Here is a 144,179-nt window from a genome sequence, read left to right on the forward strand (position 1 = left end):
AATCCTGGGAGAAAGATACTGTCTGTCTACTCTGTCTATGTCTCCCATAATCTTGTAAAGCTCTATCAGATCTCCTCTCAGCCTCTGCTGCTGCAGAGAGGTCCAATTTTTTGTTATACTACACGCCCTCTAATTGAGGTAGTATCCTGTTAAACCTCTTCAACAGCCTCTCCAAAGCCTCGATATTCTCTGTATAATGGAGTGACCAAAACTGTATGCAATACTCTCGATGTGATGCAACTCAAATTTTATAAAGCTGCAATGTAACTTCCTGACTTTTGAACCCAGTGCCTCAACCCTATCAACCTGTGCAGCCACTTTCAGGGAACTGTGAACTTGGACCCCAAGATCCTTCTGCTCATCAACACTGTTAAGGGTCTTACCTTCACTGTCTCTTTACATTTGACCTATCGAGGTTAAACACTTCACATTTGCCAGGTTAAATTCCATTTTCTATTTCTCAGCCCAATCTGCAACTGATCTATATTCCATTGCACTCTTTGCCAATCTTCTATAATATCACCAATTTTTGTATCAACTGCAAACCTACTAAGCCACCCATCTATATTTCCATCCAGGTCTTTTATATGGATCAGAAGTCCCAGCACAGATCTCTGTAGAACACCACTAATCATGGACCTCTCGCTAAAATAAGTCCCTTCAACCATCACCTTCTATGGGCAAGCCAGTTCAGAACCCAAATGGCCATTTTGTCATTGATTCTATGCATATTAATATTCTTGATGAGCCTCCCATGAGGGGCCTTGTCAAACATCTTACTATAATCCATGTAGACAATATCTACAGCTCTACCTTCATCAATTACCCTCATCATCTCATCAAAAAACTCCTTCAAGTTAATGAGATACAAATTGCCCATATAAAGTCATGCTGGCTCTCCCTAATTAGATCATGGCTTTTCAAATATTCATAAACCCTACCCTAAGAGTCATTTTCAGTAACTTTCCTACTACTAATGTGAAACTCATTGGTCTATAGTTTCCAGGACTTCTTGAACAATGGAACAACACTAGCTACTCGCCAGTCCTCCAGGTCTATGCCAGCTTCTAGAGGGGACATGAAGATATTGGTCAAGGCCCCAGCAATCTCTTCCCTTGCTCCTCTCAATAACCTGGGGTATATCCCATCATGTCCTGGGGACTTAACCACCTTCATGCTCTTTAAGTGACCCAACACCACCTCCTTCTTTACCTCAAAATGTCCAAACATATCAATATGCTCAGCTCTGATCTCCCTACCCTCCACATAATTTTCCTGGGTAAATACAGATGTAAAGTTCTCATTAAGAACATTACCCATATCCTTTGTATCCAAGCAAAAGATCCTCCCTTGGTCCTTGAGTGGTCCTACTTTCGATTTAGTTATGCTCTTGCCTCTGATATATACATGCCCATCCTCGCTTTCCTAATTTCCTTCTTAAGTTCTTTCCTGGCTTCTTTATAATCCTCTAGTGTTCTGTTTCATTCTAGCTTCTTAAGCTTTACATAATTTTCCTTTTTCTTCTTGACTAAATTCATCTCCTCCCTTGACATTCAAAGGTCCCTTTGCTTCTGTCCTTGTCCTTCCTTCTGACTGGAACATACCTGTCCTGTACTGTGCAGTTGATCTTTAAACGCCCTCCACATACTGGATGTGGACTTCCCAAAAACCACTGTTCCCAATTAACTCTCCCTAGTTCCTGCCCAATTCTCTAATAATTTTCCCTGCTCCAGTTTATTAATCTCCTGCAAAATGCATGCTTATCCTTAGCTATATCTGTCTTAAAACTTAAGGAGTTGTGGTCTCTCCCCTAACTGCTGATCTACAGTAAGTTCTGTCACCTGGCCTGGCTTATCACCCAGCACCAGATCCAGTACAGCCCCTCCTCTTGTTGGACTATCTACATATTGATTTAAGAAACCCTCCTTGATGCACCTAACAAATGATGCCCCCTCTAAACCACTTGCACTGAGAAGTCCAGTTTATATTAGGGAAGTTGAAGTCTCCCATGATGACAACCCTGTTGTTTTCACAGTTTTTCTCAACCTGCCTGCATACTTGTTCCTCAATGTCCCAGTGGCAATTTGGAGGCCTGTAGTACAATTGCATCCTTCCTATTTTTGAGTTTTGCCCTTATGGATGGGCTGTGCAGTTGTGATATTATCCTTGATTAGTAGTGCCATTCACCTCCTCCATCTTTTCTAAAACATTGCAACCTGTTCCTGTCACTCTCTCAATCCAGTCCCTGTAATGCTACAACATCATAGTACCATGACTACATTGTTCTATTTATGTCAATTTAAAGGAACAGGCTAGGGAGCTTCAGAACTAAGTGTAATCTGTTGAGAAGACTTCACAGAATATGCTGAGACTAATTAGGAGATTTTTTCCCAGCACTCATCTGCTGAGATGAGTGTGTCGAGTGGGTGCCTGTGTGGTAAACGCACGGCTGGAGGTGATAGCGTAGGCTTAGTTGGGCAAGGGATGAAGTAATACTCATCAGTACAGATACTTCTCCAACAGAGAACTGCATCCTCCCACTGAACAGACTATTCACAGGCATTTTACAGAAAAATCTTTGGCCATTCTCTCTTGCTAGCACTGCTTTCTGCGTGGAGGTCAACCTTATCGTGACTCTATTTCCTTGCTACGGCATCTTTCAAAAAGGTCAGATGTGATGGGCTACTGATTGGCACTAAGAACTGTCCACCTGCCCTCATGGACAGACATAAAAACTCAGCCTCGTTATGCTGATCATCTGTCTTTGCTACTGATTTGTAAAGTATCCAGGTGTGCATGTATTTCTTCCTTCAACTGGGAGCAATGACAAGTGCAGAGATAAATTGGTATGTAACTGGTTTACACAGACCCCAAACTACACTGCATGTGTATCATAATGCATTTCACACTTCTACGTGACCTACAAATACTCTTTGCCTGGATTTCACACTCCAGCCTCCGAACACACAACGTTCTGACTGTGAGGCTACCGACTGAGATATAACCAACGATCTACCAAATGAATGGAAAAATAACTACTTGACGAAGCATGTCCGACAGAGAGTACAGAACTGACAGTTCTTTCTTTAAACTAGCTAACATGGCAAAACATTTCCGAGTAGAGGCAACTCGATGAAATGACATAGCTTCAAAAGCGGCAGCAATGAACAATCGATGATAAGCAAGTTAAAGTAGAACAAGAAATCACTCCCATTTAAACCAATATCTGAATATATGTACATTTTTACTCTGTTGTGGATCTGCAGCGTTTTTAGGTTAAGCCAGCTTAATTTTGAAAAGACAAACTTTTCCTGAATTATCTCTAATTCTTCGTTTACGATTTACAGCACGGGGTGAGGGCCGACTATACAAGGACCCCTCCCATCAACGAGGAGGGTATGCAGCATCCACGCCAGGACTACCAATTTCAAAAAACAGTTACTTTCCCCAAGCAGTAAGGCTGGTCAACACCTGTACCCACTAACCCACCCCACCACCACTATTTCATTATTTCCTTTCAGTCACCTTATGTACAGTCACACATGTGCCTAGTGTCACTTTATGGACATACAATCGGTGAATATGAGGTATCTTATGTATTTATATTTATTGTGTTTTTCTATTATTGTGTTCTTTATCTTATTGTGTGTGTCGGATCCGGGGTAGCAATTATTTTGTTCTCCTTTATATTTGTGTCATGGAAAACAATCTTGACCTGCTCTGGATTGGCGGGAGGGTCCGCAGCGTCAGCGCCGACACGCTCGCTGTTGTCACTCCTGCCCAGATCTGCACCACAGGCTGGAACAGATCGAATGTTACAGGGCCGGTATGGAAAGGAGAAACAATATTGAGTGCAAGAGCATTAACCTGTATAAACATATGCAACGCATCTTGCCGCATGTTCAGTCCTTGTGTGTGTGGCCATCATGTTGTACAGATTCCAAATATTTCTCCAGCCCAGATACAAGGCCAGGTGAATGCCCGTGTGATGTGGTGGGGGAGGTGAACGAGTACGATCTCCGTGGTCTGGTTAATCTTCCTTCAATTCTATCCTCCCATGACTGTAAGGAGGATACTTTTTCTATGAGTGATGGTCCCAGCACTCTGCAAAACATTGGCGGATTTGCTCCCCGTGTGCAATTTACCACATTTACCACCGCCCTTGTGCCTGTGATCATCTTGTAAGGCCTTTGTATCTTCAGCGTGGTGAATTTTTTTTTTACCCTCTGACACTCCGAGATCACAGTGGCTTCTGGCTGCGTTGACCTTCAAAATGTAACGGTGAAGAATCGTCCGTATAGAGGTGATTTGCTGAGTTTCTATTCTACTTCACTTGTCTTTCCCCTTGCTGTCCTGCGAAGGTACGGGTTTTTGCTAGGATTTTGCACCGTGTGGCAATGAACCCAAATGGCCACTGTTTGTGTTTCGTGAACGTCAGCAGGCTGCTCCTAACAGGAGGAGCTTCACTTTAAAGTGTTGACTTTACAGGGACGAAAGATGTTAAAGACTTAAATATAAATCAAATCGATACATTTGTTAACTTTCAATAGAATGACTGAAGTGTGTGAAATCATCGGCGCCTCATTTGAATCTTCTGACCAGACTTTTCAGCTTGTTAATGTTTCTTTCATTGCCTGATTTAGTGGTCTTTGACTCTTTTCCCCGTCAATTGCTACATATTTTGTTTTAATCAATCGCTAGTGGCCATCAGCAGCTTAAATAAATTTCGGCAATGTGGTAACTGATCTGTAATGATTAAGCCACTCTTTTAATGACATGACGCGATGCGAAGGGAGCAATCACAGAATTCCTATGCCATTTGGAGATTATTGTTATGTCTTTTAATTTTTGAACTTTTTACCATCTGTGTAAAGTGGAAATAATATTGTCTCTCTGTAGCTTAAAACTTCATTCCTGCGGTAAAAAACAGCACATTTCAGCTCGTTTGATTGTGCGTCAACTTTCCACGACGTAGAATTAGATAATTTGTGGAAATGTTTTCTTTTCCTGTGAAAGTTTCCAAAGTGTCTCAAAGCTTCCTTCCCTTGCAGTACCTGAGCAAGCGCTCTGCCCCGCTCCGGCCAGTGTTTCTCGGCCGCACACGGCGTTGGAAGACCCAACTCTTCCACCTAGTGGTTGGGTGGCGAATTGGAAAACTTTTAACTCGATGAAGAGGCGTATCAGACGGAAGCTCTTTAACCCAAGAGCCTGAATTCAGAATATGTCACCCTGAACCGAATTTCATCTGTCCATGAAAAAGGGCGCATAAATGTCCAAACGAGCTCAACTTGAAAACAAACTCTAATTGTCCTCTAATTTTACGAGTGACAGTGACGAGGTGATAATTTTATCTTCGCTTTAGAGAAGACGCCGACATCACCACCCTTTGCTGTTATAACTGAAAGCAGGCAATATTGTGCCTAATCCAGTCTTCAGTAGAGGCTCTAGGAACCAGGGTTTATCCCTCCTCTGACTATACCCATTGGGTTGGTCAAACTATGCAAATACGCTCGGGCCACAGCAGAAATTCTCCAACGGCTCAACTCATTGTCGCCACTGATGACTTCTCACTCCCGCTAAAAGTGTCCTTCCTGCTTTACGCTTTACGAAACAGCTTCTATTGTGCTGTGTACCCCAGGGACTCAATTGCACGGTTAATTCTTGCTAAAGGCGAATAAGAAGCTAAAAATCTAAATCTAGCTCTTCTATTCATCACGGCCAGTCCTCTTAAACAAACCTTTCCGCTTTCCATAATTTATCGAACTATGGAAAGTGGGAAAAATGTATGTATGTATGTAGCTTGTTTATTTATTTATTTATTTATTGGTGTAGGCCCTTCCAGTCCTTTAGGCCACGCTGCCCAGCCATTTAATCCTAGCCTAATAATGGGACAATTTACAACGATCAATTAACCTTCCAACCGGTATGTCTTCGGACAATGGGAGGAAACCCACCCGGTCACGGGGAATGCCTAGAAACTCATTACAGCCAGCAGCCTGATATATATTCATAGGACTGGAGACACGCCTATGCTATTAGGTTCTGCATCGTTTCCGTCATCTTTCCCACCAGTTCTTGGTCCCAGGTCATTGAAAAGGTAGATATCCCAGAGGCGACCATTTAGCTTCCTTTATTGGATCATTGTCAGGTTGTCCCAAGCTTTTGATGTGACCATTTCTAACCAGAAAACAATATACTCTAACCTGGCAGTTGCTCTTATTCTGGGAAGATGCAGATACACTCCACATAAATAAAACTCCAAAAGGAACCCTTTATCCACCGAGTTAATACTGGAAGATTTACTAAGCATGTCATTTACCTCAATATTTGCAGCTCAGACATGGCATAGGAATATTTTTGTTGCCCGGAATTCTCTCCATACTACCTGTGTATACGAAGTCTGCATCCTCATGATCCTTCTCAGGATCAAAGCTTTGCCACAGACTAAACAAGGCCCAGCCCCAGATTCCTAAAGTGGTCAAATGCTAACAGTGCTCTGATGTGGCTGGGGAATGAGTCTGCCTGATAGAACTGCTTTGTAGATATTCCTAGACTTGTAGCACTACCTAGTGGGCAAAAGGACTAAATACTTCTTTCTTTGGTGGTGTGCAGAAAATAAGAGGCACTTTTTCCACATTGGCTTGTGGTGAGCTTGGCCATAAAACAAGCAGTGATCACTGGATTTACTCTGCCTTAACTGAATGCTTCTCCTTCTTCCCAAATAAACCTAACCATATAATATTCTACCACCATGCTGCCTGTATAATTTTATTACAGTCACATGCTTGGTGTCGCTTTACTGCCTAATCCATGCTAAGTTGGTTTTATCGTAGTTTGGAGAGCCTGTCATTTTCGGCATTTGTTGGGACAGTAAATTTTGTGGGTTTTCATTCTTACATTTTATTTGACTTTTTTAACACTTCATAAAATTTAACTAGTTCGCTTCATGTTTACAAGGCCACAGAAGTTCTGGCAGCCTGTCAGCGTCTCTTTTATTATGATACTCAGTGAAATATTACTAGACCTCAGATAATCTTGCCAAAAAAAAAGTTCATGGGAGGCCAAGGAACACTCCAGCATCATTTCCCTGTTGATAAGTTAGAGGATGAATGGGAACAGTCCAGTGGAACTTTCCCCCAGAGTATAGAAGGGAAGTGTGGGGAATGTGTGCTATTCAAACAGCAAGATTTTCCATGTTATTCCAGACATGCTTTTGTTTGTTTGCTGTAATCAAATATTGTGGGCAGTAACCAACTGTAAAGCCAATGCTGGGCTAGAAAAAAAAAGGAAAAGTTAGCTTGCACAAACAAGTAATGCAAATGCTATAGCAGATTAATGTCTGTGGGGAAATATTATCAGCTCATTTAACTTTATTGCTCAATCTTCTCGGCATGCAGTTCTGATATTTTTACTGCTGTACCTTTTTGTGTGTTCTTTTTTTGAAGTATTACACATCCATGATTCCGCATGGACAATGTGAGATATGCACTGTACATTCTTCACACTGACACACAAGGTCCTCGAAAGTTAACAGGGTGGATGTCGAGAAGTTGTTTCACTTGGTGGAACAATCTAGAAGTTGGGGGTCATTCTTTAAAATATGTGATCATCAGTTTAAGGCAAATTTCTCCCTCACATAGGAACTCCATTCCGTAAAGGGTGGTGGAAGCAGAGCTTTTGAACATTTTTAAGGCGGAGGTGGACAAACACTTGATATACAAGTGGGGTGAAAGGTTATCTGGTGGGAATGTGAAGTTTGAGCTTTCAGTCTGGCCCTGATCTCATTGAATGGCAAAGCATGCTCAGGGAGCTGAGCAGCCCTCTCCTGCTTCTAATCCAAACCAGACATGCAAAATGAACCAACCCCTTCACTAGCTTGCTTCTGAAGGTTACCATGAAGTTGGTGACTGATCATGTTTTAAAAAATCAAACCATGCAGTTTTGCATAAAGTTTCCAATCCAAAATGAACACCTGACCTCGAAGTATGTGGTGGACTACAGATACAAACAGAAAATGAGGATCATCTGGGTCCATTCCTCTTACTACAGAAGTTAGTATGCATTCCATCCATTCTGTATTTTGTACATCAATGAATGAACATGACTTATAAATGTCATGGCAACAATGGCAGAAACAATGGGTGATAAGGAATGTAGATTTATTTCTCTAAGGAAATATTGACCTAGAGTGTGAATCTGTAAAGTCTGCTGCTTTAACTGTTGCATGACATTATACATTCCTCCAATGACAACACCACAGCATACTATTATTGTGACTAAAACTAATAAATAAGTTGTGATGCTCTCTCATTGATACCATCCCCAGAACACTTTCAAAATTGAACTTAAAGAGTTTGGATGACATCTTGTCACTGCTGGATGTTTTCCATGTGTGATTTGTTATGTTTTTCTTTGTCTGCATATAATTTACACAGACTGGATGTGGGACCTTTTGCTCCAGTTGTCTAGGTCTGTGGTACTTGCTGAGTTAACTCTGGATGGGTGACAAGGCAGACATCTGGTTGTCAGCTACAATTACAACCCTGCACATGAAATTGTTTATAAATACTTTGGTTTCCCTTTGAACGCGTAACTGTGACAAATAGCAGTTTCGGGTCATTAATATAAGGGGTGAGTCAATTTAGGGATTAAACAGAATTAAAGGAGATTTATGAGAAGCATTGTATCCCTTTTACTGAGAGGGAGTCTTTTTCCAGCACTATCTCAGGGATGCTGTTCCCTTTTGTGGCTGATGCAGTCAGGTTTCAAACTGCAGCAAGGCCCTTTTCCATAGCTCCTGGTCTGATCACCCAACAAAACCCAGAGTGCTGTTGTCAAGGGTTTCTCACTGCATTTGAAATGCATAGAGTGCTAAAAGAGAGTGACGAATGAAAATCCAATTCAGTTCTGATAATGTGAGTGGAAAATCTTTGGAATAAGATTTGTGATCAAAGAGTTTGCTGATCTATTTTACCTGGAACTTTGTTTATTATTTAGAGTGAAATGCACAACTGAACCGTTACTGAAAACAGTAAGAGAAATATAAATCTTGAACATGTTCTAAAATATAAGACATTTGGACCAGCGAATTTTCTTTCTTAAAGGAAATTTCTTCCCATTTCTGCCACAATCTTTGTATTTCTGGACTGCCTCTTTATAGATAGATACAGATAGAAATCTCTAATATTAACTCCTTACATATGCTTTCAGATTCTGACTCGAAAGCATTCTTACAATGTTCTTAGCAGAGAAATTTGAAAGCAGCCCCAGAACTGGCTATTATGAACCAGAGCAGCATAAATCGACTAATGTGTGTTCCAGCACTTCTCACAGCCCGCGGCAGTGACAGCACGAGAGCAGAGCTTGCATTATGACCCCTTTGGAACCGAACACTGTGTTTCTCGATCAAACCATAAAGTGTACCTAGTTGTCAGTCTACAAAGCATAGGTGGTTAATAACGTCCTTGCTGGGATTTATTGTAAGATGTGTAATGATCATTTTATACACGTTACTTTTGAAGTTCTTTGGTTAAATTTATACTGATGCAAGCTTGCGGAGCCTTTAAATCTCATTTATTGGACAATTAGCACCGCTACTGTACAAAATAATGACTAGTGCAGAGATTTTAATGTAAACTGCAGCATGTATGCAGTGATTAAAGGAGTTGGATCCTCGCTCAGCCTCCAACTGGCCATGTTGTTTTTCTGCCAGATCTGTCAGCACTGAGCTATAGAAAAGAAATGTGTGTCTAGTGGCTCTTGAGGACTCTGACGTTTCAGCCATGGATCATCTTAGTGGTGACTGTACGAAGCAATTAAACTGCTTTTATTGTGGGCTCTTCTGTAAAATGGTTACCTTGCTCTGGCAGGACAAACAGTTCACTCTTCTCTTGGTTTGCTTATCCTCGCTCCCACATTTTGTTTCTCTAATTCTAAATTGAACAAGGCCAAATGCTCCTTGCATCCTCCTTTTGTGGAATGTAGTTAAGGCAACATAAGATAGATGAATAACTCTTATGAGAATATATATTACGGTCAGAACTAAGCAAGTGCTCTGGTTAGAAGGAAACCCTATTAAAGATACACTAGTCATGAATTCACTACACTTTAATAGCTGTCACAGTCTTTGGACACACTACAGTAAACTCAGACATATTATCAGCAGCAACAGAAACAGTAAGCATTTTGATTGAAAAATGTTTTAATTTGAAAGTAGAATTCCAACTTAACTGATTACATGATTTGGTCACCCCTTCCACGTTCCAGAGGCCGGTTATGCTCAAGCAATGCACACAAAATGCTGGAGGAACTCGGCAGGTCAGGTAACACCAGGCAAAACCTATGGATGGAAATAAAACGTTTTCATTTTGGGCCGAACCCCATCGACAGGATTTCGAGCCCACCATAATGGCAGCAGAAATTTGTTTTTGGTTATTAGGGCAAAATGAGTCCTCGGCTGCCGGTTATGATCCTTTACTGAAACTTAATTCTACTCATCAAGAGGGTAAGTCAGTCAGTGGTCAGTAATCTAGGTCTGCTTTAGTACCAGTGACCATAAGAACATAAGAACATAAGAGATAGGAGCAGGAGTAGGCCAATCGGCCCCTCAAGCCTGCTCTGCCATTCAACAAGATCATGGCTGATCCAATCTTAACTCTAGTTATCACCGAATCCCACAAGGCAACAGTGCCAACCAACAGGGCACCATGCCGCCCATTTTATTTTATTGTTCATCCCGCCCAAACCCATGTGATCACCCGGGGGGGGGGGGGGGAAACGATTTGCCAATTGAGGAGAAAAAATCTGGAAAATTCCTCTCCGACCCATCCAGGCTATCGAAAACTGGTCCAGGAGATCACATGGCTGATCTAAACCTAGCCTCATGTCCACTTACCTGCTCGCTCACCGTATCCCCTAATGCCATTTTTATCCAGGAAAATGTCAATCTCCGTTTTGAATTTATCGAGTGTAGTAGCTTCCACAGTTCTCTGGGGCAGTAAATTCTACAGCCCCACTAACCTCTGAGTGAAGAAATTTCTCCTCATCTCAGTCCTGGAACGGCATCCCCTTATTTTAAGATTATGCCCCCTAGTCCTAGTTTCACCCATCATTGGGAACATTCTCCCCACATCCACCCGATCAAGTCCCTTCACAATCTTATATGTTTCAATAAGATCGCCTCTCATTCTTCGGAACTCCAATGAGTAGAGTCCCAATCTACTCAACCTCTCATCATACATCAACCCACCCATCCCTGGAATTAACCTAGTGAACCTTCTCTGCACTGCCTCGAGAGCCAGTATGTCCTTTCTTAAATATGGACATCAGAAATGCACGCAGTACTCCAGGTGCGGTCTCACCAATACCCGGTACAACTGCAGTAAGACCTCCCTGTTCTTATACTCCATCCTCCTAGCAATAAAAGCCAGCATTCCATTGGCCTTCTTGACCACCTGCTGCACTTGCATACTAACTTTTTGTGTTTCCTGCACCAGGACCCCCAGATCCCTTTGCACAGAAGCACTTTCCAGTTTCTCTCCATTTAGATAATAACTTGCTCTATTATTTTTCCTGCCAAAGTGCAAGACCTCACACTTGTCAGTATTATATTTCATCTGCCAAATGTCTGCCCAATCACTCAGCCTATCTATGTCCCCCTGCAGGGTTTCAATGCCCTCCGCACTCATTACACTCCCTCCCATCTTTGTGTCATCAGCAAACCGATACGTTGCACTTAGTCCCTTTCTCCAAATCATTAATATAGATCATAAAGAGTTGGGGTTCCAACACCGACCCCTGCGGAACACCACTAGTCACCAACTGCCAGTCTGAGAATAAACCATTTATCCCAACTCTGTTTTCTGTTAGAAAGCCAATCCTCCACCCATGCCAGAATATTACCCCCAATCCCATGATTTTTTACTTTAAGTAATAATCTTTGGTGTGGCACCTTGTCAAATGCCTTTTGGAAGTCCAAATACACCACATCCACTGGTTCCCCTTTATCTACCCTATATGTTATGTCCTCAAAGAACTCCAACAAATTTGTCAAACATGACTTCCCTTTTATAAAGCCATGCTGACTTCGTCCTATTATGCTATGTTTATCCAAATGCCCTGTTACTGTTTCCTTAATTATCGATTCCAACATTTTGCCAACCACAGATGTTAGGCTAACTGGCCTATAATTCCCAGCCTTCTGTCTATTGCCCTTTTTAAATAAAGGAGTTACATTAGCATTTTTCCAATCTGCCGGGACCATTGCCGAGTCCAGCGAGTTTTGAAAAATTATCGCTAATGCATCCACAATCCCGACCGCCACTTCCCTTAAGACCCTAGGATGCAAGCCATCCGGTCCAGGGGATTTATCCACCTTCAGTCCCAGTAATTTATCAAGTACCATTTCCTTGGTGATTTGAATCGTAGTTAGATTCTCTCCCCCTAGAGCCCCCTGTTTATCCTGTGTTGGGATATTTTGAGTGTCCTCTACTGTAAAAACTGATACAAAATATTTGTTCAGCTTTTCCACCATCTCCATGTCCCCTACCATTAATTTCCCGGTCTCATCTTCTAGGGGACCAACATTTACTTCAGCCACCCTTTTTCTTTTTATGTAACTATAAAAACTCTTACTATCTGCTTTTATGTTTTTTGCCAATTTACTTTCATAATCTACCTTCCCCTTCTTAATCAATCTTTTTGTTATTTGCTGCTGATCTTTAAAAGCTTCTCGATCTTCAATCTTCCCACGAGATTTAGCTACCTTATATAACTTTCTTTTTAGTCGTATACATTGCTTTATTTCTTTACTTAGCCACAGATAACTATTTTTTCTTTTACACCCTTTTTTCTTCAGTGGAATATATTTTTCTTGATAGTTGTAAAATAACTCCTTAAATATACACCACAGACCAGTGTCTGTTAATTCCCAGTTTAAGTTTGCCTTAGCTCTGTGACTGTTTCCTTAACTACCCTCATGTTACCGTAGATCTAAAGATTAAAGGTTAGCTCTATTTGTCACATGTACATCAAAACATCGAAATCAATACATCTTTTGCTTCAAATCCATTCAACAAAGATTGTGCTGAGGGCAGCCTGCAAAAATCACCATGCCTCTGGCACCAACATAGCATGTCCATAACTTCCCCTAACTGTATGTCTTTGGAATATGCGAGGAAGCCAGAAACCTTGGCAGTCACGGGGAGAATTACAAACTCTTTATCGACAGCAGTGGGAATTGAACCCCCACTGGTGATCGCTGGTGCTGTAAACCAACTGCACTAACCACTATGCTAACTAGCATTCTAAGAGTTTGCACAGTTCAATATTTCCACTGTTCAACTGTGTCCTCGACTGACAATGTTTTTTCTTTAATGCCTTTAACATTGGCCACCGAGTGCAGGGCTGGGATTTATCATTTGATATCACTGTGGCCTGAGATTGTGAAATTGACAACTGCCTAATCGTTTCAGGACTTGAATATTTCCATCTTTTCAGCTGCTTATCCCCAGTACCCTTAAAGTCAGCATGGTAGAGCGTCAGATAGTGTGAGTGAGCAATCACTAACACGAGGAATCAGAAGTGGTAAATTGACGGAGAGGCGCAGATTTCAATTTACCACATCCACAGTGAAAGATGTAGTGAAAGGCACCATTTATGTTAACATCCACCAAATCTGAGGCTGTGCAGGGGGCAGCTCACAAGTGTCACTGCACAATCTGGAACCCTCACATATGTTTCAAGAACTGGTTCAGAGAGAAGTTGACCAGAGTTTAGGACTAAAATGTATAATTATAATAATCCCCAAGTTCAACACCAGTCATACAAAGTAGGTCTCCTTTCAACAGATCAGTTAATTTCAGGAGCAAAGCTGAAAATGCAGCCTATTCCCATACATTCACTCAGTTACAGCACAAACTTGTATTCTATGCTGTGTTCTTTCTTTTTGTTATTGGGTAGGTCCATTAAGATTTTATAGCTTTGGGAAATAGTTTTATTGGATTCCATAGCACACAGTGCATGTCCTGTTTAAGGCTGATATCATTTTCAAGGAGTCTCTCTCAGAGCATGTAACACAGCTGATAGTAAGCAGCAGCCATTTCAGCAAATGTTCGATTAATTGCAATCAATACACAGTTATGGTTAACTTAGCCCAATCAAGAACCTGTGCATCCTCAGAGTTTATTTGGCTCCTTTGTCTTAACTGCTTGGCTTTGTGTCAATGGTTGTGTTCTGAAGAATTCTGCGGATTTAGTAAATATTCCTGATTTACTCTTGTGAAGCTTTCTGATATATTTGACCTTTACATGACATAATCCCACTGCCCCACATCAGGTACACTGCAGAAAACAGATGCAATTGACATTTGAAGGAATAGTTTTTCTAATTAAAATGAATTGTCTGCTGATAAAATTGAATTATTTTTGAGCTCCAAATTTTACTCAGTCTTGTGAATTCCTGTATTTGCTGATATTAAGGCTATAACTTTCTAAATGCTGAATATATTTATATTAATAAAATATGAGTAGATGTACTAAAATGAAATAATACAAGCAAGTGTTAATATGTCAACGTGTGATGATGCACCAGAAGAGAATAGAAGTAATATTAAAATTATACTTTTAGTTGCTATTTCACAGAAAAATCATATGCGTGTTAATTACTTTATGAATAAATTTGCTTTTATTTAATAAGCCAGAGCATCTCTCTACTCCTTGCCAACCCCTCTTTAGTCAGTAGAATCTTTACTATGGCTGGCCCTGCAGTACTGTTGTCTCCAAAGCAATTGGCAAGTTTACTTGGATAGGTGCATACCACTACAGCTAATGGACAATGCAGAATGTTCTGCTGCACTCTCCAAATAATCAATTGATGCTGAATCTCAGGCTTGCGTTTGCAGGAAAGTTAGAATTCATGGCTTGATGTGCGAAGAAAGCTTACCCATTTCTGTTCAGCGGTGCCTGTGATCCACCGACTGCCCCCTCCTCCAGCTCCACAAATGTTCCCCTGCACAGAACTGCGCTGACGCTTGCCTTTGGTTGATTGAGTGTGTGGTGGTTATATGTTTCTTTCTGCTTTTTAAGGGCAGCAGCAAAAAAAAAGGTAAAATCATGTTTTACAAAGCTTTTAAGAAGACCCCCGCTCCAAGCACAGTTTGCATGGCACAGGATTTGTGGTTTATATGCACTTGTAAAAGGGAATGGATGAGCCGGTATCAGAATAAATGAAAGTGAGCGATAAGACCCAAGGGTGATAGTGCACCTACACTATTCCGTCAAATAGCATAATCTAGAGAAACTTATCTGGTCGGACACCAATATGCATCATTTGCAAGGTTAAGCTTTAGTGTTAATTCCAATCCCCATTTCTGTTCCAACATGTCGGTCCATGGCCTCCTCTCCTGCCACAATGAGGCCACTCTCAGGATGGAGGAGCAACACCTCATATTCCATCTAGAAGCCTCCAACCTGATGGCATGATCATTGATTACTCCAACTTCCAGTGTTTATCTCCCTCTCAATTCCACTTTCTACTCTTCCTCACTCTGGCCTATTACATCTTTTCCTCACCTCCTTTCCTGACCTCCTCCTCCCCTTTCTCACATAGTCTACTCTCCTCTCCTATCAAATTCCTTCTTTCCCAGACCTTTGCCTTTTCCGCTCATCATCGACCAGCCTCTTACGGGGAGAAAATCCAAAAATCTGAGATGCAAAGTGACTTGGGAATCCTTGTGCAGAACACCTTAAAGGTTAACTTGCGGGTTGAGTTGGTGGTTTTGGAAGGCAAATGCAATGTTAGCATTCATTTCAAGAGATCTAGGATATAAGAGCAAGGATATGTTGCTGAGGCTTTACAAGGCACTGGTGAGGCCTCACCTTGAGCATTGTGAACAGTTTTAGGCCCCACATCTTAGAAAAGATGTGTTGGCATTGGAGAGGGTCCAGAGGAGGTTCACAAGGATGATTCCAGGAATGAAAGGGTGATCATATGAGGACAGTTTGATGGCTCTGGATCTGTATTCGTTGGAATTCATAAGGGTGATGGGGGGATCTCATTGAAACCTTTGAAATGTTGAAAGGTCTAGACAGAGTAGATGTGGAAAGGATGTTTCCCATGGTGGGAGTAGAGAACAAGAGGGCACAACCTCAGGATAGAGGGGCACCCTTTCAAAACAGCGATGTGGAGAAATTTCTTTAGCCAAAGGGTGGTAAATTTGTGAAATTTGTTGCCACATGCACCTATGGAGGCCAGGTTGTTGCATGTATTTAAGGCAGAGATCGATAGGTTCTAGATTGGACATGGCATCAATGGTAAAGGGGAGAAGTCCGGGAACTGGGCTTGAGGAGGAGAAAAAGGAAGGATCAGCCATGATTAAATGGCAGAGCAGACTCGATGGGCCAGTTGGCCTAATTTTGCTCCTATGTCTTATGGTCTTACTTAATTCCCCTCTCCCACCCACCTGGCTTCACCTTTCACCTTCTAGTTTGTCCTCCTTCCCGTCCCCTACTTTCTTATTCTGCTGTCTTCCCCCTTCCTTTCCAGTACTGATGACGGGTCTCGGCCCGAAACATTCACTTTTTATTCCTGTCATAGATGCTGCCTGATCTGCTGAGTTCCTCTAGTGATCTGCGTGTATTGCTCAGGCTTTAGTGATGCTCTTAAGACCATCAGACTACAATGGCCAAGATGTTTACCTTGGTAAATTGTTTGGAAGACTTGTCTGGCAAGATATATGTGCCTAATACAATATTAATCATTACAGAATAATACAGGCCCTTCAGCCCACAATGTTGTGCCTACCTTTTAACTATTCTAAGAACAGTCTACACTTCCCTTCTATATAATCCTCCATTTTTCTACCATCCATATGCCTATCATCCACTTGCAATGTGTGGCATTGCAAGTGCAGCTACCTACAAGCAGTAAAGTGAACCCTAAGGGATTAGTCAATCAGATGCTGATTTGCCAAGTGCTGTGAACGTTATCTCCTCTGATGGCACACCAAAGTGGAGTTGAACAATTGCTGGAGTTCTTTGCGAGGTGATATATCAAAAGCAGACGAACTGTGAACAGTTTTACCTTGGAATCCTTTTTGAGTTCCAAACATTTCCTTTTCATCTGTTGCCACAATCTACAAGCAATAATACACTTTGGCATTGTCACATGGATGCTACGCATACTCCAGTTTATTGGAAGCTGCTTCCAAATCAGCAAAAGCCTGGTCCCCGTGGAGAGATGTCCATGAACAGGGCCTTTCCGCTCCTCAACTTATTTGCTGTTATGTTATTTCTATCAGCTATTGCCCATGCAATGAGCTGTGCAAGGATAAGTTGTTTATATTGACTATGTTAATTGACAAAATGAGCTGACGTGGCCCATTCATTGGTACTTTGTGATTTAGGTAAGGAAGATATGCTTACGTGAGAGCTCCCTGATTCAAAGGACATGAACCCCAAGCAATGATTAGTCATTACTTTACAGGATAAGCAAACAGAGTTCTGGACTATTGATCGTGAGACGTGCACCCGGCAGCTCAAGAAGTAACATAGGCCTGGAACTTTAGAAGAAATAATTGCAATCATGAAGAAACTGTTTTGGAAAAACTCATCTGGCATCACTAGTGCCTGCTAAGGAGGGAAATCTGACATGCTGGACTGGTGTTGATATGACTCCAGGCTCACCAGTGCGTGTGGTTCTTAACTGCTCCCTCAGTTCAAGGGCATTAGGAATGAATAATAAACATTGGAATTTCTAGAGGCAGCCACATTCTGTAAATGATTAAATAAAATAAATGGCTCTATGCTAATCATTACTCCTGCTTGGCAGGTGAACTGAGACCTACCTTTGAGAAAAGGGAAAAGATTACTGATGCTGGAAACCTGGAATATAAAGCTGAGAGTGATGGAAATATTTTCTGGTCAGACGGCATCTGTGGGAAGAGAAATAGAGTTAATGTTTCAGGTCAAAAGTCTTCATCATAATTGGGAAAGAGGGAAAACAATTTAGTATAAAGCTGCAGAGAAAGTAATTGGTTTATTATTGTCACATATACTGAGGTGCAATGAAAAACTTGTCTTGCATTTCATCCACACGGGTCAATTCTTTAGAACTGTGGTACAAGGTGCAAGAATAACAGAATAGAGAATAAGGTGTTACATTTACAGAGAAAATGCAGTGCACACAGCCAGTAAGGTGCAAGGACAACTGATATGTCTTCCTTCAATGAAAGGGGCTTTCCTTCCTCCATCATCAATGCAGCCCTCACCCGCATCTCTTCCATTTTGCTCACATCTGCCCTCACCCCATGTCCTGCCACCACACTAGGGATAAGGCTCCTCTTGTCCTCACCTACCACCCCACAACCCTCTGCATCCAGCATATAATTCTCCGTAACTTCCACCAACTCCACCGGGATCCCACCACCAAGCACGTCTTGCCCTCCACCCCCTCTTTTTGCTTTTCACAGGGATCACTCCCTATGCGACTCCCTTGTCCACTTGTCCCTCCCCCACTGATCTCCCTCCTTGCAAACAGACTCAGTGCATCCCCTAGCCTCACTGCAATTTGTTGAGCAGGTTCGCTCCATCTGCCACATAAATCAGGATCTCCTGCCGGCCACCCATGTCAACTCTACTTCCATTCCCATCGCAACATATGAGTCCACTGCTAGGATGAGGCCACACTCAGGTTGGAGGAGCAATGCCTCATATTCCACTTGGGTAGCCTTCCACCTGATGGCATGCTCATCGATTTCTTGAACCTCCTTCACCATTCCCATTCCTGTTTCCTTTACACACCTTCTCTTCTTACCTGTCATCAACTCCCTCTTCCCTTTCTTCCATATTCTTCTGTCCTATCCGACCAGGTTCCCCCTTCTCTAGCCATTTATCTCTTTCACCAATCAACTTCCCAGCTCTTTATGTCATCCTCTCCCCCTCTCCCAGTTTCACCTATCACCTGCCATTTTGTACTTCATCCTCCCCTCCCCCACCTTCTTATTCTGACCTCCCTCTTTCTTTCGAGTCCTGATGAAGGGTCTTGGCAAGGAATGTCGACTGTATTATTTTCCATAGACGCTAGCTGGCCTGCTGAGTTCCTCCAGCATTTTGTATTAGTTGTCAGGGTCACAATGACATAGACTGTGAGGTCAAGAGTCCATCTTATCATACTAAGGAACTGTTCAATAGTCTTATAACAGCAGGGCAGGAATGGAAAGGGCAAAGGGTATATCTGAAATAGAGTGAGACCAGGGTTGTCATGGGAATTGGCTGAAATGAAGTCATTAAGTCAATAGGTTAATTAAATAGGAGAGAGAGAAAGAGAGAGAGGGAGAGTGAGGGAGAGAGAGAGTGAGAGGGAGGGAGGGAGAGATGGAGGAAGAGGGAGAGAGGGAAAGAGGGAGAGGGGAGGGAGAGAGGGAAGGTAGCGAGAGAGAGAAAGTTATAGAGATAGAGAGAGATAGAGAGAGGGAGGGAGAGAGGGGAGGGAAGGAAAGAGAGAGGAAGAGTGGGGGAGAGAGAGAAAGAGCTCAGAGGATGATAAAAGGTGTGAAATACAGAGATCAGGTTTCACTAGAGGAAAGCTGAACTAGTAATACAGATAGATGACCTACGATAGAAATGGCCAATTCCAACATAGATGTAGAAAGTGAGCGACCAAAAGTTCCAGAATCCGATACTGAATTTAGAATGCTAAATCTGTCTGGATAGAAGTGGAGATGCTCAACCTTAAGATTATGCTGTGTTTTGTCATAACAGTGTAGCTGGTCAGTGGCACACAGATCAGAATGGAAGTGGAATGATGTGGCAACAACAGGAGCCCTGAGCAGGGGAGAATGGAACGGAGTCTTGACCGGAGGCAGAGTGGGAAAAGGAAGGCTACTTGGGTAGTTGTGGGTAAGTTATTTAAATTTATTTGAGGTTGAACTGTGGATAATACCTACAAAGAGCCTGAGGTTTCCTTCGTTTTGGAGGTTAATGCAGCCTTGGCATCTATACCTTAAGATCTGCAGCGCAGAAATGTATTAAAAATGAGCATCAGTCAAACTGATTTGTCAACTGAATCCGACATTGAATATTTCTAATGGAGTGACTTTCTCCCCATCCAGAGACACCACAGAAGCAGGAAACTGGAGATGTAAGTGCTCGGTAGGCCAGGCAGCATAAGCAGCATCCATTAACCCGGATGTGCAAGCTTATATTCAACACATGTCCACACTGCGCTTGTCATCCAGTGCTCTGCGCTTCTGATGGTATTTATGCTCAAAGCATAAACTCAATATCTGTGTGTTCCAAAAAACTTCTCACCTGTGCTATTGAAAGTAGTTCTTAGTCTTACTGCACTAAAAAAGAAACTGTTACGTACTTTATGTTCTTTAATCACAATCAATGTCCCTTCAGAATCTGGCAAGAGGCACTTTTCTTCCTCATCAGTCTGCCTGCTGTGGTTGCTTTACTGGGACAGGAAGGATTTTATTGAGATGGAGTCTCTTGGCGGTCAGAGTTGGCGCATTTCCATTGTTAATACTGTATCATGCTTTGATTTTTCTGATTTCACATTTCACATTTCTGATTTTTAGGTTATGTATATAAACCAGACTGTCTTTGATATCTTATCTTCAAACTTACTATGTAGCTACAATCAATGCATGTTTATAACGAGTACGTTGTTGATATGATATAAAACTCACAAAATTTTAATATAAAAATGATCCCTTTGACTAAAATCCATGCAGCTATTGTGTGCAGTGGAGGAAATTTCTGTAAAATGACCTTTTTCACATCAAAATATACCATATTACGTAAGTATGACTTCCTTGTATGCTTGGCTCTGTACCTAATTTACAACAACATCCTTTCAGTGTTGGATTGTAGTTTTTTTCTAGACCTGTTTTTTTAAGTCAGTGCCACGTTTAGCCATGCAAAGTAATCCTCAGAGTACTGAATTTCCATGTCTTCACAGACAATAACTAAGAAAGCAGAGACCTTATATAAGAACTTCAAATTAATTTTGTTCTTAGGAAAACATACTCAGTGCATTAGCAATTCAATTAAGCTTATTTTTAATCAACTTTGGAATTGATTTTTATAAAAATGGGAAATAAAAAGGTAATTTGAAGTTAAATCTTTGCTTGATAGAGCAAATATTGTATCAGCTTTTACTTCGTCAGTTAAACATTTTAATTTCTATTAATCTTACCCTACCCTATAAATATAATAGCTTTGAATGCTACCTAATTATGCACTTCTATCAAAATGAACATGTAAACCAGTTGATACCTTTACTCTCTATCATTAATTGCTTCAAATGACCCATAACATTTTAGTGCAATGGTATGTTTATCAATAAAGTTTATCTATGTTGTATTCAGTAACCGCATTAGTGGCACAGATTAAAGCGCACTTTGAAGCAATATCATAAATTCCGCATGTCAAAATCCTTGTAAATGACAACTCATCAGCAAGTAATTGATCGTAATAGCCAAAAACATCTCAGTCATAACACTTCAACTTTCATACTGTAGAGCAAGGTATGTTGCACTCTCAGCTTTTAACAAAGGTGTTAAAATGCAGTGGTACTACTTTTACAACACTGACTAGCAGGTTAGTGATTGTGTGGGATTCCAAGAGTCATAATGCTCACACCTAATTTCAATGCTTACATCCAATTTCAGCAATGTTCTTGCTTGGTGTTTTAATCGCCATTCACAATGATACTGGGACTGGGGATTGGACATCCATGGGGAGCCAGATTGCTTGGCCAATGGAGATGGTGAGATTGAGAGAAAACTAAATATTCACTTAGAATCTAGTGCTCATCAATGCTGGCTGGGTTCAACTGGGAGCCGAAACAATCAGCGACATCATCAATCAAAGCACGATTGCCTTGGCAATTGGAATTCACATTGACTGTTCAGGGAAGGCCATGCACACACCCATGTGAGGATGCAACACCTCAAGACTCACATAGTTTGAGTAGTGTATTGTACTTTGACTGGGATTTCTCCTGGTGCGTTGAATGTTGCATTTGGAGTGGGCAGGCGGAGCAGTGGTGAGCCTGTCCCCCAAAAGTCAGACTCCGCTCAGCTGTGTGGATACAGTGTATCTTGCATACTGTTGACAAGCAGAAGGGACTTTACGTGCTTAGAGAACGGTTGAAAACCTACCTTGAGCATACGTGTGATGTCACAAGTGCCTCTGCTGATAGTCTGCCCATGGGAAGCAAGTTTGCTTGCACCGAGTGTCTACTGCAATAAATCTACAATGACTTTCTTCCTGTTCAGCATTCAAACTTCAAAGCGTTCAAAGTAAATTTATAATCTAAGTACCTATATGTCACCATGCACAACCCTAAGATTCATTTCTTTGCAAGTAAATATGTAACACAATCAAATCAATGAAAGATCACACCCAGAAGGATGGACATACAGCCAGTATGCAAAAGACAGCAAACTGTACAGATATGAGAAGAAAGAAAGAAGAAAAAACTATTAATGATGATAATAAATAAATAAACAATAAATATTGAAAACATCAGACAAAGAATCTTTGAAAATGAGTCCATGGTTTGTGGGAACCGTTCAGTGATGAGTGATGTTGAGTGAAGTTATGCCCTCTGGTTCAAGAGACTCAGAGCTGAGGGGTAATAACTGTTGCTGAAACACCAAGGAACATTGGGCTATGGAACTAGTCTGGCCAACTGTGCACTAGGATAAGAAGGAGGAGTCTTTTTGATTTTGCTGGCTACGTGAACCTGTGATCAGTGCATCCGACAGGCCAGAAGGAAGTGTAACTTCACTCACTGAACCTGAGATTGCAATTCCGAAAACCCCTCCTGCACAGTGCTTCTGAGGACAGGATATGTTGCTCCATTCCTCAACCCTTTCCGTTGCAGTTCCCTGCCTGAACTGGAGCGACTTGTTTTCATGGCAGCTTTTTGTTGGCTGCTTAGTGAACTGTACGCTCTTGCCCGACCCGTTTGCAATGCTGAAATGATGTGCTATGTTCGTACGACATTTCGCAAACTCTGGTAAATTAAAATCTTGTACAACTTTTTTGGGTCACTTTTGTTGTGTCGCGAAGGAGAATGCAAGGAACCTTCCAAGTAACTTTCATGTTGCAAGCCTCAGGGTATTGCAGCATTTTCCACAGGCTGGCCAGCAGAAGATCAAATGGTCACGTTAGCGAACCAATTGGTCTGAAGTCAATAGATCAGCTGTGTGTGACTCTGACAATTTCCTTATGATGGAAGGGGATTTTCAACGGATCAAGCAGTCATTGTGTGGTCCTGGGAGTTCTCATACTAGGACTAATGCCTGGGATATTGAACTGTGTATGTTTCCCTTCTGTAAAGGCTACAGACTCTATAACAGGAGGTGCCATAGCCCGAGGCACTAATAGCAAAGATATTTCTGCATTTCCAGTGGGCTAAAGATAAATCATTTTATCGAGTCCTGAAGCACTCCTGACTGTGCTACATTCCAAATCAAATCCTACGTGACAAAGTTGCACAACACATTTGAATGTAACAATAAACACAGAGTAATATAGATACAGAAGAAAAGGAAGCTGTGTTCATAGCTACTGCCCAACTTGCTGAGTTCCTCCAGCATTTTGTGTGTGTTACTCTGGATTTCCAGCATCTGCAGGATCTCTTGTGTTTAGGAAAGGAAGCAATTGTAACTTTATGAATATGTTAGCACTACATTTGCTGGTAAATTATGAGCATAGACTGTGCTAAAAACACATAGAGTAGCGTTGATCTGGTATTTTGTTAAAAGTTGGCATTAATAAGCGTTTAGTAATGAGATTCCTCATTATGTTGTTATGGACCGATTGTGGATGCTGCCCTCTAGTGTCAAACCCGCAGCACTGCAAGAAGACGCATACTACATCTGTTGTACTGATCAGCCAACACCGTGCTGATGAAGGAGAATTCTCTTTGTCTGCTTCTTTAAAACTGTTATTAGACTATTTATTTTAGTTGAGTCAATGTCTCTGTCAAACTCATAGTGAAACCCTGTGTCACAAAGTTCACTAACATTAGAAACAATAATTTCTAATGTAAGGTTTTCCCATGTTAACACTGGTAATTCTACATTGCCAAGTCACATAGAAGAGTTATTAGAACAATTTGGAGTGCAGAGTATGAGTGTGTAAAACTAACACTGGGCAGTGCTGCTGTAGTGTTTTTACACTCACAATATAAAGGGAGAAAAAGACTAGATTAACAAAGCATAAACTGTACAAGATATCAAATAATAAACAAGCAATTAAGAGAGTTAGTCCTGTAATCTATAGTGAAAAGAACTATATTGTTTATTTCTACATCTTTAGAGAGACACTTCAACACTGTACCTGTACTTGGTGTGTGACGCACAGAGAAAGTAGATGTGGGAACCTCACCGGAGAAAAGAATTCCGATGTGTAGTTCACTGTGGGTATGGGGTTGGGGAGGGGACAGCAGTTTACAGGGAGATTAATCCATGATATTGCCTGGACCACCTATCTACCTCATGCTCTGAAAACCCCCTTGGGTCAGTGGATTATAAATAGATTCATTGGGAGCACAGCTGATCATCAATACCATCCAAGGCTGAAAGGAAATCTGGAAATGGAGAGAAAAACCAGAGGCTGTGCAAAGCAGGATTTGGTTCACTATCATCATAGTCAATGAAGAATTCCCTTTCCCATCTTCCTTACTTTCAAAGTATTCTCTTTTTACCTTACATTAAAACACTGTGCGCTTCATCACACAGTAATCAAATTGGCCGAGGGGGGCCGAAGGTGGCGTATCCAGCACCCGTGGGCTGAGCGGTCAGAAATTCTTGTGAGCCCCTGCTGGTTGAGGTTCAAGGGGGTTTTGAGTTGTTTATTACCTAGTGTCCCACTCCGGCAATTCAGCATTGAATCAGAATCAAAATCAATCAGGTTTATTATCACTGACATATGTTGTGAAATTTGTTGTTTTGTGACAGCAATACAGAGCAAGATATAAATTAACTACAATAAAGATCAATGAACAGTGCAGAAGAGGGGTTCTCTAGCAAGGCAAAGTTCATGGGTTTGTGGAAAGCTCAGAAATATGATGTCAGATTGGAGGAAGCTGTTCCTAAGTTCTTCAACATCTCCTCCCTGATGGTAACTATGTTTTGTAACTCCAAAACATTAAACTAATTCAAAGAAAAACAAGAGAGCCGAGAGATACGAGGCTAACAGACTGACAGACAGACATACTTTATTGATCCTGAGGGAAACTGGTTTTCGTTACAGCCGCACCAACCAAGAATAGTGTAGAAATATAGCAAAATGAAACCATAAATAATTAAATAATAATAAGTAAGTTATGCCAAGTGAAAAATAATCCAGGACCAGCCTATTGGCTCAGGGTGTCTGACACTCCGAGGGAGGAGTTGTAAAGTTTGATGGCCACAGGCAGGAATGACTTCCTATGACGCTCAGTGTTACATCTCGGTGGAATGAGTCTCTGGCTGAATGAACTCCTGTGCCTAACCAGTACATTATGGAGTGGATGGGAGTCATTGTCCAAGATGGCATGCAACTTGGACAGCATCCTCTTTACACACACCACCATCAGAGAGTCCAGTTCCACCCCCACAACATCACTGGCCTTACGAATGAGTTTGTTAATTCTGTTGGTGTCTGCTACCCTCAGCCTGTTGCCCCAGCACACAACAGCAAACATGATAGCACTGGCCACCACAGCCTCGTAGAACGTCACTCTTTTACTTGAAATGAGGTGCTTAGATATCACGTGTGGTGTCATGACGTGTGCAATTCACGTGTTTTTACATATAACCATAATGAATTATTTAAACGACAAAGGATGCTTAGTCAAACAATATATTTACACAATTGCTCAAATATTACTGAATTATTGAATTCACATGCTAATAATGAGAAGGGAGCATGTCCCAGGTGGTAAGGGTCCTTCTTGAGGCATAATAAGTGGAGGTAGGTGTTGTGGTCATTGATGTAATGCCTCAGCATGGTCTGGTCTTTCCCATGCACCTTATTCTGCAATTTTTCTCTCTCTTCTCCCTCACAATAATGAAGTGTCATCCTTCGAAGTGGAGTGAGTATAAGAGTGGTGGTAGAGGATGAGATTCAGCAATCACTTTGGTACAAGTACTCTATACCGCATTTGCCACAATCCCAGATGAGGAGGTGCTTGAGACTTGCTGTTATTAGCATTGAAATGTTCCAGAATATTTTTTGAAATGTCCCTCCAATCAAAATTGGCTATGGAAAATTGGAATGTACTGCTTCTACTAGCTATAGAGAAGTCACTTTTAAGCACTCAGGGAACAGAAGTAGACACTGATTAAAAATAGAGGAAGAGTTTGATGCTTTGAGAAAGATTTGATGGCACTTAGTTACATGGGCACTTCTGGAGGGGATATTTACAAAGTAACATAATGGGCACGTTGGAAATAGGGTTTCTGGGTCCACAGTTGTGGCCTCCAGCTGCGCAACTGGTTGCAGCGCTAAGCTAACTTGATGACTGTGGACTCATGTTTGAGGACTCTACAGTTCATGATATTTGTTTACTTTCTTCTTTGTTTGCATGGTTTGTTCTTTTCTCACACATTGGGTACTTGGCGGTTTTTGTTGTGTGGGGTTTTTTAGTAGGTTCTATTGTGCTTGTTTTGTGGCTGCTCGCAAGAAGGCAAATCCCAAGATTGTATGTGGTATACATATTTTGAACTTTCAACTTTCAACTTTGAACTCTACTAGGATCAGGGTATGTTGCTAGAGATTTGATAGTTATGGGGATCAATGGACATGAAAGAGACGTTGTGGAATTGAGCAACTGCATTATGTGGAGCATCCATCTAGCATTCTCGACCTAATCTGTCTCTTTGTTAGCTATGCTGCTGTATGGGTTTCCAGCAATGACCTTCAGACCACCTGCTGTTAACTAAGTTCCAGGCAGAGTCCACACATCCTTAGCATGACATTTCCCCAGAAGGGTTTTGTGCATAGAAGGGATGTTTTACCTTGTGGCACAGAGAAAGAATGTATTATCCTACCGCCGCTAAGAATTGCACATGCTGCTTGATGGGGGTTACTGCGTCAGTTTTGTTTTAGACCTGAAGCCTGACTCCCTGTGGTTTTTTGAAATACTGCCTGAATCAACTAAAGGAAAGGTAGAGCCAAGCCACCTGTGAGCAGCGCTGGCCTCAGTCTTCCAAAAGTAGAGGTTTGTGAACCAAAAGAGGTGAGATCAGGGCATAAAGAGCTGGACTCATGAACTGCTGTGAAATTACTCTTTCCTGCCCTCTGCAGTCTGCTGACCTGGGATTTGTCCCTAGGGTCATTAAAGTCTCTAAGTAAACAGCTAGAAACATAGAGTCATATAGAAGTTGTAAGATATAAATTGAATATTCAACAGACCAGGTCAGTGTTTACTCTCAGTGTGGGCAATTAATTTCAATCTCATTTACTCATTTTGCTTCTGCATCCATCTCATTCCTTTTATTAGGAACATAATTTCTCAAGTCACATTATTCCTATGGTTTCAGAGCAGATCAGAGACTAGGCATTCTTGGCAAGTGATTTACCTCCTACCTCCAAAGCCTTTCCACTATCTACAAAGTATGTCAAATAGGTCATGGAAAAACCTTCACCTGAGTGGATAAATCCTCCACCAATAATACTTAAGAAGCTTTCCTTCATGCAGGGCAACGCGTCTGATTGATTGGTACTGAATTCGTCCCTGTAAACAGTCAGTACTTGCACCATGAGCACCAGGCCTACCACCTTCAAGATGCAGAGCAGTTCCTCATTCTTCTGCAGCACCATAAGGTCCTACACCTGGAAGGAGATAGGCAGCAGGTGCATCAGAACATGATCACTTTTCACTTCTGTGTCACCCTGACTTGGAAATTTATTGCTGATCCTTCTTCAATGTTGAATCAGATCCCAGCAGCACTGTGCAAACAGCTTCACCCCTTTGCAAGAGAGGTTCTAGGAGGCAGTTCACTGCCATTGGGAAAGGTAATAGATGTTGACATTGCCATTTATGCACAGCTAGGGGAGAGCTTTCCAGCTTGAACTTCAGATGCAGATTTCAGTTCAAGCATCGACATGGATAGTAGTTCATATAACTTTCTGTCTGAAGAGGTTTTGAGGACCTCCATACTAAACCTCACTTTTGATTTTGTATCTAAAACCTCCTCCACCCCTCCCCTGTTCTTAATCTCTCAGTTACTTGAAGTTGGCTGCTTTGATTGAAGTTGCTAGATATTTTACACAGAATCGATTGAAGGAGTAAGCCACGTTCACTTTGGCTGGCAGCCATTGTATCTGGCGCTGCTCTCTCTTTGGAGACTTGATATTGTTGGTAATGGTGCCCTCGCTGAGATTACGGTGCCCCGTGATCCAGTGATCAGTACTCAGTGACCCAATGAGCAGCGCCCCGTGATCCACTGATCAGTACTTAGTGACTTAGTAATCTGTATAGAGTGGCCCATTGCACAGTAGGAGGTCATTGCCTGTTACTCTGCTGGCGTTTGGGGCAGCAATGACAATCCTCATCTTGGGCAGTATTCAGGGCTTCCTCTTGGTTTTCACTGCTGTCCGTCATGCAAGTCCTGGGCAGAGACTCCGTCGCACTCAGATGTAGAAGGATTCTTCTTTGCTGTTTCCATAGCAATTTTGTTTTACCAGTCGGGGTTATTAACTCTCAGCTGAGCCCCCAGAGCTGGAGTTGTCATGGTTTAGAGGCTCCTGTGCCTCCATGACTCAGAGAGCTACATTGGTTGGAATCGGCATTATGCCTTAGCTCTTGGTAGAGTCACCATGCCAAACGGTTCAAAGAGTGGAGGATAGACTAGGATTGGTTCATCAGTGGGTTATAAGGTTGTGTTTTATTCCCTCTAAGAATTTGAAATGCCAAAGCCTATTGAGCTCTCTTGGTTTTAAAGTTATTTTTATGCTTTCCTTATTGACAAGAGTGTTCTACGTTACAGTTGCTGGTGAAATATGGATGTTGAAATTTTCCCTAGCTTGTGCTGTTTGATAGTAGTTGTTTGAATCATTCTGTTAATAGACATTCTTGGGTCATTTTTGGGATTTTTTTCTTTGAAGATCAATGAAAAGTAACCCTTTGGGACACAGCTGTGAACTTGTGAATGAAATCAGAATCAGATGAATTTATAAACCAGACATTTTTGTTCATGTTTTCTTATACTTCAAGTTTTGTATCTCATTTGTACAACCTTACTCCTTCTTGAAAGGAACAGGGTGCTGATGAGTTTGTGCCACATTCTGGAGCAATGTCTCACATCTGATCCTGGACAATGAATGATGCTAAACAGCAGCAACCATTGCAGCTCCTCCAGCCTGAATCAGATCAGGACATGCCTGCAGTGGTGCAGAACCCAAGGCTAACTTTGCTCCCTCTTAGTTTATTTTAGTATGGATGGACAAGGCATAGCCAGGGCATCCTGGCTGACTTCAGATGTGTTCTGACCTCCATCTCCAAGACATCCCACCTCACCTTCATAACATGAGGCAACTTCTTTAGTTCATCATTTGAAAGCTGAAGATAAACATCTGGAATCACACCCCTGAAGAATTTTGACTCAGCACAGATCAAATATCAAAGTTGGGAATCTATTATTTAATGAGCTGCTATCGGCTCCTAAGGAAACAAGTTAGAATTAAGTTACCTTCAGAAAGTATTTTTAACATCTCTCTCTTTTTTCTAGCTGTGCACCATAAAACATAAACCAAGCCTTCATATGGAAAAGACATAAATACTGCCACTTATTTAAGCCGTTCTGAAATCAGGTTCCAGAGAAAATTATTTTAAATTAGCAAAAGGAAAGCTGACATCAGGAAGTTCTTCACACAGCGGCCAGCTCAGGGAATGAATGTCTAATAGCGGAAACAAAGATCCTGGAATCATTTATGGATGCCGTGACGGGGGTGCCTGTAAGCCGCTTTTGAATGGATGAGCTAAGATGGATCAAATGACCTTCTTCATTGTACTTTCCTTTTGATCTGACAGAATGCCTGTTGCAGTATCAACATGGCACTCTCAAACCCATGTTCCTTATTACAGGAAAGGTACTGCAACCCTAAAAATTAGAAGCCTATATATTTAACACTCCAATATTAGTCATTAGCCCAGGCTGCCAAACTGCTATAAATTACTGTTGCTGATTTGTGAAACGATGTTAAGGAAAGACTACAATTTACAAAGAAGAATGGCAAGCAAGGGTATGCATTAAAATTGTACTGAAAGCTCAGACAGTATTCAAAACAGAATAGCTCACATTGTCTCTGTAAGCTTTCCAACTGGTTGTAAATGTAAGCTGATGTGCAGGAAAAGATTTGCAAAATGCTCCCCTTTTATTGTAGTAACAAATTGAGCAACTCTAATAAAACAGAATCGTTGCCCTACTATTTTCATTTATCTCCAATTTTCATGAAGGGAGCATAAAATTTTCATTGTAAGTTAGTTCTGTTATTACACTGGAATAAAAATTTCCTGATACCCTAAAAAGTAAGCTTGTAATGAAAGGGTTACTTGTGACGGAAGGAGATAAATCACCACTGGTAATGTTGTCCTTTTGAAAAACCACATATTAGACTAAATGAGATCTAATGTATATATCAGCAAACAGTTATAGATACATTTTGCTTTGAAAGTCTCATCTGTCTTTCTCGTTAAACAGCATTTGACACTCAAGAATGATGGGTGTAAGCAAGCAGTGTATGCCAAAGCAATAAGACTTGATGGACGCCTCGGCCGCAAAGAATGTGACATATTTTACAACATTATAGGGCCCGTTTGCAGCAATGTGGCTGAAGCAGGGACAATCATAGGACTGGGTGTTGAATGGAAGAATCACCTAAAGTGCTCGCTTGTGTCGTGGATGGGGGAAGGGGCATTTACACTATCCAGAGGCCAGTGGATGGGGGAAGGGGCATTAACACTATCCAGAGTCCAGTGGATGGGGGAAGGGGCATTAACACTATCCAGAGTCCAGTGGATGGGGGAAGGGGCATTAACACTATCCAGAGGCCAGTGGATGGGGGAAGGGGCAGTAACACTATCCAGAGTCCAGTGGATGAGGCCATTCACTTTCCACCTTCTCGGTTGCATTTCGATAGTCAAGTTGAGCTGCAACACACCCTGTTTGATGGAAGATAAAGAGTAATCCAAGGCCTTTCAAGCACAAGTTAAACTGTAATTAAAAAAATAAAGAAAATGCTGAAAGCTTCAACAGGCCAGAGAGCAGCAGTGGAGGGGATCCGCGTAATCCTTTGAGGCTGCTGACTTTCATCAGGATCTAGCTTCCTCTTTGCAGTTTCTTGTTTCATTTCAGAAGCCTAACATCTGTGTTCTCTGCTTCTTGATATATTAGAATGCCTTTTGGTTAATGAACTAAAGCCAGGAAATGTAGAAACTTTAATTTTAATGGGTGATGATAGTACCTCAATAACTTGAAAAGGCATGCAATTAAAAAGGCCTGGCTGAAATACACAAAAGACAATCAAAATATCTAATTTCCAAATAAGGATAGCATCTTATTTTGTCCATAACCAATTATCTTCTTAAACCCTTGCTCATTTCCATTTGCACATGCACAATTAAGTGGAATTAATTATAACAAAAACTGATATTTGCTCAGCACCATTTCCATTAAATAGAGAAGAATAGATTCTCTCCTATAATTTGTCACTATATATCTGGCCTCACCTTTCCATCAGTGCAGCCATCTACTCTCCCTGGACAACTCTAAGTTGCTAACTGCACAAGTTCCACTCTTGCCCTGGTTGCCCTTCTCTATCACCAGCCACCCTCCTTATAAAAGCACCCCATAACCCCTAAACCCCTATTCATTGTACCATCTGCAAAATCTCATCCTGAATTTCCTGAAACTCCTTGTTGGACTTGTTCTACACAGATTCACATCCTGCTACAGTATGAAAAATTTCTTTTGTGGAAAGTCACTAATGATATCCTTGATATTGGTGACAAAGCTAGTCACTCCCTGTTCATCAGCTGTTTGCAGCCTTAAAAGCTGATTGCACACTCCAAACTTCTTGTTACACAGTCCACTGTTACCCATCTGGTGGGGAGCACATTTGCCTGATCCATTCCTTCCTTTCCAGGAACAGCCCCAGAGAATTATCTCCAGTGGCTTCCTACTGCACCATTCTGTTGTGCTTACCTTGAATGCCGCTCTTTCCTACTATCATCTGATAGCACAAGATCTGCCCGAAATGCTCTGACACCACTTCCGACATAGAGCACTGGATAAGCAGAAAATCTCATCAGCTATCTACGGGGAACCTTGTTGTGGTGTGGGGGCTTATGTGCCTCAATGGCCCAGAGAACTATGCTGGCTGGGGTCAGGGCTTTATGCTTTGGCTCTAGGTAGGGTTGCCCATGCCAAACAAATCAAAGGGTAGAGGCCAGACTAAGAGTGATCTACTGGTCCTCCAGGTTCAGGGAGGTTCAACTCAGGGCTAACAACCCTGACTGGTATAGCAAAACTGCTACGGAAACAGCAACAAAGAATCCTTCTACATCTGAGTGCGACGGTATTCGTGTGTCTCCAACTGGGACCTGCATGGCTGACAGAGGTGAAAACCGGGATGCTGAACAGCACCCTGAACACTTCCAGAGATTGAGGAACTTCACTGCTGCCCTAATGCCAGTGGTGTATTGGGCAGTAAATACATTTCTACTGGGGAGACTGAAGCAATTGTCCTTTGTCATTGACTCATGTTTCCTTCTCTGCTTTAATTCCTTTCCTTAGCAAGGAGTTTGAATTACTTGTCGTCATGCTACTATCTTTGACTCTGCGACGAGTTTTGGAGCATGTTTTTATCCCTATGTTGAATGGCTATTTTCACCCCTGTGATGGCCTGCATTGGCTTCCCCTCAAGTAAAAAGCTGCTTTAAAAATTTCTGCCCTTGATACATTGGCACAGTGGTTAGTGCTGTTGTCTCACAGTTCCTGTAACATGGGTTCAGTCCAGATCCCTGCTGCTGCCCTTGACACATTGGCACAGTGGTTAGTGCTGTTGTCTCACAGTTCCTATAACATGGGTTCAGTCCAGATCCCTGTGGCTATCTGTGTGGAAATTGCACTTTCTCCCTGTAATTACGTGGGTTTCCCCTGGTGATCAAATTACCTCACGGCGTGAAAGAATTGCTGGTTAGTAGAATGATTAGCTACTCAAAAACTAGCCTGGTACCAGCGGGTGACAGGCATGTGAAAGAACAGGTTAAAGTCAAGTATGTGAATAAGGATTTAGCAAGCGTTGTTGGACCAAATGGCCTGTTCTTGTCAAAAAATGTTCTAATGTTCTAATGTAAGGGAATGGACTAGATGAATTTCTGTGACACCCAGCAGTGTGCCGAATGGCCTTCTTTTATTACCAAAATATGAAAATATGAGAAATGCAAAATTCTTCCTCACTTCTGGGAGACACAGCTATCTAGATATCTCACTCAAGATATCTGCATTTCTCTGATTTTGGCCTGGTGAAACATCCCTGAATTTAATTGTTGTTATAGTGGCGGTTACAGAAATTTTATCTCTGCCTTAATGCTGCACTTACTCGCTATCGCCTTTGACCAATACATTTTCCTCTGTATGACATGAAAATGTTATACTCTTGTGAACTGGTTTCTAAAGTTTACATAATTTGGACTTAATATCTTGCCAAATTCAAGGCCTTATGAGAAAATAATTATTCTTATTTTCAAATGTTTTTTATCTGTCTGTCTATCTGTCTATTGCAATCTCGCCAGGATTTATTGTCTAGCCCTAATTTGTCCTTGGACTGAGTGAATTGCCAAACCATTTAAGAGCTAGCCTCATAGATGGTCTGGGGTAACACAGACTAGACCGAATAAGGATACATTCCCTCCCCTAAACCAGTTGGGTTTTTTGCAGCAATCAGTCATTTTGTAGTTTTCACTATGAATAGCTATTAAAAGAGATGCAAGTTATCATCTGAATTTAAAGTCTAGCACCACTAGTGAGAATTGAACATTTGTCATTTTCCTCGGCTGATAACTTAACCACTGCCTCACAAAATGCCCATCAGGAAAGGAAGTACATATAATTGGTAAATGAAGCTATTCTAAAGTAAGAATGAGTAAATCCACTTTAAGCTCTGCTGCAATTTGGATCTCTTCCTCCCAGGATTACTCATCGATGTGACTTTGTGACAACACAATGTCTATAACCTTCCATTTTCCTCCTATTCATCTGCCTAACTAAACATCTCTTTAAAAAGTCCCAAATGTTTCTGCCTCTATCACTACATTGTGTGTAAAAACTTTCTCCTCACATTTCCTTTGAAATTACCCTTTCTTAACTTAAATGCTTACACTCTGGTATAAGATATTTCAACCCTGGGAATAAGATAATGCCCGTTTACCATATTTCTACTTCTTAAAATCTTATAAACCTCTAACAGTTCTCACCTCAAACTTCACCACTCCAGAGAAAATGACCCAAGTTTGTCTAAACTCTCATTTAGGCTCATGCCCTCTAATCCAGGCAACATCCTGGTAAACCTCTTCTGCACCCTCTCCAAAACCTTAACTTTCTTCCTATAATGGGGCAACCAGAACTGAGTGCTATTCTCCAGATGCGGCCTAACTAGAGTTTTATAAAGCTGCGACATAGGTTTTGGACTTTTGAACTCAATGCCTCAACTAATCAATCCTAGCAATTTGTCATCAGGTCTGAGGTGGAAATGAGAAGTTGTCATCCTTATTAACTGAGAGTTATGTTAACACTTGGTTCATTTTGAAACCAATGACATGTTGGATGTCGTACTCAGAGATACTCAGCATATATAAGTGAGTGCTGGGAAGGGAGTTAAGTGATCGGCTGCACATTGTCACTGTGCATATTTGTTGTATTTCTACTTGGCACAACTCTAAAGTTGAGAAGAAAAGGAGAGCTTGTGGTGAAATTCAGGAAAGTCAGCTTCAAACATAATAGTCTCTATCTTTTTGCATCCACCTGCTTTGCCCGACAGATGAAACTGCAAACGCTGTAGATTCCAGCAGCATCACTAATGTGTGTGGAAACCTTTTAAACCAGATAGTCTTCTGGTGGTAACCCTGTCACAAAGTTGCATCTTTGACATGGCAAGGAATTACGTGGTTACAACAATTGCTTACAGCCAGCAAGATGCTGCCAACTATATTTTAAGGACGAGGTAGCCGGCTCTTGACTGTAAGTATCTATTTTCACAGGGTCTGGGTCATTTGTAGAGCTTTGTCATCTATTAAAAGGACATGTGGAGCGACCAAAGCCAGTGAAGGCAGGGTCAATAACAGTGGGCTGTGTTACCTTTTTGTATTGATCCTGTGGTACTGACTAACGGAGACAGAACTGTGGAGAGTGTCTGAGGAGAAGCCTCCTCGCACACACTTTATGAAGCATCAACATGATCCCAGGAGGTCAGAAATAAGGCAGAATTCCTGGTATTCTCATCCTAAACCCTGGGTCTCTTCCCTTTAATTGTTGTAAAACCTTTATTAATGTCCTACGTTTGTTAGACAAAAATATTGATTAATTGAAAAGCCAGTGAAGGCTGTCCAGTAACTTGCTGATCTGTTGCTTCCATCATGGCACACTTATTGTAGGCTTACTTTTAAGTTTTACCAAGAAATCATAACTCTCTTCTGTGCTTTCTATACTTACCTTATTTTTGCATGTAACTGGCATTATGACCATTCAATATAAAATTATGCTCAAGAGCCAGCAGTTTTCCAATACCCTTCATTAGTTTTTCAATGTCATTTCACTGAAAATATTTCAATGAGGAGCCCCATTTATCAAAGTAAATCTTGCTTTGTGTAGTCATCACTCCTTCCTATCATGGCAATTTGGCTATATTGTTTTCTACTTTTCTCTTGACTTTGGTATCTACTGCTTTCTTCCTGTTAGGAACAATCATGTTCTTTGTAACCTGTGATCTAAGCAGCAGTATTTGCCCTTGTCCAAATACAGCTTATCTGTTCAGCAGTGTTTTGTAATTGGGAAACTATCCAAGCCAAAGCTGTAGCTGGACGCACAGCTGTCTGAGCGGTTGGGCTAGAAGTACAATGAAGAAGATGTGTGTCTGAATGCTGTTAATCTAATCGTGAGTCTGTGTTTGACTCCTGATGAGCTACTAGGGAGTGGAGGGTCTGCCTGTGTTAGACCATGAAATATAGGAGCAGAAATAGGCCATTTGGCTCTTCAAGTCTGCTCTGCCATTCAGTCATGGGCTGATCCAATTCTTCCAGTCATCCTCACTCCCCTGCTTTCATCCCATACCCTTTGATGCCCTGGCTAATCAAGAACCTATCTATCTCTGCCTCAAATGCACCCAATGACTTGGTCTCCACAGCCGCTTGTGGCAACAATTCCACAGCTTTACCACCCTCTGACTAAAGTAATTTCTTCGCACCTCAGTTCTAAATGGATGTCCTTCAATCCTGAAGTCATGCCCTCTTGTCCTAGAATCCCTGACCATGGGAAATAACTTTGCTATATCAAATTTGTTCAGGCCTTTTAACATTCTAATCATTAAATTTACCAGTGTTAATGAGCGGCCATGTGTTGTTGTTCTTACTCGGAACATTTTAAATCTGTAAACAGGAATTCTTGAAGGAATTAATAACAACAATTTATTGAGCTTCTCTGAGTTACAAATAAAATTATAATCTTTAGGAAAATGACCAATAGTTGTCAATCGCATGCCATGGTTAAACAAAGCATGCAAATTGAGTCAATGAATGAGAATTAGATTGATTAAAAACTAATTTTCCAAAATGGCAGTGGCTGGAATGCATCAAGCTGCTAATACACTCTGTATTTTAACACTGGATAAAGGGAGGATACAGTACTATTTTTGTCTACATTTACATCTTTAAATATTTATATATTACATTGTTAAGGTCTGAAAATTGTTGCTTAGATTAGATTTTAATCACAGATTTAAATATATCAAAGAGTTTAATGGAAGCTCTTTAGAAAGATGTTTGGTTTCAAATGCCAGTCTCTCTGACAATCTCAGCAGTCGAAACATACCTTACACTGACACACTATTTGCATAAGAAAACATAAAGAATTATCTTTAAAAATCTGACAAATTCTGTCTTTTTGAATTGTAGACAGGTGTTTTTGTTTTATTTGAAATATTAGTAGCTTAAAAGAAAACACATTTCATTTTGCAGTAAATTGTTTACATTTTCTGTCAAAACATTAATACCATTCCTGTTTGGCTCCAGAAGGATTGTAACAACCACATGAATTGCACGTTTAAATATTTTCAAAGTAAAAATGGACTCATCAACAAATTGTCAGTATTTCAAATATACAACTCAAGCCATTCATTTATATCACCCTCCATGCCTTTTTGGAACACCTGTATTTCACAGAGTTATATGAAAATACCACCAATTTATTCAATTCTCTATTAACTGTGTAAAGCCAGAGAGTGTGTTGCCCACTAGGGACAGAGCATACTGCAGTTAGTTACTAGCTCAGCAGTGAAGACAAGGGTTGATTTTTCCTGAGTGGGGCCAGCTGCCTGCATTTACCACTATTTTCCCGTCACATTGTTGCATCTGCAAAATTCTGAAGATGAGACTTGAAAAGTTCTGAGCAAATACCTAACCAAGGATGCACAGGTCTGAAATGTCCTGTGCACAGTTCTTTAGTCATTTAAAGCTGTCAAGATTTATCCTTGTTTCAAAATGCTATTTTTATTTTTTAACAGAACTTTTATTAGCTTAACTAATTTTAATAGATTTTTCTTTGTTTAATTTTCTGAATGTCAGGGACATTTTGAAACACTGAAAAGCCAGGATGGCTTTGATAGACAGAAGCCCTGCAGACGCGACATTGAAGTCTGTAAATGGATTTCAGTCAGGGTTCCCACGCTTTACATTGTAGAAATAATTAATAGTGACATGAACAAGGGGATATTGTACGTACTTTACACAGTTAATATAGTGTACTTAACAAATGTCTTCCACTTCCATCTTGTCATTTATTTTACTGCTAACCAAAGTGAAAGATATCAGCTCAAATGAACAGGATACGATACTAAACTATGGCATAAACAGTAACTCTGATTTTGTCCTTAAGAGCATATCAGTTTTAAAAGTTAAGAACAGGCAGTTTCCAAATGTGTAATGACTGATGAGTTATCATTGATAACTGAACACCAGAAGCCTCAGAGAGTGTCTTTGCCTTGTTGCATTGGTTATGAGATCTCAGTCTGTCAGCGAGCTATTAACATTTACACTGGACTTTCAAAACTTATTTCAAAGTAATCTAAATCTTTGGCAGGGTGACAATAACAAATGCTTTATTTGGGTCAGATGTATGACAGTAAAGAAAACCAGAGGAAAATGGGAGGAATTCTTTTACTCATGTTTAAACAGTCAGGTAGGGTGGTTTGAGTACAATAAATTGCAGCATTGATGGAGGAGGAGGAATTTCTTTAAACAGCTTGTTTAGGAGCAGTCTGTATTGGTAAGGTCATATGGTGATGTGTGCAGATATTCAACGGAAAACATCAAGAAGGGGACTAGTTCTAGAAAATGCAAATTCGCTGAATGTAAAAGAAAATCCAATCAACGTGAATGATGCAATAGAGAAACAGCAGGCCTAATTCACACGCAAAAAAAAACTTTTATCTGGCAGAGTCTCAGCTGCTCTGTGGCAATAATGTTGATTATATTTTAGTTTATAAGCAACACAAGGGCCAGTATATATTTGCCCTGCACCTGCTCACGGTGGCAATATTCTGGACAAAGGGATTACAGGCAGTGAATTAGCTTTCTTAGTACTGCATAGCACAGACACCATTTTATAGACTGCTAACAACAAAACCTCCTATACTTGGATCTGATGACTATGCTTTACCTCTGACTCTCAAGATGGCCTCAACTGCTTTTTTATTGGATCCTTTCAAAGATCTTCTGGAGATGTTTGAAGGATCCTCCAGTTGTTTCTGTTCTTTTCCGCGCCTTATGGCGCATCGGGTGGGAGCCTTGTTGCTTCTTTAGCATTTGTCTGTTTTTTTACGAGGCTGAGTTGCTATGTCGATGCTCAACCCAGCAGGGGTGGAAAGTGTGTAAGGAGCCAGCTGGATTCGAACCCAGAACCACTCACCTTGGTTGCCATGACAGCTTGACCCTCCAGTTGTCTGCGCACAAATGCAGTGAGGGATGCTTTGTCTTGCTTTGACTGGCCATTAAGACAATATCAGTGATGACATCAGTTGGAGTGAGGGTCAGCTCTGCCCTTCTGTTTCATTGGCTTCCTGCAATACAGAGAAATATCTGCTCCACAGACATGGCATTAGGATACCCACTGATCACCTAATGTTTTTTGTTGACCACAAGCATTTAATCAGAAAGTCATACAGCATAGAAGCAGGCCCTTCAACAACAATCAAGCACCCATTTGTAATAATCCTGTTTTGTTCTTCCCACCAGACCAACAATAACTCTGTGCTAAGTACACAAAGCCATGCAATTAAATATAATAGCAGTAACTCGAGCCATAAAGGACAAACAACATTAACTACTAGTCTTGTAAGATGTGTTCATAGAGCTAGCAAGAGAGAACTGATTGACAGAATTGAATTCCACTCATGCCTACACCTGCTGGCAAATGTCGATAGCAATGCCTGAACATTAACACACGCACACAAATATCTGCTTATACACAAATTTACCCTGTGGACTCAAGTCTTTGTCCAAGATCTTTCAAGACATGAAGAATTAATTCTTGCAGCTAGTAGATTATTGATTGTCTAGACACCAGGTGACTTGTTGATTGCCACTAGCGCAGAAGAAAATCTGATTTGTAATAAAGGTCACACCAATACCTGTGAGCCTGAAAACACAGCAGAACGAAGGATGTTCCCAGGGATGTAGCAGTATTACTCATGAAGTTATTTTTTTTCTCTGGCAGGAGAAATTATACGAAGCATATTATCTGAAAAGTGAGAGATTTCAGAATTTTGAGCTGCAGAGAGATCTAGAGTCCCAGTGCATGATTCACAGAGGACTAGAATGCAAGTACAGCAGGTTACTGGCAAATTGTAGGAATGCGAATGTTTATTGCTTGGGGAATTGAATAAAGAAATAGAGAGGTTATACTTCAGTTAACTAGGGAAATAGTGAGACCACATCTGGAGTACAATGTACATTGGTGGTCTCATCATCGAGGAATCATATAAGGCGAAGGTTTACTAGACTAATATCTGCAATGGGGGGCATGTCCTATGAAGGAGAGTTGAACAGACTAGCTTTTTATCTACTGAAGAAAGAGAAGCAACTTGAAAAATATGAGATCTTGAGGAGTCTTGGAATGAAAGATGTGGAGAGGATGTTTCCTCATATGGGACAATCTAGAAAGAAGGGTCACCATTTTGGGGGCAAGTTCTGGAGTTAGGTGATATAGCAAAATATTAACTTCAGTAACTAACATCTGCAACCAGTCTTTAGACCTGAATGTGGATTGTAGATTAAATTTTAAATGCAGCCCTGGACAATAGTTTCCTGGGCCAGTTAATTGAAAACAGACAATTCTGCATTCATTTTTGAGTATCTGAAGTGTGGGTGCGAAGAAGGAGGTGTGAAAATTGTATGCAATTCAAAGGAAGCATTGTAGATACACTGTAAATATAGAATTGTCCTTTGATCTTTACCAGGTAAAATGTCATGTAACATTGGGTCAAACAGGCCTCTTCCACTGAGAGAGTTTCATTTTGTTCAATAAAGTAGTTCAGTATCCACTAGCTTCAGTGTCTTTCCAGGGACTTTGTTCACGTTACAACATGAGTGAACTATGTGGGTTTGCTTGTTTAACACAGAAATAAGGTGAAATTCTTTCCCCCATAGGGCAATCAGTTTTTGGAACTTGTCCTCAAAGCAAAGTAGAACGTTTTGAAGGCAGAAGAAGATAGACCTTGTCAGCAATTGGATGAAAGGTTATGATAGGCAAAGAAAATCAGGTCGTCCATGATCGTTTTAAATTGCAGAACAAGCTCGCAGGGCTGAGTTGCCTAAACTTGCTCTGAATTCAGATGTTGCAGATCTTGTTGACTGTATTTATGCCTTTGCATCACTTGTTGAAACAGGACATGGGATGGATGTCGAACAAGGAGTAAGAAAGAGAATGATAACTGTGTAAAAAGTCATTACTATGTACCAACTTAAGTTGCAGTGTGGTGTGTCCACATTAATGTACAGTGCAGTACAAGGCTCATGACAGTGGATATGGCTGTCTGATACTTAATTCTGTCACCCAGCTGCTGTAGGATGCTCACACTTACCATCTCCAAAGGCCAGGGCTTTGGTAGGAGTGACCTCCCTGTCCAGTGTCCTCTACTTTGCTGACGGAGGCTGATGTGTGAAGGTCAGAGCCTGTGGTCACCCACTGGGTGAAGAATATTTGTTGAAGCAGAGCAGGCAAGGAAGAGGTCCATGTCCAATGGATGAATATGTCATAGAAAACTAGTGTCACTGGATCCTGCTGCTGATCTCTCACCTGGTGCCCAGCACTTCAGTGCAGGCCCTCATGAAGAGGAGCACAATCCCGCATTCTCTTCCAGTTCTGAACCTACTCGTCTTTTTTCCAAAAAGTAATTGCTACACTTTGGGTGATTACATATGCCAGTTTAGATAAATCTGAACTCTATGAAACCCGGCTAGTTTTCATCTGTCTCTTCCATTGGCTCTACCATGCTCTCGCAATCCTGACCTCTTGATCATTCCTGAACTATAATCTTATCACCATGGTAACCATCCCTTTACCTACCAAGACAAAGTTTTGCAATTCATTCTTAAAAGCTTTCCTTCTTTCTTCCTATTTTCTGTCCTTAAAAGCCTACTTAAGTTTACCTCCTTCATTAAACTCATTGTCATCTGTCTTACCTTCCTGCTTGATTAGGTGTCAAATTTAGTTTGCAATCATTTCTGTGAAGAACTTAGGATATTTTATTACTTTCAAGGCTTTATATCAACATAACCTGTTTCTGCTGTTCAAGTGTGTCCTTTAATATTGCAACGAGGACGCTCTTATAAGATGGTCTCCTATAGGATATCATTGGGGTGGCATGGTACTGTAGTGGTTAGCACAATGCTTTACAGTACAGGGGACACGGGTTCAATTCCAGCTGTGACTTGTAAGGAGTTTGTCTGCTCCCCCCCATGCCCGAATGGGTTTCCTCTGGGTGCTCCGGTTTCCTCGCACAGTCTAAGGAAGCACTGGTTTGTAAGTTGTAAATTGCCCCATGATTAGGCTGGGATGGAACTGGGGGATTGCTGCACAGCACGGCTCGGAGGGCCGGAAGGGCCTACTCGGTGCTGTATCTCAATAAACAAATCAATCATCAAGGCCCCTGACAGGAATCCCAGAAAAAAAATACTAATAAAGTGGCAATAAATAGCCACAGCACCAACTACGTAACTCACAGTACATCTGACCTCAAAATTCTGTTCTTTATATCAAGAACTGCCTTTAATATTCTCTACTAAATCCACTTATAGTTGAACCGACAACAGGGTCCAGTCCTCACAGCAAATGATAGGAATTCCCTTTCTCCATATGTCCATTTCCCCTTCTTCTATCATCAATACTGCTTTATTATTGAATGCTAGCTGTTCAAAACTCTGTGTGAAGGGAAGTTATCAGGCTTCACTAAGAAAATGCTGGAGGAACTCAGCAGGTCAGGCAGCATCTTTGGAGAGGAATAGACAGTTGATTTTTTGGGCCGAGACTTTTCATCAGGACATTCAAGGGTCTCGGCTCAAAATGTCAACTGTTTTTCCCTCTCCATAGATGCTGCCTGTCCTGCTGAGTCCCTCCCACGTTTTCTCTGTCTCTGGATTTGCAGTATCTGCAGAATCAGCAGTTGCTGTTTTGTGCCAGCATAGGTTCCTGGGATTTAGCACTGACATATTGCATAACAAAATCCATATGTTGTAAAGTAAATCTCTGCATCTTCATCCTGCCATTTTCTGTATGAGCTGGGCAGGAGGGATCACTGGCATGAGTTGTGTAATGATGTATGTGCATGTCACAATACAACGTTCTGTTCTCCCTTTTTTCCTCAGAGGTACCTGACATTCCCCTGGGTGCAGGTAGAAATGGCATTTTATCTGCTCTGTTTAAATAATTCCAGGAAATCATGTCAGTTTTCAGCACTCCTGGGAACATAGACTGAATATTAATTTCTAAAGATAAAGCAGAAAACCACTGGATTCACAGATATTCCCACGTACGTCACCAAACAAAATACCAGTGAGCTTGAGCCAAAACACACCACAATAGAAGTCCTGCATCGTGAGAAAACTGATGGGAGTTCCCTACGTGGCTTGTTTTGCAGAACTCTTTTTCTGGCACTGTAAAATGTGTAACAGCAGTTCTCAGCCTGGGCAACGAGAGATGGCAACACAACAGATAACGTGAGGTGAAGTGTGGGCTCTGGGTGAGGCAGGTTATTGAACACCGTACATGACCCTAATCTGCCTTGAGCCTATCTATTTCCAGCTTAGAAGGAGATACATAGGTGTCACATGAGGACAGCCAACAGGCTTCCGAAGGCTGATCATTCAATTGATGTGATGTTGCTGTGTACCTCAGACGGAGCCTCCTCTTTAAATACGTCCTTATCTGACTGGGCTCGCCAAGCTATGCGAATCCTAATGTAAAACACTGAATCTGTCAGGTAAAATGTCTTTAAACTCAAACCAGATTAACTGTTTGAGATGCTGTCCTAGTCAGAGCCTTCCTCTACAGATGTCAAATCACCACCAGAGTATGCTGCTTTCAGGACAACCACAGTGGGGAAGAAGTGGTCACCCAGACCACCTCTTTGATGCTACGAGAGTATGGAGATGGCTCAAGGGTCTGTGCTCAGCTCATCCCCAGCAGCTGTGTTACAGAGGACTCTCTGTTCCACAAGCTGTTCCCAGAGATACACACCACAACTGACATCAACTGCTGCTTGCTGCAAGGCCATCAACTTGGTGACGGATGCCCTTTGGTATTTCTGAAACTAGGTGGTCTTCCAGCACAGCGAAATGTCTGTAAGAGTGTGCTGCAGAATGGCTCAGTCCAATCTGTTGGAGTACAGGCTGAGGGAAGCACTGAGGCTCAGTGCAATCATTGCCAAGGCTGTGAGGGGAAGGATCACAGAGTTGGGCCTTTTGCCGACGCACGTGAAGGCATGGAGTGGGGAAGGCCTTCCAACACTTATTGGGTATCACGTCAGGGGGCCACATCATGGGAAAGGTACTATGTTTAGTTCTGCTGAAGAGTCTCAGTCCAAAATGTACTCTTTCCATAGATGCTGCCTAGCCTGCTGAGTTCCTCCAGCATTTTGTGTGTGTTGCTTGGACTTCCAGCATCTCCAGATTTTCTCTTGTTTGTACTTTGTTTATTGGTGTTTATTCCTCTCTTTAAAATTTACAGAATGTAATGTACTGACTAAAGAGAGAAAGGCATTTGCACTGTTTTGTCCTATTATCTATATATAATTTTATCATGAATAAAGTCTATTTTTGAACTTAAAAACTGTTTTCATACCTGCTGCAATTGAACTTCCTATCCTAGGCCTTCTGTCTTTTTGACTCAACTTGCAAGATAACCTTTAGGGGACTCTGCACCTGGACTCCCGAGTCCCTTTTCACCTCCATTCTAATTTCTGAATTTGCTCCCCGTTTATTCATTGTACCAAAGTGCATGACCATATACTTCCCCATGCTATATTCTGTCTTTGCCCATTCTCCTAAATATCAAGGTCCTTTTGTAGACTTCCTTCTTCCTTGACACTACCTGCCCCTCCAACTATCTGCATATTTGGCCGCAAAGCCATCAATTCTGTCATCCAGATCATTAACACATAATGTGAAAAGTAGAAGACCCATCTTTGACCCATGCACGACAGCACTGGTCACCAACAGTCAACCAGAAAAGGCTGCTTTTATTCCTACTCTTTGCCTTTCACCAGCTAGCCAATCTTATGTCTATGCTAGTACATTTCTTATAATATCATGGGCTTCTATCTTGTTTAGCAGTCTCACATGCAGCACGTTGTTAAAAGCCTTCTGAAAATCAGAGTAAACATCAGTTGACTCTCCTTTGTATATCATGCCTGTTACTTGCTTTAAGAATTCCAACAGATTAGTCAGGGAAGATTTTGCCTTAAGTAAACCTTACTAACTTCAGCCTATTTTGTTATGTGCCTCCTAGTACCCCAAAGCCTCATCCTTAATAATGGGCTCCAACATCTTCTCAACCACTCAAATCAGACTAATTAGCCTATAATTTCCTTTCTTCTGCCCCTCTTCCTTCCTGAACAGTGAAGCGACATTTGTAATTTTCCAGTCATCCAGAACCATTCCAGGGTCTAGTGATTCTTGAAAGATCATTACTAATGCCTCCACAATCTCTTCAGCTACCTCTTTTGGAACCTTGGGGTGTAATCCATCTGGTCCAGGTGATTTACCTATCTTCAGACTTTTCAGCTTCTCAAGCACTTTTTTCTTAGTAATAGTGACCACACCCACTTCTGCCCCTTGATTCTCTTGAATTTTTAACATACCGCTGGAGTCTTCCACAGTGAAGACTGATGCAAATTACTTATTCATTTCATCCACCATTTCTTTATTCCCCATTCCTACCTCTCCAATATCATTTTTCCAGCAGTCCAATGTCCATTCTTGCCTCTCTTTTACTCTTTATATATCTGAAAAGCCTTTGGTATACTCTTTTATATTATTGACTAGCTTACCTTCAGATTTCATCAACACACACAAAATGCTGGTGGAACGCAGCAAGCCAGGCAGTATCTATAGGGAGAAGTACAGTGGATGTTTCGGGCCAAAATGCTTCGTCAGGACTCAGATTTCATCTTTTGCTTTCACCTTATTGCTTTTCAGTTACTGTCTGTTGGTTTTTAAAAGTTTCCTCTAGCTTTGCACTAACTTTTTGTGGTATTTTATGTCCTCTACTGTAAGTTATTGGTGATGTCGCACTTGGAATACCCTGTACAGTTCTGGCCACTCTATTATAAGAATGACATGGTAAGCATGCAGAAATGATTTAAAGAGATATTGCCAGGACCAGAGGGGTGAGCCATAGGAAGAGGGTGGCCAGGCTAGGACTTCATTCCTTGGAACGTAGGAGAATGAGGGCCAACCTTATAGAGTGTTTAGAATCGTGAACGGCTTAGTTTTTTTTTTGGTAGGGGAGAGGAGGGTGAGAGGGGAAAGGACTTTTTCATGGAGAGGGTGGAGAGTATATGGAAGGAGCTGCCAGAAGAAGTGGATGAGGCAGGTACATGAGGTGGCAGGGGTCTAAAGGGATGCGGGCCATATGTTGGGAATTGCGACTAGCTCACTGAATGTTGTGGCTGGTGTGAAATTGTTGGATGGGTCAGTACTGATGCTGTCTTGTATGAATCTATAGACTTCCAATTACAGAATAAATGAGAACAGTGCCTTGTTTTACAAAAGAAAGTACAAGTTATTGAAAATTGAATGCTCCCAATAAAGAATTAATTCTTAAATATAAGCTCCTCCTACAGTTTTGTATCCTACACTGGAAATATTTTATACTAGACTGAAGGAATTATTTATTACTTAGAGCACGATTATCTTCAATGGTACCAGCCATGAGCATTAAGATGTTAATTTAAAAAATAAGTATTGAAATACATATATTCTCCATACTGAACTAGTTGGGGTTTCTTCTCTAAAGAATGTTCAGCTATCTCAGTGCTAAATAAAGCAATTGTGTAGTCGAAACAGAGAGTTTTCAGTTCATAGTGGTAGATGTGAATTAATAAATCTGTTATCTGTTCCTCCAAACCAATATGCTTATCACGCTCCATATTTGCACTTAAAAGGAAATTTAATTTTCAAGTTTTGCTGTGCAGCTGTCTCACTGCCAGACTGAAAGATAGTTTTAAATACTAAATTATCTATTAACTTAGCAAAGAGAACTGAATACTTGAAAAGTTATAGACCTCCTCCCCTTGAAATCTGACCCATGATTGACTGCCAACCAACCACTTAGACACTGGATGTAGTGAAATTTAACATTATCTGTTGTGATATCAAGTTAACCTTGGACCATGTAGATCTTCAGTTTTGTATGTTTGACTTCGTTGTTTCCAAGCAAAAGGTCTTAGAGTAACGTTATTCAACTATCGCAGGGAAATCTTAACTGTTGGGTTTGCAAAATGACTGTCCTCCCATTAGAGAATTCACTGTCAAGAGGTAAAGAGTGGATAATTAAAACTACTTTCTGCAGAAACACTGTTTCTCAATGAACTTCTTTCTTACTGCCCGCGGTGTTAAGTACTTAAAAACAAGATGGTATTTTTCAACCATTCACTGATTTTAATGATTTTGAACCTATTTTAAGCCATTCCCTTTTTCAATGTTAAGTACTTCTTCCTTTTTTAATGGTGTTAGAAAAAAGTAATGGTAGAGTCACACTAGCAATGATTAAACATAATTTTATGTTAAAAACAAAAGAAGTAGTTTGCAGCCTTCAGTTGCTTATACTGGAATATATATGAGGCTGGAGCACTGTGGAGGTTTCCTGCAGTACTTCCCCCAGCAAGGATTATATAACAGCTGGAGGGAGGGCGATAGTCAAACATCTTCACCATTGGAAAATTCCACTGGTGTTATATATATGAAAAATTGGTCCATTTAAATGAGTACCTTTCCTTTCAGACTGTGCTTCCTGTTTCCTTGCTAACGATCTCCTCTGTGCAGGATACGTGCTTGTCTGTCTGTGTCCATGATATAAAACAGATTTAAACTCAGTGATTTATTAAAACTGTTCATTAAGTTAAGGGCCATTCCTGTGCGATGAAGCCATCAACATGAACTATGGTATATTCTAATAACATGTTAAGAGCTTGGGGCAAATAGAAAAAAAAAGTGTAGAAAGAAGAGTTGTGTTTTTACTTATTTTTCATGCCAAATCTCATTTTAGTGATATTAAAATGCTCCGCAAGTGGTACAAAAAATTGAAAGTGGATCCTGGAAACTTAACTATTGTGAAACTCTGGCACTGAATGATGGAAAATCTAGCAAAGATTAATAACAAATGGTATTTTTTTCTCAGACTATTTCTAAAATTGACCGAATCTTGCTTAAGTTGTTTTACACAAATGTATTGAGTGATTCATCTAATTGTACCAACGGTGCATTAAGGAAAATTATGAGTTGTTGGAAAATTATTTATTATAAATTCAGTCTGATTAATAGTTACATACTTAGTAAAATGAAGTCCATTCTTGTTCTGAGCAATAGTGTGGCTGATTACAATGAAATCCTATTTTAAGCAAGTTTAAATATTTTGAACCTTACTATATATAATGCCTATGAGTGGTAGTCTGTCATATTTAATAATGATCACCTACAAGTTTTCAGGGAATCACTAGTTGAAATATTATTGTGTTGGTTTAACCGTTATACCTACAAGTTATAAGTAGCTAAAATTTCAGCTGTGCATGCTTTAATATTATATATGTCAAATCCCACCTACAAAATCAGTTTCTTATCTGCACCAGCAAAGATATCTATTTTAGAATAACATGGAATTGAACAAAGTAATGATAGGTTGTCATATGCGGCTGTACATCATTTTGAGAAGTTTTGAATTAATTTTCAAGGAAGCTAGATATCTCTTGGTCGACTTTCTTCCCCCAGACTAGTATGTGGTTAAGTAAATAGCAGTTCAGCATTGCATATGTGGAATGAGGGGTTTGGGAGTCTTGGTGTGTCAGAAGGAAATGGGAGCCAAATTCCTCTGGAATGAACTGGGAGGAAATTACAAACTGGCAGCCTGCTTGACCACATAATATTAAGGTTCTTCCTAAGCATGTAGTTGTGCCAGATCTCAGTAGGTGAGGATGATGAAATAATAAAGTGCTTCCCATGTGTGCTTTTCATTAGGCGTGTATTTTGTTTTCTTTCTCTGTGCTGTGGAAACATAACAGCAGTGCTCACTTTCGTTGGCCCAGATTGAGTTAATCTCTGGTGACCAACAGCTGCATAAATAATTGAAAACTGGCAATCGCAATAATTACTAGAAGGTTGTACCTTGATAATGGGAAAGATTTGCCGGACCTACTTTCAGTTGTAGATAGGCAGCTATCCAAAATGAGCTGTCTTACTAGGCTCAGATAAAAGGCATAGACTTGAGATTTATTGATGTGTTTCAAGAACTCTGCTTCCTTTTGGCTTTTGCCAACCCCTACACATTCCAGTTGGACTGGTGTGTAGTCTACCTCCACCTGTCATCAGCATACTCTAATTATGATCTTGAACTTTGTATGTTCATCATAATATATCTAACGAAGTAGTTTTCCAAAGCACATTTTTAAGCAATATATCGCATCTGTGTGATCTCTGGTTCATTGTTATGAATATGAAAATTTGCTGCTGAGCGTTAAAAATTATCAACCACCAAGTTAAATGAGGAAAGGAGATGAACAGCTCCCAGAACTAATATTCTTAATAATCTTCCTTAAAAAATGTTAAATTATTTCCTTATGAGCAGAGTTTTGAATAAATTAATATTAAAGCTTTGAATCACTGAAGAGGACAAATGTCTCCCATAATGCTTCACAGATTACATAAGCAAGGTTGAGATTCAGGGATTGTGCAACAGCACTTTCTTATTTCCAGTAGAAAGAACTATTTCATGTAAAACATGGTGAACATTTTACAATTGCAGCCAACGATCTGAGATTTGAATACTTACATTCAAATTCAAATTTACATTCAAAATGGGTATAATAAATTAATTTAAGCATGTTGCTTAATGAAAGAACTAAATCTTACCCATTCATTGCAATTTTAGCATGAGCACATTAGTTCGACAGCTGGCCTGTTTGAAAAAGAATTGTAGAGTATGATCAGAGCTATTCATTAGCAGGAATGTTCCATTGCATACACTGGTGTAATAGAAGTAGCATTTCCTGTCTAGCAATAGACCCAATAGTTCTATCTGTCGACTCTTGATAACCATTAAGGAATGCCCCAATTGGCTTAGTAATTATGTATTGTACATAATAGTCACATTTATACATTCACCCCAGTTTTCTGATTGTGTTCGTTCAGTAAAATATGGACTGTTGAGTTTATGAAGCAATTTAACTGAAACATGTCAAGGATTAGAAATCTGCTGTAAACTAAACTCATGCTGCAAAAGACCTGTGCCAAATTCATCTGTTTGTCAGGTTAGCCTGCCACTCTCCAAATATGTTAGAGGGAATTGGCTTGGGGCTGCCTTTAACACTACACATGAGTTTATGTGCCTTGCATTCTTCCCATTTTTTAATTGTTTGAGCTGCTGTTGAGAAGGCAAGTAAACTTAGGCAGGAGCAAGCTGATGCAATGAACACATTAATCTGCCCACTTAACGGCAGCAATGAATTTAAGGCATCATGTTTATTGAGGTTTTAGCTTGCTGCTATCTATTAATTTCATGCTTTGCCTCATGCCAGAAGAAACACTGGTGTCCTAGAATGCACATTAAAGCTGTGTGGTGCCTTGCCAAATTAGTTCACATCTGTGGATGAAGCTGGTCATAACTATGAAATTTTATGGGATAATTTTCCACCGTATGGATTTGTGCCAGTTGAATTTAGAATGTCTGATTTGAGCCAAATTTGAATACTTAATATTAATTCACATGAACATGAAACTTAACCATATTCTTTCTGCATTTTTCAAATGATCTCTTTTAATTTCAGTTCAATTTGCACATATTTCTTTTAATGCATCTCACGTGAAGTATTTGAGCATGTTTTGGATTCTGAAGCCTCAGAAGCTTACTTGCATTATTTTCTGGATTAGTTTTCTTCCAAGTATTTCTTACTTTTCTTTCATGTTTCTTTATCCACGTGCCAACTAATATTTAGCAGAATGAAATAAATCTGAAAGGACAGTTCTGGCCAGAAAATTCTTTGCTGAGGTTTATGCTCTATGCAAGAAAAAAGCACATGTGGAATTCTGCGATTAGTGGTACACAAGGTTCTTGCAGTCTTATTCAGAAAGCACCTGCATGTTCATTAAAGTATTGTTGTTTAATGAAAGATTTATGAAAATTAATATCAGCCTGTACAGTCAGTAACTCAAAAACATTCAGTGAAAGGTGTTTACAGCATAAGTTGTCTGAAGTGATCTATCCTTTTCACACATTAAGTACGTTGATTGTACTGCTTTCTCTTAATTTTCAGGTGCAAAACTCAACAAATATTGTCCATCCCTCATTATCCCTTTGAAGGGGATGAGCATTTTCCTCAACCACTGCAGACAGTGGACACAAGTTCATAAAGCTTTTGGATAGGGAGGCCCAAGATCTAGATCCAGGAATGGTGATATGTTTCTAAGCCAGGATGGTGTGCAACTTAGAGGGGACCTTGAAGATTGTTTTGTTCCCATAAGCCTGCAGTTCTTGTACCAACTGATCGTGGAGGCTGTCTGTTCAGAAAGTGCTGATATAATAGCTTAGGTAAATATCTACAGTGCATTTTGCAACATCTTGTGCTGGTGGTGATGGGAATGAATGTTTAAGGTTGTGGATGAAGTGCTTTTCAAGCTTTTCCTGGATGGAGTCAAACTTCTTAGGTGCTCTTGAAACTAAACTCATCCAAGCAGGTGGAAGGTTTCCATCATGCTCCTGACTTACGCCTTACAGATGAAGGAAAGATCTTAGAGTGTCAGGAGGTGCGGCAATATCTGGTCTACTCTTCTAACTACAGTATTTTCATGACTGGTCCGATGGACTTTCATATCAATGGTGACCCTCTGGATGTTAATAGTGGGGAATTTGGCACAATGATGCTGTTAACTATCAGAGGTTGGTGTTTAGCTCTCTCTGGAAGGAGATAGTCATTGCCTGGTCTGTTTGTGGTACAGCTGTTGCTTATCACTCAATCCAAGCCTGACTGTGGTGCAGCTCTTGTTGCTGCAGACATGGACCGCCTCACTTGTTGAGACTTCTTTCTTTATATTTGCCGATTGTGGCACTCTGGCACATTTAACTTCTTTCTTAAGTTTATTGTTTTTATTTAATACAGTGCAGAACAGATCCTTCCAGCCCAACAAGCCACACTGCCCAGCAGGCCACCTATTTAATCCTAGCCTGAACACAGGACAACTTACAATGAGCAATTAACCTACTAACTGGTACATCTTTGGACTGCGGGAGGTAACCGGAGCATGAGGAGGAAACCCACGCAGTCACGGGGAGAATGCACAAATTTCTTACAGACAACTTTGGAATTGAACTCTGAATGCTGACACCCAAGCTTTAATAGTGTTGCCATGGTACTGCTATATACCTAACAGTGAAGCCTCCAGATCACCATTGAAGATTTTGCGCTGGTGCAGCCTTAATTCTTTTTGCCTCTTCCTTGCAGTCTTCTTCCATTTTTGCTTCAACTTGGACGCAAAAGCTCTCCTTCTGCAACCATCTTCACTCCCTTATTTCCTTTATCCTTACAATCTATATATTCTTCTGTTCACGTCACAACTGCTGGTCTGTCTCAATACCAAACAAAATGCCCTTTCAGTATCTAGAGCAATTGTCAAGTGTTGAACTCTATCATGCAGAGACACTTTGATTTAAATACATTTGGTGAGCCTTGCACGGAATCCCTGAGGGAAAGCCTTTGAATAATTACATTGGGAAAAACAGTGTATATCAGGAGCTTTGTATTCAACAGGAGACAGAAAAGGCACGTAATAAAGGTAATGCTATGATAGTCATGAAGGATTTCAATATGAAGGTAGATTGGGAAACTCAAGTTGGTGCTGGTTCCCAAGCGAGAGTGTTTGAATGATTACGAGATGGCTTTTTAAAGCAACTTGTGCTTGAGCCTACTGGAGGAGAGGCACTTCTGAATTGGATATTGTGTAATGAACTAGATTGGATTAGGGAGCTTAATCTAAAGGAACTCTTCGGAGGCAGTGATCATAACATGATGGACCTCACTCTGCAGACAGAGAAGGAGACAATAAAGTCAGATGTATCAGTATAACAGTGCAGTAAACGAGAATTACAGAGGCATGAGAGAGGAGATGGCCAAAGTTGATTGCAATGGGATACTAGTAGGGATGACAGTAGAACAGCAATGGCTGGAGTTTCTGGGGGCAATTCAAAAGGCACAGGAGAGATGCATCCCAAAGACAGAGAAGTATTCTAAAGGGAGGGTAAGACAACCGTGGGTAACAAGGGAAGTCAAAGGCAGCATGAAAACAAAAGAGAGGGCAAATAATAAAGCAAAAAATAGCAGAAAGTTAAAAGATACAGAAGCTTTTAAAATTCATCAAAATATAACTAATGAAACCATAAGAACAGAAAAGATGAAATATGAAGGTCAGCTAGCAAAAATATCAAAGCGGTATCAACAGCTTTTTCAGATATATAAAGAGCAAAGGAGAGGCTAGAGTGGACGCTGGATTGCTGGAAGATGATACCTGAGAGATAGTAATGGGGAGTCAAAGAAATGACAGCTGAACTTAACAAGTATTTTACGTCAGTCTTCATTGTGGATGACACTAGCAGTATGCCAGAAATTTGAGAGCATCAGGCAGCAAAAGTGTAGTTGCTTTTACTAAAGAGAAGTTGGTTGGGAAACTGAAAGGTCTGAAGGTAGCTAAATCACCTGGATGAGATAGACTACAACCCAAGGATTTGAAAGAGGTAGCTGAAGAGATTGTGGAGGTATTAGTAATGATCTTTCAAGAATCTCTAGATTCTGGAATGGTTCTGGAAGACTGGAAAATTGAAAATGGCATACCACTCTTTAAAAAGAGAGATAGGCAGAAGAAAGTAAATTATAGGCCAATTAGCTTGATTTCAGTAGTTGGGAAGATGTTAGGGTCCATTATTAACGATGAGGTTTCAAGGTACTTGGAGGCACATGATAAAGTAGGTCAAAATCAGCATGATTGGCAGGAGGCAAAGAGTAGGAATAATGGGAGCCTATTCTGTTGGCTGCCGGTGACTATTGGTGTTCCACAGAGATCGGTATGGGACCACTTCTTTTCACATTAAATGTCAATGATGTGGATGATGGAATTGATGGCTTTGGGGCCAGCTTAGCAGATGATACAAAAATAGATGGAGGAGCAGTTAGTGTTGAGTAAACAGGGGGTCTACAGAAGGACTTGGACAGATTGGGCGAATGGGCAAAGAAGTGGCAGAAGGAATATAGTGTAGGGAAATGTATGGTTATGCAGTTTTATAGAGGAATAAAGGGGCAGAAAATTCAAAAAACGGAGGTACAAAGGGACTTGGGAGCCTTTGCGCCAAATTCCCAAAAGGTTAACTTCCAGGTTGAAATGAATGTTCACATTCATTTCAAAAGGACTAGAATATAAGAACAAGGATGTGATGTTGAGGCTTTATAAGGCATTGGTAAGACTGGAGGAGTATCGTGAACAGTTTTGGACCCTTTATGTGAAAAAAGATCTGCAGTCATTGGAGAGCATCCAGAGGAGGTTCACAAGACTGATTCTGGGAATGACAGGGCTAACTTTTGAGGAGAGTTTGAAAGCTGTAGGCCTGTACTCACTGGAGTTTAGAAGAATGGGGGGTGGAATCTCATTGAAACCTATGGAATGTCGAAAGGCTTAGACTGAATGGATGTGAAGAAGATGTGGCCTATAGTGGGAGAGTCTAGGACCAAAGGACAAAGCCTCAGAATAGAGGACATCCATATAGAACAGAGATGAGAAGGAACTACTTTAGCCAGAGGGTGGTGAATCTGTGGAATTCATTGCCATGGATATCTGTGGAGGCAAAGTCATTCTATTTAAAGCAGAGGTTGGCAGGTTCTTGGTTAGTCAGGGTGTCAAAGAGGAGAGAAGGTAGAAGAATGAGGTTGAGAAGGATAATTACTCAGTCATGATGGAATGGTGGAGCAGACTCGATGGGCCGAGTGGCCTAATTCTGCTCCTATGTTTTTGTATGCTTCAGCTACAGCAGAGAAGGAGAACTGTTGAGTCTGTACCTACTCAGTATTACACCAATCCAGCTAGTCTTCAAAGCCCTACAAATTCTTTACAGGTATTTATTCACCTCTCTTCTGAAAGCTACAGATAATTCTGCCTCCACTATTAATGCTGACTCTACATTCCAAGCCTTTACTTGTTATGTGAAGATGTCTCGTTTCATGTCTTATGTTTTCTTTTGCCATTCACCTTCATTTTTTGATCCTTTGCTCTTGATTCCTCTGCCAATGAAAGCACTCTCACTATCTACACTGTCTATAACTTTCATAGCTTTAAGTACCTCTGTCAGATCCCCTTGTAACCTTCTCTATTCCAACTCCAGTTTCTACAGTCTGCTTGTAAAACTAGAGTCTCTCATTCCTGGAAGCTTTTGGGAAATCTCTTCGGCATTCGTCGCCAAACTATTTTCATTTTTTCTTAAGTGAAGTGCTCAGAGCAACAGACAATGTTCCAGTCACAGCCAAATTTATATTTTATGAAGGCTTATCGTGGTTCTTTTACTCTTGCACTCTATATAAAAATTTTAGTATTCCAAATACTTTCAATCATTTTCTCAATGCACCTCACCGCTTTTGATGAATTTTGCACATATAGCCCTAGATGTCTCTGTTCTTGTGCCCGTTTCAGAACCGAGCTCTCTAAATTATATTGTCCCCTTTCATTCTTAACCATCACTGCATTTTTCAGCATTAAATTATACCTGTCACCTTTCCACCAGCCTTCTTACATCTCCCTATTAACTTCCTTATAGTGCATGCTGACTTCAAGTTCTGTAATTGCCTAAACATTTTGAAATAGTGCCCCGTGCACCCAAGTCAAAGTCATTAATATAGATTACGGAAACAGTGGTCCTGAAGAATTGTGGTCCTGCAAACTTCCCTCCAGTCTGAAAAGCAACTTCTCAAATTACCCTTTGATGTTCCTTAACCAACTTTCTATCCATTCTGTGACAGACTCTTCTGTTCCACCTTCATGACAAGACTGTTATGTAGCACCTTACCCAATGCTTTTTGGAAGTCTATATATTTTACAACAGTCACGTTCCTCATCAAAACAACTCTATCAAGTTAGTTAGACACAATTCCTCTTTGGCAATCAATACTGGCTTTGTCTCATCAATCTATGTTTGTCCAAATGAATCTGAAGAATGTACACTTTTAAGAATGTTGATTAAGCATGGAACATGGTGATCTTGCGGCTTTAGGTTTGAGGTTTCAGCAAAGAGAGGCTTCAGTCAGAGAAAGCAAAGAAAAGAAAAGCTCAAGGTTAAGTTTTTCTTTCTCCTTCCCGTCTTTGTATCTGCTCAGTTAGGACAGTAGAGATGCCAGGCAGGATAGTGGAATGTACCTCTAGTGGGAAGGATAGTAGGAAGAGAGGTAGACTCCAATATCCCTGACAACTACAACTGTGAAAAGTGCTTTCAGCTGCAGCTTCCAACAATCCCCATTAAGGAGTTGAAGCTGGAACTGGATGAATGCTGGATCATTTGGGAGGCAGAAGGGGTGATAGATAGGACATACAGAGAGGAGGTTACACCAAAGGTGCAGGACACAGGAGACTGGATGACAGTCATAAAGGGGAAAGGGGTTAAGAAGCCAGTGCAGAGTACCCCTGTGGCCAGCCTCGTCAAAAACAGGTATATCACTTTGGATACTGTTGGGGTGGTTGACATAACAGAGGAACATCACAGTGGTCAGGTCTCTACCACTAAGTCTAGCTCTGTGACTTGGAAGGGAAGGGTGGAGAAAAGGCATGTTGTAGTGATAGGGAATTCATTAGATAGGGGAACAGACAGGAGGTTCTGTTGGCGAGATGGAGATTCTTGGATGGTATGTTGCCTCCTGGGTGCCAGGGCCTGGGACATCTCAGACTGAGTCCTCAGCATTCTTAAGAGGGACAGTGAACAGCCAGAGGTCGTGGTCCACATAGGTACCAATGACATGGGTAGGATGAGTGACTAGGTAATGCATTGGGAGTTCAGGAACTTAGTTGCTAAGTTAAAGGACATGACCTCCGGGATTGCAATCTCAGGATTGCTACCCATGTCACATGCTAGTGAGGTCAGAACTAGGAAGATTATACTATTTAATATGTGGCTAAGGAGTTGGTGTAGGAGGGAGGGCATAAGATTTTTGGATTACTGGGCTCTCTTCCGGGGAATGTAGGACCTGTGCAGAAGGTACAATTTGCATCTGAACTGGAGGGGGACTAATATTGCAGTAAGAAGGCTTGTTAATGCTGCATGGAGGGGTTTAAACTAGAGTTGCAGGGGGAGGGGAACCAGAGTTCCAGAGCAGTTAGTGGAGAGGTTGTGGAGGCAAATGTTGGTAAGACCTCAGACAAAGTTAGGAACTGAAAGGTTGAGCATGGTCCTGAGCTGCATACAGTTTAATGCAAGAAGTATCGTAGAAAAGGTGAATGATAGTGCTGAAGATGAGACAGCTGGTTTACAAACAGAGGCAATGGGTAGTGAGGAGATGCAGTTGATAGGGCAAATTTGTAGTCAACAGGATAAGTTGCAACATAAAAAGCGAACAAAATCAAAATTGGAGAATACAGGACTGAAGGTGTTCTGTTTGAATGCACGCAGCATATGGAGTAAGGTAGTACAATTACAGATTGGTAGGTATGATGTTGTAGGCATCATGGCAGAAAGAAAATTATAGCTGGGAGATTAATGTCCAAGGATACACATTGTATCGAAAGGGCAGTCAGGAAAGCTGAAGGGTGATGTTGCTCTGTTGGTAAAAAATGAATCCAAATCATTCGACAGAGGTTACAAGGGGTCGGAAGTTGCTGAATCATTGTGGATAGAGATAAGGAACTGCAAGGGTAAAAAGACCTTGATCTTAGTTGTATACAGACCCCAAATGGTAGTAAGGATGTGGTCTACAAATTACAATGGGAGATAGAAAATGCATGCCAAAAGGGTAATGTTACAAGAATCATGGGAGACTTCAGTATGCAGGTAAATCTGGAAAATCAGATTCAGATTCAGATTCAGTTTATTGTCATTTAGAAACCACAAATGCAATGCAGTTAAAAAATGAGACAATGTTCCCCCAGAATAATATCACAAAAGCATATGATAAAACAGACTACACCAGAAAATCACAAAATCACATTGATGCTGGGTTCCAAGAAGGAGAGGTTTCTGGAATGCCCACAGGTTGGCATTTTAGAGCAGCTTATGGTTGAGTCCACTAGGGGAGCAGCCTTTCTAGATCGGGTGATGTGCAATGAACCAGAATTGATTAGGGAACTTAGGTAAAAGGACCTGTCACAGTATGTTGACAGGCAGACTAGGGGGAATGCCATACTAGATCTAGTATTAGTTAATGATCCAGGTCAGGTCACAGATCTCTCAGTGGGTGAACATCTGGGAGACAGTGATCATAGCTCCCTGGAAAAGGATAGAATCAGAGAGGACAGGAAAATTTTTAATTGGGGAAGGGCAAATTATGAGGCTATAAGGCTAGAACTTGTGGGTGTGAATTGCCATGATGTTTTTTGCAGGGAAACATACTATGGACATGTGGTTGATGTTTAAGGATCTCTTGCAGGATGTTAGGGATAAATTCATCCCGGTGAGGAAGATAAAGAATGGTAGGGTGAAAGAACCGTAGGTAATAAGTGAGGTGGAAAATCTAGTCAGGTGGAAGAAGGCAGCATACATGAGGTTGAGGAAGCAAGGATCAGATGGGTCTACTGAGGAATATAGGGTAGCAAGAAAGGAGCTTAAGAAGGGGCTGAGAAGAGCAATAAGGTGGCATGAGAAGGCCTTGGTGAGTAGGGTAAAGGAAAACCCCAAGGCATTCTTCAATTATGTGAAGAACAAAAGGATGACAGGAGTGAAGGTAGGACCGATTAGAGATAAAGGTGGGAAGATGTGCCTGGAGGCTGTGGAAGTGAGCGAGGTCCTCAATGAATACTTCTCTTTGGTATTCACCACTGAGAGGGAACTTGATGACGGTGAGGACAATATGAGTGAGGTTGATGTTCTGGAGCATGTTAATATTAAGGGCGAGGAGGTGTTGGAGTTGTTAAAATACATTAGGACAGATAAGTCCCTGGGGCCTGATGGAATATTCCCCAGGCTGCTCCACGAGGTGAGGGAAGAGATTGCTGAGCCTCTGGCTAGGATCTTTATGTCCTCGTTGTCCACAGGAATGGTACTGGAGGATTGGAGGGAGACAAATGTTGTCCCCTTGTTCAAAAAAGGAAGTAGGGATAGTCCGGGTAATTATAGACCAGTGAGCCTTACGTCTGTGGTGGGAAAGCTGTTGGAAAAGATTCTTAGAGATAGGATCTATGGGCATTTAGAGAATCATGGTCTGATCAGGGACAGTCAGCATGGCTTTGTGAAGGGCAGATCGTGCCTAACAAGCCTAATAGAGTTCTTTGAGGAGGTGACCAGGCATATAGATGAGGGTAGTGCAGTAGATGTGATCTACATGGATTTTAGTAAGGCATTTGACAAGGTTCCACATGGTAGGCTTATTAAGAAAGTCAGAAGGCATAGGATCCAGGGAAGTTTGGCCAGGTGGATTTAGAATTGGCTTGCCTACAGAAGACAAAGGGTCGTGGTGGAGGGAGTACATTCAGATTGAAGGGTTGTGACTAGTGGTGTCCCACAAGGATCTGTTCTGGGACCTCTACTTTTCATGATTTTTATTAACGACCTGGATATGGGGGTAGAAGGGTGGGTTGGCAAGTTTGCAGATGACACAAAGGTTGCTGGTGCTGTAGATAGTGTAGAGGATTGTCAAAGATTGCAGAGAGACATTGATAGGACGCAGAAGTGGACTAAGAAGTGGCAGATGGAGTTCAACCCGGAGAAGTGTGAGGTGGTACACTTTGGAAGGACAAACTCCAAGGCAGAGTACAAAGTAAATGGCAGGATACTTGGAAGTGTGGAGGAGTAGAGGGATCTGGGGGTACATGTCCACATATCCCTGAAAGTTGCCTCAGAGGTAGATAGGGTAGTTAAGAAAGCTTATGGGGTGTTAACTTTCATAAGTCGAGGGATAGGGTTTAAGAGACGTGATGTAATGATTCAGCTCTATAAAACTCTAGTTAGGCCACACTTGGAGTACTGTGTCCAGTTCTGGTCGCCTCCCTATAGGAAGGATGTGGAAGCATTGGAAAGGGTACAGAGGAGATTTACCAGGATGCTGCCTGTTTAGAGAGTATGGATTATGATCAGAGATTAAGGGAGCTAGGGCTTTACTCTTTGGAGAGAAGGAGGATGAGAGGAGACATGATAGAGGTGTATAAGATATTAAGAGGAATAGACAGAGTGGATAGCCAGTGCCTCTTCCCCAGGGCACCACTGCTCAGTGCAAGAGGACATGGCTGTAAGGTAAGGGGAGGGAAGTTCAAAGGGGATATTAGAGGAAGGATTTTCACTCAGAGAGTGGTTGGTGCGTGGAATGCACTGCCTGAGTCAGTGGTGGAGGTAGATACACTAGTGAAGTTTAAGAGACTACTAGACAGGTATATGGAGGAATTTAAGGTGGGGGGTTATATGAGAGGCAGGATTTGAGGGTCAGTACAGCATTGTGGCCCAAAGGTCCTGTAATGCGCTGTACTATTCTATGTTCTATGTTCTATGTTAACTGTTAGGAGTAAGTGATCATAATATGATTAAATTTGCCCTGAAATTTGAGAAGGAGAAGCTAAAGTCAGTTGGATCAGTATTACAATGGAGTAATAGGAATTACAGAGGCATGAGAGAGGAGTTGGCTGGAATTGTTTGGAAATGAACACTGGCGGGATGATGGCAGAGCACTACTGACTGGAATTTCTGGAAGCAAATCAGAAGGCACAGAATATATACGTCCCAAAGACCAAGAAGTAGTCTAAAGGCATGATTGTGCCTAACGAAAGAAGTCAAAAGCCAACATAAAAGCCAAAGAGAAAGTGTATGATAGAGCAAAAATTAGTAGAAGGTTATTTAAAAACCAACAGAAGTCAAATAAAAAAAGTAATAAGAAAGTAACAATGGAATACAAAAGAAAGCTGGCCAATAATATTAAAGAAGATTCTAAAAGTTTCTTCAGATGCATAAAGTGTAAAAGAGCAGCACGAATGGATATTGTACTGCTGGAAAATGATGCTGGAGAGGTAGTATTGGGGTCAATGAAACGGTAGATGAATTGAATAAGTTCTTTGTATCAGTCTTCACTGTAGAAGACACTAGCAGTATGGGGGAAGTTCCAAGTGTCAGCAGCCATGAAGATTGTGAAGTTACCATTATTAGAGAGAGGGTCCTTAAGAATGTGAAAGGTCTGAAAGTAGATCAGCCACCTGGACCAGATGGTATACATCCTGGGTTCTGAAAGAGAAAGGTGAAGGGATTGTGGAGGCATTAGTAATGATCTTTCATGAATCACTCGATTCTGGAAAGGTTCCGGAAGACTGGATCCACTCTTCAAGAAGGGAGAGAGAAAGAAGAAAGGAAACTATAGGCCAATTAGTCTGATCTCAGTGGTTGGGATGATGTTAGAGTTGCTTATTAAAGACTCAGGGTACTTGGAGGCACATGATAAAATAAGCTGTAGCCAGCATGGTTTCCTCAAGGGAAAATCTTGCCTGACAAATCTGTTGCAATTCTTTGAAGAAATAACAAGCAGGATAGACAACGGAGAATTGGTTGATGTTGTGTATTTGAATTTTCAGAAGGCCCTTGACAAGCAACGAGCTCATGGTTTTACAGGAAAGATTCTAGCATGGATAAAGCTGTGGCTGATTGGCAGGAGGCAAAAGGTAACAATAAAAGGAGCCTTTTCTAGTTGACTGCTGGCGACTAGAGGTGTTCCAGTAGGGTTTGTGTCGGGACTGGTTCTTTTTATGTTATATGTCAATGATTTGGATGATGAAATTGATGGTTTTGTTGAAAAGTTTGCAGACAATATTAAGGTAAGTGGGGGGGGGGGTGCAGGTAATTTTGAGGAAGTAGAGATGCTACAGAAAGACTTGGACAGATTAGAAGAATGGGCAAGTAAGTGGTGAATAGAATACAGTTTCAGAAAGTGTATGGTCATGTACTTTGGTAGAAGAAATTAAAGGATTGACTATTTTCTAAATGGAGAGAAAATACAAAAAACTGAGACCGAAATGTTGACCGTTCACACGTTTCCATAGATGCTGCCTGACCTGCTGAGTTCCTCCAGCATCTTGTGCATTTGGCTTTGGATTTCTAGCATCTGCAGTTTTTCTCATGTTTCCAGATTTGTCCAGCCTTCCCTTATAACAGATGCCCTCTAATCCAGGAACCATCCTGCTAAACTGTTTCTGCAGCCTTTCCAAGGCCTTCACAACCTTAATTTTAAAATGCTAATTTAGTGCAGTTTTAGTAATATACAAAAATAGAATTATCACAGCAAAGTGACAGTATTAAGCACTGCTCATCCAGCATTCATGAGGGATATGATTTTAAATTTATGAAAATGACTTTAAAGAACAGTGAATGGATCTATTTGTCAGATATTTTGTGAGCTACAGGCAGTTTCTTATTGAATTAAGGCAACAATCAAACACATTTAAAGTCTGTGTTGTTGTGATTTGGAGATTTAAAAAAAAAGCAATGCTAATTTTATGACCTTTTTAAAAAATAACTGTAAATGGCCAAACTGGATCATAATAATTTGCATTGATTTGATTAATTTGGCCATGGGGTTTAGCCAATGTCTAGCACATCTTTTTTCTTTTCTGGATTAATGCACACAACTGCAGAAAATCCACTGGCACTGAAGGTACTTTATTTTTATAATTGCAGAATCTTTTGAGCTGATTCAGCTGACTTGGAATGAGTTACATTGAAAGAAATAAAAGAACTTAAAGGAAACTGCAATTACAGAAGGCTCCAATAGAGCTGCACCTAAAATATCATGTTGAGTTTTGATCTTTCCATCTCAGAAAGGTCATATTTACCTTGTAGGGAATGAGTGAGAATTCACTAGACTGGTTCCAGGGGTTTGCCATATAGAGTTTTGAAAAATAAGAAGAGTATTAATTGAAACTTATTCAATTCATATTGGTTTTAGCTGGCTTGATTCAGAGAAGATGTTTCCATTGAGCTATGTCTAGAACGTTATGTTACTTCTATTTAAACATTCCGTGGGTTAACAGTAAAGAATCAGATTCTGGAAGAATTAGAGAACTTTTATTTACAGAAATAAGCAAACACATCTTAACCCCGCCACCTATTGAAACATTCTGGCAAATCCCGCACATGCTCAGTGCTCTCCAATCAGGTACTGGCACATCATTGCACGTGATATCACCACATCTTCCCTTCCTTAAAAAGACAAACAATTAACAACGTTAATCAAAACAAATACATAATTCAACAAGTCTCTATCAGTCTCTCTGTGGGTTTACGAATACGAGTAGACCTCCTAAGTGGTACACACAGATCTTGTGTTTCCTTGTTATTATTTACATATTTTGTCTCGTCTGCATCCGTTAACTGAATCTCTGAAGAATCACATCTTTTCCTTAAAAAGATAAACAAATAACAACATTAACCAATAAACAAATCTATATCAGCTAACTGAAACGCTGAAGTTGGCTCTTCGTTATCTGAGTCATGACTTATGCTTCTTCTTTTCTGCTTTAAGCTTTTCTTTATGTATCTCAACTAAACTTTTTGGTGTACTCTCACATCTCCTGGTTAGAATCTGGAATTTCAGGTAAGCAGTTCATGCTATCCTCCTCAGCAATCTGCTTCCTGCTTCTGTTTGGATCTTTCCTAATCCCTTCCACTTCCATTTGTAATGAATACGAATCTTCTTTTCTTCATCTAATTCATTCATTAATGGTGTAATCTCCTTTTTATGCTGAAACTTCATTGTTTTAATAAAACTTCTCAATTCCGTTACTTGAGCTTTCACTTCTTGCTTATGATGTGCCCACTGTGAGTGTTCTTGCTCTAGACGATGATTAGACTGAATCTCATATTCTCTCAGTGTCTCTTTCATTATTGCTTGTCATCTCAGACACTGCAGCAACTGCTTTTACATTCTCCATGTCAGCATTTTCATAAAGCTCATCTATGTAAAGTTCCTCACGGTCATCTTCAATCACTGCATTTACTTGTTTCATTTCATTTTCCTTCTTTCTACTTCTACAACAGCGCAAAAAATGATTAATCTTACCGCAGTTGTAGCAAATTTTTCCATGTGCGAAACACTGATTTGAACAGTGTTCCCATGCACAGCAATCACATGACTTTTTTTGAAATGCCATCTTGCTCTCCGTCAGTTCTGTCAATGTATTATTATATTTCTTGATATATGCACACTTTTTTACAGTGTTTACATTACAGTTTTCAACAAAAATCTCTTCAGCCTGTGTCATTACGGTCCCTGAAGCTTTGCAGAGTGCAAAAGCTTGTAAAAATTTAAATCTTGCTCACGCAAAAGCCTTTCTCTCAGAGCATTATCTTGAATGCCACAAACCATTCTATTTTCAATAACAGAGTCTGTGAGCAATCCAAACTCACACATTCTACTATGCTTTCTTAACTCAGTAACATACTGATCAATTGTTTTAGTAGTTCTCTGCGCACGTGAAGAACTTGTATCGCTCATATGTTAAATTATGCTTAGGTATACAAAATACTTCAAATCTGTCCATTATCGACTTTAAATTGAAATTATCTCCATCTTTAAAGACAAAATGATTGTGTCCCTCTACTGCATCATTTCCAATTATGTGGAGCAGGATTGCCGCTTTGGTTTTGTCTGCTCTTCTATCAGCTCCAATCGCCAATAAATATATCTGTTATGTTACATCTATTGAAACATTCCCTGGGTTAACAGTAAAGAATCGTATTCTGGAAGAATTCAAGAATTTTTATTTTCAGAAATAAACAAACACATCTTAACCTGCCACATGCTGGAGCATTCTGGCAAACCCCGCGCATGCTCAGTGCTGTCCAATCAGGTACTGGCACATCATTGCACATGATATCACCACATAGAATCAGGGTCTATTTTAGACTGAAGTGAGGAAATTCCTTCATGCAAAGTTAATTAATCTTTGAAATTCTCAATCCTGGAAGGATGAGAAGGCTCAGTCATTGAGTTTATTCAGTGATTAGCAGATTTCTGGATATTAGGAAATCAAAAGATATGGGGAAAGTGGAGAAACTTTGGGTGGCTAACCTTTATCTTCATGAATGCCAGAAGGGCTAAAATGTCAATGGGACTCCTATTTCTAATTTTCAAAATTTCTAACCACAATTCTGCTTCTTTAGTCATCGTCCTGTATTGTCCCCCATAATGTGCATCATAACAGGAGAAAATGGCACTTTGTCCACGTGATCAATTCCTGGAAACTCTGGCTTCTTTAAATCTTAAAGTCTCCATTTTTCAAATGAAAAGCTTCTGAATTATGGTATGGGTCAAAGTGTCATTATATTATCTCTGACATCATATCATCAAGAAATTAATTAATAGGTTGCATGATATTAATTCTTTTTGACAGGTTAGCAAAGTAAGGTTGTTTTAATGACAAAATTGATATTTTTTGTTGTTTAGCTAAGTATTCCGTTGAGATTTCCAGATTTTGACTTTAAACTAATCTATTCTGTCAGTAAAAGTAAACTAAGACAACTTGCAATTATACAGACACATGCATTTTTCCAAAAACATTTTATCTTTTCAACCCACTTCCAATCCTTTCTGTGTTTTCTTGAATATGTAAACTTACCCAGAGAATTTAATTCATTACATCATTACAGAGTGTTGGGATTAAAGAGCATGCTCTTGGGAAGGGAAGGGTTATGTTATGAACAGTGTACTTTACATGGATTTCCTATTAGTGAAGGAACCATGAAAATATGTACTGCACTACAGGTCATCTTTATATCAGAAGATGATCATAAATTAGATCTACTGTATTGTTTTCTATTGCTTTAAGGGGACCTTTTTAATTATTTTAATAAAAATGTTTAAATTGGCCTGAGTTTGAAAAATATACCATTATATAGTTGTGGTGTATTTGTGTGTTAATGATTTTTTTAAGAGAGTCCTTTCTACTCTTTTGAAAAGAGGGTGCTTAGAGATATGCACCAAGCATGAAAATGAATGTTATGCATCATTTGAGCCCTATCATTTAAATCTACATTATATAGCTATCCTTGAGATTACAAAATGATTGTACTGTAGAGGTAGGAGTGCTGACCTATTGAACTACAGGTAATGTAAATCAGCACTCTGCTACAGCAGTGACAAATTAATTCCATTCTATGTTATCAGGGTAACAGTGTACTTTCTTCAGTTCTGCTGTCTTCCTTAGTGTTTGGCAAATCATTCTAACGAATTTCTTTGCAAGTGAGGATCCTACCAAAATAATAAACTCTTTTGTTGAAAGTATCTATGATCCACAGACCTACAAAAATGGTGGCTTTCTCTGGCTGCTAATCACATGCAATGTTCTGTAAGGCTGTGAACCAGTTTGTGCCCTCTGACTTCCAGCAAGATGGCACCAGTGAACAACGGCAACATCTTGCAGACAGCTTACAAAGCTACTGGATACTCTTCTTCTAAATATACTTCTTCTGAACAGCGATCAATTGCACCCTTTTAAGAATGTATTTTAGGGCCAACTCAACAATCCAGCACATCTGAGATCTCCTAGGGGATTTGGCACGGATGAGATTCCACTTTGATTCCTAATGGTAGAACACGAGCCTGTGGTCGGCTCCATTACACTGTGCTGATTAAAGCATCAAGCAAGATTAAAGTTATCGAGGACGAGAGAGAGGAAAACGAACAGGTATTCAGCGCCACCTGCCTGCGTTTGACTGGTCTTTAATCGCTGCTGCTGGCGCAGGGGAGGGTGCAGAGTTTTGAGTCCTATGCCACCAGGTACAGGAGTGGGTGTTGCCCTGCATCTATCGGGCTCCTGGGCAGACTCCACTCACCTCAGTGCTGAATGCACTCCGCAGCTGTGGAATCACTTTTGGGATGCCGCAGTTCATGTTTCTTGTGTTTTTCTTTACTATTTTTTTCCCGTTTGCATGATTTGATCGGGGCACTTCCAGTGCTAAACTTACTCTGCAGCTTTGGCATGCAACCATTGGCACACCACCGAATGTGCCCCTCACTTTTGGGGACTCAGCCGTTTATTTGGTTTTTATTGTTTGCACGATTTGTTCTTTTTTCACACATTGGGTGTTTGATGGTCTTGTTGTGTGGGATTGTTCATTTGTTTAGTGGCTGCCCACAAGAAGATATACCACAATACATACTTTGATAATAAGTGTACTTTAAAATTTAAACTCTTTGATTCAAGTATGGCACCTTTAAGCAACTGAAGGTACATCTGCATGGTCATAAGAAAGGGAAGAGGAGAGGACTCCAAGCTAGACTAAAATGCAAGGGAATGAAACTCCCTCTACCCTGCATCTTGTTAGCAAATGTACAGTTGCTGGTGTACAAGATTGAGGACCTAAGAGCAAAATTGCTGTATTGGAGGGAAATGAGATATTGCTGCATTCTGTGTTTCATGGAGATATGGCTTACTCCGGACATGCCAGATCTGTTGTTAAGACCTGAGGGCCTCTTGATACTCAGGATATTCCAGACTTCTGATTCAGAGAAGGCAAAAGGTCCAGGTCTGTGTTTCATTACGAACACTTCATGGTGCTCAGATGCAGTAGTCTTGTCACACTCTTGTCCCCCTGACATGGACCATCTAATGATTACAATCTTCTCCTCTACCACCAAAGGTCAATGTTAAGCAGACCCTTGAGATATTGATTGCTGCCATCAGCAAAAAAGGAACTGCCTACCCCAATGCCTTTCTTGTGATTGTCAGGGACTTCAATCAGGCATTTTTAAAGGAATCTTTGCCTAATTATCAACAGCATAACCTGCAGTACTAGGGGTTCCAACAGACTCAACCACTGCCATACTACATTTGTGAAATCTCATCATTTAGTTGTTCTCCTACCTGCACACAGCCAGAAGTTAAAGAGAAAGGCTCTAGGGAAAACAACAACAGAGAGGTTGGTCATGGGAGGCCAAGGAGCAGCTGAGGGATTGCTTCAAGTTTGTGGACTGGGCTGTGTTCAAAGGCTCATTGGAGGATTTGAATGAATACACCACAGTTGTCACAGACTTTATAAAAACAGTCGTAGACAAGCGTCTATTCAGGGTCTTCCCCAACCAGTAGCACTGGATGAGCCGTGAGGGCCAGATCAGTGGCATTCAGTTCTGGTGACCAAATAGAATACAAGAGGTTTGGGTATAATCTCCAGAAGCCCATCCCACATGTGAGGTGGCAGTTCCAGACTGAACTTGAATCACTGAAGGATGCGCGACAGCTGTGCAGGCTTTGAATGCCATCATCTCCTACAAAGAGAAACCAAGCAACATTTAAGGCTTCACTCCCAGCTGAGCTCAACGCTTCTCAGCTCACTTTGACCACGAAAACATCACGGAACCTTCACAAACTCCTACAGCCCCCTGATGACCCTTTGATTTCAGTCTCTGACACTGGTGTGAGAGCATCCTTCTGGAGGATGAACCCATGTAATGCATCCGACCCAGAATGGGTACCTGCACTGATCAACTGGCTGGAGTGTTCATTGATATCTTTAACCTCTTGTTTTGCTAGCTTGATGTACCCACCTGTTTCAAGCAGGCTTCAATTCTACCTATGTCTAAGAAGAGCTTCGTAACCTGCCACAATGACTATTGTCCAATAGCACTTACATCCATTCTGATGAAGTGCTTTGAAAGTTGATTACGAAACAGTGCCTTGGATCTGCTCTAATTTGCCCACTGTCACAACAGGTCCAAAGCAGATTCTATTTTGTTGGCTCTTTACTGAACTTTAGAATATCTGGACAGTGAGTCCAGCTCAGCATTCAATATTATCCTCCCCTCAAAAATAATCAACAAGCTTCAAGACCTTGGCCTCAATACCCCCTTGTGCAATAGGATCCTCAATTTCCTCACTTGCAGATCCCAGTCAGTTCGGATTGGCAAAAACATCTCCTCCACAATCTCCATCAGCACAGGTGCACCGCAAAGCCTCCTCTTGACTCACTTATTTATTTATTTATTTATTTATTTATTTTTTATTATTATTATTATTAATTTTTTCATTTCGTATTTGTACAGCTTGTTGTCTTTTGCATATTGGTTGTTTGTCCGTCCTATTGTGTGCAGATTTTCATTGATTCTCTTGGATTGACTGTGTATGCCCACAAGAAAATGAATCTCAGTGTTATATACAATGTCATATATATACTTTGATAATAACTTTACTTTGAACTTTGCATCTTGCCTTCCACAGTACGTAAACACTTAGATAAACATATCTGCACTAACAAAATTAACCTAAGGTTGAGTAACTTGCAATGGTAGGTGGAATCCTCAAATGGTTTTTGTGCCTGTACTCCTCCAGTGGTGTAAGGTCGCTGATTCACCAGTTTCCAGTTTTCGAGAACTTCTTTCTAAATGCCTTCTCACATGCTTCATTTGTTGTCACTTCCAAATTTTTTTTCAAAATTTTCTTCCAGAGTGTTTCTGTTCAATAAATCCTGTTCTCAAGTTGCTCTTTTCCTCCCAGAAAAGTACAGTGGCCTCTGAGCATGATGTCTGACCAAGACTAAGATTCATTATCACAAGGTCTTTCCCTTTCACACTTGCTTCGGAGGTTCCTGATGCCTGCACAGAGGAAGGAGCATCCACAAATGGGACGTACATTGGGAACAGCCAAGAGGCATGTAGAAACTTCCTGTGAGTTGGAACACTTTGTTTTCAGTGCCATCACAAATGCTGTTTTCATTTAAAGTGTGAATAGTGCATTTTGGGAAAAGCATAGGTAGATGCAATCACAATCTCCCTATGGAAGAAAGCTCAGTCATCATGAGAAAAGGTAACAAACCAGAGTTGAACATTACAGCCAATACCATTTATTATCTTCATACAATTGAATGGTAGCAGGAAGGGCAAATGTATGATTTGATAATCCCATTTGTTTTTAGCATATCAGAGATATGCTAAAATGTCCTAGGGACATTTTTCTATAGTACTGTGCTAAGATTTAGGCACATATACATAGCTAGGGCGCCTAAGACCTTTACACAGTTCTGGATGAGAGCAAGTTTGTAAATCTGGTGTGAGCAAAGGATGTTGGGAATAGCGAGGATGGAGCACCGCAGGAGGGGTGTGGGGTGGGTGGCAGAGAAGGAGTGCCGGGGGAGGGGTGGCACGGGTACATACATGCCCAACTCTGAGACACCTGACAAGGTCATTTTATTCCAAACAATAGGTTTATTGATCATTACAGAATGTCTCTCTGGTTCTTCCTTCTTCCTTCCCCTTTTCCCAAACATCATTTCTTTCTCCCTGCCCCTTTCCCACTCTCAGTCCACAATAGGGACCCATATCAGAATCAGGTTTATCATCACTCACACACTGTATGTCATGAATTTTTCTTTTTGCAGCAATACCGAGCAATATAAAAAGTTACTAGTGTAGAAAAAAAGTGCCAGACTTTTGCATAGTACTGTACGTTAAAGATGCATTCTACATTAAATATAAACTATTGTTATGCTATATGTGGTTTCTAATTAGAGCTGCCAGAGTCAAAAATGTAATGTGAAGGACCATATTAGACATGAGATTCTGGCAACCTTGAACAGCATGCACAAAATGCTGGAGGAACTCAGCAAGTCAGGCAACACCTATGAAGGGAAGTAAGCTTTCAACACTTTGATCCAAGGGGGTTTGGGTCATGTTGATGGATATGTTACTTTGTTGTTTGTTATAGCATTTCAACAAATAAATGATGTAATGTTATTTTTGTGTTATTTTAATGTTATTTAAATATGCTGTTTGGAACTGTCATTCATAATGCCATTGCAACAGTCAATATGTGGTGATTATATAGCAACGTAATATACAAGAAAAACTTGTGATATGATGATTAAAGTGACAATTCGGTGGTCTTTGTTGGAAGCCATGCTCCACATAAGATGTAGAAGATTCTGCTCCATGCAGTAATTTCACATTAATTGTAAAAATACAGTTTGGTAGTAAAATTAAATGGAGCATCCTGTAGCTGCCTTCAAGAAGTTTATCCAAACTAATGTCAGAAATTAAAAAGGATATTTCATCGTTCAGAAGCTCTGTACAAGAAAGTAAACAGGTTATATTTCTATAAGCAGATAAAGTAGGAAATGAAATGAAAGATTGTTCCCTTCAGTGGGCCCAGCAAATGCTTTGTGTGACAGAAAAAAGAGCAGTTATTGAAAGCAGAGATGTATGAATTCACCTGGCATTTAATTCATGAAATAGCACGGAGTGACAGTAAAAAATGGAGTTTATGTTTTATTATCTACTTTCATGCTTCGATAGATATGTGAATATTCTTCATAATTAACTTGCGATATTTGAAAGAACAAAATATGCTGCTTAACTGACATACAATACCAAAATTATATTTTAACTATTTCATACCCAGATTTTCACATTTTTTCTCTCTGAATTTCTGATGTTTCTGAATTGTAAATAACCTAGAGGAGTAGCTAATAACGAAATCAGCCTTTTGGGTCTAAGAGAATTACTTAAAGTTCTCAGTGCACTTAACCACTTATGCAAGGTCAATAAGAATTCATAGTAAATGATTATATGCACGAGTGTCACAAACAAACAGTTTGCTAGTCTTTCAAAACAAACTCTAAAACTAACACAAGATTTTGAAAGCACAAATAATAACTTGCTCACCTATTTAATTATGATGACAAGTTAAATAACTGAGGACTCAAGGCAATGGGTTAATGAAGACAATAACTGCTGCTATTTTTTTGTGGATCTGTTGACCCACAATGGGCCTACATAAAATTGACCTACAATTTTCTTTGGTACAGAGAACTCAAGAACTCAATAACTAGTTGACACCCAGCTGCCTGAACTTGCTGGACATTGGCATCCAGAAGTCCAGTGGCAAAGCCCTTTGTGAATAAAAGGGTAATAAGATGAATGATGGCTCATTTGGAATAAGGCTTGCCCACAAAGTGACCCAGAGATTAACGACATTGTCTCCTGGTTTAAAATGTGGTCGGCAACTAGGAATATCCTTGATTTAAGAATAATCAAAAACCAAACAAATAAATATAAAGTCAATAAAAGTTAAAAAGCAACTTGACCCATAAAGAAATTATTTCTCTTAATCTGTATCTTTTAATTAAATTGTTTCTAAAGGAAGTAAATTGCTTTAAATGTATCTTTTCACATGTAGCTGTTCCTTCAGGTCAAGTGTTTGGATACATCGATTTTGTGCCTGGTCTAACCTGGCATTAAGACTCATAGGCCATTTTTCTGAGGTACTTGCCAAAGGATGAGTAACACCAGGCTCAAGGACAACTTTTGCCCTGCTGTTATAAGACTATTAAATGGTTTCCTGGCACAATAAGCTTGGCTTCTCAAACTATCTCATTATGATCTTGTACCTTGTTGGCTACCTACACTTTCTCTGTAACTGCTCCACTTTATTCTACATTGTAATTGCTTTCCCTTGTTCAACATTAATGCATTGTGTAATGATTTGGACTGTATGAGCAGTATGTAAGACAAGCTTTTCATTCTGGCTCGGTACATGTGACAAGAATAAATCGATTCAATTTCCAGTTCCAATTCTAATTCCACTTTCATTGCTAGATTAAATGAGGAGCCCGATGTGGGACTGGGGTCAGAATACCACCAGTGAAGTTTGGCCATTAACCTTGCATCTTCCAAATGCATATGCCCTCTCAGGAATCCTGAACTTGGGGACAATTACATTGGAAAATGGCAGCGAGGTAAGAGAAGAGAAATGAGGAAAGAGAGAGGAGAGAGGCACGGGAAATGAGGAGAAGTAGCAGCTACAACAATTGCTTCAATAACAAGAATGATAGTTTGGCTCTTAAATTTGAAACATAATGTTTATAACACAAGTAAAGCAGCAGGGATAGGTACCCTTGATGTTGCAACCGGCTTTTCAGAAGCAGTGGGAAATAAAATTAGTTTTAGAGCTTTCTAATTGAAATTCTTTGAGCATTGTTTAAAATAAATGATCAGCACAGAGAGGTGCCTGGCACTTTCTGGTTCTTTCATGCGTTTTTATGGCATAATTACTTCTGTAAACCTCAGATGAAATTGAATGTTGAAGAGACTCCCTCAGATGTTACCAGGCATTAAATAGTAGAATAAGGAATCCCTAAAGGGACAGCTGGCAGCTTCTCAAAAAAAAAGTCCAGGATTTTAATTCTATGGCACCAGGGTGAAGAGAGTGGTCCTTTTGGCTCCAACAGGAAATTCTAGCCACGGTTGGCCCTGTAATACCTCCCAGGCAGAAATCAGACTCTTTCAGCCCGTCCCTTTTACTGACATGGGTCTGTCAGCTCACCAGGTAGTCTGGGTGATACTTTCAGATCACTGGCAGAATTTAACTAACACCCAAACTCAAACATTCAAATTTCAAAGTACGAAGATCAAAGTTCAAAATAACTTTAATATCAAAGTACATATATAAGACCATATGATATTGGAGCAGAATTAGACCATTCAGCCCATCGAGCCTGCTCTACCATTTAATCATGTCTAATCCAATTTTCCTCTCAGTCCCAATCTCCTGCCTTCTCTCTGTATTCCTTCATGCCTTGACCAATCAAGAACCTATCAACCTCTGCCTTAAATATACATACATAAAGACTTGGCTTCCACAGCTGCATATGGCAAAGAATTCCACAGATTCACCACTCTCTGGCTAAAAAAATTAGTCCTCATCTCCATTCTGAAAGGACATCCCTCTATTCTGAGGCTCTGCCCGCTGATCTACGACTCTCCGATCATAGGAAACATCCTCTCCACATCCACTCTATCAAACCCTTATACCATTCGATAGTTTTCATGAGGTCACCCCCCATTCTTCTGAATTCTAGTGAATACAGGCCAAGAGCCATTGAACGCTCTTTATATGACAAACCATTCAATCCTGGAATCATTTTTGTGAATCTGCTTTGAACTCTCTCCAGTTTCAATACATCCTTTACACAATAAAGTGCCCAAAACTGCTCACAATACTCCAAGTGAGGCCTCATCAGTTCTTTATAAAGTTTCAACATTACAACTTTGCTTTTATATTCTAATCCTCTTGAAATGAATGATTACATCGTTTTTGCCTTCCTCACCACAGACTCAACCTGTAAATTAACCTTTAGAGAATCCTGCACAAGGACTCCCAAGACCCTTTGGACTTCACTTTTTTTTTGTATTTTTTCTCCTTTAGAAAATAGTCAACTCGTTCATTTCTTCTATCAAAGTGCATGACCATGCACTTCCCAAAACGGCATTCCATCTGCCACTTCTTTGTCTGTTCTCCTAATCTGTATAAGTCCTTTTTTCAAAATTTCCTGCCCCTCCACCTATCTTCATATCTTCTTGCAAACCTATCTTCTCCACCTATCTTCTTGCAAACTTTGCAATAGAGCCATGAATTCCATCATTCAAATAATTGATATATAGCATAAAAAAGAATCGGTCCCAACATAGATCCCTGTGAAAGGCTCCCTTTTTCCCCCACTCTTTGCCTCCTGCCAATCACACTCCTTATCTATGCTAGAATCTTTCCTGTAATACCATAGGCTCATAACTTGTTAAGTAGCCACAGGCATGGCATCTTGTCAAAAGCCTTCTGAAAATCCAAGTAAAGAACATTAACTGATTCTCCTTTGTCTATCCTGCTTGTTATTTCTTCAAGGAATTTCAAAAGATTTGTCAGGCAAGATTTTTCCTTCAGAATGTCATGCTGACTATGGCCTACTTTATCATGTGCCTCCAAGTACCCTCAGACCCCATCCTTAATAATTGACTCCAAAATCTTTCCAACCCCTGAGGTCAGACTAACTGGCATATAGTTTCACCTACCTCCCTCTCTTCTTGAAGAGCGGAGTGAAATTTGCAATTTTCCAGTCTTCTGGAACCTTTCCAGAATCTAGTGATTCTTGAAAGATCATTATTAATGCCTCTATGATTTTTGGTTAGATCAAATGTGCTGACAAATCATCATATAGAATGGGAATTGAAAATCTGTCTGAATGGTACCACAATAACCTCTCACTCAATGTCGGCAAGACCAATGAGCTGATTATTGATTTCAGGAGTATGAAACTTGAGGTACCTGAGCAAGTCATCATTGGAAGATCAAGGTAGTGTCCATTGTTGTTTAATCATTTAGAGTTCCTTGTGATTTTCTCGAGCGATTAGCTCTTTGTAATGCAGTCTCTTGATGCTTTCTTTTTAAGCTTATTAATTTTATTTTGATAGGCTTGCAGATTCTGTGTTATGCGTTATTTAAGCAGAAGCCCAATTAGCACTAATCGCGGGGCCTTAGTGTTGAGAATGTTACATCGTGCAGTGCCTCTTGTCACCGTTTCTACATTGGAGTCTGTTTTTCCTCTGCACTTGGGTTCCAATATTGCCAGCACACGTCGTGACAGAAGGACCCCACCAAGTAATGGACCCAGCGGAGGTTGAACACCAGTGTTTTGACCGGTCAGCTTTAGATGAGAATGCTATCTACTGTATTCTCAGGTCTGAGCTCCTCAAGTTTATTTTCTGAGTTTTTCTAGTTTACATAGTAAGTTTCTCAAGTCCACGTCTGAGTTTACAGTCCGAACTTCTCTCATCTACATTCTGAGCTTCTCTGGTCTTTGTTCCCAGCTTTTCATGTCATAAGTGCCAGGGTTCCAGCTTCAGGGTCCCGTGACTTAGGCCTGCATAATAATTGAGCACTTCAAACAAGCTTATCAATAAAAGTTGTTTAATTCAACAAATCAGCATTCAAGTCAATAGTGTAAATTTTGGAAGAACTTGCCCTTTCCTGGTGTTATTCCTTGCAAGTAATGGTTTGCCTTTGTTAATGTCAAATCAATGTTCAGAAGGACACAATTAGGAATAATTGAAATAAGCTTACATGCCACCAACTGCAGTGGGATGGTCTAACCTTTTACAATCCATAATTCCCTTATGGCTGTTCTAATGAGTGATGTTAATGGTAGCAGACGTTCCAGTTTACAAGTGTCTCCTGAAGCAATAATTTGAGTTGGTAACCCTGAAGAGCCCTGTTCCAAAAGCTAATCCTTGGCTTGAGTATGCAAACAGACATCAAGTAACTATATCAAGAATAAGCTACCTGAAATTTAAACTCTTGATGATAGTCCTGGTCACAAATCGTTTAGAGTTCCTTGTGTTTTTCTCAAGTGATTTGCTCTTTATAATGCGGTTTCCTGGTGCTTTCTATTTATGCTCTTTAAGTTTATTTTGATAGGCTCAGGGATTCTGTGTTATTGTACTATTTAAAACGGATGCCTGATCAGCGCCAATCATGGGGTCCTAGTTTTGTGAATGTTACTTCTCATGGTGTCACTCGGCTGAGTCACCGATGTTCTTTTGGAATTATTATGAATAAACTCTTGTCACCATCTCCACATCGGACTCTGTCTTTGCTCCACACTTGGGTTCCAATATTGCCAGCACACATTGTGACAACTGACTGATTAGGTTTCCTGAAATGTGGTCTAGGCATGGAACAGTAGGCATTCCTAATCATATGTAACAGCAGTGCTGAGACCCCTGGTGCTGCAGGTGATATGTTGATGGTAATTGAGTGGAAATTTCTTGAAACAAGCTAGAGTGAATTCCCTGACAATGATTTGAAAGATGTCGGGATAGGATGTCTCTCATTTGCTAATTGCGGCACTCAATACATTAAGTGTTTCTGTAACATCTGTCTTTGGCGGTATGTAAACTGCAATCAGGATCACAGAAGAGAACTCTCTTGGTAAATAGAACATTCAGCACTTAATCATCAAATGTTCTAGGTCAGGGGAACAAGAGTAGAAACAGACTGCTGCGTTCGAGCACCTCAAAGAGTTTATCCTGAAACATAAAACGCCCATACATTGCCTTTTCTGAATCAGCAGGCCCAACTATCCTGTGTATCAAGAAGCCCTTGAGTCTCACCAACATAGCTGGCATGTCCAGAGTTAGTCATGTTACCATGAAACATAGAATACAATAATTCCTTATTTCTCTCCATTACAGCAATCTTGTCCTTAGGCCCTCAGTCTTGTTCTCCACCAGCTGTAGTTCACTAGGTCACCGAACTGCTTCTGCACAGCTAACAAGATGCTGGGTAAAGGAAGTTTAATTCCATGGAGTTTTAGTCAGGCTTGGAGTCCTCCCCTCCTTCCACTATTTGGGCCATGGCAATGTACCTTCATTTGACAGGTGTCACAGTCAAATTTTCTTCACTATCATTGTATTCAACTGGGTGCCCTTGGCAAGAACTAAGTAATACTATGACAGCAGCATGCTGTATTCATTAACTGCATTATTCTGAGTTGCAGTTAAAATTTTGATCACAAATTTAGAATTTAAGGAAATATTGCAAAATCTTCAAATTCTCTTCTTTGTCTAAGCTTACTGGAGAAATGGTCCTATGAACTGGAGTGGAGAGGGTTAAATCAATTTCATTACTCTACTCCAAACTGATGTGAAGATTTTGTGAGATAATCAGAGCGTTTCCACTTTTGAAGGTTGAGTCTGTCATACCTTGTGTTGATTTAGTGTTGCAAAATTTGCATTGTTTCCCCTGACAATGACACATTTTAAACAACTAGAATGAATGACTGATAGTCTATGAATATCCTATGCCCTGTTATATTGTATTGTCATAATTTTATGGAGCACATTCACAAAAACTTCCTTTTCAAACAATAAATAGTCCATAAGAGCAAAGTTCACAATCTCTTTATTATTTTAATGGCCTTGTCTTTAGTTGAATTTTAATTTAATATAAAATATAGCAAAGTTAAAATATTAAGAATTAACATAAACATTTATTTTAGTGACCTAGGAAATTAGTTGGTGCTCAGAATTCAGCATTAGAATGTGATGAACATAACTTCCACCTCCTTTAATCTTCCCATTACTGCTGATTATATATTATCATGATTTACAGTGACATGGTAGAACTAGGAGAAAGGGAAAAGAAACAAATATTTTGAACCTGTATTGCAGAACTGAGACTGGTTTACAATATTAAACAATAGGTTTAGCTGTTAGGGAGTTTTCTGGGGATATAGCAGATATTAATTCATACATGAACCAACTTTCAGTTCTTATTGTAAATGTAAATAAGTTCAGGAAGCTTGAAATTAGCCTTCAGTTCTTATTGTAAAAATTGAAAACAGCAAATTTAAATTGAAAACACAGGCTGCGCCAAAGTCAAAGAGGTTGCATATGCAAGAACCAAACATTAAGAAAACAGTGTTGTGTTAATTAGCTTGCTACAACCCAGGCAACATTGCTAAGTTACTTGCACCATTGTGACTTGGGTTTAAGCTGGCAAAGCAGTTTGATGTTGTGATCTTGCATACCAAACATGGTCACAGGTATAGGCAATCAATAGTTTTTGTGTACTTGCGCTATTTGTGTACTCAGTGATAGTTCTGACAACATTAATTTTGGGTGCCTGGCTCTCTGCTGACAAAAGGTTTTTGAATATTTATGTTAATTAGTTTCTTCCAAAGGTGCTTTGACCTTCAGAGGTGTCTTATCAATTACATTGTGCTTCCACCATGTATCTCAAAGGTATTGAAGTAAACAATGTTGTTGTATCTATTGAAATTTTATTGAATCACTTACTGTTACCTTTGACCTTAAGGGTATAAAAAATGTGATATACCTTTGGATTTGTGAGCCTTACTAAGAGAGTCTCTGGAATGATGCCCACTTGTTGTGCTCAATAAAGGTTTCTATATCACCAGCTTCAGTGTCTCTCTGGTGACTTCGATCACGGTCACTACAATTGGGGGCTCATCTGGGATACATATGTGATCCACAGTGTGGCCAGTGATCTCAGCAGTCTAAGGGGGTGAGTATCTTTTTAGAGTAGCAGGCAAGCATGTGACACTTAGATCTGTTTAGATCAATGACCACAGGATCACAAAGTAACAAAGAACATGGCGGAGAGTTGAACTGGTAGATATAACAGTGTACATGTTTGTTTGGTTAAAAGATCAGCTATCGTACAGTTTTGGTTAGCTGGTGAGATAATTCTCCCATAGCTGGTGACCAAGTCATGGTAAGGGAGCTGCCTGAAAAGGTAGTATTTTCTCCCAGGTGGATAGGACCACAGGTGTTACTTCTGACAAATTACACCTGAATTTGTGTGCAGAACTAATGAGGCAGCCAGTGGAAAGACTGGACTCAGGTTAAACCATATGACTCACCTCCTTGTCCCCCTCATGGACAGAACAAGGGATCAAGTATAACCAGTAACAGGGTCATTACAGAGAATCTAAGTGATAAACACCAGATCTGACTGCATCACATCTGACCACACCTGATGGAAGTGGACACAGATGAAAGAGAATGAAAACATTAATGTTGAAGACAGAGAGAGAGAGAGAGTCATTGGACTGTGAATAAGTGTAACGGTAACAATACTTTGTGAAGAAGGTTGGTTCTTGGAGATAGATGGTTAGTTGTATAGATCAGAATAGAAAGATATTGGGGAAAATAAAGGGGAAGGGATCTGAGTTAAGGAAGAGTTATCGAGTTCCACAACCCTGATGGGAAGGCAGACCAAGAAAGTAGACAAAATTGCACACAGCATCAGAAGGCAGCCACCCCTCTGAATGAGCTGCTTCTTTTCAGCGTTTGGGTCAGCAATCAAAAGGACAGTGCAGGAGGGTTTGCCACTGGGGTGAGGTCCTTGCAGCAATTCAAATGGAGACTATCCTCAACATTCTTGTAGATCAATCAAAAAGACTGGTTGTCAAGATCATTGTGATAATCTTCTGTCAAGGCATGGAATGTGAACAAGTTACCTTGCTGTGACCCTGCCCACACAGTTACTAATAACAGCTATGGCTGATCAGAGATTGAGGGGGTGAAGAGGATGTGATCAAATTCCTGGGAATGTTTTATTGCCATCTCTGTTCAGTCTTGTCTATAGCCAAGCTTGGATGTTAGAGTATAGATGTAAATACACATAGGTTAGAAATTGGGGAAGGGATCTGAAATGTTAGGGGGAATTCTGCAATTGTTAGGAAATGTATGGTAATATATTTTAGTAAAGGGAACAATATGTGGACTATTTTCTAAATGTGGAGAAGATTCAAATATCAGAGGTGGAGATGGACTTATGAGTCCTTGAGCAAGATTCCCAGACGGTTAACTTACAGGTTGAGTCTGTGACAAAGAAGGCAAATGCAATGTTGGCATTTACTTCAAGGGGAATAGAATATAAAAGCGAGGAGATAATGCCGAGGCTTTAGAAGACACTCATTAGGTTGTACTTTGAGTATTTTCAACAGTTTTGGGCCCTGTATGTCAGAAAGGTAGGGCTGTCATTGAAGTGAATCCAGAGGAGGTTCACAATGAAGGGGTTAACATATGAGGAATGTTTGGCAGCTTTGGGCCTGTACTCACTGAAATTTAAAAGAATACAGAGAGATCTCATTGAAACCTACCAAATGTTGAAAGGACTAGATAGTGTGGATGTGAAGAGTATTTTTCCTATGTTGGGGGTATCCAGAACTAGAAGGCACAGCCTCAAAATTGAGGGGCAACTTTTTAGAATAGAGGTAAGGAGGAATTTTTTTAGCTGGAGAATAGTGAATTTGTGGAATGCTCCTCTACAGACTGTGCTGGAGGCCAAGTCCATAGATATATTTAAGGTGGAAGTTGGTAGTTTCCTGATTGGTCAGGACATCAAAGTCCTTCTTGCAAGAAGGCAAGAATTGAGTGGGATCCGGGATCAGCCATGAAGAAATGGTGGAGCAGCCTCGATCAGCTGAATGGCCTAATTTTGCTCCCATGTTTTACAGTCTTATAGTCTAATTATATGAATATAACAGATATTAATTCAAACAATAACCATGCTTCAGTTCTGATTGTAAATGTAAGTAAGTTCAGGAAGCTTGCAATTAGCTTTCAAATCTTATTGTAAATTGCAAGCATTAAATTGAAGTTAAATTGGTCCACAGATTAAGAGATTGCCTATGCAACAGTCAAATGTTAAGACAATGGGGACGTGTTAATTGGCTTGCATCAAACCAGGTAACATGGCTAAGTTACCTGCACCATTGTGACTTGAGTTTAAGCTGGCAGACCAGGTGAATGTTCTCACTAGGCATATCAAACATGGTCACAGGTACAGGAAATTAATTGATATTGTGTACTTGTGATATTTATGTACTCAGAAATGGTCCTGACAACATTAATTTTGGGTAACACGAGTGAATCTGCAGATGCAGGAAATAAATAAAAACACAAGATGCTGGCAGAACTCAGCAGGCCAGACAGCATCTATGGGAGGAGGTAGTGATGATGTTTCTGGCCGAAACATTATTAATTTTGGGTGTTTGTTGTCAAAAGTTGTTAGAATATCTGTGTTAATTGGTTTCTTCCAAAGGTGTCTGGACCTTCAGAGGTGGCTTTATCAATTGCAATATGTATCTCAAAGAAACTGTTTATCAACCCAAAGTATTGAAGTAAACAATGTCATTGTAACTATTGAAATGGTATTGAATCACTTACTGTTACCTTAGATCTTAAGCTTATAAAAATACCTTTGGGTTTGTGAGCCTCTACCAAGAGTGTCTCCAGAATGATGCTCGCTTGTTGCGACAAGTAAAGACAACTAAATCACCAGCTTCAGTGTCTTTCTGGTAACTGATCACAGTCACAACAATAGCCTCAACAGAATTGTATGAAAGAACTTGCACATGTAGCATTGATAAAACTAAGAATTCTATTTAAAAAGGGAAAAACAAATCAAAACCCCCAAACTCTCATTTTTTCTATGTGAAACATTTGTAGTACATTTAACAAATTAGGTTTGAAGAAATATAAAAATGAGCAAAAAATGGAAAAATTAGAAAAATTTTGTCAACAGGAGGAAATCTGCAGATGCTGGAGGTTCAAACAACACACACAAAATGCTGGTGGAACACAGCAGGCCAGGCAGCATCTATAGGGAGAAGCACTGTCGACGTTTCGGGCCAAGACCCTTCATCATTAAAATTTTGTAATTACTTTGAGGAAAGCTAGGATTATGGAAGAATATAATGACAGCAAGTATAAACAGCAGCAATAATTGAAATCACTCTGTTATCACATGGTAAGGGGTGCAGAGATTTTCTCTCCCTATTATCCCTCTGAAGTAACAAAACTTTAAGAAAGTCTTGCCTTTGATTTCTCTACAAGCAGAAAAACTTTGTTAATGACTTCAAGCGGAAACATTTGACTTTATGCTGATATAAACTATTTTATAGGGTACTTAATTATGTGGAACATGTGAATTCCTTTTGCTATTAAGTATTCATACTGGTGTGAATCATGCCTGTAAATGTCAGACTATTCTGAATTCCTGAGCTTGCTCATTTCCCATCTGCTTTGCAATAAAGTCAGTTCCCTATGTCCAAACAGAAAGTACACTGAGTGTGTGATACCTTCATGATGAATTCTAATTTTCTGATGGCTCCTGTTTTCACACATGGGCCAGTGCTGTTGTCTCACAGCTCTAGGGAGTTGAGTTCAATCGTAACATCAAGTGCTGTCTGTGTGGAGTTTGCATGCTCTCTCTGTAACTGTGTGGTCTTCTGTTGGATGCTCTGGTCCCCTCCTACCTGACAAAGCCATATTGGCAGTTTAGGATAAGTCTATTGTAAATTATCCAAGAGTGGATGTAAGTAGCTTCACAAAGCTGTTGATTGCAGTATTTGCAGTGACTGATGGGACAGAAGCAATGGATTGACCTTGTAGACATCTTTCCCACAAAGACCCAGCACTCACTGAGGTGTCAAATTAACCTTGTCTAAAGCCAGTTGTTGTCAGGGGTTAGTTTAGTGAGATCCATGCACAGCCAGCAGCAGTAATGTGTGTCTCAGTGGTACAGAAGTTACACCTTCTACTTCACTGTTGCACTACGGGTTCGATGCTGAGCTTGGCTGCAGTTTGTGTAGTTTTCATGCATTCTCAGTGATCCATGTGGGTTCCTCCCAAGGCACTCTGATTTCCTCACATGACTTAAAGATGCTCTGATATGTAGTTGGTTACAGTATGTGAATGGCAAGAGAATAAGGGAAGTGGGGTGGGGTGCGGAGTGGGAGTGGTGTATTAAGGATGGGGATGATGGGCATGGGAGAGACTGTTTCTGGGAAGTAAGTGGGCAAAAGGGGCCAATGAGAACTCTACGTCACTTGAGGACAGAACAGTATAAGGGCTATACTTCCATGGTGCTCTCATGGTCAATAATAATCTGTGTTGCTCTTGGCCAATAGTTAGGGAATTGTGGTTCTTCAGCTCAGGCCTGTCCTCTTACATGTGAAGTGGCTCTGCCTCCTGAGGATGTGTATTTTCACTCATCCCTGACCAACCCGCAGCCCACATTACAGATGAGAAATGTGCACTTGTGGAGTTAATCATTTTAGAAGTATTAATAATATAAACTCCTTGCAAGATTTCAGTCTGACAGCATGTTACGGCATATGTGATAATGTGCATTTCTTTTCAGAGGACGTGAATGCACTGGACAAGTTTCCAATCACAGCCCATCCTGAGTTATCACTGAGGCAGTGACGAGTCATCCAGACTGGTAGACCTGGAATCACCGACCAGCCAGAGTGCAGCTTCCCTTCCTGAAGGATTTTACTGAAGTAGGTGGGCTTTACAGCATTCCGGTTTCATGGTTAAATTACTGAGATTGTGTTTTTAATTAAAATTACAGGTTTAGAATTCTAGGGTCTTTTGAAATAGTTTAGTAATTTAAGTCAACTGGGATTTCAGCTCATGTCCCTACATCAGTAGACTACAATTCTTGCTACCAGAGTTAACTGCTGTACTAACATACCTGTTCTATTACTACAGTAAACATGGTAAAAGGCTATGAGATTGGACTTTGAACTTTTGAACTTTCATATGAGTCAGTGATAATAAACCTCCTCACTGATCTCCCTCCTGGCACTTAGTCCTGCCCCTACACCCCCTCCCTCACTACCCTTCAGGGCCCCAAACAGCACTTTGTGAATCTGCTGGGGGGCACTTATTGTATTCAGTGCTCCTGGTGTGAGCTCCTATATATTGGTGAGACCCAGTGTAGATTGGGAAATCACATCACTGAGCACCTTCACTCCTTCCGCCAGAAGAAGCGGGATCTCTCAGTGGCCACCCATTTGAATTCCACTTCCCATTCCCGTTCCGACATGTCTATCCATGGCTCCCTCTACTGTTGTGATGAGACACTCTCCGGTTGGAGAAGCAGCTCCTTATATTCCATCTGGGTAGCCTCCAACCTGATGGCATGAACCTCGATTCCTTAAACTTCTGGTAATGCCTCCTTTCACCATTCCCCCTCCCCCTTTCCCTCTCTCACTTTATCTCCTTGCCTGCCCATCACCTCCCTCTGATGCTCTTCCCCTATTCTTTCTTCCATGGCCTTCTGTCCTCTCCTATTTGATACCCCCTTCTCCAGCCCTATATCTCTTTCACCAATTGACTTCCCAGCTCTTTACTTCAACCCCTCCTCCTGATTTCTCCTATCACCTTGTGTTTCTTCTTCTCCCCCCCAAATTCTAACTCTGACTCCCTGTCTTTTTTTCTCCAGTCCTGAGGAACCATCTCAGCCTGAAACATCAACTGTACTCTTTTCCACAGATGCTGCCTGGCCTGCTGAGTTCCTCCAGCATTCGGTGTGTGTTGCTTGGATTTCCAGCAACTGTAGATTCTCTCCTGTTGATAATAAACCTGATTCTGATATATCATCTAAAATTCAACATTGTCGAAGGACTGCTAAGTTGTCAGAGGTTCTGCCTTCGAAATGCTTGGGTGTTATGTGAGTCTTCCCACGCCCTCCCCACCTGACTATAATGTAAAAGCTATGCTGTTGCCTAAATTTCTGTCATTTCCGTTGAAGAGAACTCTAGGCTCAGCAAGTGTGGGAGGTGCCAATGAGGAGTCCTGAAGCTGAAACACCTCCCCTTTCTATCGCAGGTGAAAACACCACAGTTTAAATCAGCCTTAGCTGTTGCCCTTGTAAAAACGCTCCATTAGGCAGCCCAGAAGCTCCTACAGAATAGACAAATTATGCAAATTGAGGGTAAACAACCATGTGAGTGCAGTCATGGAAACGATTCGCAATGCACTGTTTAGCCCCAATTTTCAGAAAGGAATTTTCAGGCTTATAAACTGCCATTGCTTTACAATTAATTACAATAGTGAGTGTGCCTTTTTAAGCCACTGAAAGCCAATTCATCTGCAAAATAATTCTAAGACCCATCAAAGTTTGAATCCTGGTGTATTTTGATAATCTGTGCTATATTACGAATTATGGTTAAATTGCTTGGTCAAAGTATTAATACAGAAGCTAGTGCCTTCCGATACCCCAGAATCTAAATAAATGCAAGGCATTTGTCAGTGTATGTCTTGTGAACCTGAAACACTAATATGTTGTTGGAGCCCTTTTCCCAAAGCAGAATTTTACGCTAGAATATGTTTGATACTTATCAGCATAATAAATAATGTAATCGGGAGTCATGTTATTGTGAATTAATTATTCAGAAAATGTGAGTAACAATTCCAACATAACAATTGAAGAGTTCAGACTCTGGGAATTAAATTAAAATCTTGCATTGGTAAAAGTGATTCCAAAATAGACCATTATCATAAAAAATGGATTGTTTCCCTAATGTCCTTTATAGTAGGAAACTTGCTATCTTTAATTGCTTCCTGCTCTTTGAAGTGGCCTAGTGAGCCATTGTTGATTAGAATGTCTAAGGGTGAGGATTAAGTGCTGGCCTTGCCAGCAAAACCCACATCACACCAAATGAATGCAAAATACATCTGAATTGATTATTATAAGAAAAGAAACACATTGTGCATAAAGCCTTCAACATTTTGAATAAAGTCACATTATTGTCATGGACAATAAAGAAGAAGCAAATTCTTTACCAATTTTCTCAATATTAGCACCTGCCCCCCCACCCCCCAACCTGTCATCAGCCACACTCGCATTCTCTTCCCTTCCTCACAACCACCAGCCCTTTTTCTGCATCTCTTTCCCTAAGAAATTCAGGGATCATTGGTGCTGTTCCTTGATCAGCATCTCATTTGAGTGACCATCTTCATCTGTAGGCATATTCAACGGTTACAGATCTATCAAAGCTGAGCATGTTCCCTTTTTATCCTGACACTCACAGAATTATGTCTTTGTGGACTTTTAGATGATGTCTAGGACCTGCACTCTGCTTTGGTAAGTCGAAGGGTGCAGACAGGTACATGGCTGAGAGGTGTATGGAGGGATATGGTCCAGGTGCAGGTCAGTGGGACTAGGCAGAAAAATGGTTTGGCACAGCCAAGAAGGGCCAAAAGGCCTGTTTTTGTGCTGCAATGTTCTACGGTTCTATGGTTCTAGCATCTTTGCTGCCACCTGACAGGTAAAATGGCAAAGACTGCTGATGAAACCACAGACCTTCTGGTCAGCATTTCTCAGTGGCGTAACTAATTCCCAGAAGGGAATATTTTTTCCTAAATTAGTAAGAGAAATCCTTGCCTATTTCCATCACCATTCAAATCTTGTGCAAAATATATAAATACCTCAAGATAAAGGATCCTTTCGTTTTCTGTAGGGTCACTGTCATTTGATGAAGGAAAATTCAATAAAATTGAAAAGCATTGTGGATCTTGAGTCACTATGAAGGGAACTGCTCCTTTGTTAATTTTTTTCACATTTTAGTATATTGTGGTAGATGCCATCAGCATCCATACAACATTTCTATACTGCCATACTTACCGTCAGTGTTACAGAGAAAACATTTTGGGGTCAATTTGCCTTGTTTTCTGCCCCCCAACCATTTTCAACCCCCAGCTCTCTCATCTGTCTGCACTATTAATGTAGTGAAAAAAAAAGATGAGAAAGAAAGCTTTATCCCTTTGGCACAAAACGTATTTGAACTGGTCTAATTAGCATTTATATGTTTGTGCCACAGAGTTGAATTGAGGCCAAAGTGTTATTTATGTTAAGTCATTCGGTACTTTTTTTTCCTTTTGAAGCTTAATATGGCACAAAGGAAAGCAAACATGTTTAGGTTTTTAATGATTTCTACATTTCACACAGCACCGGCAGATGTGATTAAGCAAGTCTTGAATCTCAATCTATCCTATACTATTAATTTTTATGAATATAAATAATACTAAATATGTAGTTGATGTATCCTGACATTTTAAAATATGTTGCTCTACACACACTAGACCAGGCGTGGAATGTTCAGTCTTATATCACTGTCGGAATGGTATTAGACCAGATGGTTGATTCATTGTGGAATCAAGAGGCAAGATAATTTATGCAGTTTTCTATATTGTGTACTAAGAGTTCATGGCGAGCATGCATGTAAGGCTGCTCCTCTACACCAGTAAAGCATAAGTAAGAAAGGGTTGGAGACTATTTACAATCTTGAATTTACAAGGATCCCTGACGTATTCCTCAAAATCAAAACCACAGCAATTTACATTTAATTTATTTAACAAGGATTTTTCCCGCGTTTTTGCTTACTATTTGACAATTGGGATTTCATATTGAATGTTTTGCTTTTTTTTAATGAATTACTCAGCCTCTTGCTTTGTGCTGTATGACGATATTTGGCTGAGCAGTCTGTTAACTCGTTCATTTTGCTGTGCTTTTATCATGATAGAATTGTTTCTTCCCATTTGTGAACTAATATCGACCTTGACCTTTCATGGATGCTTCTTTAAAAACTAACATTTTTTTTATTGAATGTGATTTGGTTGTGGAATATTGTTCATATCTGTGGAAATAATTCTGCTGAAGAATGACAATACAGAATCAATAAATAGGTAAATGCAATATTAGGCCTTATATTCCAACCAGACTGAATTTTCTGACAACAAAATTCTTTAACGTGTTTTTGTACACAGGAACAAAAAGAGTGGCTTCTGGGTGTTGTAATAGGAAAGGAGATGTTTGTAGTGTTAATGAATAAATTGAAAGAGAAACACACTATAAAGGTAGAATTTGCTCTAATCTATTCAGAATTAAATTGATTACGGTAGACACAATATTATAATCTCTTTGAAAATATAAAATTTATATTAATTTTATTTTTGATCACTTCTTCCCAGATATATCTGTAATGCCCTGTGGCTGTTCTGTGAACAGTCTGAGGAGGAGGACAGCTCACGTGCAGAAAGCATTATTGGCATAATGTGAAGTGGAAATTTCGGTGCCGGGTGAAATGAATTCCCTGGGTTGCCGCACACTGATCATTTTGATATGAACACTTGGAGACTCCAGGTTCTATCTGGAGCTACATTATCATTCAAGCATGATACTGCATGAATGCAAATCACTGATGTCAGTCACAAGCACAAACAAGATACAGGGCATTCTTTAGCCGTGTATTTCCCGTTTATGATTTCATAAAATGTTCTAGACCATTGCAGCTTTGCTTACATGTTAATTTTACCCATTCTATTTACAAAGCTCCTGTTACCTGAGCACTCGTGAAGAATGAAACCGAGTTGTAGTGCTGCGGACCCAGCCAACACATTCCGAAAGCCCTGGTTCAGTGCATTTCCTAAAATGATAGAATCAGCAACCTTCATCGGCTGAGTTTCACCACTTGTCAGCTGGAACATTGCTCTCTCATTCTCTAAGGGAAGAGAAAACTGATGGGACTAATTCCACAACCTAGAAGTGCATCTGCTCCTGATGTGTCAGTGAGAGCAGCCACAAAGATCACTCTGCATCACCGAATATCCCTCAGTAGGCCCAAGTTGGAGGTGAATGTTCACAGTAGAGGACACAGGGACTGAAATGATGGGCTATCTGGTACTGCACACAAGCTGTTCCATATTTATAAGATGTATAAAGTATTATAAACTGCTTAGACAGGTATATATTAAATATCATATTTTAAACTGATTGGTTTAGGACTATTTCAAAACTTTGTATTTGTAAACCAGGAAGCACAGTTGCTAGTCAGATTTTGAAATATCCATTATATGTAAAGTCAAGTTAAAAACTCTGAAAATTTTACAAATAACAGGACAAGCATTGTGAAAATGATGGAGAAATGTTCTCCCAGGAATATCAGCATGAAAGCGAGCAGATATGGGCGCAGAATAGCTGACGGCAAAAGACTTAACCAAGCATGTTACCTGAAATCCATTGAACATGATTTTATAAATGTTATGTCGCATCCTGGTCATTATAGTTTTTATATATTAAAAAATCTTGGCGAACATTGGTGTGATAACAATAGAACCAAGTCCAGAAAGTTAGAAACATATTTGAATGTACAAATTCCCTGAAATGGTGCTTACTTACTAACTCTTTGATGTTAGTATTCTAAACAGCAGAAACAGCTTGAATTTATGTAGAACCTTTGATCGAATGTTTCACTCAGTGTAATTTGATAAAAATTGACACCAAGTCAAAGAAGGAAATATTTGAACAGGCTGCTTGTGCTAGATGAAAGAAGAGAGGCTTGTCAAGCACTGTCAATTGTGGGGTTAGGCAGTACCAGAGCTCAGAAAACCCGAAGTCTCAGAGCTCTGGGGTTGGTGAGAGGTTTGAGAGCTAGGGCAGGGCAATGCCACTGAAGAATTTGAATGAGATGAAAATTTTTAAATGTGTTCTTGGATTAAGAGCCAATATGAGATGAAGAATTATGAAAAAGTGAAATTTGGCTAAGTTGGGACATGTGTGAAGGTGCTTTAGATAAGTTTTTGATTATGGAGTATGAAGACAAAATGAATCCCTTCTGTGCCTACCTTTGTGTGGCATTAATACTAGGCTTTCTGTAGGCCAGAAAGGAACCTTCAGATTCAGTCTGGGTACAGTGAGCATGCAAGAACTGGAGAGGAAGATTCCAAAAAGCCACCTGCTTCAAGAAAGAACCAAGCTCTTAATACAATTTGCCTTCCATAAATGCAGTCCAGCCTGATGGGTTTCCAACATATCTGTCTGATTTCAGAATTCTGGCATCCACAGCATGTTGATTTTCATTTGTACTTTTGTAAAGTGCTCATGGATGATACACTGCCACAAAATGTATTTACAAGTCAGAAACGTAACTCCACCCTAGCTTCTCAATAACACACGCCCCTCTCCTTATAAGGCAACAAAGGTACTGAAATTACAAAGTGCAATACTAAAGCATTTCCATTAATTGAGTGCGTGCTGCGTGCTGTGTGTTACGGAGCACAGCTGCACGTTTGATTTTTACCCTGCCGCAGCAAAACAACCCTAATTCATTTGGTAAAGGCACACAACCCCATAAAAGGTTAACTGTATTTTAATATTTAATTTTAAACATGCCTTCAATAATCTTTCTGGATTGTAATACCTCTGCTGTTAAATCTTACTGATTAAACCATATTAAAAACAATAGATGTGCAATAAGATTCTATGTCCTCATAAATTAGGATTAATAAACCAAGTCTCGAACATGTCCTTTTCTATTAAAATCTAAGGTTCTCTGTTTTCAAGTTTAAATAAATATTAATTGTCTGAAATGTACCTAAATATGAGCAGTAAAGGTGTTGATGCTTTAACAGTGCTTCCCATGCAATCACCCTTCATTGTGAGCTATGTCTTTCTGTTACAGCTGTGTTCAGTCAAGTGAGACTTTAATTTGCTGCACAGTGCCACAGTATTAATAGACAATTATTTATAGCAAATGTGGTTCATTTATACTGTTTTATTAGCTGACACGGTGGAGAATTTAGATTCAAATGTTAATGTATTCATGACACGGCAGAATTTCATTTTATAATAAATTTCAAAATTGTTACACCTTCCAGCAAAGAAATGAACTCCCAAGATGACAGAAAGCAGAATGTGAGGATTATGGTGAGATCATCTGAAAGGGGTTAATTTAATCACTCTGTAGCAGCTTCCAGATTATCTTGACACCTAACTAAAACAGAAATTGCCCACTGAAACAGTTCTGAGACTGGCCACTGAATATGCTGAGCATAGAAACATAGAAAATAGGTGCAGGTGTAGGCTATTCGGCCCTTCGAGCCTGCACCGCCAATCAGTATGATCATGGCTGATCATCCAACTCAGAACCCTGTACTTGCTTTCTCTCCATACCCCCTGATCCCTTTAGCCACAAGGGCCATATCTAACATCCTCTTAAATATAGCCAATGAACCGGCCTCAACTGTTTCCTGTGGCAGAGAATTCCACAGATTCAACACTCTCTGTGTGAAGAAGTTTTTCCTCATCTCGGTCCTAAAAGGCTTCTCCTTTATCCTTAAACTGTTACCCCTCGTTCTGGACTTCCGCAACATTGGAAACAATCCTCCTGCATCTAGTCTGTCCAATCCCTTTAGAATTTTATATGTTTCAATAAGATCCCCCCTCAATCTTCTAAATTCCAGTGAGTATAAGCCTAGTCAATCCAATCTTTCTCCATATGAAAGTCCTGCAATCCCAGGAATCAATCTGGTGAACCTTCTCTGTACTCCCTCTATGGCAAGAATGTCTTTCCTCAGATTAGGGGACTAAAACTGCACACAATACTCCAGCTGTGGTCTCACCAAGGCCTTGTACAACTGCAGTAGAACCTCCCTGCTCCTGTACTCAAATCCTTTTGTTATGAATGCCAACATACCATTTGCCTTTTTCACCGTCTGCTGTACCTGCATGCCCACCTTCAGTGACTGGTGTGCAATGACACCCAGGTCTCGTTGCATCTCCCCTTTTCCTAATCGGCCACCGTTCAGATAATAATCTGTTTTCCTGTTCTTGCAACCAAAGTGGATAACCTCACATTTATCCACATTAAATTGCATCTGCCATGAATTTGCCCACTCACCTAACCTATCCAAGTCACCCTGCATCCTCTTAGAATACTCCTCACAGCTAACACCACCGCCCAGCTTGGTGTCATCCACAAACTTGGAGATGCTGCATTTAATTCCCTTGTCTAAATAATTAATATATATTGTGAACAACTGGGGTCCCAGCACTGAGCCTTGCGGTACCCCACTAGTCACTGCCTGCCATTCTGAAAAGGTCCCATTTACTCCCACTCTTTGCTTCCTGTCTGCCAATCAATTCTCTATCCACATCAATACCATACCCCCAATACCATGTGCTTTAAGTTTGCACACTAATCTCCTGTGTGGGACCTTGTCAAAAGCCTTTTGAAAATCTAAATATACCACATCCACTGGCTCTCCCCTATCCACTCTACTAGTTACATCTTCAAAAAATTTATAAGATTCGTCAGACATGATTTTCCTTTCACAAATCCATGCTGACTTTGTCTGATGATTTCACCTCTTTCCAAATGTGCTGTTATCACATATCATAGAAAGGGTTCACGTGCAACGTTTCTTCCAAACCACTATCTCAACCTACAGGGAAATACTTATTGACGGGATCTCTTTTATTTGACCGGTGTACTGGATTAATTTTCTTGTGGGTATTTAGACTCCAAGTAAAATCACATTTAAAGTGAACAATTTTTACATTTGTCCCAGCTTCCTCAAAGCCTTTCAGTGAAGTCTTAAATTCACTTTATTTTTAAAAAAGCCTTGTAACCCACTCTCCATGAATGCAGCAGATTTATGGAGACTGATGGAGAGTGGAAGTGATGTTGTGACTAAGACCATGAAACTAGGAGTCAAACTGTCTTTGTACCTCCATAGACAGGGAGAACAAATTGCCATCCATATGAGGTCACTAACATAGAGTGAAGAATTTCTTAATTGTACTTCTAAATTCTAAAATCAAATTAATTTGTAAACCAAGAACAATAAAGAGAGAAAAGTGAAACCAAGTCTTTGTTCTAACTTCTTCAGGATCTGGGAGGTACTAATAAGACCAGCAATTCTTGGCCATCCCCGACTGTGCTTAAGAAGTTGGGTGTGAGCTGCCTTGATCTTTTTGAATCTGAGGGAAAATTTAATCGATTATTCCCATGGAGATGCTGTGGATGGAATTTTAGGATTTAGACCCTGAGGCAATGAAGGACGTGCAATGGAAAATCTGGCTGAGTGGTGCCACAAAAACAACTTCTCACTCAATGCCAGCAAGAATAAAGGAGGAGGGCCATGAGGCAGTTCTCATCAGCAGATCATTAGTGGAGAGGGTCTTTAACTTTAAATCCTCTGCACTTCAATTTCAGAAGCTCTGTCCTGGGTCCAACATGTAACTGCCCATTACAACAAGGGCACAGCAGCACCTCATTAGAGTTTGTGAAGATTTGACATGTCATCTTAAACTCTGACAGAATTCCATTGCTGCACAGTGGAGAGTATATTCACTGGTGGCATCATGGCCTGCTATGGAAACACCAATGTCCTTGAATGGAAAAGCCCGCAAAAAGTAGTGAATACAGCCAAGTCCATCACGGGCAAAGCCCTCCCCACCATTGAGCACGTCCTACGCTGTTGCAGGAAAGGACCATTCATCATGAAGGACCCCCGCCATCCTTCTCTCGCTGCTGCCACAAGGAAGGAGGTACAGGACCCTCAGGTCCCACACCACCAGGTTCAGGAACTGTTATTTCACCTCAGTCACCAGGCTCTTGAACCTGAGGGATAACTGCACTAACTCCAGCACTGAACTGGTTCCACCTATGGACTCACTTTCAAGGACTCTGTGACTCATGTTCTTGATATTTGTTGCTCATCTATTTATCATTATTTTGTTTTTTTTCTCTTTGTGTAATTGTAGTCTTTTGCACACTGGTTTATCCATCTTTGTAGTGTACGGGTTTTCATTGATGCTGTTCAGCTCCTTTGCATTTACTGTGAACATGCAGAAGAAATTGGACGTCAGGGTAGTATATGGTGACATATATATATTTGCTAATACTTTTACTTTGAAGTTTAAATGTATTTCCAAGGATAGTATGAAACATGGAGGAGAGCATGTAGGTGGTGGAGATCAACCACACCCCCCCACCAGCATCCACTTGAAACTTTGTCCTGACGAAGGGTCTCGGCCCGAAATGTCAACAGTGCTTCTCTTTATAGATGCTGCCTGACCTGCTGTGCTCCACCAGCATTTTGTGAGTGTTACCTGAAACTTTGTTGTTTTTAATAATGGAGATCATATGTTGGAGAGGCGCTGTTGGAATAGACCAGGTGATTGTTAACCTTTTAGATGGCATACACAGCAGCTACTCTGTACAATTAGTGGAGGAATTCAACAATTACAGTGGCAAATGTGGTTCCAATCAAATGGATGCTTTGTCCTGCTTCTTGGGAGTGCACTCATGTAGATGGCTGAAGAGAATTCATTGTACTCCAAGGCTAAAACCTGCACAATCCATCTACCCCTGGATTGTGTGTGAAGAGCCGATCAGCTGGATAAGAATAAGTCAGATCTCAGTTTGCTTATTTAACAGCAGGCCCACTTTGCCTACCTCCTCTGTCACTGTCCAACACAAGATCCTCGAGACTATAATATGACAATACATCCAGCACAGAATAAACATTCCAAATCCTACCGAGTACTAAACTGGTGCTGTTTTGTCCAAGCTCATCAACCGATTGCCATTGTGCTTTCTCCTGGTACCTGCCTTCTCTGGGCCTTTACGTGTCCTGTCCAAATTCCTGATGGTCTCAGAAAGGTTTCTGTGCAAACGGCAACGCCTTGTCTTTGGGCAGTACACCATTGCTTGAGTGGCAGCAGCCTGTGCTGGCCTTGTATCAGGACACTGGTCAAGTGGCAGTGATGTGATCGTGAAATCTAAAAGGGCATAGCAGATTCATTCTCGCTGCTCAAGACGCATTTCAGCCTGTTGAAGGACAAGTTATTGGATTGTAGATGCTGGTATCCACAGGTGTAAGGAGAGAGTCTTAGCTTCCCTTGTGGCATTTGGGTACTTGGTGTAAGCCACTTTTGCTGAACTGAAAGTTGAGAATAGTTCAGAATCAGAATTAGGGTTAATATCTCAAGCACATGTCATGAAATTGGTCATTTTGCAGCAACAAGGCATTGCAATACATAGTAATAAAAACTATAAATTACAGTAAGTGTATACTGTATAAAAACAAAATTACATTAAATATGTGGTACAAAAAGAAAGGGGGAAATACTGAGGTGTTCATGGGTTCAATGTCCATTCTGAGAGCTGATAGTGGAGGAGAAGAAGCTGTTCCTGAAATGTTGAGTGTGTGTCTTCAGACTCCTGAATGTTCTCCTTGATGGTAGCAATGAGAAGAGGGCAGGTCCTGGATGCTGGGGTCTTTAATGATGGATGCTGCCTTTTTGAGGCATTGACTTTTGAAGGTGTCCTGGATGCTGTAGAGGCTGGTGTCCATGATGGAGCTGGCTGAGTTTACAGCTTTTTCTGATCCTGTGCAGGGCCCGTCCATACCAGTTAGTATGTGTGGGTGTAGTCAGTGATGCAATCTGTTAGAATGCTCTCCACTGTACATCTGAAATTTGCAAGTGTCTTTGGTGACATATCCATTATCCTCAGGCTTCTGATATAGCCTTTGTCATGCCTTCTTAATAATCGCATCAACATTTTGGGCCCAGGATAGATCTTCAGAGATGTTGACACCCAGGAAACTCAAACTGCTCACCCTTTCCACTCAGTGAGAACTTGGTAATGTTTCCCTCGATTTCCTCTTCCTGGTCCACAATTAATTCCTTGGTCTTACTAACGTTGAGCAGAGGGTTGCTGCTATAACACCACTCAACCAGCTGATCTATCTCGCTCCTACACACCTCGTCATCACCATCTGAACCTCTGCCGACAATAGTTGTGTCGGTGGCAAATTTATAGGTGATGTTTGAGCAATGTCTAGCCACACAATCATGGGTGTTGAGAGTGTAGAACAGTAGCCTAAACACATATCCTTGAGATACACCAGTGTTGATTGTCAGTGAAGAGGAGTTTCGATCCACACAGACTGTGGTTTCTCAATGAAGAAGTCAAGGATCCAGTTGCAGGGGGAGGCACAGGGGCCCAGGTTTTGAAGTTTGTTGATTAGTACTGAGGGTATGATGGTGTTGAACGCTGATCTGTAATAAACAAACAACAGCCTGAAGTAGGTATTACTACTGTCCCAGTGAACTACAGCCAAAATGAGAGCCGGTACGATTGCATCTGCTGTAGATGTATTGTGGCAATAGGGCAAATTGCAGCAGTCCAGATCCTTCACAGTAGATGTGAGTGCCATTGGGTGATAGTCATTATGGCAGCTCACCCTACTCTTCTTGGACACTGGTAAGACTGTTGCCCTTTTGAAGCAGGAAGGAAACTCTTCACTGTAGCAGTGAGAGATTAAAGCTGTCCTTGTTTTCAGAGCCCTACAAGGTAGACCATCAGGGCCTGACACCTTGAATGAGTTCAACTTGTTGAAAGATGATCTGACGTCAGACTCCAAGTCAGAGATCACAGGGTCACCAGTTGCTGCAGGAATTTGCGTGGGTGTAGTTTTAATCTCCCTTTCAAAGCATGCATAAAAGGCATTGAGCTCATCTGGGAGTGAAGCATCACAGCCATTCATGATGTTAGGGTTTGCTTTCTAGGAAATGATGGTCTGCAAACCCTGCCTGAGCTAACGTGCATCTGATTCTACCTTTAACCTTGATTGCAATTGTTTAATGCCCTCAGAATAGCTTTCCATTGGTTGTACCTAGACTTCGTATAGTTCTGGATCTCTGGTCTTGAATGCCACAGATCTAGCCCTCAGCAGACTTCAAATCTCCTGATTTATCCACGGCTTTTGGTTTGGGTATGTCCAGTATGCTCTAGCAAGCACACACTTATCTGCACAGGCCTTGACGAAGTCAGTGACAACTGTGGCATATTTGTTCAGATGAAACGATGAACCCCAGAATATTGTCCAGTCTACTGACTCAAAGCAGTCCTGTAAGCGCTCCTCCATCTCCCTTGACCATACCTTCTCGGTTCTCATCACTGTTGCTGACATCTTTAGTCTCTGCCTGTACGCTGGGAGTAGAAGTACAGCCAGCTTATTGGACCTTCTGAAGTGTGGGAGAGCGATGGCATAGTAAGTGTTCTTGATGGTGGTACAACAGAGGTCAGGTGTGTTGGCTCCTCTGGCTCCACAGCTGACATGTTGCTGGTAGTTGTTCAACTGTTCCTTTTAACATCAGAGAATGTATACAGTATACAACCTGAAATTCCTACTCTTCACGGACATTGACAAAACTGAAGAAACACCAAAGAATGAACGACAGGAAAATCTTAAAACCAAGCAAGGAACAGCAAGCCCCCAAAGAAAGATCATGATCTGCACTCCAACAAAAACTATTAGTCACCCGACAAATAGACATGCCACAGAAGCTCTCTCTCTCTCTCTCTCTCACACACACACACACACACACACACACGGGACAGAGAGATGTCGCCCTTTCTACTGCGGTAGAGAGACCAGCAGATTGCCATTTCGAATGACACCTATCTGAGCTCACCCAACTGGAGAAGGGTTCCTGCTGATGCTCTGGCTTCCTCTCATTGAGCAGGTTAAATGGCGACTGTAAATTACGCCTTAATGTGGGCAAGTGGTAAAATATCAAAGGAGAGTTGATCTGCATTTGAGACTAAATGGCACTGCTACAAGGAAAATCAGGTGGAAATGCTGAGATTGGGACCGCGTATGGATTGGAGGGGTTAAATTGTCTCGTTCTGTGGCATAGTAAGCACAGTAGCTGAAGTCCAGAATTTCAGGTTAATGTAATCCACAAGTGTTGGCTCTGCACTTGTGGTTTGCAAGCACTTTTACCAATGTGGTAACTGGCTTGGCTTGTGCAACAAACGTGTTCAATCTCCTTTTGCCTTACTGCAACTAATACTGAATTGCTGCTATCAACAGGTGCTGAGAAGCTGAAATTTGTGACCAATATGTGGTAACACAGAAAACTGCAAAGTCTGGGGGAGTAGTTAAGTTGAGTGTGAAGTTTTCTCAAGGGATTGATGATTACTGGGTCCTCAGGTGGCCGTAAAGGCCACTCCAGTCCTTTAACAGAGAACACGTGTGCGTGACTTAGCTTAATGTGGGGAGGCTGATGCATGGGCCTTCACCACACGGTCCTTGATAGATTGGGATCAGAGTCCAGTGGCATGAAATACAATAAGACTGGAGACCTTCCTCTGCCTTCACTACCACTCTGATGTGTCATTATCCATCGCCAGGTGTTGGTTGGATCACTCTTTCCCCAGCGGCCTAACATTTTCAATATCTCCTGGAGAGGCATGCCTTCGGGTTAAAGCCCTGTGGGTGACTCAATTCCTCACCGGTGTCGTCAACTGAAGCGTCGCGAGAGATCGGAACATCGAGACAGCAGGATCGAAATAAGCAACACTGCAGACTGTGACATTGAAGCAGCGAAATGTTGGTCTCCCTCTCACTGTGGAAGGATTGATGCCTCTCTCCCCCTCGTTAGTGAGAGAGAGAGAGAGAGAGAGAGAGAGAGAGAGAGAGAGAGAGAGAGAGAGAGGGAGAGAGAGGGGGAGAGAGAGCCTGTTAGCCTGTTGCATGTTGGTGTTGGGATGAACATTGCTTCTTTTTTTGAAGGACTCAAGATCATGATTTCCTCGGGGGCTTTGCTATTGCTTGCGTGGTGTGTTGTGGTGGGCTGATGCTTTTTATAGAGGTGGGGGAGAGGGAGGGATGATGCTTTGTTGCTGTGTGTGTATGGGAGGGGGAGCGGGGCTTTGGGGCTCTGACATTTTTCTGTCATTCATTCTTTGGGATTTTTCGTCTGTTTCATGGATATCTTTGAAGAGTAAGAATTCCAGGTTGTATACTGTATACTTCCTCTGATATTAAATTAAACATTGAATGTTACGTTTGAGAACTAAAGGTTCAAACACTGCCACAGCTTCGTAACAGGTCAACCCAGACATGGACTACATTGTATGGTTCCGGAATCATCTCCTCTTCATTGGAAGAACACATAGGGCTTGAGAAAAATACAGCATAAATTCATCCAAAAACAAAAACTGCTTGAAGTATTGCAGAGAAAATTTACATGGACGTTGTAAGGACTTGCAGACCTGAGTTAAGGGATAACTTAATTAGGTTAGAGCTATACACTGGAGCACAGCAGAATGAAGGAAAATCTTTTAGCGGTATACAAAATTATAAAGGGTCTAGGTAAGGTGAACGTGTGGAGGCTTTTTCGCCTTGAATTGGGTGAGACTGGAACTAGAGGTCATAGATTTAGAGTAAAAGGTGAAACATTTAAGGGGATCTGAGGGTGCCATGGTAGCACAGTGGTCAGCACAAAACTGTTACAGCTCAGAGTGTTCTGAAGTTCGAAGTTCAATTCGGGCACTGTCCGTAAGGAGTTTGTATGTTCTCCCCGTAAACTGCGTGGGTTTCTTCAGGATGGTCCGGTTTCCTCCCACAGTCCAAAGACGTACCAGTTAATAAGTTAATTGGTGATTGCCAATTGGCCTGTATTTAGACTAGTGTTGAGTAGGTGGGTTGGTGGGTGCTGTGGGGCTTTGGTTCAGATGGGCCTGTTCTGCTCTGAGACGCTAAATAAATAAATCAGAATCAGAATCAGGTTTATTATCACCAGCATGTGATGTGAAATTTGTTAACTTAGCAGCAGCAGTTCAATGCAATACATAATCTGGCTGAGAAAAAAAAGTTAAAAAATAATAACAAATAAAAAAGTAAATTAATTACAGTACAGTATATGCATATTGAATAGATTTTAAAAAGCATGCAAAAACAGAAATAATGTATATTAAAAAAGTGAGGTAGTGTCCAAAGCTTCAATGTCTATTTAGGAATCGGATGGCAGAGGGGAAAAAGCTGTTCCTGAATTGCTGAGTGTGTGCCTTCAGGCTTCTGTACCTTCTGCTTGAAGGTAACAGTGAGAAAAGGGCATGTCCTGGCTGCTGGAGGTCCTTAATAATGGACACTACCTTTCTGAGACACTGCTCCCTGAAGATGTCCTGGGTACTTTGTAGGCTAGTACCCAAGATGGAGCTGACTAGATTTACAACCTTCTGCAGCTTCTTTCTGTCCTGTGCAGTAGCCTCTCCATACCAGACAGTGATGCAGCCTGTCAGAATCCTCTCCACGGTACAACTATAGAAGTTTTTGAGTGTACTTGTTGACATGCCAAATCTCTTCAAACTCCTAATGAAGTATAGCCGCTGTCTTGCCCTCTTTATAACTACATCGATATGTTGGGACCAGGTTAGATTCTCAGAGATCTTGACACCCAGGAACTTGAAGCTGCTCACTCTCTCCACTTCTGATCCCTCTATTTGGAATGGTATGTGTTCCTTCGTCTTACCCTTCCTGTAGTCCACAATCTGCTGTTTTGTCTTAATGACCTTGAGTGCCAGGTTGTTGCTACGGCACCACTCCACTAGTTGGCATATCTCACTCCTGTACGTCCTCTCGTCACCACCTGAGATTCTACCAACAATGGCTGTATCATCAGCAAATTTATAGATGTTATTTGAGCTATGCCTAGCCACACAGTCATGTGCATATAGAGAGTAGACCAATGGACTAAGCACATACCCCTGAGGTGAGCCAACGTTGATCATCAGCAAGAAGGATATGTTATCACCAATCCACACAGATTGTGGTTTTCCAGTTAGGAAGTAGAGGATCCAATTGCAGAGGGAGGTACAGAGGCCCAGGTTCTGCAACTTCTCAATCAGGATTGTGGGAATGATGGTATTAAATGCTGAGCTATAGTTGATGAACAGCATTCTGACGTAGGTGCTTGTGTTGTCCAGGTGGTCTAAAGCTGCTGTGGAGAGCCATTGAGATTGTGAGTGCCATTGACCTATTGTGCTGATAGGCAAATTGCAATAGATCCAGGTCCTTGCTGAGGCAGGAGTTCAGTCTAGTCATGACAAACCTCTCAAAGTATTTAATCACTGTTGATGTGAGTGCTACCAGGCGATAGTCATTAAGGCAACCCACATTTTTCTTCTTAGACACCTGTATAATTGTTGCCTTTTTGAAGTAAGTGGGAACTTCTGTCTGTAGCAGTGAGAGGTTGAAAATGCCCTTGAATTTTCCCGCTAGTTGGTTGGCACAGGTTTTCAGAGCCTTACCAGGTACTCCATTGGGACCTTCCTCCTTGCGAGGGTTCACTCTCTTTAAAGACAGTCTAACGTCAGCCTCAGAGATGGAGATCACAGGGTCTTCAGGTACAGCAGGGATCATTACAGCTGTAGTTGTATTCTGCCTTTCAAAGCAAGCAGAGAAGACATTGAGTTGATCTGGTAGTGAAGCATCACTGGTATTCATGCGATTGGGTTTCGCTTTGTAGGAAGAAATGTCTTGCAATCCTGCCACAGTTGCCATGCATCTGATGTAACCTCCAACTTCATTTGAAATTGTCTCTTCATCCTTGAAATACTCCTCCGCAAATCATACTTGGTTTTCTGGTACAGGCCTGGGATGCCAGCCTTGAATGTCATAGATCTAGCCTTCAGCAGATGACGTACCTCCTGGTTCATCCGTGGGCTTTTGGTTTGGGAATGTACAGTAAGGCTTTGTGGGCACACACTCATCCACACAGGTCTTAATGAAGTTGGTAACAACTGCAGCATACGCATCCATGTTCAAACAGGAATCCCTGAATACAATCCAGTCCACCGATTCAAAGCAGTCCTGTAGGTGCTCCTGTGCTTCCCTTGTCCATACCTTCTTGGTCCTCACTGCTGGTGCTACAGTCTCTGCCTGTACTCAGGGAGTAGAAGTACAGCCCGGTGATCAGTCTTCTGAAGTGAGCTATGCCTAGCCACACACCGGCATTCTTGCTGGTGGTGTAGCAATGGTCCAGTGTGTTGTTTCCTCAGGTATTGCAAGTGATCTGTTGATGGTAGATGCTTAGTGATCTACTTCACTGAGAGGCTGGTACAAGTGTGAAATGAGCCGCCATCAGAAATGGTAGATGCGGGTTCAATTGTAATATTTAAAGAGAAGATTGGATGAGAGAGGTGTGGAGGGCTATAGTCAGGGTGTAGGTGATGGGACCAGGCAGAAAATCAGGCTTGCAGAGGCTAGATGGGCCAAAGAGTCTGTTTCTGCATGTAGTATTCTGTGACTCTATGAATCTTTGATTCTGAGGAGAGATAACATAAATTGTACTCCATGGAGTGTAAGAGGCTAAAGAGTGGTTTTTTTGAGGCTTTTGGGATCTAGAAAGAAAACCAAAGGACTGGCGATTAGACCTTGACCAGGTTATCCATCATTAAAAGCAAAGCCAGGCCATTGGCAAGAGTTTATGGGATTCTTTATTCTCCCAAATGACAGAAATATTTTAAAATCCAAAAGTGATGAAGTTTTGCCAGCTAGTATTACAAAGGGGTATACATCCAAGGTGACTTCTCTGAGCTATGATCTTAATGTCCAGCAGAGCAGAATTGAATGGCCTGTTCTTCGAATTGTTCTTCCTGAACTACATGGATAGGGCTAATATTTATTGATGCCCTTGGAGAGGAAGGCAGACTTTATTAAGGTAAGCAATAAGCTTGAAATGTAGCCTTTAAGCAGAGAGCCTCTATATGTGACTCAAGAATTTAAATACAGGAATGAGGCTTGAACAGAAAGGCATGCTGGTCACTAAATGTTGTTCTTTGGAAAGTTCCCTGTGCATGCATACTCTGGCTAATGCGGAGAACAGCAGGGGAGGCACCAACTGGCAGTATGATTGAAGATACTTCATTAAGGATGGGACATGATGCCGAAGTGCCGACTTGGCTGTTACTTTTCAATACAAACACAATGTTGATCTCACTTCAGAGATAAATGAGGAATAATAAATGTGTTTAAAAGATAATTTCTTTCCTTTTCATGACAAGCTTATTTCTCATCACAAAAGAGGCCATTCAGCCTGCTGACTCTGTGCAATTCATAGAGAAATACCATTGCTCATATTTGTCCAATTATTTTTGATAATTTGATTTCTCTCAAAATGTAGGTTGCCTTCAGCCAATAGAAGTTTATATTTTTTTTACTAGAGATGGAATATACAATATCCCCTTCTCCACACGTGTCTCTTATCCAAGTTCAGAGAAGTTAGATAAGGCTGGGTGAGCTAAATTGTGTGGTTGTCTAAATGCAGATTCAGTCTTGGAGTTAACCCAGCCAAAAGCCATAGAATCGACCAATGTGACCTATTGATAAATTCATTTACTTGTCTATTCAGGAACACCACAATCCCTTGAAGCTTTGGTTGCCTGGCTATCAGAATCATTCTGCTTCCAATGGCATGAGCAGCATTTCAGATTCACTAATGAAGCACGCAGTGGCAACATCATAGCCTACTGCATACCTGCCAAACCCATAAAGAGGATTCATTTGATTCCAATCTGCCATTACTATGCAAAACTTCTAGGAGAACTAACTCCACAAGTCCATAAAGAGTCAATAAACATCTAACAAGGGTGGATTGAAATTCACATAGGGAACTGAGTTACTGAGGTGAAAAACTCAACACAGTATGTGCACCTTGTTGCTAAACAACACTGTCCACAAATCAGACATGAGCTTCCAGTACAGGCTTTCACCTGTTGAACAAGTCGAGCTTTAGAATGGATCTCTGGAGTGAAATTCTACTGGACTTTGGATGTCAGTCTGTGTTCTCATATCAGACCTCCTCAACTCAAACACCCTTTAAAGAAGATGCATTAATATGTGGCCCAAGACATCAGCATTCTGTCCTCCTAGACCACGGCTTCAAACACTGAACCATGTACGTAACATCAAGTAGACATACTGTATATTGCTGTGTTGACTGCTTGCAAATACAAATTCTCTTTACTATGTCTTTCAGTGTAAGATTTTGCTACCAAACACATATGCCTCAGCTCACTGGTAGCTTAAAAAGCAATGAATTTGACTAAAAACATTACTAATGACTCTTTTTCTGAAGTAAATCATGGTAACTTATTACTACAAATACTGAAGAGGTGAGTGAAGGGAAATGAAAATCAGGATGTGAACCGAGCTGGAGTGTTGCAGAGTTGTCGCAGATGGAGTGAGCCACTTGGAGAGGAGAGGTTGAGATGGAGGAGTCGTGATGCCCATATAACTGGCCCAGGTGTGAGTCTGTATCACTCTGCACACTGAGCTGATTTGCAGAAATTGAGAGTGGCTTTGGGCTGAGTGGCGAAATCCGGGCCTGAAGTGAGTCACTGAGAGGTGTGTTCTAGACCCGAAGCCTTCCAGTGCAGTGGTGCCTGGATCCTAGTGCAAGGAACAGATATGCTGGAAAGACGGGGCATCGGGATCAGAGGTGAGATCTGATTTTACTTGCTCTCCCACAATATTTAATCCTCTCTATCTATGCTGCTGAAACTATGAAGACTGACCCCAGCTGCTAATGTGATGGACTGATACCGAGGCTTGGGCAGTTTGGCGTCCTGGCAAAGGGTCTCGGCCCGCAACATCGACTGTTTACTCCTTTCAATAGATGCTGCCTGGCCCGCTGAGTTCCTCCAGCATTTTGTGTGTGTGTTTCAGATCTAAGGACTCATTTTAGTTCAGAATGTTATTGCTCGCTGTTGTTGCTTGCATGATTTATGTTTCTTTTCCCCTTTCTCCTGCTCATCAGGTATTGGTCTTTATTTTATATTTTTTAAATTGGGTTCTTTTGGGTTTCTTGCTATGTGGCTGCCTGTAAGCAAACAAATCTCAAGGTTGTATAGTTTGATATTAAACGTACTTTAAAATCTTTGAAATTAATTATCATATTAATTTATTTACTCATAGCTACCTTCAATCTATTAAGTTACAGGGGTCTTTTATATCAGAGGTCCTTGCTCTGAATTAGTTAAGCTTAAATATTACATCATTTATATCTGGGTATTTCAGTTTTAAGCAAGGCATTGAATAGGCATGTTGTAGACTTGAGAAGTTATTGTGCCAAAAGCATTTATAGAGCCATTAACTTCAAGCTGTGTGCCTACATGTGGGCTGTTACCCATTCAGTCTAAGCTCTGGCTAAATTAGTTACTAATTTAACATTTAAAGAACAACTAACAACTGTTACGCCAAACTATAACTTATCTCCTCATCAGGACTGAATAGAACGATGTTGCTGTACCAGCTAAAATATTTTGTTTTCTGGTGACTCCAGTAGAAAAAGGCTTCAGCATTGATTAATAATTCCTGCCAAATAGTAGCCCATTTTTCAAAGCTGTAGATTTGTTAAAAAAACAGTACCCCCACATCAGTACAAGTTTTGTCAATGATCATAAAGGTGTTAAATTGCTGTCTATTCTTAGCAAACCGATAATGACATCAACAAACTCTGGCAGCTTTCCACCAAGATAACTAGGGCAAAAGGTGGGCCACAAACACATTCACCACCAGAGATGGCACACCATGCACTTGGCTTCGATAACGCATTCAAGCTGCATATCTCTAGACTGACAGCTTGTTAACATGCACACTAGTCATAATCGTAAATTAGGTAGCAGCATGATTTTTTTCCCATCTTTATCTGCCAACTGATTATGATGAAGTCATACTGGGATTAATATTGACCAGAATACTGGAGATAACAGCCATGCCCTGTTTCAGATAATATCATGGTATTTTATATACAGTGGATTCTGTTTAATTGGGACACATCGGTACCAGTATACTTTGGCTCAGTTAAGTGGCTGCCCCAATTAGCTAAAATTTCATGGACATATCTTAAAAGGTGTTAAAAAAACAAACTACCTGTTAATTACCTGTTGAGTTCAGGGCTAATTCTACCCATGTCTGCCTGGACGGATCCATATGTGGAGTTTTACCACGAAAGGATCTGCTGCAAGAGTCGTTAACCCACCACAGAATGAGTTGCAGAGGTGGCCAATGGCCAGTGACCGGCTTTTGGAAATTACACCATTGCCTGATGAGTTCTGCAGACATATATTGGAGCTTGTGTCCTGAAGGGCCAGCTGGACATTGTGTAAGTTATGGGCAAGCAGTGTAATCCCTTTTCTAAGATGTCTCTGTAAGTCCAGTTTCTGGTTTTCTCCCTCCTGCTTCTCTTCCTCCAAAGTATGGACAAGAATAGCAAAGAAGCATCTTTTACTGGTAATTCCAATAATGAAAGTGAAATAGCTGCTTGAAATGAAGGATGAAATGCTGACAATGTTTTTGCTTTTCTGCCTATTTGCAGAAGCCCTCTGAAACCACAGGATGCTCCCATTCCAAGGTCAATGGGGGGCAGGTTTCAGGGTTGGTGGGGTCAATGGACAGCCAGTAATGAACATGGAGATTTAGAGAATTGGTGTTACAGGTGTAACTTATGTGCACAGACTTGGTTACACCAGGTGTGAACAAAATTGTAGGGAAGAGTCAAGGTTTCCACTCACTAGAAATGTCTGGCATATGACCCAAAATACACTCTGAGATATACATAGACATTGGGCTGTCCTTTGGACACCATTGATTTGCATATTCTAATATGGGATGTATTATTAAGTACAATGGATTATACTATGAAGATTGCCGACCAATGGTGTAGTGTCATCCACACCAGACTTTGAGGGGAATAGCTGGCAACTCGGCCTTGTGAAAAACAGATAAATGCTAAAGAAATGGCAAGGCTGCCACCCAGTGCACCACAAGGCATGGATGGGAACAACAATTCTATAAAGATATACTGTTATTATTGAAAGTGATAATTGAAGGAGATTTAAATGGACTCTGATCTTTATTCAGATGAGCAAACTTTCTGCAGTGAATTATCACCAAGCTCCGCAGTGAAATTAATATCACAGATTACAGGTTTGAATAATATTCATAACTGCTTGAAACTTCCATGAATAAATTACTTTCCCTCTTACATTGGAAAAATTCAGTTCATCTTATCAGCTAGCATTTTCTTTGCTTCATTGCACCTCAGGAAGATGCACAAAGAGAACTGTGAAATGGTTTGTCCTTCCTGACAGGTGAAGCCATCGCTTTCCAGTGAGGGAACTTGCAATACTTTTCTTAAATCCCTTGGAGTGAAGTTTAATCCACTCTCCGCTTCTGACACTTTTAATAAGTGAAGCCATTTTACCCAGTAAATGAGCTGTTCAGTGATTCAGAACTGGGCTAACACACACACGCATATAGTAGCATGGTCTCTTCCCTTTCTCTCCATTGGAATAATGCTAGGCTGAGGAGTCCAAAGCTATCATCTTTCTTACACTTTCTGCTCCAATCCTGTTCCCCACAGTCTTACCTGATCGAACTCAGACTATAGATCAAGCAGCCACACCATCTATTCCTGGTCCAAATTAAAAATTATTTTAAACAATGACTCCCCATTATAGTTACCTGCTTAGTCTCAGATTCATCAATAAATTCTGCGGTCTGTTTTTTTTTAAAAGTTATCTTCAGGATCTCGGTTTCCCTGGCAAGGCCAGCATTCATTGCTCACTGTAATTTCCCCTGAGAGGATGATGGTGAATTGCTGCCATTCTGATTAAGATAATTCCACAGGGAATGATGAGAAGGGACAAAGGACCAGGATATAATTCAAGGTCAGGGTAGTGTTCCACTTGGAAGAGAACATGTAGGTGGTAGTGTTCCCATTCACGTACAGTCATAGAACAATACAACACAGAAACAGACCCGTTGGCCCATCTAGTCTATGCTGACCTATTATTCTACCTTGTCCCATCAAACTTCAACCATAGCCCTCCATACTCCTCCCATCCACATACCTATCAAAATGACTCTTAAATATTGAAACGAAGTCTGCATCTGCCACTTACACTGACAACTTACACCTCACACTTGTCTGCATTCAATTCCATCTGCCATCTTTCAGTCCACTTTTCCAGCTGGTCCAGACCTCGCTGGAAGCTTTGATAGACTTTCTCACTGTCCACTACGACCCCATTCTTGGTGCCATCTGCAAATTTGCTGATCCAACTTAACACATTAGCATCCAGATCATTGATATAGATGACAAACAACAATGGACCCAGCATCAATCCCTGCCCAATAGCACTAGTCACAAGTCATTACCGCTCTCGGGTTTCTCCCGTGAAGCCAATGTCTAATCCAATTTATTGCCTCATCCTAAACACCGAGTGGCTGAATCTTCTTGACTAACCTCATCTTGTCAAAGTCATGTGCACAGCATCCATACCTTTCCTTCATCAACTTTCCTGGAGACTTCTATAAGATTCTGTAAGACTTGTTGTACATGACCCACCATGTTCAAAGCCTTCAACACTTTACATTCACCTTCTATATCTGTCGTTCTCAGCTGTAAACTTCAGGAGATGTTGTTACAGGTATTATGGGTGCTATTGGAGTAGCCTTGGCAACCAGCTACAGTGCAGAGCAGGCCAGTAATGGATGGAAGAATATCTAATGAGATTGCTGGAGTGTCAATCAAGCAGGTTGCTATGTCATAGATAGTGCTGAGATTCTTGAGAGATGTTAAAGCTATATTTTGTCCAGACAAGTGGAAAATGTTCCTTTTGTGGTCCTGATTTGCAATGACATGAAAGCTTATGGGAAGCGAAGAAGCTTGTCACTTACTACAGGACATCCAGACTCTGACTTGTTCCTGAAGCCACAGTATTTATGTTGCTAGTTCTGTTGAGATTCTGATCAAAGGATACCCCCAAGATGGGACCTGCTGATGCCAAGGGTAGATGGCTAAACTCGATCTTGTTACAGACTACTCTTGTGATGCATATGTCACTTCTTGACCTACATGGAAAAGATGTTGCCCACACCACGGCATATTTATCTGCCTGCATTCCTAGGTACATTTCTTCCTGCCAAAGCAATTGCCAGAGGAGGAGGAACAGCCTCCACCCGCTGGGTACTTTAATAGCCAGCTACTTCTAACAGTAGAAATGAATGACTCATGGAGAGTTGCACCAACAAATAATCTTGCAGACATCTAGGGAATTGCTAAATGCTTTATACTTGAGACATCTTACCAAACCACACCTGAGAGGAACTCAACATGCTGACTACTGAGATCCAAGGGATATCCTCTGTAGACCTGTCTGGTGACCCCATGTGAGTAGCAGATACACTGTTGAAGGCTGAAAGCCACTCAAGACCCTTAGAGAACACATAATAGGAATCCCCAGACAGAGTGACCAGCCTCATTGTTGCTTGCTGCAGACTGCACAGCATTGCTTTGTGTACAAGCCTGCATCTGGAGAAGGCAGTGCACTGGCGTCAGCCATCAGCAGACGAGGAAGACTCGGAGGAAGGAAAGGAAGCCACACAGGAAGGAGAGCCACATCCGTGTCTTGCAGCGAAAGGTGTGCGGGATCAGCTTCAGATCTCCAGCGTTCTGCTGAGCTTCCCATGCCCCACCCTCATCCTGCTCCTCAGTCCCTGACACCACCTCCCACACTTCATTTACTCTGCCTGAAGTGAAGAACATTCATCCCTTCGGAAAACAACCACACCATGTGAACTCAACGCAGGGCAGTTTCATATCTGGAGAGTCTCCCTGCAATATTTCTCTTCCAATTACCTTTTCAATATAGATCTCATGAAATAAAAGTCAAGGGCCATTCAGTTACACCCAGCTTTCACAATTACCACAAGTGCAAAAGTGCCCCATAGCTTCTGTTTAATCCAAATATGGCAAAGAAAGTATGCTTAGGGTTATATATGAAAAGTTCCCTCCCTTAGTTTCACCAGATAGATCCACCCTTAGTGCTTTTCTAAGTATTTCTCTTTCATGAGGAACTTCTCCATGGGCCTCAGCAGAGCCAGTGTGAGGCTGCTGATCCTCGCGTGCGGATAGGCGCAGGAGATGCACGCTGCCATTGAAGAGCAGTCGGCAGAGTGCTGCAGCTCACCCTGGGCTTTGGCTGAGCTCATTCCCTTAAAGCACTGCTGTCCCGTTAGTGCTGGAACAGTCCGCTTCCACTGACCAGCAGGACACCTGATGTCTTTCCGTCTGACGCACCGCAAGGGGCTGTGGAAGGCCTGGAAAGCAGCCATTTCAGCTAGATTGCAGAAAGTTAAGAATCTACCACAGGAGATGGATGCAAGTTCTTGGTCAAATCAATTAAAATTCCATGCCTCACCTTTAGTGCCAGTAGCTTCTTCCTACAGTTGAATCCAATCACTGTGCTATGCCATGCTAGCAAGTGGGAAAGGGCTATCTTATTAAAAGTACTGCCATTCAGTGGTTGCAGCCACACATGCAGACGCTTCTCATAATCACATAAGTGACAACAGAAATCGCCAAATGTCTAAACCATTCTGACAAGTCATCTCACTGAAATGAGGAGAAAAGAGAACATGGCTCTAGTGTTAATGAATCCGACTGACTCTACAACGTGGACTTGAGCACGGGCACAAAACATAAGACTTTCTCAGAAAAAAAACTAATTGATTGTGTTGCTCCACAAAGAATTTAGAAAAAAAACCAAAAACTGCAGAGCCTAGAGCATGATTAAGAAGGAACTTGAGAAAAAATTTAAATACTGAAAGGGGAAGCAAAGTGGGAGTGTAAAGAAAACCATAAAATATTGAAAGGAGCAATGAAATATTCAACAGTTTTAAAGAAAAGCAGAACTGTAAATATGAAATTGATTCCCTCAAAAGAGAATGAAATGAATTAGTCAAAGGGATCGGCTGGGGTACATAACCAGTCATTACTTTTAAAGTTCATGACAAAACTGAATCCAGAGAAGAAAACAAAACTGCATTAGTTAAACAGATGTTACGAAATAATATAATGAAGAGAAAGAAAGTGCAGGTATCAAAGACTGAAATAGATTAACAAATAACCTAACAGGATATAGCCATGGATCCAGAAGGAAATAGGACAAGAAATAGAGAAGGTCATACATTTAAGGGTTATATTGAGTGTGGAATTGTGATGGGTGGCTGGAGACTAGCCAATATAATATCCATCATCAAAAAGGAAACAGTAGCACTTTGATTTCAGGCTCAAACAACGCAACAAACTGGTACACCCTTTGACTGAACCTAATTGACAAAGCAGTGTGGGATGGGTGGAGATGTGATGGTAGGGGAGAAGGGCAGAATGAAGAGCTCATCCCTGAGGAATTGAAAGGAGTGCCTGACAGAACTTCATCAGAGCTCAGTGACGGCTACGAGGCTACTCAAACCTCCCCAGATGTATTTAACTTGTCACTCTATACCTGCCACATAAAATTCAAATTACAGTACTTGCACAGTTTGATCCTCTAGTAAAATCTAATATTTTAAGTGTTTCCATGATAGCACAGAGCAAAAGGAAATTCACTCTGACTTGATAAGCCACATAGTAAGATATGCTAGCCCTTTTGGCTTAATACTGAATCTTCATTCAGAAATTTGCAGATGGCTGCCACTAGGAAGAGGGCTGAATGGGGAGAACGTGAAGCATGACAAGTGCTCATAACTATCTCTCAAAATATTAAAATGAAACAATATAAAATTCCAACTAGTATGAACAGGATGTATATGAGAAAATTGTAGAATATAGTTTACAATAGTAACAAAGAGGCCAAATGCAATCTATTTTTAACTGTGAGCCATCAAGCAACCTTATTTATGGGATATGCATTTTCCTTCCTAATCACTCAGGATACATCTTCCATTTATGTTATTAATTTAGGAAATGAACCAAGTGCACCAATAGTCTGCTTACTGTTTCAGTCCTTGCAAAACAGAATATTGACTGAAAATTATTTATGTACTGTCTTTTTCAAAACTTGAATATTTGGATCATTATTACCAGATATAAACACTGATTTCTTCAAGCAGAATATCAATAGAATGTCATTTTAGAAGTGTTATGATCGTTCCTGTGTGGAACCGTCAGTCTGCAAGTGTGCCAGTGGGAAATAATAGTTGATGTTATGTTCATGCTGAAGTAATACAAGGTCATATTTATCAATTCTCAAAGAATAACAACACAAATCTTCAATTTTTATGATTGCCCACTAGTTCTGCACATCACTGAGGTGAGGGGTGCCAGCTTTGGAAAAATTGCTATTCTTCTTCAGCAGGCCTATTTATGAGAATAAGTATGCTTCCATTTCAATAAGAATACATCACGTACATCTCAATAAATTGTACCTACCCTACTATTGTGTATTCTGCATGTTCATCACAGAGCTTCCCAAATGATGCTGACCATTTAAAGTCATAGAAAAATACAGCACAAACAGGCCATTTGGCCCATCTAGTGCACGCTGAACCATTTAAATGGCCTACTCCCATTGACTTGCACCGGGACCATTTCCTTCCAGCCCCTTACCATCCATGTACCTACCCAAACTTTTCTTAAATATTGGGAGCTACTTTACATGCACCACTTGCACTGGTAGCTCGCTTCACTCTCTCATGCCAGCCTGGAGTGAATGTTTCCCCTTAAACTTTTCATCTTTCATACTTAACCCATAACCTCTAGTTGTATTCACACCCAGCCTCAGTAGAAAAAGCCTGTTTGCATTTAGCCTATTTATACCCCTCATAATTTTGTATAACCCTAACAAATTTCCCCTCAATCTTCTACATTCCAGGGAATAAAGTTCTATCCTGTTCAATCTTCCCCATTAACTCAGGTTCTCCAGACCCTGCAACATCTTCGTAAATTTTCTCTGAGCTCATTCAAACCTATTTACATCTTTCCTGTACACAATACTCCATATTAGTTAGGCCTCACCACCATCTTATTCAATGTCAACATTACATCCCATTTCCTTAACTCAAAACTTTTATTTCTGAAGGCCAGTGTGCCAAAAGCTTTCATAACAACCCTATTTACTTGTGATGCCAGTTTCAATGAATGATGGACCTATATTCCCAGATCCTTTTGTTCTACAGCACTCATTAGTGCCCTCCCATTCACTGTGTGAGACATACCCTACCTGGTCCTACCAAAGTGTAACACCTTGCACTTGTCTGTATTAAATTCCATCTGGCATTTTCAGCCCATTTTTCCAGTTGGTCCAGATTCTACTGTAAGTCACGGTAGTCTTCCTCATAGTCTACTAAACCCCAAATTTTTGTGTCATCTGCAAATTTGCTGATCCAGTTAACCACATTCTTATCCACTTCGTTGACATAGATGACAAACACCAATAGACCCAGCACCAATTCCTGTGGCACTCCATTAGTCATAGGCCTCCAGTTAGAGACACAACCATCTATTACCTCTCTCAGCTTCTCCCACAAAGCCAATGTCAAATCCAATTTACTAACTCATCTTGAATGCCAAGTGACTAAACCATCTTGAGCAGCTTCCCAAGCAGGACCTTGTCAAATGCCTCGCTGAAGTCTATGTAGACAACATTCACTGCCTTGCCTACATCAAACCTCCTGGTAACTTCCTTGAATAACTCTATGACAATGGTTAGACATGACCTACTACACACAAAGCCACATTGACCATCCCTAATCAGTCCCTGTCTATCCAAATATTCATATATGCAGTCCTTTAGAATACCTTCCAATAATTTTCCCAATACTAATGTCAGGTTCACCGGCATATAATTTCCTGGATTATTATTAGAGCCTTTCTTAAATAGTGGAACAACGTCAGCTACCCTCCAACTCTCTGGAGCCTCATCTGCCGCTAAGGATGATTTACATATCTCTGCTAGGGACCTGGCAGTTTCACACTTGCCTCCCATAGGGTCTAAGGGAACACTGTGTCAAGCCTTGGGCTTTATCCACCCTATTTTGCTTCAAGACAGCAAGCATCTCCTCCTCTGTAATCTGTACGGGGTCCATGAAATCAATGCCACTTTGCCTCGCTTCTATAGACTCTTTGTTCTTCTCCTCAGTAAATACAGATGAAGAAAAAATAATTTAAGATCTCCTCTATCTCTTTTAGCTCTGTGAGGAATAGCTTTCTGATTTTCCAAAGGACCAATTTTGCCTCTTGCAATCCCTTTGCTCTTAAAATATCTGTAGATTCCCTTAGGATTTGCCTGCTACGGCAAGCTCATGCTTCTTTAACCCTCCTTATTTATTTTCTTAAGTGTTCCCAATACCAACTACTACCAATCTAAAGGCTGTTTTACTGGCATGAGAGCACATTTAGTTTAAGAAAGTGTCCCGAGGTAAAAAGAATAATTTGCAAAATGAGTCTCTCAGCGATGAACTTTGTCAACCATGCATTTTATTCATTTTCCTGGGATACTGAATTTGGTAATCATTTATGAGTTCACTTTTTCTTGCAGTTACTGGCTTACTTTCTTCACACCTTCTTCCGGCACGCTCTGCTTCCCTAGTTACTTCTCCAGCTTCCTTGTATCTTCCAATTCACTAACTGGAACCTCTGAATTAGCTCTTTTCTTCTGACAGACTTTCTTCCAATCTAACCAGTGGGAATCTTGGTGCTTGTTTCTCCACAGTAGTTGTCCTTCTCCCTCAGCTTTCACCTCCTCACAAGAAGTGTTCTTGGTCCCATCTTCTATTCCATAGATCTCCCCATCTCATGGCATCCTTCCAGTCTCTGAAAGTGTAGCATTGTTCACTCCCAAATTTTCCATTTTCTCCTTTTGTGTTGCTCTTTACCTTTTCAAGATGCAAGATTGTCTTACTGTGGCGACCCACTTTCTGCGCAGGCAAACCGGCTCACAAATAGCCAGCGTGTGGGGAGAGACTTTGCTAATGGACTTCTAACGTCATTTCCACCTGGAGAGGGTGGGCACTAGGGATTAAATGCCAGCACTGCGAAGTTTGAATAAACTAGTCTCCAAACGACTTACCGACTATGTGTCGTTATTTCAGCGCTGTGTGTAGCATATCACTACATTGGTGACCCCGACGGTCCAAACAGGATTTGGACCAAAGATGACTGACTCTTCATCTGCTCACGCAGTTTCGCTAAAACTGCTGACTTTCTGGACGCTGCGACCACGCGTGTGGTTTAGCCAAGCAGAAGCCCAGTTCCAGATTCGGCAGATATCCTCTGATTCCATGCGTTATTACCACATGATGAGCGCCCTTGACCAGGAGACGGCCGCCCAGGTTGCGGATTTCATACAGTCGCCCCCGGAAGAAGGCAAATATGAAGCATTCAAAGTGCTGCTCATTGGGACCTTTGGCCTCTCGCGGCATGAGCGAGGCGCCCGCCTGCTTCACCTGAACGGTTTGGGAGACAGACTGCCATCAGCATTGATGAACAAGATGCTGTTCCTGGCTGACGGACACAAGCCCTGCCTCATGTTCGGGCAAGCGTTACTAGAGCAACTGCCCGAGGACATACATCTGCTGCTGGCCGACGCAGATTTCAGCGACCCCCGGAAGGTGGCGGCCCGGGCAGACGTGCTGTGGAAAGCCAAGAGGGAGAGCGTGGCGTCCGTCAGTCAGATTACCAGGCCACGTGCCCAACAGCAGACCAGACCAGGCCCGGCAGGGGGCGCACACAACACAGAGGCAGGAGTGAGGATGCCAGTGAACAGTGGTGTTTCTACCACCAGTGGTGGGGCACAAAAGCCCACTGTTGTCGCCTGCCCTGCAAGGGCCAGGGCCAGGGCCAGCTGCCGCTAATGACTATGGCGGCTGGCCACCAGGACAGCCTCTTGTACGTCTGGGACAAACAGTTGGGACGCCACTTCTTGGTCGACACCAAAGTGGAAATCAGCGTCTTGCCCCCGACGGGGTACAACACCCGCAACAGGAAGCCAGGACCCACCCTGAGGGCCACAAACGGCAGCACGATACGGACCTACGGCACCCGCACAGTGCAGCTGCAGTTCGGCACCAGCCGGTTCATGTGGGACTTCACACTGGCCGCCGTGGCCCAACCACTCCTGGGGGCGGACTTTTTGCAAGCTCACAGCCTGCTGGTCGACTTGCAAGGGAAAAGACTAGTACATGCCGAGACTTTCCAGACGTTCTCCCTGGGTGAAGCCAAGTTGCAGGCCTCACACCTGGACTCCATCACGCTGTCGGACAACGAATTCACCAGAATCCTGGCGGACTTTCCATCGATTCTGGCACCGCAGTTCACGGCAGCCATGCCCAGACACGGGGTTCAGCGCCACATCCTGACCAAGGGACCACTCCTCCACACCCGCGCACGAAGGCTCCCCCCCGGAAAAGCTCCACCTGGTGAAGGAGGAGTTCAAGAGGATGGAGGAATTGGGGATCGTACGGAGGTCCAACAGCCCATGGGCCTCCCCCCTGCACATGGTGCCCAAAGCACCCGGGGGTTGGAAACTATGCGGCGACTACCGCAGACTGAACGAGGCTACAACACCGGACCGCTACCCTATGCCGCACATACAGGACTTTGCAGCAAACCTGCACGGGGCAAGAATCTTTTCCAAAGTAGACCTCATCCGGGGATACCATCAAATCCCAGTGCACCTTGAAGACATCCCCAAAACAGCACTTATCACCCCGTTCCGCCTGTTTGAGTTCTTCTGAATGCCGCACAGATGTTCCAGTGGCTAATGGATGCGGTGGGACGCGACCTGGACTTTGCGTTCATCTATTTGAACGACATCCTTATAGCCAGCAGTAGTCGCCAGGAGCACCTGTCCCACCTCCGCCAGCTCTACTCTGCCTGAGTGATTTCAGCCTCAAGATCAACCCAGCCAAATGCCAGTTCGGTCTCGATACCATCGACTTCCTGGGCCACAGGATTACCAAAGACGGGGCAACACCTCTGCCTGCCAAGGTAGACGCGATCTGCCACTTTGCCCAGCCCAACCCGGTCAAAGGCCTGCAGGAGTTCATTGGTATGGTGAACTTCTACCACCGTTTCCTCCCTTCAGCAGCCCGTATCATGTGCCTTTGTACACCCTGATGTCAGGTAAAGGCAAGGACATTACTTGGGATGAGGAGGCCGCGGCCGCTTTCGTTAAAGCCAAGGAAGCCTTGGCAGATGCCGTGGTGCTGGTGCACCCCAGAATGAATGTTCTGACTGCCCTCACGGTGGACGCATCCGAGTACACAACGGACATCCAGCATGTCTTGGGAAAGGACAACGTCGTGGCGGACGCACTCTCCAGACCAGCTGTCCAGGCCCTGTCCCTGGGGGTGGACTATGCAGCACTGGCGGAGACGCATCAGGCAGACAACGAGATGCCCAGCTACAGGACCGCAGTCTCGGGTTTGCAGCTGCAGGACTTTCTCGTAGGCCCAGGTGAGAGGACCTTCCTGTGCGATGTGGCTACCGGCTAACCTCGCCCCATTGTCCCGGCAGCCTGGAGGCAGCAAGTTTTCTACTCCATACAGAGTTTGGCGCACCCATCTATCAGGACAACCGTCCGGCTGGTCTCCAGCAAGTTCGCGTGGCACGGATTTTGCAAGCAGGTCAGTGAATGGGCCAGAACGTGTGTGCAGTGCCAAACAGCCAAGGTGCAGCGGCACACTAAAGCCCCGCCGCAGCAGTTCGAACCCACCCACCAGAGGTTCGACCACATTCATGTGGATATCGTGGGCCCCCGACCAGTGTCCTGAGGAGCGCGGTACCTCCTAACTATGGTAGAATAGTTCACGGGGTGGCCAGAGGCGGTCCCGCTCATCGACACATCTGCCGATTCCTGCGCCCGAGCACTGATCGCAACCTGGGTAGCACGGTTCGGGGTACCGGCCAACATTACCTCCGACAGAGGTGCCCAGTTCACCTCCAGCCTGTGGTCGGCTGTGGCCAGCCTGTTGGGAATGCAGCTACACCACACTACTGCCTACCACCCACAGTCAAACGGACTGGTGGAACGCTTCCACCGTCACTTGAAGTCGGCTCTCATGGACCGCCTGAGAGGACCTAACTGGGTGGACAAGCTTCCCTGGGTCCTGCTTGGAATTTGCACAGTGCCCAAAGAGGATCTGCACGCCTCGTCAGCCGAGTTGGTGTACTGCGCACCCCTGGCCGCCCCAGGAGAGTTCGTACCAGCCCCAAGGGGGCAAGAGGAAGAACCTGCAGCAGTCCTGGACAGACTACGCGAAAGGCTCGGCAACCTGGCCACCGTACCAACTTCACAACATGGTCAGACCCTGACCCATGTACCCAAAGACCTGCAGAACTGTAAGTTTGTATTTGTACGAAGGGGCGGACACCAGGCACCACTACAGCGGCCGTATGAGGGGCCGTTCAAGGTGATGAACAAAACTGGTCCATGTACGTTCTGGACATTGGGGGGAGAGAGGAGCTTTTCACGGTGGACCGACTCAAACTCAAACTGGAAGATGACATTGGAGAAGTAGTAATAGGAGACAAAGAAATGGCTGAGAAACTTATTAAGTATTTTGCATCTGTCTTCACTGTGGAAGAGCCTGGTGATATGTCAGATATGTGAGAGTTTCAGTGGCAGAAGTGAATGTAGTTGCAATTATTCAGGAGAAGGTGCTTGGGAAACTGCATGGTCTGAACGTAGATAAGTCACCTGGACCAGATGGCCTGCAGCAGAGGATTCTGAAGGAGAGGTAGCTGAAAAGATTGTGGAGGCACTTGTAATGATATTTCAAGAATCACTAGATTCTGGAATGGTTCTGGAGGACTGGAAAGTTGCAAATGTCACTTCACTTTGAAGAAGGAAGGGAGTCAGAAGTTATAGTTGTTATGCCTTGTAACTTCAAAACATTAAATTAATTCAAACAAAAACATGGAATCTGGCAATACTGGTTTAACTTCAAGTTTACTTTAAGCAAGGCATGCATGCATCACATGGTAGCATGATGGCGTATGCAATTAACATATATTTACATATAATCCATAATTAAATATTTAAACAAACAGGAAAGCTTTATCAACCTATATACACACAAGATTGCTCAAATATTATTGAAATATCAATTACACGATGATAGGCTAGTTAACCTGACTTCAATGGTTGTGAAGATGTTGGAGTCCATATTAAGGATAAGTTTTTGGGGTACATGGAGGCTTGTGATAAAGTAGGTGAAAGTCAGCATGGGATGCATTGTCTGACAGATCTGTTGGAATTCTTTGAGGAAATAACAAGCAGGATAGACAGTCAGTGGATGTTGTTTATTTAGATTTTCAGAAGGCCTTTGACTAGTTGCCACACATGAAGCTGCTGAATGAGACAAGAGCCCATGGTATTATAGGAAAGATACAAGCATGGACAGAAGATTGGCTGATGGGCAGGAGGTAAAGAGAACATTTTCTTGCTGACTTTCGGTGACAAGTGGTTGGTGTTGGGATTGCTACATTTCATGCTATACATTAATGATCAGGACCAGAATATAGAGACAAGGGTGTAATGCCGAGACTTTATAAATGCTGTCAGACAGCATTTGGAGTATTGTGAGCCATATCTCAAAATGGATGTGCTACCTTTGGAGGTAGTCCAGAGGATGTTTGCAAGAATGATCCTGTTAATGAAGGTGTTAATGTTTAAGGAGTATTTGAAGGCTCTGGGCCTGTACTCATTGGAATTCAGAAGGCTGAGGGGGAATCTTATTGAAACCTGCTGAATACTGAAAGGCATAGATAGTGTGGATGTGGAAAGGATGCTTCCAATAGTGGGAGAATCTAGGACCAGGGGCACAGCCTCAGAAGAGAAGGACATCCCTTGAGAACAGAGACTGGGGAATTTTCTTCAGCTAGGGCGGGGGTCGGCAACCCGTGGCTCCGGAGCCACATGCAATTCTTTCATCTATGTGCTGCGGCTCCCTGTGACTTTGGAAAATAAATGGTGAGTATTTAATTAAAATGTATTTTATGTTAGTTTGTTAGTTTTTGAAATGTAATTCTAAATTTGAAGATTATGGTGATCTTGTACAATCTAAATAAGATGTTGTGGCGACCCATTTCCTGGAACATTGGAACCGGCTCACAATTAGCCAGCGTTCAGGCTAAGGGAGATAGCCTATGGGGGTTTGTGAGTACGTGTCTTTTGGAGCATCCGCGCCCATGGGGGGGGGGCAGGTTGAGGGAGGCTTAAAAGCAAGGCTGTTTAGTTCGAATAAAGCTATCTTTGACTGCAGTTTACTGACTGCGTGTAGCACACCGCTACAACGTGTTTTTATCGCTGGCTGTCCAGAGGGGAGGTGCTGAAACGCTTTGTCGCATGTCTGGAAGAAGTGAAAACTTTCCTGGGCAGCAAAGGGCTCACCTTTCCTGAGCAGGAACAGCCAGAGTGGCTGGAAAAGCTACACTTCATGGTAGACATGACAGCGCACCTGAACACGCTGAACACAGCTCTTCAGGGGAAAGGACGCACAGCCCTACACATGTTGGAGGATGTTTTGGCATTCGAGCGCAAGTTGACAGTGCTTGCCAGAGATTTACAGAAAGGCACATTGTCTCACTTCCCCAATTTGAGAGAGTTCAAACAAGGTCACGACATGATAAATTCGGAGTATTTACATTCTGCAATCATCGCAATGCAAACATCGTTTGGGAAATGCTTCTGTGAGTTCAGAGAGGAAAAAAACACATTATCCTTCCCGGTCACTCCCCTAAGCATCAATCCATCCCTACTGAATACGACTGCATTGGCAGGTGTGAGTCAACCTGATCTTGAGATGGAACTGGCCAACATAGCCGACAAAGACATATGGGTGTCCAAGTTTAGACGCTTGACAGCAGACCTTGAAGATGTTGCCCGTCAGAAGGCCGTTCTTGCTCAGAATCATAAATGGAGTGATATTGAAAACCTCCTAATACCGGACAAACTTGTGTTCGAAACATGGAATGCTATCCCCGACATTTATGTAAACATTAAAAAGTATGCGCTTGGAGTCCTGTCGATCTTTGGATCCACATATGTATGTGAGCAGGTGTTCTCCAACATGAACTTTATTAAAGACAAACATCGTGCATGCCTCACAGATGACAGCTTGCGATCCTGTGTAAAGATGAAGGTGATGTCATACAGCCCTGATGTGCAGACACTGTGCACTGAGGTCCAGGAGCAGAAATCCCATTAACTAAGTATGATAAATATTTTAATTGCCTATTATTTTATGTATATTCATATTTTTTCATTGTTCAGTGAAATAGTCCTTTTATTTTTCAGGTTGACAGCTGGCTGATGTTATTTTTGGTTTGCTGCTGCCGGAAAATTTAAGTTCAGCGTTTTTCATAAATACAAGAAGGACTCAAATAGACATTGAGTATTTTACTTAAAAGTAACCTTCAACCCAACGTCTTTTTTTCGGAGTTCAAAATGTTTTTGTTGCATGCAGAAATGTAATTTCGTTTTCTCTGCAGGAGTTCATCGATTTCATAAATGCAACACATTATAGTTTGTTTATACATAGCATAAAGGCAAAAAAACATTGTATGCAATGTTATTTCATTTTAAATGTCAAACGGGTTTTGTGGCTCCCAGTGTTTTCTTTTCTGTGGGGAACGGTTCCAAATGGCTCTTTCAGTGGTAAAGGTTGCTGACCCCTGAGCTAGGGGATGGTAAATCTGTGGAATTTACTGCCAAAAGTGCCTGTGGGGACCAAACCATTGGGAATACTTAAAGTGGAAGTTGATAGGATGTTGATTAGTAAGGGTATCAAAGATTATGGGGAGAAGGCAGAATAATGAGGGTGAGGTGGGCTAAATGACAAAATACTGCTCCCATATTCCCAAATAAGAGAAAATCTGCAGATGCTGGAAATCCAAGCAACACACGAAATGCTGGAGGAATTCAGCAGGCCGGGCAGCATCTATGGAAAAGAGTACAGTCGACATTTCAGACAGACTGGAGAAAAAAAGATGAGGAGTAGACGAGGATCATGACAGTAGAAGGCCTCCACGGCTTCCTCTACTGAGACAATGAGACCACATTCAGGTTGGAGGAGCAACACTTTATATTCAGTTTGGGTAGCGTCCAATCTGATGGCATGAACGTTGATTTCTCAAACATTTGGTAATGGCTTCTGCACCCCCCCCCATCATTCCTCATCCTCTTTTCCCTCTCTCACCTTATCTTCTTGCCTGCCCATCACCTCCCTCAGGTGCTCCCATGGCCTTCTGTCCTCTCCTATTAGACAGCCTTGTACCTCTTTCCCAACTCTTTACTTCACTTATCCCCCCCTCTCAGTTTTACCTATCACTTTGTGTTTCTTCCTCCTCTCCCACCTCCTTCTTACTCTGACTCCAGATCTATTTTTCTCCAGTCCTGCTGAAGGGTCTCGGCCCGAAACATCGTCTGTACTTTTTTCCATTGATGCTGCCTGGCCTGCTGAGTTTCTCCAGCACTTTGTGTGTGTTGATCTTCTCCTATATTTTGTGGCTTTATGGTATTATGGATTGAAATTAGATAAACACATTCCACATGATATCCTTTCCCAAGCAGAACAAAATAGGAAAATCAACCCAATCTGGCTAATAAAATAACTTAAGGATGATATTCGAACTGAAGAGAAATCAAATAAAATTGCCAGTGCTGAGCATTAGAGTAAACTTGCACAGAACATTAAAGTAATCAACAAAAGCTTCTACAAGCATGTGAAGGGATATGATTAATGAAGACAAACGTCGGTCATTAAGTCCAAAAGGGAAAAATTCATAATGGAGAAAAAAGAGCTAGTAAACAAATACTTTGTAAAAAAAAACAAATGCAAATGCATCTAACAGTTAAAAAGTCAAATGGCCTTTATTGCAAAAGATTCGAGTTCAGAATCTTTACTGCAGGCCCTTGATCAGATCATATCTGATGTAATGTGTGGAATTTGGTCTTCTTCCGGAGGTAAGGATAAACGCGCCCCACAGGAAATGTAGCAATGGTTCACCATAGCATCCTGGTAATTGCAGGAATGAAGTATGAGAACAGATTGAGAGAACAGAACTAAAGTATTGAGATAAAGGATCATTCGTGGTCATACTGAACAATAATGGCCACCTTCTGCTTCTATTTTCTATAGCTAGTTTCCTCTCTGCAGTCAATGCTATTCTGCTAACTTTTGTTCTGTAATTCTAACATTGGATGGCATCAGTCTGAAAATTTAACCAAAGATGTTTAGCAAAAGGACACAGCTCAGTCAAATGGTCTTAGAGTTAAAGCAAAGGAACATTGCCTCATCTCTGCTTTCTATTCAGGTTGATGAAAATGAGATGTCTTGAATTATGGAGTAAGAAAAGTTACAGAAATAAGTCCAAAGTGATCATGATTGAATCAGTCCTTCAGCCCTCATTAATTGGATCTTGGAGCTGAATTACATTTTAATGAGAAACACGAGCAGCTTACTGGTTATTCTAATTATTATAGGATACATGATTCTGCCTCTTTCCAGTTGAATATTCTCAAGGAATCATGTGCATTTGTGTAATTTTCTTCACATTGCCATTTTTATTGCTTAAGTAAAATAATAATCTGTATTAATACTAAAAAAATAAATTAGGCCTGTTTTATAAATAAATAAGCAAACAATATATCTGAAATGTTCATGTTTCACTTTCTTGATTCCAATATCATTAACTGTTATTTTTTATGTTCCTCATAAGATGTATTCGTGATATTTTCATGTGCACTGAAAACTGTGTTGCTCAGCTGAACAGCCACAGGGATGCCGGACCAGGTGCCTGAAACCATGAAGCCCAAGCCCAAACATGCACTTTTGAGCACTGAAAAGTGATGGCCTGCAGAAATGGGAAATCAAAAGAGCAACTTGCAGAATTGTAAAACATCATACTGCAAGGCCAGGATACTTCAGGGAAGACTGAACTCATGATGTTTCTCAGGAAGATTAATGCTCTAGCGCGCAGTATCCAGGCAAAAACTAATATAATTTTCCACATCTTTTAATAATCTAAATGACTGAAGGGTTTAATTTTCTTGCCTTTTCTTGAGCAGCAGACTAAAATCGTAAGGTTTCCACTTGTGCAACAAGGTTACTTTGAGACAAAAGTACCTGCTGTAAAGAACTGGATGTTTTCTGTACGGCTACTAAATTTAAGGGAAAAAAAGATAAGACAAGTTGCTTTACTAATCTTTCCCTCAGTACCTCAGATGGTGAATAAACTCTTCTTGGGCTTCATGCCGGGTACAGTTATTGCTTATAACCGAACTTTTGATCAGTAAATCTGCCATCTTATTCTTTAAGAATAATGCCTGGGCATGTCGAGTCTGGTGGTATTTATACCTGTGTATTCTGTCCCTCCTGATTGGTTAGTCCTCATCCAATCAGATTTCTGCTCTCCCCTGTTGTTTAAAGTTGAATTCCAGTTCTTACCTAGAGTGAGACCTTCGTCTTTGTTAAAATTATTTTCCTCTAGTTTTATTTCAATGGCTTTCAATGTGGTCCCAAAATCCATTGGCATGGCACGGTAGTTTTGTGCCTTCAAAGTCAATTCTATGGCCATTGTGAATGCAATCTTCTGCTACCACCGACTTCTCCAGGTAACCCAAACAGATACACCTCCTGTGCTCCTTAATGTGGGTTTCCACCATACATTCTGTCTGGCCGACATATGCTACTCTGCATTCACAGGGAATCCTGTAAACACCAGCCGACCTGCGTCAGTCATCTTTGACCCACGTAAGTCATTACTTGAGCTTTCTTATGGGTTTGTGGATGGTATTAATCCAGTATGTCTTCAGGATACTAGCGATCCTTCCAGGAAACATGGAAATACAGGAAAGTAGGTGATAGCAATGGGGTCGTTAGGTTTCTTGGCTTTTCAGTCAGCCCTTTTAAGGGCTGGATTGATTTCCTTCACCTTGTAGCCATTCTGTAAGAACATTCTGTGTAATCATCTTATTTCCTTGGGGAGACAAAGGTGTCATCAATGTATCTAAAGAAGCATTTGGGGCATAAGGGCAATGAACTCAGAGACCTCTCCTCAAAGTCTTCCATGTAGAAATTAGCAATAGCCAGCAACAAGGGCGATCCCCAGACCATGCCACCCCTTTGTTCATAGTAGTTCCCCTTATAGAGGAAGTATGTCAATTTGATTGATGACAATCCCTTCTGGGTCCAATGTCCAATTAAGGACAGCTTGGCCCTCCTATGGTCAAGGTTTGCTAAGGTTACCATTGATTCTTCTGAACACACCTTACATCAACGTGGTTCCTCTATAAGGGGATCGACTTTGATGACACCATTATAGTGTGGCCCCAAGGGCTCCAGGCACTGCAACAGTTCCACGACCATCTGAACAGCGTACACCCAAGCATTCAATTTATGACAATGATGGAGAAGAAGGGTTGCCTCCTGTTCCTGGATATTCTGATGCAATGGAAATCAGATGGTAGCCTTGGACATGGCAGAACATTGCATCCGCAATGGCCAGAGGATTGACTTTGATGGCACAAAACTATTGTGCTGCACTAACGACTTTTGGGACTGCCTGGTAAAGGAAGCCATTGAAATAAAATGTGAGGAAAAGAATTTTAACAAAGACGAACGTTGCACTCCAAGTAAGAACTGTAATTCAATTGTAAACAAGATGGGAGAATGAAAACCTGATTGAATGAGGACTAACCAATCAGAAGGGATGAAATACAGGGATATAAATACCACTGGACTAGACATGCCCAAGTATCATCCCTGAAGATGAAGATAGAATTTGTCATTGAATTGTTGGTTATAATGAACTCCTGTACTCCGCTAGAAACCCAAGAAGAGTTTATTCTTCATAGATGCTGGGAAAGCACTACATCCTTTTTCATTAGAGTTGGTCTCTGTCAGCATGCAACATTTCAAAATGTTATCATCCAGCATAATACTCAAAATAAAACATGCTGACCCTTTTTTCCTTCTTTAAAGGGATTGAATAAATTGTCTTTCCCACAGCTCTCTGTTAGAATCCTTTCTATCTGTTTTTCACTCCTTCATAAAAACTACCTTGGTTCTGGTTTTGATCCTGAATAAGATTTTTTGTGATTGCAGCCACAGAATAGTCAGAGATTCACCAGCAATAACTTAGTATGAGTTTCATCCATTAATTAACCTTCCGGGCTTTATTTTTGCTTTGCCACACACTTTCTGCTATTCTCTGGTATTATATTTAAGTTGTTCTATTTAAGAAGGTAAAATCAAGTGAATCCTTTATTAACAAGATTAGGAATGGTCTTAAGAGAGAAATCAGGAGGGCAAAGACAGAATATGAGATGGATCTGGAAGATAATGTTATGGAAAATCCTAAGAGATTCTATCTGACAAGGGAGACAGTAAGTCTCCTTAGAGATGAAGAAGGTCACTTACATCTTGAGCCACAATAGGTAGCTGTGATTCTTAGTGAATATTTCTCCTCACGGTTTACTGAGGAGAAAATTATGTTATTCAAGATTTAAGGGAAACAAGTGGGGATGTTTTGGAGGATATTCTCATGACCAGGGAGGAGGCATTTGAAGCCTTGCAGTGCACTAATCTCTAGGGAATGACTGAGTGCTGCCTCGGATTTTATGTGAGGCTAGTGAAGAAATTACAGAGGCCTTGCAGAAATATTTGCTTCATTGCTAGCCATTGGTGAAGTTCCCAAAGACTGGAAGGTAGTTAGTGTTGTTCTGCTGTTTAAGAAGGATAGCAAGGACATATGAAAGAACTACATGTTGGACAACCTGACAACAGTAGTGGGGAAGTGACTGAAGGGAATTGTAAGGGATGGAATCTACCTGCATTTGGACAGACAGACCTTGATTAGGAGAAGTCAGCATGATTTTGTTCATGGGAAATTGTGCTTGAAGAACCTTTAGAGTATTTTGAAGTAGTAATCAAAAAGATAGATGAGAGTAGATTAGTGAATGTTCTCCATTTGGATTTTGGCAAGGCCTTTGATAAGATCCTGCATGGCAGGCTGGTCTGGTTATATCACATGGAGTTCAAGGGAATTCTAGTTAGGTGAATTCAAAATTGGAGGTGGTAAGCAGAAGGTGGTGTTTGAATGTTGTTTCTCAAAATGGAGATCGGTGACCAGTGATAGGCCACAGGGGTCTATGTTAGGACCCTTGTAATTCATTAATTTTATAAATGATTTGGACACAAATGCACAATGCTTGATCAGTAAGTTTGCAGATGACACAAAATTAGAAGGTGTTGTTGATACTGAAGAAAGTTATCATAGATCACAAGGAGATGTAGATCAGTTGGGGAAATGAGCCAAGGAATGGGAAAGGAATTGCCAAACCGATGAGTGTGAGGTGATGCACTTTGGAAAGTCAAACCAGCCTATGACTTATATTATGAACAGTGATGCACCAGAGCAAGGGTTCCCAACTTTTTTTATGACATGTACCCCTACCAAGGTACCTAGGTTGGGAACCCCTGCACTTGAGAATATAACAGAACAGAGGAACTGAGATGTACAAGTGCATAGTTCATTGAAAGCAGGATCACAAGTAGGCATGGTGGTGAAAAAGGCATTTAGCATGCTGGCCTTCAGTCAAGGCATTAATCAGAGGAGTTGGGATGTTATGTTGAAGTTGTATATATCATGGTGAGGCTGCACTTGAAGGACTGTGTACAGTTTTGGTCACACTATTTAGGAAAGATGTGGTTAAACTAGAAAGAGCAGAGAAAGGATTTATGAGGATGTTGTCAGGACTGGAGAGTCTGAGTTATAGGAAGGGGTTGGTCAGGCTTGGAATGTTCCTTGGAATATAGGAGAATGAGGAAGCAACCTTATAGAAATGTTCCAAATTATGAGAGGCAGAATTTCTTTTAAATGAACATTAGGAAAACTGAAATGGTGTTGTATGTGAACTGAACAGGAATGGTACATGTTCTGGATTTAGCGAAAAGTAAAAAGATCGAGCTGGCCATTGTTAATATGCACAGTGTAAAATCTGAATGTTAGATTCTGTTTGTCTTCATGAATAATACATAGTAGAGTCTATCTATTATTGACTTTTCCGAGAAGGGATTTTACAATGAGTTCCTCTTGAACTGAAGCTCGATTTGCAACTTTGCTTTAGCTGAAACACGAATATTGATAGGATGACAAACATTAACCCACAGTTCAGTCTATATTTTGTAAAGTAACAAGACTATTCTGTGCAGAGAAAGAAAGTTCAGACTTACATTCCTTTTCAGTAGAGTCATGTTTCACCAAAGGAAAGGTAAACAGCGTGAGACAGCAGAGTCTCAAATGACTGCATACCACCGGATAGAAATACTTATTAAATTATAGGCAATAAAGTATAAGAGAACCAGATGGTTTGTCTTGTGGTGCCTGAAATAAAGAGAAATAAGAATGCCCTGAGGTGTATACAGTGAAAGCAATTATAAAAATAGATGCGGCTGTAGCCCGGAGGATGCACTGATGTAGTACTGAGGAAACAAGCTCGCTGTCTGACCTTCACTTTCAGGAACCTTTAAAGCTCCTCATTCAGATCCAAAATCCATCCAACATTGGAATAATAATGCCAGCTCTGACAGGGCGACGTGTGGAAATTTAATCTAAAATGCAGCAGCCTAGTGCAAGTAGGATTTCAATGCTGGTGCAAAGGGAAGGAAACAATGACAAATGGCTTGACCATTGGGTGCTAAACACAGGAAAGCTCATAAGAGGGTGGATCAGGGTATGTTGAAGAAAGTTGTAGAATGCATGCTTTTAACCCCAGCTGCTCATTGGAACAAGAGTGGAGCGGGCTATTCCATCCTTTGAATCTATTCTTCCATTTAATAGGATCAAAGCTTTACTGCAGCCTAAATTCGCATCTTGGGCCCTTAATACATTGGGTAAACTTGCTCCTTCAGCTCCTAGGCTCCAGTGAAAGCAACCTAGGCTGTATACTCTCATTTCACAATTCTCTTAAAGTCCAGAAGAAATGTATTTTCTACTCCATTTACAAATTTCAGTGCGATAGAGGTCTATTCAACCAAATTTTAGAAGCAGAGGACAACCCATAGATACTTCATAAAGTAATGTAGGGCTCTCAGTACCATTAACTGTGGTGTTAACTGTTCAGTCTAACAAAATGGCTTCTCTGTATTGTTGTCATGAAATGGCTTCTCTGTAGTGTTACTTAATGCTGTAATGGGTTTCTGTATCTGGAATGTTTGGGTTAAAACTGCAGATAAGGGGGGAACTAACCAATGGAGAATTGTTATGCTATCTTGTATGTGTGAGCTGAGCTGGAATTTGTGGTTACTTTTCAGAAGGCGAGCAAAGAGGATGGATGTGTGAGGAGCAGACAGCGGTTCCAGGGCGGAGGATACTGGAAGTCAGCAGTTCGGACGGTGGCCAAAGGCTCGGACGGTCGTTGTGGGTGGAACCAGAGGTGTGAGCTCCAACATACTAAAATATTATGTGCGCAAACTGATAAACTTACCGATTTGACACCTTTAGGTTATCTGTTTCTACTAACCCATCACTAAGAAATATCTATAAAGTTGTAATTATTTACTCGCCTTTGGTGTATTGTCTCATATTTGTGTTGAGAGTGTGTACTGGGGTGGGGGGGGGGCATTACACCGAAGTATTGCACTGTTGGCAGAGCAACAGCACTTCAGCCAAGGTGAACAGGGGTAAGTTAGGGGCACAGACACTACATATGTTAAACTTAAGTTAGGGAGAATTAATTACTACACACAGTTAAATTTGTTATTATTCTTGACTGCACACCTTCCATAGTTAAATGATCTTTCCTGTGGAGTGGTGCCCAAAACTTCACCCACTCCCGGTGCTCCGGGTATGTCAAATCAGGCTTTGTAAAAGTGGGCAATACCTATGTGTTCACAGAATGTTGATTCACATTGGTGAATCTGGAATCACGTGCAGGCCAGACCATGCAAGGATGGTGGGTTTCCTTCCCCGAAAGATATGAGTGGACCAGATATTTCACTTACATTCCTTTCATAGGCACCATTAGCAGTACCAGCCAATTTAATTACTGGAATTTGCTCAGTTGCCGTGATGGAATTGAATTTGTGTCTTTGGGTCAATAATGTAACACTTTAGATGCAAAACAAGTAACGTAAGCACTGACAAAAGGAGAAACAATGGAGGTGGCTACAGGTAACTTCTTAAAGTCTTGTGTTGCAGTACTATTTCTTCAAGTCAAATATTTTTATATGCTATGCTGAACAAGATTCATGTTTCCAGAGAGTGGCCACCTTGATGCTTCCAGGCTGATGTCTTTGAGCACCTCCTGGTCAACAATGCAGGTTACTCACTATACAGCGTCACCCCCATAACTATGTGGGGAGACCAACTAGAGAGGAAATAGACAGCAAGGTAAGATAATTTAGACTAAATAGGACACTGTGTATTCATGAGATTAAAGATCTAGGACAGGAGGAAGAGAATGTCCCTTCATTCCTTAATTGAGGAGTCCTGCAGTTGAGAACCATGGGCACATTCCTTAAAAAGTTATAAACAGAGTGTAAAGGAAACTATTTCCCAGGCCAAGAATTTCTCAGGTATTCACTTAGTTTCTTTGGTTGGCTGGGATAACCTGGAGAACATAAACACATCAGTCTTCTAAGGCCTACGTGGAGGTCCAGGCCAGGATTACAAAGCATATTAAAACCTTTTTACATTAATAATAATAACAACAAGTTTATTTATAGAGCATTTGTCATACAGATGATGTGGTCTGAAGTATTTTACAAGGGGATAAAATTACAAACATTAAATAAGTTAAAAAATGACAATAAATATGAATGTAAAAGACAAAAAGCTGTTCATTAAAAGCAAGGTTACATAAATAGGTTTGAAACTATTTTTAAGTGTTTAAGTGTTTAAGTGTCAACTGAGTTTTAGGCATTGAATCCACAGTTGAGGAGTGTCGTTCAAAAAAGATGACCTGCCGATTATTTTTTGAGAGAGATTGCTTATATTTAAGAGACCGGTGGAAGAAGACCTGAGAGCTCAAGCAGGATTATACAATGAAAACGATTTCGTGATGTTGTTAAGAGAATTTTAAAATCAATTCTAAAAGATACAGGAAGCCAATGTAGAGTAGCTAGGATGGGAATGATATGTTCCGTTGTCCTGGTTGTAGTTAAAGTGCAGTTACATTCAGAATGAGTTGAAGTTTGTCAATAGATTGCTTTGAAAGGCCGGTAAAAAATATATTACAATGATCTTTTCAATATAAAGACATTTTTCAGCATCATTACCTGACACATATATGATGCATAAAATCTTCTCAGGCTTCCAGCCAGTGACAGGTGCCAATTTTAACTGACGTTTTGATGACAAACTCTGCCTTCTTAATCAGGGATGATGCCTAGGCACATCTAGTCCGGTGGTATATATACTCCCATCATCTGTCCCTCCTGATTGGTTAGTCCTCGACCAATCAAATTTCTGTTGTACCCACCTTGCTTAAAACTGTATTCCAGTTCTTACTTAGAATGAGACATTCATCTTTGTTAAAATTCTTATTCTCTAATCTTATTTCAATGGCTTCCTTCACCTGTGAACCAAGGAACATAGGAGGTGTATCGGTCTGGGTTACCGGGAGAAATCAGCATTAGCAGAACATTGCATACACAATGACAAAAGGATTGACTTCAATGACACAAAACTACTGTGCCATGCCACTGGCTTTTGGGACCACCTGGTGAAAGAATATGATTTCAAACAAGGTGAGACAGCAGAAATTTGATTGGTTGACAATTTTGGTAATGGCTGTCTCCATGCTATGGCTTGCTCTAAAACCTGACTGAAACTGTTTAGAATATTGTTCTCACTCAGAAAGTTGTTGAGTTGGTTGAAAATGACTTCCTCAAGAATCTTGCTCAGGAAGGGAAGGTTTGAGATAGACCTGTAGTTAGCTAGTACCTCATTATCAAGGTTCGGCTTTTTAAGTAGGGGTTTGACAGCCACAGTTTTGAAGGGATCTGGAAAATCTCCAGTCCAAAGGGATGTGTGAATAAATTTCTTAGCAGAGTTGAAAACACTATCGAAAGTGTCATTAAAAATGTTGTAGGGACAGGGTCAAGACAACAAGTATATGATTTACTCTTTGTTATAATCTTAGTGTTCTGAATCAGAAATACTTGTAAACGTTGACATGATTGTTGTCTTTTTAACAGATTGGCTGTAGAAGTTACCAGTAGTATCTGAAGCTATACGTTCCCCAGTGGAAGATATTTCATTGATAAAAAAAATTGTGGATTCCTCACACTTGGTTGCAGATGCTTGACTGAGGACATTATCGGTTTGGGGTAGGGTTCAACAGTCAGTTTATGTTTGAAAACAATATTCTTGAATCGCCACTGTTTTCTGTAATAATCTTGGAAAAATAGGCTCTTCTTTAACGGCATTAAAGGAGCCAAGTTTTTCCTTGAAAATATTACCAAGGATATCTGGTCCAATTTTCCTCCATATTCTCTCAGCTACTTTGCATGATCTCTTGAGCTCACGCGTGGTGATGTTTTACTAAGTAATTTCTTTTTAACCCTAACCCTATGTTTAATATATTTGTCAAGTTATTGTTGAAAAAAATCAACCATTTCATTTACTAAGCAGTTTAAGTCGTGTGGGTCAGATAAACTAGGCAGCTCAGAGAATTTTAAGTTGCATTGCCGCATCAAGAAACTGTTTTCTAACTGCAATTTGTCTTGGTCCAGGCAGGAGGGCATCAAAAAAGTACACAAAAATCATCTGAGGTAGCGGTATCAGATAGAGAGACATTAATAATATTTAACCCTTTTGTCATCACTAAATCAAGTGTATTTCTGAATCAATGGGTGGGCTCAGTGACATGCTGGGCAAGATCTCGGCTGCTTAGCAAGCTCATGAATTCAGCTGCCATGGAGTTTGCATTAGAGAGTTCATTAATATGAATATTGAAATCACCAGAGATGAAAATCCTGACATTGTTCAATATAATAGAGGATAAGAATTCTGAGAAAGCAAGCACTGGATTTAGGAGGAAATTAATGACAACACAGAGGACAGGATCAATACCACAAATTTTAAACATGTGTACCTCAAAACTTTACAAATTGTTGACAGACAATAGATTGCACCTAAAATGCTTTTTGAACATGGCAAGCCAGCCATCTCGTTTACTAGGCCTTGGTATGCTGAAACTGGTGTAGTTAGGGGACATAGTTCAGATAACTGGCTGCATTCATTTTGTTTTAACCTGACCTCAGTTCTTAAGAACATAAAATCGAGGTAATAAAATCATTGAAGATAAAAGTCTGATTTGAAAGGAATCTCACCTTTAGCAGAGCTAACTCAGAGTAGTTTAGAGTGGAGCAACAGTGGGGGTACTGTAGATTTAAGAGAAAAGGGGTATTTCTGTTAACACCTTTAAAAGGATGGTTTAGTCAGGGGGCTTTTCAGCGACAATAGACGGAATAGGATGGGTAACATTTCCAGAATGGATGGATGGGGAGGAGGAATTAGTTAGGGAAGGATCCCACACACAATGACTGTCAATAGTCATCCATGTGGGTTTGCTAGAGTGCAGACAGCATCCATGAGCTAGGACTGTTTGAGTAAAACTATCAGGTTTGAAAGATGTGGTGATTTCCCAAAGTAGTTTAAAACTTCAGTGCTCTATATTGCGTCTGAAGCCAATCATGCAGAATGAGGGGGCCTGTTAAAACTCCAGAGCTGCAATTCAGTGTGGGAACCGGCATGGAGATAAAATGTCCTTGCCACTGATTCAATGAGACCACTAAAGTCACGTCTGAGCAGCTCAGATTGTTGCTGAACAAGGTAATTTGTGCCAAAGTGGACAATGATCCCTTTTACAGAGGAGTAGTCAGTTAGTAGGCAAGGGAACTCATACATTATATCAGAGGCTTTGGTACCAGGAAAACAATCAGTCTCACTTAGCTTTGACTTGCTGTTCCAGATGATGGAGTCTGCAATTATCCGCATTGTTGGATACGGGGGAGAAGACAATGGAATCTCGGGTGGCAGCTCGAAAGCTACTCTGCTAAAGGTGCTGTGGAGGAGAGGAGGTATCTACTGGAGTGGGCTTGGCTGCCGATGGTGAGCTTTTCCATACCTGCGACTGAATCCCTGATGCCCTGACCGATGGAGAATGATGTTGTCAAAGAGTCATAGAAACATACAGCACAGCATAGAAACAGGCTCTTTGACCCATCTAGTTCATGCCAAACCATATAAATTACCTACTCCCTTCGAGATCATGGCCTTCCAAATGGTATGGCCATGGCCATACCCTTACCATCCAGGTACCTACCCAATTTCTCTTAAACATTGAAATCGAGCTCACATTCACCTTGCACTTGCCCGCCATTTTTCAGTCCACTTTTCCATCTGATCTAGATTCCGCTGAAAGCTCTGATAGTCTTCCTCAACATCCACTACACCACCAATTTCAGTGTCATCCACAAATTTGCTGATCCAGTTAACCAGTTTATCTTCCAGATCATTAATACAGATGATAAACAACAATGGAACCAGTACTGATCCCAGTGGCACTCCACTAGTCACAGGCCTCCAGTCAGAGAGGCAACTATCTACTACCACTCTCTGGCTTCTCCCACAATGCCAATTGTTATGTATTTGATATTTTAATAATACACACACACACACACACACACACAGATTGATTAAGGTTTCCAATTTACTACCTCATCTTGAAAGCTGAGTGACTGAACCTTCTTGACCAACCTTCCATGCGGGACCTTGTCAAATGCCTTGCTAAGGTCCACGTAGACAATGTCCATGCCTTGCCTTGCCTTCATCAACTTTCCTGGTAACTTCCTTGAAAAACTTTATGATTGGTTAGACATGGCCTAGCATGCACGAAGCCATGCTGACTATCCCTAATCAGTCCATGCCTATCCAAATACTCATATATCCGGTCCCTTAGAATACCTTCCAATAACTCTCCCAGACTTACTGGCCTATAATTTCCTGGTTTATATTTAGAGCCTTTCTTAAGCAGTGGAAAAACATTAACTATCCTCCAATCCTCTACCTCACCTGTCACTGAGAATGATTTAAAAATCTCTGCTGGGGCCACTACAATTTCTGCACTTGCCTTCCACAAGGTCTGAGGAGCCACCCTGTCAGGCCCTGGGGATTTATCCTCCCTAGCTTGTCTCAAGATAGCAAACACCTCCTCCTCTGTATTCTAATAGGGTCTACAAAGTCGATCCTGCTTTGCCTCACTCCTGAGTAAATACAGATGTGAAAACTCATTTAAGGTCTCCCCCCCCCCCCCACCCCATCTCTTTTGGCTCCACTTATTGATTAGCACTCTGATCTTCCAGAAGATCAACTTTGTCCCTTACAATCCTTTTGCTCTTAACATATCTGTAGAATCCCTTAGAATTCTCCTTCACCTTGCTTGCTAAGGCAACCTCATGTCTTCTTTTAGCCCTCCTGATTTCTTTCTCAAGTATTCTTTTGCATTTCTTATACTCCATAAATTCTTAATTTGATCCTACCTGCCTATAGCTGCTATGTACTTCCTTTTTATCTTAACCAGGGCCTCAATATCTCTTAAAAACCAAGGTTCCCTTAACTTATTATCTTTACCTTTATTCTGACAGGCACACACAAGTATTGTTCTCAGAAAACTTCACTTTTGAAGGCCTCCCACTTAACCAAGTACACAGTTGCCAGGTAACAATCTGTCTCAATGCACACTTGCTAGATCTTTCTGTATTTAATATTTATGTAGTGTATTTAATGTTTCAGTGTTACCGGAGTAATATTGTAAATGTATTGTTTCTGTTTACATAATACATTGCATGTTATATGTAAAGTACATGAATAGCATATTCATGCTACCATGTCATAAGTGTGCACCTCACTAAAATTAAAAACAAAGTCAACAAGTTTATCCTGTCGCTTTCTTTCGATTAGTTTTATGTTTTGGAGTTAGGAAACATAACAGTGGTGATAAATAAGTTTTAAAATGAACCTGAGATGACTACTACCTGTTGAAGCACAGCAAGATGCTCGAGCTAAAATAAAAAGCATAGTATGTTTTTTTCCTTTGAGGCAGCACGTGTCCTTCACAAGTGGAGAGAGTGTCAAGTTTAAAAAAAAGGGCAGAAAATGGGCAAAATTCCTGGATTCATAAATGATGATTACAATAATATTTCTTTTCAAAAACAGCAGAAATTGCTGACTACATCAGAAACATGGACACGTTCGATTGCACAAAAGATAACTGGCTGATGTATACTGGGCAAAGTAAGCAGCATTTTAAAGTAAATAGAGTAGCCAATGAGAAACAAGTGCTAGTTTTGCAAATCGTAATAAGTGGAAGAGCATATAGTTTGCAGAGAAGTTTAACTGCTTCAATCAAACCAGCCAAAATCAGTTTTTCTGATATTGTAAACATAATGCAGAAAAAATTTAGAACCAAAACCATTGTTGATTGTAGAGCATGTTAGATTTCATAAGCAGAATCAAAAGGAAGAGGAGTCCGTTTCTGTGTATGAAGCTGAATAGAAGATGTTGCCTAAGCATTGTCAGTTCAGTAATGGAATTAATGATGCACTGAGAGATCACTTAGTTTGTAGAATCTTGCTGGAAAACATCCAAAAATGGCTCCTAACCAAAGTACAACTCACATTTAAAAGAGCAGTTGAAATTGCTGAATCAATGGAAATGACAGAAAAAGACACAATAAAGTTGCAGTCAGGAATGAAAGTGAGTGAACAAAATTGCAAAGTCTAAACAGAAGCAGGTCCGATCAAGTAAATTATGCTACCAGTGTGGTAGGGACTCATAGATAATGCAAGTTTAAAGGTGAAGCTTGCAGAAAATGCAACAAAGCAGGACACATACAAAGCATTTTGGGCAGACAAAAATAAATGGACTGCACAGGGAAGAGAAAAAGATAAAAGTTAAGTTACTGTTTCAAAAAGATGACTAATCTGCAACCAGCTGATGAAAAATCTGATAATGATGAGATTTGCCTTGAGATTTATAAAGTGAAGATAAGCAATACGGCTTATACCAGAAGTAAATGGCAAATAATTAAAATGGAATTGGACACTGGCTTGGCTGAATCAGTCATTCCACAAAATGAGACTGAATGGCATTTAAAAGATACTGAACTGAAGCCTACAGATATCCAACTAAGAACCTAGACTGGAGAAAAGACAACTCCTGTGGGATTGACATTCATAACTGTGAGATACAACAACCAACAAGCCACATTTGGGCTGCTATGTGGTAAAAACAGAAGGGCTAGCATTATCGGGTTGTGACTGGCTGAGACAACTGCAACTTGATTTGAGATCCATCCACCATTTGCATGCCACATCCCCTGCAGTAGAGTCAACTGAAAGTGAATTAAGAAAGATACTGGATGATGGCACAGCAGTGTTCAGAATGGAACTGGAAAACTCATGCGTGTCCAGGATAAAATAGTGTCTGTTAGGGTCTGTGGTGATTTTAAGGTCAACAACAAGCCAGCACTGAAAGTAGATCTCTGTCCAAGATAGCCGGTATCTTTGCAAACCTTTCTGGAGGAAATCACTTCAGCAAGGTGGACTTAGCTGAGGCCTATCTAGAGATGGAGATGGAGGAAGAGTCCAAAGTGTCTCTCACCATAAACACTCACAAAGGGCTTTAGTGCTATAAAAGGCTTATTTTTTTGGAGTAGCATCTGCACTTCTACTCTGGCAGAAAACTATGGACCAGCTGCTTCAAAGCTGCCCAGGCACTCAGTGTTCCCTGGATGACTTCATTGCTACCGGTGAGGATGACAAGGAACATCTCCAAAATCTCAAGGCAGTTTATGGGTTTTAAAAGTTTATGGGCTCAGAGCACAATGCAACGTGTGAATTCTTTAAACCAAGCATCATCACTGTGGTCACAATAACGACGCACAAAGGTTACACATGAGTGCTGAGAAAAAACAAGCAGTGGTGGATCGCCCAAGGCCAAATGACAAGTCGCAGTTGCAGTCCTTTCTAGGATTTGTCCATTACCATTACAGGTTCCTGCCAAAACTGGATACCGTGCGCCACCACTTGGACGCATTAGTACAACGGACAAAGCAGTGTGAGGTGGCTTTCCAAAGGGCAAAGGACATGGTGATGTCAGACACTGTGTTCACACATTATGATCCATTGAAGCTTGCTGTGACACATTATCTTATGGTGTAGGTGTAGTCATGTCACATGTCATGGAAATGAATGCCCCACAGCCTTTGTATCACGTTCCCTTACCGCTGCAGAGAAAACCTGCGCACAGATTGACAGAGAGGCCTTGAGCCTGTTTTGGGATGTAAACCAGTACATGTATGGGAGCGAGTTTAGTCTTGTTGCTGATCATATCCATGTTTATTGGCATTGCACTAACAGCAGCAGCATGAATGTGGAGATGGGCTCTGTTTCTTGGAGGACACAATTACAAGATTGAATTCAAAAGTACAACTAATCATAGAAATGCTGATGGATTGTCCCGTTTGCCCTTGGTAAAGGAAATACCTGAAAAATTTTCTAAAGAAGATACTCCTTGATGTGCTCTCCCTAATGTAAATCAAATGTCTCCTTATTATGGCAGAGATGATCCAAAGGGAAACGAGAAAAGACTCCACTCTGTCGCGGGTCTACATGCCGGAACGCACAGTTCCCCCATTTTTGCTAGTGCAGGGATGAACTTGCCGTATGAGGGGATTGTGAGTTGTTGTACCAACTGAGCTGAGAGTTCAAAGGTTGGAAGAGCTACAGATGATCAAAATGAAAGCTTTGCTTGAAGCTTCATCTGGTGACCTGGGATAGATCAGCAGATCGAGCAGTTTGTCTTGTCCTCTTCAGGATGCTAACACATGCAGAAGATGCCAAGAGCATCTTCTCAAGGAATGGTGTTCCAGAACACTTTGTCATTGACAATGGACCACAGGCTGTTGAAGAACAGTTTCAGTCATTCCTGAAAATGAATGGAATAAGACATATTACACCTGCACCATACCATCCAGTTACAAATGGCTTAGCAGAAAGGTTTGTCCAGAGAATAAGGAATGCACTGTGGACAATGTCAGCGGAACATGCTACACTAATACTGAATCAGAAGCTCACCAACTTCCTCCTTGCGTATTGCAATGCAGCACACTCCAGACCCAACAACTCACCAGCTGTGCTGTTCCTGGCTCATGCTTGGATCTCCTCAAACCGAATCCCAGAAGAAGAGAAACAGCTGAGACGAACTGATGGCTCCTCAAACAAGGAGGTTCAATGTTTCATTCCTGGACAAGCAGCCCTGGCGAGAGACCACAGAGATGATCAAAACTGGGTACTTGGCAAGATGAAGGACAGAACTGGATTACTCTCCTACACAGTGTCTGATGTCATCTGGAGATGACACACTGATCAGCTGAGGAGAGCAGAATCAATTGTTGGAGGAAAAAAAAATTGTGGAGAGCTGTCAGAACCACTTCCCACAATTCCAGACTCAACTCCTGTAACCACCAGGGAGGAGGCCCCAGAACATAATATTGATATATTCTATATTGAGTTAGAGTTCCTAGCTAAGCAGGGAGGAGTGTTTTGTATTTAATATTTCAGTTATATAGTATTTGAGTAATATTGTAAATATTTTATTTGAATAGGCGTTCTTTGTTTTTAACATAATTAATTAGGGATTATATGTAAAAGTACATGAATGGCATATGTCACAAGTGCATGCCTCACTAAAAGTAAAAATGAAGTTGATATGCCTATCCTGGTCTCCCATGTTTATGTTTTTATGTTACAAAGCATAGAAGATGAGATGAACCAGTCAGTGGGAAAAACTTTTGCTTGTCCGGGATGCTGAATCTATTTTGTAGTTGGATTTCTTGTCATACAAGTGAAGGAGTGGAGCGCCTACGTTTTTCTACAACTGTTCAACACCACTAAGCAGAGAGGTGAGTTGACTGATGCCTTGGGCCTAGTTCCTAGTTGAATCCAGGAGCTCTCCTGGCTTGGCTAGAGTGGCTCCTGAACAAGGAGTGGTGGAATTCGGCCCAATCTTGGGGACGGTGAAGTCAAGCTCTCCTGTGATGTGGAGTCACCCATAGTGACTACAGAGTCAAGGAACTGGTCCTTAATCTGATGAAGTTGGAATATTTTCCCATGTAGCTTGGCAATTTTCTGCTCATGACGAAGACACCCCTCTCAGCCAGGCAGGGAGGTGAAAGGTGGCATGGTGCCACTCTGTATGGACTATAGATGAGGATAGATCAGTGACTCTGGTGATCCATTCAAACAACAGATTGACAATCCTTATCTTCTATCCTCTTTGCCTCATCAGGCAGCTTTCCAGGGTGACCCTATCATCTGTTTTGTCTACGCGATGGAACACTTCCTAATCCTCGGTACTATGATGGAATTAGCTGCAGGAACATCCAGAGGATTATGTATGAACAGACAAATGGACTCCAGATTTACAAATACACAGTCTATGAACCTAGGCCATTAAACTGAATGCACAATTTCTTTTCACAAGTACAAATCGTTTATATTCAAATATGAACAAATGACTGGAATGTGCTGTTATATTACCGTGATCTTCGGAAACAGCTGTGGATTCGGTATTAATTGTGAAACTATAGAGAAATAAACTCCCCATCCAGTAGTCTCCAACTGACACGGCCGAAGGCAAAATTAGTTTCTAATTGCCCTATTAAATTTGATAGTCTTAACACAGGTTGCACAAAGTTTTGTTCTGGCACCAGCAGAGCACTCTTGGCCAGCTCTTCCTGGTCTGATGAAAATCTCAGCAATATTTCTGTTTCCAGAGTTGCTTGCCAAGGGTGGGGTAGGGAGTTGGAGAAGCTGCTGTTGCCTTTGGAGTGAAATGGCCTGACCAAAAGTACCTCCTGTAGAGAACAAAACAGAAAAAGTTGATTTCATTCTTCTTGTTTTTAAATCCAACAACTTACCAGCACACTCATTACTTTGAGGCTTTTTCTAATATATCTCTTGCTATTTCATAGCCAGGAGTGTCTTGGTGTCTCGATCACCTGAAACTTATTTTGACCAAAGGTAGAAAACAGGCCACTAAATGTCCTGTGCTAATGAGATAACTGTTTGAAAGTCTTGATTTAACACACAGTTTTGGCTCTAATTTCTGGTTACCATCATTTCAATTTGCCTGGGGCAGCTAAGCCAGAGACCTGCAGGTTTGGAACTCAATTGTTAATTAGATCCAATTTTCCTGGAGGAATATGTGTTGGCTCTTTGCACCTACTTCCAGTGAAGGTGTGGGCTACACTGGCAGGTGGGTAACGAAACATTGCATTATGGCTCAGGGCTGAAGTTTTCATACACAACCCTAAAAGCTCTGGTGGAGGTGGTTGGGGTGGGTGCCGTGGAGGATAGTGGAAGCAGTGGCGGTGGCTGGGAGAGGGAAAGTGCAGAGAGCAGGGTTCCCTTCTCCCTCAGCAGCTGGTGATGTCTACTCTCCCCTCACACACCTCCTCCAGATCAAGAGGGTGCAATTGTGAGATTTTTTTTTGGTTCACTATTTTCACATGCACCAAATTCCAGTGAAAAGCTTGTTGTGCACACTGCTCACACAGGCCAGATCATCCACAATGCTTGGAAGCCGAACAAGATGAAACAGTAACAATGCAGAATCAAGTGCAGAAACCACAGAGAAGGTGGCAGTGCAGATAAACAATAAAGTGCAAAATCATATCAAGCTGGATTGTGAGGTCAAGAATTTATCTTATCGCACAAGAGGTCCATTCAAGAGTCCGATTACAGTGGAGTAGAAGCTGTCCTTGAGCCTGGTTGTACATGCTCTCAGTCTTTGCATCTTCTGCCTGATGGGAGAGGAAACTGTGATGAAGATCGAGAGATCTGTAATCAAGAGATGGCTGTGATCAAACCATTTGCTTCCTCTTGGTGAGACCTACTATACTGTCTTAGGCACCTGTAAAGAAAATAATTCTGTAAAGTGAAGATGCTTTCAAAAATAATGAATGGAAAAGGTTCTAAATATCAAAAAAAATTGCCTTAAAGAGCAGTGAAGAGTAAAACAAATCAAATCAATATTTGGCGTCACTTTTGCTTTTAACACTGCATCAATTCTCTTAGGTACACTGTCATGCAGTTTTATAAGAAAATCAGCTGCTATGTTGTTCCAAGCATCTTGGAGAACTGCCACAGCTCCTCTGCAGACTTTGGCTGTCTTGCTAATTCCAGACAGCCACAACGATACTTAGATCAGGGCTCTGTGAAGGCCGTCCCATCTGAACATCTAGAGTGCCTGAGACTTCTATACAATACTGTATATCATGAACTAATCCAGGAATAATTCTTATTTGGAAATTTAAAAAGATGTTGCTGGATTGCTGTTGAAACCTTTGATTTGCTACAGAGGGTCTCCTGATGTGGCTTTTCATAGCTTATCAGTAAATGAGGATCTCTGCCTGGAGAGGGCAATGCGTGGTCTCTGTATTAACGTTATGTTGAAGCCACTCACCTTTCACATTTCAGACTGACCATTCCAAACACATGTCTGACCTCATTGTCATGAATTTGTCTTGCACCAAATGACTGTCAACCAATGTTGTAGCTCAAGATCATATCTTGGCCACTTCAGAACTTTGGACAGCTGGATACGCTGGATATACCTGCAGAAAAACAGGCATATAAGGACAGCAGAACCCTTTTGTAACTCCATCTACCCATATAGAAGGCATCCAACACAGTTGCGAAAATTCATACTATCGTACAACTCAGGCCTTATCGGCAGAATCAGAAGCGGAGAGGGTCAGCAGCTTTCAATTCCTCTGTGTTATATTGGAGGACCTGTCCTGGACCCAGCATGTGAGTGCAATTATGAAGAAAGCACACACTGCCTCTACTTCCTTAGAAGTTTGTGAGCTTCAGCATGACATCTAAAACTTCAACAAACTTCTATAGATGTGTGGTAAAGAATATATTGACTAATTGCCCCACAGCCTGGTATGGAAACAGCAATACCCTTGAATGGGAAATCCTACAAAAAGTAATGGATACAACACAGTTCATAACAGGTAATGCCCTCCCCACCATTGAGCACATCTACATGGAGCAATGTCGCAGGAAAGCAGCGCCCATCATCAGAGCCTCCCACCACCTAGGCTATGCTGTCTTCTCGCTGCTGCCATCAGAAAGAAGGTACAGGAGTTTCATGGCCCACACCACCAGCTGCAGAAGCAATTATTACCCCTCAACCATCAGACTCTTGAACTAGTGAAAGTCACAGCACACACACACACACACACACACACACTCACACACACAGAATCTCTCTCACCACCCGCGCCCAATCTGTCCAATCTGACTATCGATCAGATCACAGAGCTGGTGAAGAGAGCTTCTAGGTCAGAAAAAGGTGTGGCGGTGGCCCCCACTGCCAGCGCTGGTCACCTATGGATGTACACAACAGCATTGTTAGGGTGTCTCCGGGGAAAGGTCCTTGCAGTCATTCAAATGGAGACCACCCCAGCCACTCTGTAAATTGAATTGACTTTATTTCTTACATCCTTCACATACTTGAGGAGTAAATACCTTTATGTTATGTCTCTGTCTGTATGTGCAAATTATAGTAATTTGTAATAAATTGTATGTACAGTAAAGTACACAACAGAACAGTCAACATAGCATAGAAATGCAATTGTATCAGCGTGAATTAATCAGTCTGATGGCCTGATGGAAGAAGCTGTCCCGGAGCTTGTTGGTCCTGGCTTTTATGCTGCGGTATCGTTTCCCAGCTGAAACAGTTTGTGGTTGGGGTGACTCAGGTCCCCAATGATCTTTTGGACCCTTTTTACTCACCTGTCTCTGTAAGTGTCCTGAATAGTGGGAAGTTCACATCCACAGATGTGCCGGGCTGCCGCACCACTCTCTGAAGATTCCTGCAACTGAGGGAAGTACCGTTCCCATACCAGGCAGTTCCTGCACATCGATGAGAGGGCATGTGAGCCTGATGCACTTACCTTGCTGGTGGATCTGGAAGGAGAGAGCTTTCGCTAACAGAGAACGAAGGGGTGAAGACAAGGAACGTGATTCAATTTCAATCAGCCAGCAGGGAAAGAGCCAACAGGCATACGAACAAAGCTGCATTTCAAAAGACTGTTGTTCAGATTTGTGGAACAATCTTTCTGCCTGACATTTTGTAGGTAGTGATTAGGGATGGTAGGGTAAATGTAGATGCACATAAAATAATTGGAGGTGGTGGGGAATTCTGAGATAGGGCATTTCTGCTGCCCTTTTTGAGTAGGTCCTCCTTTCCTGGTACAAATTTATTTTTGTCCAGGAGGGCTAAAAGCAGGGACTGATTTTTCAGTTTAACACATCTAGCAAATGACTTCAGTCACC

General features: G+C 41.2%; 2 long non-coding RNA genes across 2 annotated transcripts; both read left to right on the plus strand.

Annotated features, from left to right (window-relative positions):
• Positions 1-17,854: 17,854 nt before the first annotated feature.
• Positions 17,855-89,746, plus strand: LOC132392619 (uncharacterized). The gene is made up of 4 exons (XR_009511597.1): positions 17,855-17,961; positions 19,758-19,895; positions 83,677-83,818; positions 88,657-89,746. It is a non-coding gene; the product is annotated as an uncharacterized LOC132392619 (long non-coding RNA).
• Positions 89,747-128,901: 39,155 nt separating this feature from the next.
• LOC132392224 (uncharacterized) lies at positions 128,902-134,403 on the plus strand. The gene is made up of 3 exons (XR_009511450.1): positions 128,902-129,196; positions 131,961-132,092; positions 133,739-134,403. It is a non-coding gene; the product is annotated as an uncharacterized LOC132392224 (long non-coding RNA).
• The last annotated feature ends 9,776 nt before the right edge of the window (positions 134,404-144,179 follow it).

Source organism: Hypanus sabinus, chromosome 4 (genome assembly GCF_030144855.1).
Source record: "Hypanus sabinus isolate sHypSab1 chromosome 4, sHypSab1.hap1, whole genome shotgun sequence".
In the NCBI taxonomy this organism is placed as follows: domain Eukaryota; kingdom Metazoa; phylum Chordata; class Chondrichthyes; order Myliobatiformes; family Dasyatidae; genus Hypanus; species Hypanus sabinus.